General features: G+C 44.3%; 1 protein-coding gene and 1 long non-coding RNA gene across 3 annotated transcripts; both read right to left on the bottom strand.

Moving 5' to 3' along the window:
- Window positions 1-445: 445 nt before the first annotated feature.
- On the bottom strand, window positions 446-70,143 carry Ldsdh1 (Lipid droplet subset dehydrogenase 1). Its single transcript, XM_084583159.1, has 6 exons — window positions 69,462-70,143; window positions 15,199-15,441; window positions 13,384-13,490; window positions 9,703-9,843; window positions 7,319-7,444; window positions 446-978 (listed from the first exon to the last, which is right to left on the bottom strand). The coding sequence occupies exons 1-6, from the start codon at window positions 69,684-69,686 to the stop codon at window positions 870-872; spliced, it is 951 nt and encodes a 316-aa protein (XP_084439285.1). The 5' UTR covers window positions 69,687-70,143; the 3' UTR covers window positions 446-869.
- A 40,373-nt stretch (window positions 70,144-110,516) lies between these two features.
- Window positions 110,517-116,598, bottom strand: LOC146174378 (uncharacterized). Of its 2 annotated transcripts, none has more exons than XR_014702109.1 (3): window positions 116,313-116,598; window positions 113,902-113,987; window positions 110,517-110,768 (listed from the first exon to the last, which is right to left on the bottom strand). It is a non-coding gene; the product is annotated as an uncharacterized LOC146174378 (long non-coding RNA). The 2 variants fall into 2 exon arrangements; XR_014702108.1 differs by lacking the exon at window positions 110,517-110,768 and adding an exon at window positions 112,766-112,930.
- Between the last annotated feature and the right edge of the window lie 5,298 nt (window positions 116,599-121,896).

Below are 121,896 nucleotides of genomic sequence, written 5' to 3'. Positions count from 1 at the left end.
GAATTGAGGGAAATATATAAGGAGGCAGTTTGGGCCGACACAGGAGAAAAGATAATTGTACCCTGCAGCCTCTTGCATTTCCTACAAGAAAGTTATGATTCAAGCTTTTGTGCTTCGTATTTTATCTTTTGCTTAAAGATATTCTAATCGTAAAATTTATTTCAATAAAGGACTAATCACTCCTTGACATCGACTCAAGGCTATAAAGAAAAGGCTATAAGAAAGGATTCCCCTATAACATTCGACTACCATTTTAAATAGACGTCGTACAGTTCTAAACGAACTGACTAAAATCGCAGGGTTCTAAAAACCTCCATTGGAACAAACGTATTAGCGAATATTGTTTTTTTTTTTTTTCGTAAGCACTGAGAAAATCGAACGTCCTTTCAGGTTTGTATGTTTTCTGCAAAATGAAAGTATTTTTTCGAAAATCTGTAGTCCTGCTGCTGTAACGCCTTCGTTCTTCAGGGGGTAACTACTGGTTAAAGTTATAAATCCAAGCAAATATTCATGACAAAGGGGTTTTTCACGCTCTCGTGACTTAGTTGTTCCGGGGCTTAATCCTTTCTGGCGGAATAACGTGCCCAAACTAACGAAAGAATAGACACCGACTGCTTGTGACAACATCTTTTATAAAAGACAAATGGCTAGGCAATGTGTCGAGCACATCTGTCTTACACTTGCCAGCAAGCACGACCCGTTTTTAAGCCGCGGTCTGGTGGCGACTCTGTAATGGACGCCAAGTAGACGTCTCTAAGACATTTTTTTCTACCTGGCGTCCACATTTTGCAACAAACAACCAAACAACTAAAAAAATGGCGGAAACAACGAAGTTCGTTCGGTGTTCTTTTTTCTGTCCGATGGCTGCCTCATCCGAAGGCCGACGTTGTAGCGGTCGTCGGAGAGGCGCCTTGGTGAGGCTCCACGGTGCAGCCCATGAACCGCTGCATCAGCTTCGTTGCTTTTGCCGGGAACAAACTGCAGCCACAGAGAACAAGAACATAGTAAAATAAAAAAAAAACCTACTTTTTGACTGCCCTGTTTGAAATGCCTGAAGTGGAAATGTTAGTGCCCCTCCCAATAGTTGCAAGTATTTTAAACCTAAGTCCGTCGAAAGCAATCGCGAGCGGGGAAGATCCCGGAAGACAGGCACCTGCACTAATAACTTACTTGTTATTGTTTGTTTAGAACTGCGATTTGACGTTAGGCAATTGCGTTCCAGTTAATTCCAAGTGATTAACGAAGCAATTCTATTCAACCATGTTTGAGTGACACCAAATCGGTTCCATTTGTTATAGCCTGTATTGATACACAAGTATTTATTTTTTCATTTCTATTTATTTCCTTATTTATTTCACAGCTAGTGCCAGCATTGAAACAGAAGAAGGACCCCATGCAGAGTTTAGAAAAATAAACACAGCAGAAAAATGCGTCACAAGGCGCAAATCAAGCAGGCAGATATAATCCGCCCATATACCTAACAAAGCCTGTATCTGAGCAAGATAGCACATAGCTTCGGAAAGGGGGAGGTTAGCGCTAGTTCTGTGGTTTTGTTCCTTCTGTGCGCGTTTTTCAGCTTGCTTGTTTTTCCTGTTCCAAACACCGCACGCACAGATAGCTTACAGAAATATAATGTGCTGAATGCCCTCTACATGCGCAGCCGTTGCTAGAACGAACGGGACGACCAGGCAGAAAAAGAGCAAGTTACAAGAAAAAAAAAAAAAAGTGGAGAACAGATATACATGAAACGCCCACCCGCTAATCGCTGTGATCAAACAGCAGCATTTCGCGTCAATTGACAGGAGGCCATGCTTACCTTTTGGACAGCGCTGTAAGAACATAGCGCTCATTGGTATTTAGCAATGCTAAAATGAACGTCACTGTAAACGTATTGTGTTAACAAAAGTAGATCTGAGTGTGATTTATTCACGGAGCGTATGCCATGGTTGCTTATGTCTCCCTTTACCTGGAATGCAAGGCTTAAATCGGACTCGGTAGATGACCAAATGGCCTCTGGGATGTATTCAGTTCAGTTCAGTTCAGCCGTGTCCGACTCTTCGTGACTCTTCGTGACCCTATTGACCATATCACGCCACGCCTTCCGGTCTCTCACTATCTTCCTAACATCACATAACTTCATCTGCAGCGCCTCGAGGATGCCATCTAACCATCGCGTTCGCTGCCTACCCCTTCTCCGGTGACCCTCAACCTTTCCCAACATCAAATCTTTCTCCAGCGACTCCTCTCTTCTCATCAGGTGACCAAAGTAGCTGAGCTTTAACTTTAGAATTGGACCCTCCAATGAACAGTCAGGGTTTATGGGTTCACAGTCCAACTCTCGCATCCACACATCACAACTGGAAAGACCATAGCACGAGTTATACGGATCTTGATTGGCAGACTAATGTCTCTGCTCTTTACTAGGCGGTCAAGGCTAGTCATAGCTCTCTTTCCCAGAAACAGGCGTCTCCTAATTTCATGCCTGCAGTCTCCTTCCGGGGTAATCTTGGAGCCCAATAAGAGAAAATCTGTCACAGCCTCCACTTCTCCCTTGATGCTCCAGGACATGATAGGGCAAGACGCCACGATCTTTGTCTTTTTAATGTTCAGTTTAAGCCCTAACTTCTCACTCTCTTCTTGTACGCAATGGAGTAATGCGATGTATTACTCCATTGTCCTTTTGGACTGTTACCCAATCTCCCGTTTCGCCCTCTACCCTCACTCCAACGTTTAATGGGCGCCGATTCGAGTCATCTGAATCGATCTTACTATTAAAGCTAACCTGCCAGCGATAGAATGATGACTTCTTTGTCCCATGCTAATTGAAAAATTCATTTCGTTCATTTATCAAAATATGTAACGTCCGAAATCGACATCGCCTATGATGTACGCCGTAGAGTAGGGCTTCAGTAATATGGACGATCTGGGGTTATTTAACCTGCACTTACAACGTACAATACGCAGTCGCCTTGCATTTTACTTCCATCAGATCTTAGCCGCCGTGCTCAGGATTGAGACTTAATTGAGACTTAATTAAGACTTAATTTAAGTCTTAATTTAAGCTTAATATCTCCATGCAGTGTCGGAAGTGCGAAACATAGTCATATTCACGCTATGGCTTTTTTATGCCAAAGCGACCTAACATTTTCACCTCAAAATAGCACGGAATAGAGCAGGGACACTCCTGACAACTGCTCATTAGGGCGAGGTAGTAAGTAATTGAAGATGATAGGGTACGGAGCACCTGAATCAAAAGATAACAAACAAACCAAGTGAACTTTGGAAATTCATCTCGATGTTTACGAAATGAATACTGCCCAATACAAAAAATATATATAACATGGAATTCCAAGTACCATGGAATTACGATTCGCTTGATCCTTCTTGGTCCTCCCACACTACAGCGATCAGTAACGAAGTTAATCATGTCCTGTCTTACTTGCGACGTAATTTACCATTAGCAATTTTTTTCTTCTGATAAGTATTTTATCCATGTGGAGCTTATGCAGTTGTGCAGTGTATTTTGCATGTGCAGTAACATTTGTCACATTTGTTTCTGTGGACAGCTGCACCGCGCCGTACTGGAAGGGAGGAAGGTTGCAGTGAAAGAGGAAAGAAAGAGAAAGAGGAGCCATAGTGTAGGGGTACGGAGTAATTTCGACCACCTGGGAATATATAACGTGCGCTGACATCGCACTGCACACGGATGCCTCTCCGTTTCGTCTCCATCGAATAGTAGCCATCGGCGTTCGGGATAGAACCCGGGTACTCCAGCACAGTAGTGGGACGTCTTACCACTGCACCACCACGGCGGGGCGCGCGAATCAACGGAGAATCAGCGGTATATGGAAATGAATTATGGTGCCCGTACTTACTTTCGGAAATGCGGCTGTGTGCCTAAAATCATATTTACAGTCGACATTAGAAATAAATTAGAGAGCCTTCGAACGATTAGCACTAGGTGCCCACGGCAAAACCACAAATCAGGTGGTACAGGGAGATATGGGCTGGACATCTTTCGAAGTACGGGAAGCTCAGAGTAAAATATTAAATGAGCAACGCCTGAGGAAATTGGGCAGTAACAGATGGGCAGCTAAAGTATTTAAATACCTATACCTTAAAAGCGTTGACTCACAATGGAGGAAACGAACTAGGAAACTAACCAGTAAGTATGCTAGTCACAAGGACGGAGAAATAAAGAGCGTTAAGCAACAGGTGAAAAGCACAGAAGGTAAAAATTGGATAAATTCAATGGAAAAGAAACAGAGTATGGAATTATACCGGAAGTGGAAAAGGCAGATCAGGAAGGAAGCTTTCTTTGATAACTCAAGAGGCAGTGAGTGCCCTACTTTTTGAATCTAGATCAGGGTGCCTTAGAACACGCATCAACAAAAAGAAATTTAACAATGAAGTTGGCGCATGTGCTGTATGTGGTAACTCCAGTGAAACAATTGACCATATTTTACTCGAATGTAATAGTATCCATCCGGAAGTCGATGCAGGCGCCGTCACTATTCCTGAAGCTCAAGGGTTTAGAGACACTAGTGGCCGGGTGAAGAAACCGGAGGTAGAAGCTAGCAAAAAACGACTGGAAGATTGGTGGCTTAAAAGCAGAGAAGTGACATAATGGTAGTAATGTAGAAACAAGAATTTAATAAATAGAATGATGGTATAGTTAACCAATCTAAAATAATAATTAAGATAGAGGGAGAAAAATGAGCATGATAGCTATTGCTACCACCTGTTTCAAAGGGGACGCTCCTATATTCTATCCATCCATCCATCCATCCATCCATCCATCCAATCCAAATTCGGGCACTCGACGCTAGCGTCTCCTGCTGGTGGTAAGCCAAAGCACACTGTGAATGCTAGTTTTGCCCGCCACCAGATGACAGAAGCATGTTTTGGCGCCATATTCAACAGGTTCCGATTTCATCCTAGAGTGGGTCGAAGAGTACTGGCATGTAGCAGACTGGACTGGGCACGTATTGCAAGAAACTTCGAATATTAGGCCTTTCAGATTTAACCAACCGAAAAAAATGATTCCTCTAAGTGTCATGCGAAAATCTGTGCGTTGTCTTTATTCGCATAACACAGCGAACAGTTCCCCAACCTCAGTTATTTAATATCTTTCTATTGGCTTGAATATGTTCATAGCATTTTTGGCTTTAAAACTATAGAACCTGGATAGCCCGGATTCTTCATTTTGTCTACTATCATGGCCTCTATTGACTATTACTATGCCATATATTACCATTCACAGCAGGCACCAAAACAATAACGATTCTGTGTTGGCATGACCTGCATATATACTGCCTGCTAATTTGCAATTCACAAGAGCAATTAGTTTTGTGCGAAGCACCGTCTTCTCACTAAGCAAAAGTAACAGATTTAGAATATATATTTTTTGAATAAAATCCCTGTATTAGTGGAACAATCGTTGTAATAACGTGGGATGCATTGCATATGTGCCGTATAAAAGCAAATATAGTCCTGCTAAAAAGGACATATGATGTCACGCAAAAAGGAATTCAGGTAATTCGTAATAGTGAGAATTATGGATTCGTAATAAGAACACGTTTATGTGGGTGTGTACTATATAGGAATAAACGTGCAACCAGATCATTATTTTGAAACTCTTACCATATTTTGCTTATGCTCCGTGTATGAAAATATATGATCATCTAGACTTTAAATCTAATATATATAATAATTGTAATTTATTTGTTTTGTTCAAAACAAAATTCAAACACATTTTTAGTAGTAAGTCTAGTGACTCTTGCAGAACAAAGCATTACAATAAACATTACGAACTGTCGAAGTTGCGGTGCGTTACACGAAAACACGACGTCACCATTTGGAATGCGATGTTATTCCTTCTTGTGTGTCTGTGGCATGAATATACTTCTCCCGAAAGATCGCCTAATGTTGACACTAAGCACAGTAGAAGAGCTGCGGTGACAGCAATTTGAAAGGATGTCGGCAAAGTCCGACGCAACCAAATTCAAATCGTTCTGTGCAGAGATTATTCTACTGTTACTACATAATCTCCGTTCGTAAGTAACGGGAGTAAGTAAAGGTGCTGGGATCGTTCCTGCGTCGTCGATTCCATTTATAACGCCCTGATAATACTAGAGTAATAGAAGAATAGTTTATAGTTTGATTATTAGTCGTGGTCCATTGCAAACAACAATTTTTACAGAAGGGTGATTTTGCTACCTGCATAAAGATCATTTATTCGGTGTTCTGAAAAAAAAAATATGTGGTCTCGTCCCGCAGGGTTCTCAATAACTCGCTTGAAATTTCATGTGTGTTCTTTTATTTTTATCGATGGGAAGCAGTGGAAGCTGTAAAATTGTTGCGTTAAACAATATTTACATTGTGGTAGAAACATAAGTATGCAACAGTCAATAAGCTGCATCATCTTTTACTGAACCAATGAAGTCACCTTATTATAGGCTTTACTAATTACGGGTAGATCTGACTAGTTCTTCATGAGCACAGCTAAACCAACCCCAGTACCGAAACCAAACTTTGTCTTTCGGTTCAGCACCTTGGCTCATAGAAGTTTCCAGCGATTCAAGGACAAACTTTCAGAGGCTACGGAGAATTACCTTCACGTACAGTGCGTTCGGTAGCTAATGGTACTAGTTTCTTTACACATCACAGAACAGAGCCAGACATCACTGAAATAAAATTCTCAAAATTTTAACTCGACTGCTATTTTATAAAGTCGTTTAAGTATTATTTTGAAAAATCCTAAGCATGGTACCATTAAAGCAGCAGAGCTTTGAGAGTTTTATGAACTCTGAGTTTTAAAACTGGCGAGCAAAACCTCTCATTGCGGTTGCATGCAGACATTTTTTCATGTAAAAAATACACAAGTTAACCAAGGCCCAGACGAAGACAAGTCAACTTGCCGAAACGTTGGCTCGACCTGCGAACTGAGGTGTGCCTATTTACCCTTGTTCAGTGCTCCTTCATACCGTGTAAACTATCTTCTTCCTTTCGTTGTACAAGTTAACTACTGCATATATGTGACCCATATCGTCTGCACAAGCACGCATACCCGGTCTTTGCAAAAGTGTATAGCCCCAGGAGTCTGCTTCTAAACGACTTTATGCGGCTTGTAATGCGTTTGCAGTGCTCCGAATCTTTTGATGGTAAGATTTTTGCCCTACTCTCTACGATGGGAAGGGCCTTCACTAATGTCAAATACCCGCCACTACACGGCTTAAAAGCAGGCCCCCTGAGCTCTATACTTATCACAAAAGCTGTACGTTGTGCTCAGAGTGGGGCGTAGGTTGTCTGTACTCACAACATAAGCCTGTGCATAACGAGGATCCTGTGTGGAATGACCACTTCGGTTTCTTCTCTTAGGATGGCGTCCATGGTCCGGTCAGCAACAGCTTTTGTTTCAAGGATGGGTGCTAACCACGGGAACCTGAAACAGAGAAGCAAAAATGATATGAGCATTGAATGTGAGTGTTCATCAACCGGAAGGGTACGACACATAGAGCTCAAAAACTTTGCCTCATACGATTCTCGCGAGTAAGAAGTGTTTTCGAGTTCACACTCTTCGTCAGGTAAAAGTGTCAGAAGAAGGCAGTTACCAACTGCTTGCTGCTGGGAGTACACGTAATCCTGCGGTTTCTCCTTCGAAACACAGCGTACTTAAAATCAAACAACTAATTATTGATTTCCAAAAGGAATGAGCGCAAAACCCTGCTTTGTACTTTATTTTTTTAGTCGTTGCGAGTTTGGTGACACTTTAGGCGCTTCTGCCATAATTCGAAATTGATATTGTTTATCATGACAGAATAATGTGTCCAGTGTCCGTAATCGGTGACTGCACTATTTCGGCACGACTTACCAGTGTTTGTTATGTGCAACCAAGAGCTCATATCTATTTCGTTTTGTTGCTTAATATAACGGAATATATCATGTTTGTTTATGAGCTTTCATTTTTTTGCTCAACGCAGGAAGATAATCAATTTTTATATGACAGCCAGGAGACCTAAAACGAAATTTTCAAGAAAGATCACTACTCCACTCGGGATGAGAAGCAATAGTGCCGATATATGACAAAGGGTTCTTGTTCGCACAAGGAGAGGTGGCCGAGTAGGCCGCGTGGACTTTTACACGTTTTCCCTCAAAAATAGCGCGAAACAATTAGTGAGCTCTAACCCTTTCGCGCCTTCTGGTGTACTCAGCGTCGTGGCCCTCAAGATATTCCTAAATACAGAGTCGAAAGCACGATAAGACGCGTCTTAAAATAGTGAAAAAAATGCGCCGTTTCCCGGCATCTAACTGAGAGTAGAATATATGGTTAAAAAGGAAGAAATGATTTCTACACTTTTCGGAACATTTTGAATTGCTTCAGTAAAGGCATAAGCAACTCTTGGGTGAAATGCAGCCACCAGTATCTCGCTAAACCAAAATTAACACTTAAAATCAAAACTAACATTCATAAAATTTTTGCAAACACTGCCATAGACAGAGAAACAAATATGCTATGCGGAATTGAACGCCTCAAGATAGGCGTACCAAAATAATGATAGCAGCACAATTCCAGAGGTGAAAGAAATGGCAAATGCTTTCTTTAACAAACATTTTTATGACCTTTAGCCTATTGTAAATAAATCGTGGATGCACTTCGTAGTAGCAAAAGCGCAGTAAGATTAATAAATTATTTTCTTTTCATCTGAAGTATTTTACCCCCCCCCCCCCCCCCCCTTACCATTTCTTATTTCTTTCAGTTCGAATTCGCGTCGTGTCCAAATTAGACGCACAAGGAATGTGGTGTTTATATATTTTTTTTGCGCTACAAGAATATTTTAAGCCTATGCGTTAGAAAGTATTTACTGAATTGCCGCTACGAATTAATGTGAAACTACTGCACATAATTTTATACAGCCCTCTTCTCACGGCCACATCTCCAGGACATCAGACAAAAATCATTCCCTTTCGATCGCCGACGTGGAAGTCGCGCAAATTAATGGCGATAATTCAACTTCCCAATTTGAGAAAGCTGAAGGCTCCACAAATATTGCTGAGGAACCATGATCATTACAATAGTGGTATCTGACCTATAAATTCCTATCTGCGCTGATACAATTTCCAATATTGCAATTGAAAATTAATATAATGCAATAATGTTTCATTATATTACGGATATTGTGAATATGCAAATATGCACTTGGTTGAATAGTAAACACGTAGCGTCCGTTCAGGGGATCTGTACTCATGATCCACAATAAAATAGTGCGCTCCAAATCATCATTTATACCCCTTGGTATATTTTTATTCGAGCAAGCTGAACAGGGGGGGGGGGGGGGGGGGGGGGCTCTGAGGCATGCCGCTCCCGGTTATTATTTACAAGTCTATTCTCAGAGATTGTCTTTGCGTAAATGGAGTTTACAGCATTCTTTCTGGGCGATGCGCGAGCTAATGCAGCGGGGAAGATGCTTACTTGCTTCGATAAAACTGCTTTCGTGCCGCAAAGCAGTAAAAGGACAGGAATCGCAAACTCCATGCTTCACATTTTCCGCTGGTACCATCACAAAAGGAAAGTAGCATTGAAAAAGAGAACACTTGTACTCAATTCTTCCCCTTGTTAAAGAAAAGAGACCGACTCAGTTGTCGAAAACAGCGTAGCTAACACAGCGTAAGAAGCGTCGAGTGCTTTGGCAGAGAGCGCACCTAGACTTGGGCTCCTTGAACATGCCAGTGTCTATGGCCATGGGACAGATAGTGGTAAGCTTGATCTTGTCCAACAGACCCAGCTGGTATAGTTCTTCTTCCAGCGCGCACATGAGGCCCCGGACAGCGAACTTTGAAGCGCTGCGAAAAAGTTTTAATGAGTGAGAAAGCGTTACACAAGAACATCTTAGGCTTAACACTTGCTTTCTACACATCGCGTTAAGAGGGAAATAAGCTCTTCTTATTTTTTTATTACTACTTCATGGTTGGCCGTTCACCAAACACAGACTCCTGCCGCAAAATTTCAGTTCGGTAATAATTTTCAACGATGTTATGCATTTCCAAGAATTTGGCTCCTTGTGATCTCCTATTTCTGAAAGTCATTAGCAGGTAAATAATGGCCCTCTCTCTGCGGTGCTGAACACATCTAGTTTACGTGGCATTTTACGCCCCTTCTTACAGAAGAATAAAAATGATCATTGAGACAAAGTGTGAACTCAGCGAAGTCACTCGGCACCGGTCAGCCCGATATGAACGGATGTTAGCAAACCATTTTGTGGTCTTCTTACAGATGCTGATCGAAAGTGCCTTCAACCGGATTAGATCAGCGTCGCTGGAAATGGGCACAACTTCACCTTATCGCTCATTGTGAGGCGTCAACTACCCATAGCTATAACATGGCGACCTAGAGAATTTGCAGCCTCTTTACAGTAGGCGTTTCAATAACCCTACAACTCCTTTCAAGAGCTCATAGATGGAGTGCAAACGGCAGTGCAATGTTGACCACTGAGGCTAGCGAGGATACATAATTATGTTTCTGCACGGCTAAGCAGACAGAAGTGACCATTCTCTTTTCATCTTAAAGGCACCCTACAGCAAGCGCGGAGACATATGTAATATGGTCAACACGTTACAATTACGAGGACTGTTGAAAAGCATGCGTTGCTAAGAGGCTGTTGCCGTGGCATCGCTCACGTGAGACCCGACTAAGATTAACGCAGAGGGGGTTGCATTAGAACACCATGTTCTGGTTTGTATTATCCGTAAAAAAAAAAAAAAAAAACTTTCCTTAAATATAGTTTTCTTGACTGTACCTAGACATCACATTAGCAGAACAATAAAAAAAATTAAAGCATTCATGGTTACGAGAAAAGAGAATTTCAGTTTTTTTTTCATGCCATATATCTTTTTTTTTTTTTCCGGCAGCTCTTGGAATTCTTAGTGTGGTGGTTCAGTAGCTTTCAACAGTTGTTATGAATTTCGATTTAGTTTTCAGAGCGCAGTCCTCAGGCACCTACAGCAGCGCGAAGGACCACCCACATGGTTAGCCCGCAGTTATGAAAAAAGATGAAAGAGAAGAGATTAAGAGAAAGAAAGCACGATTTGCATCACTGTGTTCCTACGTGCCTATCGCTGACGACGGCATAGAAGATTACGAGCACAGCCATTGAGTGCGCACCGCCCTCATTGGCCCAGATCGCTTTTAGCTTTCGTAGTGCTGCAAACAGCTTGTGAAACGGAGTATAGAAGAACAACAGAGGAGGGAGCGACAGTGCAAGCAGGCAGTGACGTAAACAGAAGTACGATCGAAGCCAAAGCCGAAGAGTGCGATTACTGTCCATTCCAAAGATTATGCCGACAAGCGCAAGAATGCATCCCTGCAGCGGGGTAAGTACAAAAAGCAGAATGAGGGGATGTCAAGGGAGAGCAAGGAGGGCATCGGCGCAGACGGAAACATGGAAGTGAAGGGTGGAAACTCGAAGAGGAAGATATGGTCGTTCTGGTGGGCGTTGTGAGCGAAAAATCACCAGCATGACTAGGACATCTAACAGTTGGCAGGTCACATAGAACACAGGCATACAGGTGGTATAGCTCGCATTGAGGTAGTATATCGTGGTCTAGTAGCCTCGACCAACATTCTTAGATAAGAGACAGTTTGAAAAGTGCGCTGGGGCGCCGAGCTACCAATTGGGCCCAAACAATTGCCGGTCTGGCGCCCTCGAATTCCAAAACGACCGCAGCGCCCCTCCGCTGCGGTGGATCGGTAATTAAGGCAGAAATTTTAAGTGCTACTAATCCGGTTCTTTCAGCAGTGCAACGGAAAATAAAACTGTGTTTGCGTTTTCTAAACACACTTTTGTACGCATTTGAAAGCCACCGCGTGTACTGACGAGTCTCAAGGAAGGAATTTGCAGACTCGACTCGAACATGTCGCCTACGCGAGATACGTCTGCAAACGCGGTTGCTTTTCATGCGTAGAAATGTGTATATAAGAAAAAAAACGCATAAGAGGTTGTAATTTCTGTTGCAATACTGACAGAAGAGGGTTAGTAGCACTTAAAATTTCTGATTCATTGATTGATTTATAGGAAGGGAAAGGCGCAGTAACTGTCTCTCTTGTTTTCTGTGGACGCCTCAACCGCGCCGTAAGAGAAGGAAGGAAGGTGGGAGTGAAAGTGGAAAGAGAGAAAGAGGAGCCGTAGTGGAGGGCTACGGAGTAATTTCGACCACCTGGGGATCTTTTAACGTGCGCCGACAACGCACAGCACACGGACGCCACTTCGTTTCGCCTCCATCGAAACGCAGCCGCCGAGGTCGGGTTCGAACCCGGGTGCTCCGGCACAGTAGTCGGGCGTCTTACCTCTGCACCATCCCGATGGGGTTAAAATTTCTGTCTTGCCTATTCACCGATGTGAACGAAGGTGGGCAGGGGGAGGAAGTAGGCGGAGGGAGGTTGCTGTCGTTTTGGGACTTGTGGGTGCGAGAGCAGCTATTTTTTAAGCTCGCTCCTTAACTCCCAATTTTCCAACTCTCTTATAAAAAAAAAAAAAAATGGTTTTGGCATCCATTATCGCGGCTCGAGTTAGTCGATTCGGAACATACCGCTGGGCACCCAGCGTTACAAGTGAGATTGTATAAGCATGCTCCGGCTCACGGAAGCAGCTCCGCCAGCTCGCGGAGAAAGAAAGGGAGCGAGAGAGCAAGCATCTAACCACCACCAACACCGCTACTAGGTCCTTTCGAATAACCCTCAGAGGGCAAACGTGGTTCGTTTCGGTGTTGGCCCGGTGATGACCAGCCTGCGATCTGCAGCCGGCGTTGAAGACGCGGTCCAGTGGCTTTAGGAATGCATATATACATATCTGTGGAAGCCCGCGGAATTCGATCTTACGAGCTTCAGAATAGAAAGTCAAATTTGAAGGTGGCATGAGTATCGAACCCGTGACCCTTGTATGTCTTATAAACCATGGCACCCCTAGGCCATGCAGGGCTTGGTATTTACACCGGGATACCTTTCACAAAATCTGGCAGTTGTGGGCCACGCACCTCTAAGGTAATTTTTGAAAGGGATATATGTGAAACTATACATCAAAATTAAGGGAGTTTTATTTATGCAATTTGCGAAGCGCATGAACGCGGATTGAAATCTGAAAGGGTGGCAAGAGCGAGGTGCCGGCAGCTATTTGTTATTAAAATTATAGCAGCCTGTGCAAAGCTCCAATTCATACCAGCCTATTAGCAGACTGTTGAAAATTCTTCCCACTAATATCAGAGCTAATGCGCCAACAAGTACGGTGCGTCGAATCAAGCCCTCTGCCGTTATACACTTCTTTACAGTCTCCACGGCGTGCATTACGCACAACTTAATGAGGCGAAATAGAAACATTAACCTCTTCTTACCAGTAATCAGTCAGATACCCTGTTCCGACGTAGCCGGCTATGGAAGAAATTGCGACAATATGACCTTCCTTCTGGACGAGCATTCCTGGCAGGAATTCTTGAATCATCTGCAAAAATTATTACATAAATATAAATGTAGAAAACTTTGCTATGCAGGTAATAAAGGATTACGTAAGCAACGTGATGTATTTCGACGTCCTTGGCTATTTAGTGTAATGCAAGTTGTACCCCTCATCGTTTTATATGTAGTGGCAACGCTTTAAAAATGCCAACAATTATCTTCCTTACATTTTAAGATTTATTTGAACCCTAAATTAGCTGTGATTACTCTTTTTTTTTTCACAGCATGATAATGAGTGACTCATATAAACGTAAGCTACAAAAGGGACATCTTAGCCCTAGCATAACAACTAAACGTTTAATGCAAAACAAACGAACGTCCATAATACGAACGAAACAGGTATTCTCTGGCACTTTCACCATACCATACATTCACCAGAAACTGCAAACCTTTGACAATGTTAGACATCTGCAATTGTCAATTAGGCAATAAACGCTTCTGCATTCTAAAGAATCTTTTTCTCTCTGTTTATATTTTATGTATAACACGAAGTACTAGCACGCAGTTTCCGATACCGTTCGGTTATTGGTAAAGAGAATGATTTGTCGTTTGGAACCAAAGGGTATCCGCTTAGGTCGTCAAGCATAAGAAACTTCTAGCATCCACCCTAACGCTCCTCCGCTAATTGTTTAAACAACTAATAACTGCTTAATCAATGCGTGTAATTATGCACTGCGGCGAAATGGAAACGAGCAGCAGCTAGACAAATATTCGGCCCCGACAGCATTTCCTTGGATCCCTTTACCTATCAATGATCACTTTTTTTTCCTTTATCCTAGGAGCACGCCCACTGAGAAAACCGCCTGGCTTTAATTTATAGCCCACAACATGCCTAAAAATAGGATTTTAAAATAGCATTATTCGCCTTCAGGCATTTTACCGCCTGCGCAAGAACAAGAAAGGTCATTTCTCGCCTGCCTCTCCACCACTCTGATCCAGCGGACCTTACCCTACCGAGATGAGATATCGCAGAGTGCTAACCAGAGTGTTTAGCAAGTTTTCATGTGCAGAGTTCTGGCTACACATTTTTGCTGTAGCTTGCAGAAAATATTCGCTTATGTAGCAGAAATTGTGGGTAGACCGTTGGCATGAGTGTTTTCTACACGTTTATTTGAGATGGAAAAGTTCAGTCCATCAGCGCTGGGGCATATCAAAATTGCGAATTAGGACCTTTGCGGAGAGCATCCAACTCATTGTCACTTTGGCAACTGTATATGAAAGGTGTGAAAAAACTGCATAATGTTTCCAGCGTTAATTACATTTTGCGAAAACGCTCCGCTGTCACTTTTTTTTTTTTCAAGCAATCAGGAGGCTGACAAGACTGGTCTTTTATTCTTGAGTTGATCATAAGTTGAATTGAATATCTCATGGATGTCAAGAACACGAATTCACGGGACAAAAATTATTCAGATTGAGAACGTTCACCCAACATTTGGGAGGTGCTGGTTTCTATCCCGAGATCTGTTGGATAGCCACCTACTTTCTAAAGGGGCAATGTATCTCCGACATGATGCTAAGCTCTTCTCGGGCGCAATGTCTAGAAAAATGGTCTTGGAGAAATTATTTCAAAAGGGGTGGACAGTTTTAGTTCCAAAGTGTCATCGTGAAGATACACAATTAATAGCTAAACAAAAGAAAGAATAATAAAAATGTGCCAACTCTCCTTTAAGGGGACCATAGCGACAGCAACGCACCCAGAAGTGGGACAGCACGTTCACGTCCAGGGTGCGACGTATCTGGTCCGGCTTGAGTGTGAGTAGCGGCTGGCACTGGGTGACGGCGGCGTTGTTCACCAGGACGTCAACGGGGCCCACTTCCTCCGCGACTCGCCGCGACAGTTCGCGCACTTTGGTCTCGTCGGACACGTCGCACTGGTAGGCGTGCGCTGAGACGCCCGTCTCCAGCTTGATCTCGTCAGCCACCGACTGGTTGTTCTCCTGCGAACAAGTGCCACGTGTATACGTCAACGCTTGTACAATTGCGAACGATGGATTCAGTTTATGGTTTATATGGTCAGCCTCCAAAGCGGCTCAAACTAGTTTTTGAGGGATGGCGTAGGAGAACGGTCCAGGAAACGCGGCCAGATGGGATTTTTGCAACGTGCATTGCTGTCTCACAGTGCACGAACGGCATGCTCTTCAGTTCCATCAAAAATATCTGGCATGGACGGGATCGAACCCGTATTCTTGGGAAAAGCAGTCGTGTAACCCATCCCTCTCCCCTTCTTTATGAGCCATCGCGGCGGGTGAAAAACAATATGTCGACAAGATTGACGCCCAGATTGGAGCAAAGAAGAGAAAATACCGTTGCTTCGCAAGTGTAAGCAGACCTTGGAATCAAAATCATTTTATGGAATTGTATGTCTACCTCAGAGTGGCTGGTATTTTGAATAGCTTTTTAATTTTAAAACAATAGAGACAAGAAATGTGCAGAGTGAAAAACGGAAGGGGAGGGGGGTGGGGTGATCGAATTGTATTATAAGCCTCAGTGTGGCTACCAACCGCTAGGTATTTGCTACTTTTTGCGCTTTTCTGGTGGCAAGATTCTCATAGAGGATAATAGTTGGTCTAGTTTTTATTTAGACGACATAGAAAAATTATTACAGCCAGCCATGCTTTTTATTCATTCGATGCGTCAGTACAGATAACAAACAAACATAAATGATAGGAAACACTAGCGAGGCAAAAGGCAGGAAGAATGCCATCAAACCATATCAGCAAGCCCCGCCGGGGTGATGCAGTGGTAATACGCCCGACTACTGTGCCGGAGTTCCCGGGTTCGAATCCGGCCTTGGCGGCTGCGTTTCGATGGAGGTGAAACGAAGAGGCGTCCGTGTGCTGTGTGATGTCAGCGCAGGTTAAAGATCCCCAGGTGGTCGAAATTACTCAGTAGCCCTCCACTAAAGCTCCTCTTTCTCTATTTCCACTTTCACTCCCACCTTCCTTCCTTCCCTTACGGCGCGGTCAGGTGTTCACAGAAAAGAAGACAAACAATTATCGCGCCTTTCCTTTCCTATAAATCAATCAGTCAGTCCACAGAGCAAGTGTGACAGATACTGCGCCTTTCCCTTCCTGTGAATCAGTTAGTATTATTATTATTATTATTATTATTATTATATCAGCAACGCGTGATCCCATTTGGGTCATTCGATGCTCTTCTTAACAATTAAAAAAAAAAAACAGGCAAGGCTAAATGTGACCATCTTTTACAAATGAATATAGCCAGCGTTTGCGGGCTGAGGTGCGGACTAAAATTAAAAAACAGTCTCTGCGGAGGTAATTCGCTAATGCGCTGTACACCCATATTTCCATTTCATTGCTTGGCCGTTCTTCAAATTCTTTCTCTACATGTCACCGTATCTACTGTCATCACTTACAAGCGTTCTCAACACGAAAACAGATAAAATTCGGTGGCTGGCTAGCCCCCGCCGCAAGCGGCGTTCACCTACCGTCCCAGCCCCGTAGGGCCAGGAACTGCCACTGTTCACCACCTCCACCTTCGCGATGTCGGTGCACGTTAAAGGTCTCCAGGTGGTCGACTCCGTAGCCCCCTACTACGGCGCCCCTTTCTCTCTTTCCGCTTTCACTCCCACCTTCTTTCCTTCCCATATGGCGCGGTTAGGTGTCCACAGAAACAAATGCGACTGATACTGCACCTTTCCGTCCTGCGAACCAATTATTATTATTAACATATATTTTAAATATATTATTATTATTATTATTATTATTATTATTATTATTATTATTATTATTATTAATATTATTATTATTATTATTATTATTATTATTATTATTATTATTATTATTATTATTATTATTATTATTATTATTATTATTATTATTATTATTATTATTATTATTATTATTATTATTATTATTATTATTATTATTATGCAATGAAAGGTGGTTTTAATAGCGCTCTCGCGCCTACTTTTGCATCGAAATTCACCCAGTCTACTAATTTCCTTCGATCAAAGACAACACATTCAAAACGCTCCCGCAAGCGCAATTCCATGATTACATTCAGTGAAAAGTAAAAAAAACTCAAGCTTCCTGAAAATTGTTGAACGCTATGCAGCTTCTTGGAAAGGGCGAAATGAATTTCAACAGTGGTTATTAAGAAATAAAATTTTGTTTTACCGTAATAAAAATGAAATCGCTAGCTGAATAGCGATGTCGTGCATGCTTCCAACATTGTTGGCGGCGACAGAAGTGCCACGACTTCTTAGTGTGAGAAAACGAAATTTGTCGAGAGCGCTCAAGTCTGCTGTTTTAGCTGCAGTGACACTCATTCGATTTCAATAGATACTAAGGATCTACCAACGCCACCAAAATAAAATAGGACATATACGTCCGTCTGAAGGCGGTAATCCTGGACACTCAGGCACCTTGCTGTCTACACGGGTAATTTCCCTTTTTTTTTTTTTTTTTCAAAAACGGATTGACAACTTTGAATACGCGGTGAAAAGAAAAACAAAACTACGGATAAAATTGTCTTGAGATCTCGGTTAGTGACTTCACTGCGTTGGTAACTTTTGTTTCTCTCAGGAAACATTGTTTCCACCTTACCCCGCTCTAAATGCTAAATGCTTCGACGCATGCTCTATCGCTGTCGAGTGCGGCTACGTATATGGACAGGCTTTGTTGCTTTTCCGTAACCTGCAAATAAAGTGATTTCAAGAAAGCGCCTGCGTACATGGGCGCACTCAGAGAAAACCAGTTTTGTGGGGAAAAGCGTCCTCAGTTTCTGCCGCGTCTTTGCAAAGCGTCGTGGAGCTGTCCGATGATGTGCAGCTTTTGCCCCAGATCGTATGTTAGGTATATTTAGATTAGGCACAAGCGCGCTGCTCTTCTCTGCTACTCATTAGCAACTCGCATTTGCAATGATGACCGAAAATGTTCGGCCAGCGCGCAGTTCGGATGTATTTTCTTTGTTACTAGTATTGGCGTCGTTTGTAATAGGAAAACCTTAAAATCCTACCGAACATTTGAAGCGTACAGACAGGCGGTAAGCATAAATGGAGTTATTTTGGATCGCAATAAATATCCGGCATGGTTTTTTTTTTTTAATTTCTGGTTTTCAATATACCTGTCCCAAAAGCCACTCTCAGGCTCTACGAAACGTGGCCAGTTGAGAGCTACTCATGCTGCGATGCTTGGATGGGGGATTCTCCTATCACGTAGATATATTTTTAGTTTGTATTATTTATATTACTTTCGACCGTACAGGTACAAGATGGTTCTGCTAGACGTAATCTCCCAACCAACAGTTAGAGGATTCGAGTGAGCGGGGAGAAATATTTCTGCCTAAACGCGAAATTCAATTAGCTGAAACATGTCGTTTGAAAGTTGAACAAACATCGATCAGTTTCGACGCACAACAATTCGTCGACGATGAAAGAAACAGGGCAAACTGACCTTACACAATACCTGACCCACTGCACTACGAAACCCGTACCCGAATGCTTCGCCCACCATGCCAAACACCGCCCATGACACCTGCACCCAATACGCCATCTGCGGAGTAGATTGAGAGATGTATATCGTTGCTGTTGTTAATTTGCGCCAGTCTTAAAACCATTCGAAAACATGAGGCCCAAACTGCGCAGCCCGTGTGTTAGAAGCGCGACACAATGTGGCGCAAATGCCACCGACAAAAGCTTGTTGAATTCCAATAGTGAATCTGGATCTTATTTTCCTGCTCCGTTTGGGGCAGTCGTATACCAATGGCAAAATGGGAGCGAGAGTTGTATGTTTCAATGGCAGATTGAGGTCAGGTGTGGATCACGGATTACTCCGTGTAGCAGCGATATTTTTTTTATTTCGCTAACTTGCCATAAGGCATACTAGTGAAAGTCGTGTAACTCGTTTTCTGCCAGAAACTGGAGAAGGCTTTTTCTCTTAGTGTTGTCTGTCTGCCATTATGAGAAATCCTCCTGCCTCATCCATGTCCAGAATCTATGTCCTTGACGTCCTCGCCTCTGCACAAGTCCACAGTAGGTGGCGAATATCCGCCTCTGCAGCCGGCGTGGAACACTTCGGGCAGGTGGTCGGTCCGATGTCTCGATAGTCCCATCGGCACGTGACCGAAGCGGTAAGGGTCACACTAGCCCTTATCCTTCTAAGGGATACCTCCTCCAGCCTAGTTAAGTTATAAGGGAGGGGGTGAGTGCACGGCGGGATGAGCGCACGCGTATAAATTCGCAGGGGATGCTATAAAATGAGGACAATGCGGCAGGCATCAAAAGGTAGCCACATTTGGTCAGCTGAAATCGGGGATTTGGCCGGAAACCCGTATGCCGCTTCTCTTGTTTCTGCTTCTGCTGCTTGCCAACAGCGGCGCATCCTTACTTTTTTGTTGCTACACTGTGGTCCGAGGATGACATGAAAGGTGCGCCTTTTTGCCGACCTCCAAGGAGCGAACTTTTACGGTGAAACCCTCGCAGTGAAAAATCTCACGCGGCGGGATGCCTCGAAATTGAACAGGCCAGAAAAGAGCGGGCGCCGCCGGTAGGTACCGGCATCGGGCTAGTCGCAGTGGGCAACCGTCACAGCACCGCTGTTTAAACGGGCAATGGGTGCCGGTCGTAAAAGCAGCTGCTGCAGCTGAGACGGAATAACTTATCGGTCCTAAGCTTTTCTTTCGTGCTAACCTTACAACGCACGTCACGTGAACTGTATGCATCATTCTCAACGTTGTTCCTGCACACTTCGGCGACAGCAAGAAGACGAAACCTCGGAGACAGCCATGACAACGTAGACTGTAGAAGAACGGCTGATTGGGCGAGTTGGTGAATCATGATGGACAGTAATATACGTGCGCAAAAAGACGAGACAAAAAGAGGAGAAGTGGACAACGTAGACATTGGAAGAATATTGTTTTCGCATTCGGATCTCGAAAGCGTTCCGCATCCCAACTGGCATCAGAACAGTGTTTCTAAGCACTCTTTACGTTATTGCCATTATAACGAGCAAGTTCCTGGATTTCGCAATAAGGAAAAGCATGCATTCAATTAGCTTGAGATGCCGTAGCGCTACAAGCTCCGCGTCGGCAGCTTCTTCAGACGGCACCTCTGCCGCTTCAAGGACATATGTTAGCTTCGATCCAAGGTTCAATTAAGCGGTAACTGCATGAGGCGACAAACCTTCGAGGTGCGTCGCGCGGAGACGACGCACCTCGTCTTTCGTTGCCGCTGGTGTACACGGCACGAAGCGACGGGACTCGGCAGCAGAGCGGCGCGTTTTCTGCGTTGATCTGTTACCGCCGCTTCATCGCTCGGGCAAGGAGAACATAGCTACGCTAGAATCCTGTTTTTGACACTACACCGCATGAAGTATTATAAAAGCAGTGAAACATTCTTTTAACAGATCGCGTTTCTGGGAGGCACTGCGGAGTAGTGCGCCAAGTTACACTGCGATGCAGACTTGCAAGAAGCGAGTTTCTCCCGCTATTTTCGAAAATTAACAATATCTAGCCACAGTAGTACTTTTGTTTTGGTTTATTACCCTACCAAACTTTTACTGAACTGCCTCGATGCACTCATATGTGCACGGATCAGACGAAGTCAACGTTTGCAGGTTTTTCGCTAAAACCGGAGTAGGAAAATAAACTTCACTCGCAAAAGAAGCTGGAACAGAAGTGGACTATCCCATGCTTTACTTCTACGATTGGCTGGCTCGCGAGTACCTGCCGGGCGGCACGCGAAATTTTCTAAAAACCCAGAAACTGAGCCACAGCCACGAGCGGCAATGCTTTGGCGGCCCTCAGCCCACCGCGGGATGCTGTTGAGCGGTGTGTCGCCGCGGATTGTCGCCTCATGCAGTTATCGCTTTATGAATAATCAGAAACGCAAAATGTGCTCGCATCAGAGCAAAGGTGACCGTAGGCGGTGGCTACCAATGAAGGGGGTGCAGCGCGGAGCCACGAGAACCCGTTCTGCGCGCTGGTTGGCTCACGTTCACACGAGCGCATGCTCCCGCGAAAGTGAACACACTCCTATTGCAAATATACCGTAAGGGATCTGCGCCGGAGCGATGCGCTCCGAGTGAGATCCGACCAAGCGCTCGCGATCTGCCATTGGAATTCGACGTTTATAAAACTTGCTACATTCTAGCTCACCATAGAGGCAAAGAAGTGATCGCGACAGTTGTAGGGCATATCATACCTTTTTTTTTTTCCAATCCTGTAACCATTTCCAGATACCCTTAGATGTCTAGCAACTACTGATAACGTTGCACAACACAGTTTGAACTTTTTCTGGCTAAGATGTGGAGGCGAAACAAATAGGTTAAGTTTAAATTTAGGCCAAGGCCGCAACCTAAGGGGAAAAAAATGCCCGATGCACGTTTAAAGGTAGGAAGAGACTGAAGTCACGTAATTGGCGTGGGTTATTGACAGTCTTATCAAAATGAAATCAAGAATAAATGAGCATGACCAGGGTATGTAATGCGAAGGCATGAGAACCGAGACCACTATAAATAATAGCGCACTGGATTGCAAGAGAAAGCTAGCGTAGAAAGGGGCGGCAGAAAGTCACGTCGGCAGATGTGATCGCAAAGCTTGGAGGCATAAAGCGACTGCGGCTGGTATAGGACCAGGTTGGTTGCAGAGATATGGGAGAGACCTTTGTACTGCAGTGGGCTTAGCTGATGCTGCTGCTGGTGGTGATGACGCCAGAGACGGCTCACCAGGAACTGCGGAGAAAGTGTCTCATACAGTCCTGGATACGAAACCGCTCCAAAGTTAGCGTGCGTTCTATTCACGACAGAAAAGAGGCCGCCTAAACGCTATCAGATGGGGCAGGAGGAACGCGGTAGTGCTTGAGGGCTACAAAGGAATGGCCGTGAAAAAGCGGGCAAAGGCCTTCAGGAGGAAAGAGGAAGCACTCTCACTGAAGGCGTTACGTCCTGGTCGGAGCGCGGCCTACTTCGATCGGCGCAGTCGGACGGGCTCGGCTGAAGAAGCCCCGCAGCGCGCCTACGCGCTCACGTCTGCAAGGTTCGGCTTCCGAACTCGTCGGCAGCCTTCAAAATGCAGCACCCGGTCTGAGTCTACGTACCAAAAATAGCGAACGCTACGCACGCAGCCACGTATAGAACTCACTCGGCAAGACTGAAAGGGCCTACATTTTAACACTGGAAGTGTGGTCCTACACTAGCTGTCTCTCCCTTTTTCATGATTTGTACACTCTACGCATCCTCAGAGAGCTAGAACAGAGCTTGCTCAACGCAAAAGGGTCATAGCATTATTTCTCTCTGTTCACCCTAGTCTGACATTTCAAGAGCACTTCGATAAATAATCTTCCTGCTGAAACCCCCAGCGTGCAATCTCAGGCTGGACCAAGTTACGGCGTGAGGCGGTCATCTCCCTATAGAGCAATTTTTTACGAGGCGTAAATGTTAAAACAGTTTTTCCGTCCGGTATACATCTACTTGAAGCAGCACGGAAATTATTCATAAGAACAGCCGCGGTATAGCCACGAAGGGAACGGGGTGGGCACAAATGCCTGCTTGCTCTTTTTCTTTTAATGTGTGCGAGATACATTGTGCTCATAATTTGCCCCAAGGCCGTTTCAGAAAAATTTCTCACTGTGCTACTGAAGCCTTACAATTTTGCACCATAGTAACTAGCATAGTACTAACATCGCCTGCTACCCATCAGTAGTAAACTTCAAGGACTCGACCAATGGGGGTTTTATAAACTTGTAATTCACAAATTACAACGTTCCGAGCCAATCTCCAAAAATTGTATGTATCACGACCAAGTGTTCTTCAGCATAGTAACATGTGGCCAGTAAAATTATTTTTATGAATACCATATACCGACCTCGGAACCTATTTGGTATACATTACACAAATTAACACTCGCGCTGATTTCCCAAGGTCCAGCGCGGTGCATGATGGCAGAAGTGCAAACAAAAACCTTTGTTTGGATAGTTCGCACAAGCACCGAATCGTTTTTAGACGGCAAGGTACCTACATTTTACACACATAATAAATTTTTATATATAGTTTTAACTCTTTCTCATTAAAAGATATTCAACTCTTCTCAGAGTACACACCCCTCCAAACGAGTTGTGTTGAAAACAAAATACCATCTTAATACCTTAAAAATTCTGTCATTCGATGTTACTGCTTATTTATTACATTCGATACTCATGGGTTATTTTAGAAGGGAGCGGAATACACGAACAAAAATTATTTGTATAACGTACAGGAATGCGCAGTACAAGGAACAGACAAAGCTACAATAGTAAGACGGCAAAGCACATATTACTGGAAATAAATATTTCCTTCAAAGGCAGATTCGAACAAAACCATTTTGGTGATTGTTGATACTGACGGGGGTTGGCAGTTACATTCACTGCCTGTGTTGGACATAAATGACAAAAAATTATTCATTACATAGAAAAAGAAAGTGGGAAAGTTCAAAATATGTTTCATTTCCGACACACTAGAAAAACGCCAATAGTTACGAAGCGCGAATCTTGCGCTGCGATTTTGAACGGACTTAGAAGTTTGAATGATGATTCCACACCTAGCATGCATGTTCCATATTCTAGCGCACAAGTAATGTGCAAAGTAACAGTTCTAAGGAAAGTGAAGTCATAAATATATTACGCTTTAGATAATCATAGCAGCTGCCGGCATGCTGAAAATGAAACTAGTATGTGTGCGCCTCGACATATTATACCTACGTTCTACTAATCAAAACGTTACTCGACACAGGAGGTTTGCTCCGAGAAGTTCGAAATTCTTTGCATTTATAATTTAAGGCGCATGTTCCAGGCGTTACATAGCTCGGATATTTTGTTAATGCCAGACTGAAGTTAACCGGAGTTCAATTAAGTTTTCCGTAAATTACGCACTCGTCGCAGAAAACCTAATAAAAACGAGGTCAGTCAGGACAGCAATGCCAATAGTGAAAATTAATAGTCTCAGCACAGAATATGAGTTCACGGGAGTAAAATAAACAAAGAAAAGAATAAGAGTTCACAGCATGTACAGTGCTAAATGTGTTCTGCTCTTTATACGTGTGCCCAAAGTTATTCCGAACATCGCCACTGAATTTTCAAACGACACAGCTGAGATAGCTTCCATACATTTATATTTTCAAATGGGAAGAGTTTCTTTATCCGATCTTTTTACCGTTTTACTAGTAAAACGCTAAAGCCCCTTGAATCTCTTGATCTAATCAATGGAGACCATATTTTTTTGCGAAGAGACATTACATATTGACTATGTGGTTCATGAATCCGTAAATACTATTGGTGGTGTAACGCACTCCAATTTCCTTCCTATAATGCATCAATGCTATTTCCCTCAGTAGGAGCTCGAAGCGGCAAGAAATAACAGCAGAAGCCACGTACACGATTTGCTACAGTGTATACTATGCCTGACTTTGAATCGAATGCCCCTGTACGCAGGACCTTAGCGACCACAATAAAGATATAGAAAAAATTTATTGCGGCTTACCTCTTGTTAACCATATTCAATTGCGATAGCAACAGCGGAAGATTATTTTGCCTGCTACATTATTCCCCTATCACGCCCTATCAGTGTAAGGTGTTACATTATTGGGGACCCTTAAGATGCATCCTTTAAGAGTATGACGCGAGAGCGTGAGCTAGCGCCCACATATAAATGAGAAGGGTTCAATGCTGCTGAACCGAATGTGGAGCGAAAGCATTAGCTACCGGTGATGGAGAGTTCTTTTTCATCTTCTTCAAGCGTGACCTCCTCCTGGACTACGCAACGACTCGAAACCTTGCGCAGTAATGCTATCGCAATAAAAGTCTAAATGAATATGTTATGTTTCAATAAATCCTAAAAGAAATATGTATACTTACAATCGAGCCAATTATAGTGCGATGAATTCAACCGTTTATTCACATTTCCTGACTTTCGACACCCTGGCTGAAGAATCATATTGTGAGCAGTTATGAGACATACTTTAAAAGGTTTTTGTCTTCGATGCTCACTAAGAGAGGGCAGATGAACAAACTAAGTTCCCGAAAAAGGCATTACTCTAGCGAGAAGGTGATATTTTTCTTTTAGGAAGAATTTGATCTTAAATTATACTACCTAAAGTGGTACCATAGACTGTTAAACATCATTTTGCACGTGCTGAAAAGAGAAAAGGAAACGACTGCAGCGCAGGTAAATTGCTGTTCATCACAGTACTAATTTTGTGTTTCCAGGATGATACAGTCAAATTAAAAGAGGTGTAGACAACTGACGAGTGGAAAAAGATGATCATGTAGGACGAATTGGTTTTCGGCACGTGAAAATTATAGGATTCGTGGTATGCATATCTCCAAACAAACATTTTACCAAACCTCGTTGTTAAACCAGAGAGAAGGAAATAATGACGAGTATGGATGACTTTCTTCTTATGGTTTGGGTCTCCTTCGCAGAAGTTAGGGTGAAGTTACCTAGGAGGCTTACTAAAGTCGTGGTGAAAAAGTTACGCTTTATCAGGAAGATATTGTCACGTACAAGGTGATTGAGGATATAAAGAATAGCAAAGGGGTTAGCTCCGATACAACAGCGGTGAGCAGCACAGACGCAAAACCCGCAAGCGACACTTCGTCGTTCTTCACTCAGTCATGCGCCACCTGGCAACGCTAGGTGGCATTATCAATCAGCCCTTTGTTTCGGACCCTGTTGCTACCTGAATCCCTCTTCTACGCCTCTGAGAAAATAGTAGAAAAGGAAGCTTGACATTACGAAGTACAACAAAGAACATTTGTGCTTCTCTTGCTTTTGTAGCTTTATTGTACGTTTTATGACACTTCTATAATATTGTTACGACGGGGGTAAGACGTCGGAGCGCTGAACAACAAGACGATAGGGCAGGGAGCTCAGCTGGTCAACGGCAGCGCGTTCGGCACGAGAGTCTTTTTTCCAACGTCTTTCTCCCTCACTTGTGCTGTAAGCTTCATCTTCTTCAGGACTGTTATATTTTCCTTTAGGTAGACGAAGACCCCGGGCGAGGTAGTTATTCATTTCCACGAGAGTGACACGGCTTCATCCGGGCGACATGGGCAACTTCGGTTCTGACTAAACGACGACCACTTGCTGTCATCCGTGCTATTTGGTAGTTCACTTCACTGACGCGTTCAAGCACAACATAAGGGCCAGCATAATGCGCCATTTTCTGGGCTAAACCACGCTTTCGGATAGGCCGCCAAAGCCACAATAAATCTCAAGGAGCGTAAGACACATGGTTATGCCGGCTGTCGTACCGAGCTTTTGAACGCTCTTGCGAAGCGAGAATTCGCAGACGGGCGAGACGGCGGACAAACGGGATACTACATTCAAATTTCCCCACCGGGGTGGCGCAGTGGTTACGGCGTTTGACTACTGTTCCCAAGGACGCGGGATCGAATCCCGGCCTCGGCGAACGCTTTTCCACGGAGACGAAAAGCAAGGCGCCCGTGTGCTGTACGATTCCAGCGCACGTTAAGAACTCCAGGTGGTCGAAATTTCCGGAGTCCTCCACTACGGCGTCTCTCATAGCCTGAGTCGTTTTGGGACGTGAAACCCCACAAACCAAACCAAAACAAACATTCAAATTAATTTATACGCTCTGGAACGTTACTAGCGCGCTTTCTGTTGATAGTAAAGATCTACCTATTGTAGCATTGCTGGGTTCACCACGCTTGCTATGGTATTAAACGACCGCCTTCGAAGATGTTAATACCAGCAGGTACAAAAAGCTCATCTAGCCACACTTGCAACCAATTTAAAACGGTTGCTTTTAGGCTACTCCTGGCAAGTTTTCAATTTTTTTGCATGTTTGTGTCTCGTAAAGATTTGATGCCGCCTGCACTAAAAAAATATTCTAATATATGTTTTAGGCGTGAGCATAAAATCAGAGTCTGATGCTCAGGACAAATCATCAATTTGATGCACGACCACAGCAGCCAATCGCCAAGGGTGATATGCGTCGGGAACGTTTCTTCCATTCAGTGACCAGTGCATTTTCTCTCACCCGAGGTCAATAAGGCCGTGTAAAACCCCCCATTTCCCATGTTAGCGCCACCCAGATGTATCTATTTGGTGCATAATTTGCTCTAATCCACATGCCATACAATATATAAAGTTCATTCTTCTGTGTATGGCCTGGGCGCGCGGCAATGCGGTCGGCTAGAAATTGCTGTTGGGAACCTGGCCCTATTTCTCTTTTTCTCGCCACGCTTTTGCCCTTACTTACTCGCAGTAGACGCTGCCGGCATCGTTATCTCCCGTGCCTTCGCTTTCACCGGCAGCCTTTAAGGAAAATGCGTGCGAAATGAAATCCGGTACCATTTCGTGGTCGCCACGGCGTACAAGAAACGGCCTGTTCGTGTGGAAGCGATGGGTTTGTGCTTCGTTGCACTTGCGCCTTACTTGCTGCTTTTCGCAAAAGTAGAGAAGCAGCGCCGATAACCGTCGATAAACACTTAGTGATAAGCTCAAAGAATGGTATCTCTCTGAAATGGCACGACACAAACCAACAAAAGGAACAACCGGCTAAATAAAATTTTCGAAGACAATGAATCACATCACGACACCAAATTATTTGTTTTCTAGTCTTAATTAGCGAGTGTAACAAAAAAATACTGAATCACGTTTTGCGCTTGGCAAGACCCAGGAAACAAATTACGAATATTCCTCAGAGATATTTTTGACTTTTTTTTTTTTTTTTTTCAAATCAACTTCTTACATTCAAGGTTTCTCCCACCGTCTGAAGAAGGTTGCAGGGAAGTGCGGCGTCCCTGTCGTCTTCTCTGCTCCTGAAAAGTTGTCGCGGCTTTGCCCTAAAGTGAATGGGCAAAACAGTGGCATTGATGCATGCACGAAGAAGCATGACACCTGCTTCGTCCCCTGTAGAACGGGGGTAGTCTACAAGATTCCTCTGTCATGTGGAAAAACCTACGTCGGACAGACGGGCAGGTGCATAAACGACAGATTGCGAGAGCACCGAAGAGCAGTAGGATCCCTTGAAAAGAGCAGTCATTTAGCCTTGCACTGCAGCCGTTGCCCTAGCCCTACCAGTCCATCATGCACCCCTGCGTTGAGCGACACACGGGTGCTGCGCAGCTTCAAGCAGCAGTTGAGCAGGGAGATATTTGAGGCCCTTGAGATTCACAATCAAGGTGATAATTGTGTTAGCAGTAGCTCGGTTGTGTTATCACCCAAAGAGCTGGAATTTTTAAAGTGGAGAATGACACGTGGCCATAGGTGATGAGGCTCTAATCTGTTCGATAATGCAGAGGCGAAGGTTTGGGAGCATGCGCTCAAGTGATGGCGTTGAAAATTTTTTGTATATATTGATTTTACGTCCATTAAACTTTCAGTTGAAGTTCAGCGTTTGTCCCTTGTCTTTCTCCTTTAGTCCTGTCTTTAATTTTACGCTGCCAAAATATGCATTCTACTTATCAAGACCAACTAGCCCGTCTTTCTACGTTAACTACAAACAATGTTTCACGAAAACAGAGAAGGAAATGTTGTATATTTAGGCAGCTCATCACCCGGGAATTTATTGAGAAATAGTGTTAATCAAACGGCAGAACACACATGAGGACACTATACAGTGGCAACTCCGACTACTTCATTCGAAAAATTTTTTGTTTAGAGCTCGGACTGAGATCAATATGGTGAATACGATGTCTGTGGACTTTGTTCGAGATGCTTATCTGAAAATGCCGGCAACATCAGCGTAATGTAGTGAAAGTAGTTTCATAGATTGAAAAAGGATATTTATCCGCTAATTTTCTTTTTCAATGCGTACTCTCCAATGCTAGAGCAAGGGCGTGTACTAGAGTAGCGAAAAGACAGCATAGTAACAAATCAGTCTTCCATTCGAAACCTGGAACACTAAAGCAGAATTGTATTGAACGAATATGAACCAGATCGTCCTTTTCATGCCATGCTGTTCTTTGTGCACATTGTCTGTCCTCTTTCCAAGAGTATCGAGATATTTCCCGGAAATCTAACTGTTTGTCAGTGCTCCAAAGATATTAGGACCCCGCCAGAGGTGGCGCAGTGGTTACGGCGCTCGACTACTGTGCCCAAGGACGCGGGATCGCATCCCGGCCTCGGCGGCCGCTTTTAGATGGAGGCGAAAAGCAAGGTGCCCGTGTGCTGTGCGATGTCAGTGCACGTTAAAGGACCCCAGGTGGTCGAAACTTTCGGAGTCCTCACTACGGCGTCTCTCATAGCCTGAGTCGCTTTGGGACGTTAAACCCTACAAACTAAACCAACCAAAAAGATTAGGTGCCCGAGAACATAAAACAAAAGTGGCATGACAGCTCGCAATGATTGGCGGCGGTATTTCTTTGTCTGACACATGATTCCCTAATGAAACTGGCTCGCCATCCTGGGAAAAAGAGAGCTAAGCGACCGCGCGCTTTACTTCGTAGAATAATGACCGCATCCCATAAACTCAGAAACAATACTACTCATTTGTGAAGTATCGAGGCCCTATTTTTACTGCAATGTACACACCAAAAAGGCGGTTTAAAAACGCGGCAGTGGAAGCAAAAATATTCTAACAGCGGCCTGTAATATTTGAGCCGACGGTTTGGATCAGAGTATCACGTTCCCAGCGCGTATGCACTTGTCATGTGTTTTTTTACCCTTCGTCGTCGTTCTGAGCTATGGTATTTCTTTGTCAAATGTATCACCAACTATCCCACCGAGCTATCGATTTGTATTCACGTTTATGCCATGGAACTAATCGAACTCATAGAGACGCGAGACACAAGCCTTCAGCAACAGACGGTTTACAGCGAGCAATGGTATACAACGACGGAGCATGGAAGATGCTTTCTTTAGATATATGTACAGTTGGCGTTATTAATGTTCCTTAATTTAGATATATGTCAAATTGATAGCCTTAATTAATTTAAGCACAAATGCGAGCGAAAGCACAATTTCCCGCGATTTGCACTTTTTTCCTGGGTGGTTTAGCATTGAGGAAACTGCACAGATTTTCATAATATGTGCTGTCCACGAATTGAAAGCTGTTTGGTTATGAGAAAAAAAAAGTGTAATGTCTGTCTCACTTGGACACCTCTTTTACAAATCATGCGTTAGAGCTGCAGGTATAAATGCTGTTTGAACCCTTCTCGCAAACTAGCATCCAACTTAACTACCAAATGGATGCTAAACCGGAATAGAAATGGTGTGACTCAATCCTGAACGCGGAAAAAAAAAACAATTGTTTTATATTTGTAATAAGAAATTAACCGGTATATATGTGTTGACACTTACTGAGGGCGCAGTGTGCGGATGTTGCTTATCAGCCACATAAGGATTTGGCCTAAAAATATGCCTCTAGAATTTTTCCTGAGCTTAGAAATTGCTTTATATTGTGATAAAAGGAACAAAGTGACTTGGCTTGAAATTTAAAATTTTCGCGATAGAAGAACTGACCTTCCGCATGTATACGAATTTATCTACTGCTGCTCTCTTAAGAGCAGTAACAACCATGCCTCAATCAAAACTATGCAATTGAGGAAACGTTTTGTTGTAAACAGTTTATTTATGGGCAGCAATTCCTTGTTGTTGGTTTCGTACCAACACAAAACTTCTAGATATAATCTTATTCTAGAGATGAAATCCTATTTCCCAATTAAAAAGCGACTAGGAAGCACAAGATAACATAAAATGAATCACTGCTAACCCAACAGCAGGTTATGCTACCAAGAAATAGACACCCAACTAAGGGTGCTAAATTCTGCGCCCTTAGTGAACTCTTTTATTTACAGTGAACATTTCTTTCAACAAATGTTGCAAATAATATTTTCAAGATTGGAATAGCGTCAAGACGACGGGGGTGACCATTGCATGCTGCCAAGGTGCTATGGTCACTTATCTGTACCCTTTCGTACGCAAGAGTTGAATTGTCGACTTTACCAAGAAACATTTGCCGGCATCTCTCCCTCAAGCTTGCACAGGTACTGGAATGCACAAACTTTCTGTAACGATGGAAACTAGCGAACTGCGAGATCACCCGTGACAGGAAAAAAGAAGATACTTTCACTGTCATACTTTCCGTTCGGTCAGTTAGCTACTTAGTCGCTTCCTTCATTATTATGCAACAGCCTTCCTGATTCTTCAGTCTTGCTCCGCACTTTGTGTAGCTTCATGCTGGAGTTATTGCATTGATGTTGCTCTTTTGGTTAGTCTCGACACCAGGTTGGGTATTCAACCTTGCAGCTTCATCAAACCTAAAATCTACCTGGCACCCTCTCATTACGTAAAGTGCAAGGGTATTGGTTTTATATAAATGCATATTGAATTAGGTTCAGTCCTCATATTAGTGACTTTTGAAAACGTCTATGAAGTAAAAATATTCGCAAGATCATCAAGCTAGGATGTCGAATGAATTTAAGGTAAACCCTCGAGCTAAACCCGGCGCTCTGTCTTCAGCAGTTTTCATGACAGTAATAGTTTTGTTCAGCTGCGTTCTACAGACTACAAAAAGACAAACGAAATAGTGAAAAGAAAGGAGGTATAAAATTGTGGACTTGCCTCTTCGATGTATACACATTTAAAATTTACTAAACACCGACGTGATAGCCTCAAGTTAAAATGAGGCCAACCTCCCCCCCCCCCCCTTCCCCCTTCTGCCGCCCACCAAGAAAATAATAATAGTAATCACACTCTATCTTACACCCTCTTCTCAAACCCCACTGACCCTGCTGAACACTAAGTGCCGCCATATTATTCCTAGGAATTGAAAGATCGCTGGTGAAGACTGGGATTGTTGTGGCCTATGCTTAGCAGGGGCGTAGCCAGGTGGAGGGCTTATGGGGCTTCAGCCCCCCCACGAAATTTTTTTGTACTGTCATACACCGCAGACCAAAACAACCACCAGAGCCGGAAATCAATCTGGAATTGGTCTCCAGTATGTCTTTTTCACGCTCAAAAAGAGATTTCGGCGGGAATAAAATAATAGAAAGGTGCATTTAGTTTTCTGAAACCGTTCATTGGACCATACAAAGGAGACAAGTCATACTATCAGAGAAGCTGACAAAGCACGCAGAGATGGAATGCGTGAAGAAAAAAATAAAATTCAGGAGGGAGCGTGACGCCACATGAGAAGCCTCCGCAGGCCAAACTCGATCTTCTGACACCACACTGTGTTGCCCCTCCCGGACCTTTTGTTCGCACTCAATCTCGGTGTTTTTAACCGCTATGTATGCTCCGGTAGAAGGTCTCTAAGAAGTGGTCTGCTCGGAGTCCTCGTCTGTTCGTAACACTTCATGCAGTTTGTTAGAGTGCAGATGCTGCATTACAATCAAAGTTATAAGCACACTGGAGAGACTGCAGACATCTGTGGGTCCGTCAGGAAGACTACGTATTCGAACTAGTGTTATTTGTATGGTTGGAAAACTGGCTGTGATGAATTTTCAGTTCTGCATGTTAAATTTATTGATTTTCGTCTGACACAATACATGCGCAGGATACTCGATGGAACGAAAGCCCCGGACGGTAGTGCAATCTTTGCATCCCGGCATGCAGAATTTATGGCGCAGTTGAGAGGTGACAGGTTGGTGACAGGTATCTCGATACGGAGGGGGCTGAGCAGCAACGTCAGCCCCCCTCGAAAAAAATTTCTGGATACGCCACTGATGCTTAGATACGATCGCCACTTGGCTCAACAGAGTTCCTTGAGCAGAGGTCAATTTTGTGGACTCACCAAAAGCGACTGTATGTAATACTGAAACAGCGCTACTCCTGAAAAACAATTGTGCCGCCCTAAGACGGCGCGTGACCTGTGTTCTAACACCCTCTGTGCAATATACATATGTGCATACACATATATATATATATATATATATATATATATATATATATATATATATATATATATATATATATATATATATATATATATGTATATTGCACAGAGGATGTTAGAGCACAGGTCAGGCGCCGTCTTTGTGCGGCACATATATACATATATATATATATATATATATATATATATATATATATATATATATATATATATATATGTGTGTGTGTGTGTGTGTGTGTGTGTGTGTGTGTGTGCGTGCGTGCGTGCGTGCGTGCGTGCGTGTGTGTGTGTGTGTGTGTGTGCGTGTGTGTGTGTGTGTGTGTGTGTGTGTGTGTGTGTGTGTGTGTGTGTGTGTGTGTGTGTGTGTGTGTGTGTGTGTGTGTGTGTGTGTGTGTGTGTGTGTGTGTGTGTGTGTGTGTGTGTGTGTGTGTGTGTGTGTGTGTGTGTGTGTGTGTGTGTGTGTGTGTGTGTGTGTGTGTGTGTGTGTGTGTGTGTGTGTGTGTGTGTGTGTGTGTGTGTGTGTGTGTGTGTGTGTGTGTGTGTGTGTGTGTGTGTGTGTGTGTGTGTGTGTGTGAATATATATATATATATATATATATATATATATATATATATCATATATGTGTATTCCTTCTGTCATTCTTCTAATTTACACAGTTTTTCTTCCGATGCTTATTATAGATCTCTAGAGAAACCACAGTGGGTCCCTTTTATTGCTCACAGTTAAAGTCTGCAACAATCAAACGTTACAGCTACAGACCAAGATAAGTTACTTTTGTACTGCTTCCGGTGCTGCACCTAAGTTACATATCTTTGGCCGATGGAGACTACCGTTCAGTGAAACCTTTGTTTCTGCTATGCCGTCTTTGCTGATATTTTAATGGTAGGGTGTGACTGCAATCATCTGAAGATCTTAAAGCATGGCATGGACTGAATCAAAGCGGTTTGACATATCTTAGTTTACAACGGCATACCAACTTTTATCAAGGGCATTGTTATGTTTATAAAACTGCTGTGAAGCCGCTGGTGCTGCAAAAAAAAAATGAAAGCTACCATGGGGAGGCTGAAAAAAAGAAATTAAAACGCAAAAAAGCAGAGACGCCGTGTGCGTCACTCGACGAGGTTGCAGTGATTTCGGAATGCGATGCGAAATGTAGAGTTCCGAGAGCTCTGGTCTATGGAATATAAGGGAACGACTCCGCGACAATGTGTCCTCTCTCCTATTCTACTGCTGTGATGGCGGAGCCTAATACCTACTTTCCATGGAAGAGAGGTACCCTTCCCTTAATCCGGATTCTGACAATTATAACGCGTAAACGCCGAACCTTGAGGCGAACCCAAAATAACGGCGCCCATATAAAGAAGAACCAAGGAAGGGATGGAGACGCTGCATAAGCGTAGAAACGGAAGGGGGCCTACGGTGTTCCATGTTGATGAATAGTTCCTCCCCTATGTGGAAAATTTCTGTGACGAATTGGACCCTTCTGCCGAGGTGACGGACAAAAGAGCGGTGTGGTTCGAGATATTTTCACAATATGCTTCTAAGCTTCCAATTCCCCCTGGATGAACACCTGCAACTGCTACTGCTAGGTGTCAGTGCCATCTAACGGTTCTGCTGCCGGCACAGAAAGATGTTTTCAGTTGCGCCGATTTGTTCCTTTACAGGTGATTGAGCGCTGCGCTGCAGTGCGCCTTCATGCGCTCTGTCTCGTGACCCTTGTGTATGGGGTTGGGGAGGTTGTTGCCTGCGACTGACAAGAGCTACCGCTTTGTATCCCCCCACATGCAGAGTTTGCAGTTCACGCCTCACTGGTTTTGGCAAAAGGGGTACTGTTATCTCGGAGAATGGCCTCCCTTCCTGGAGGCAGATGCTGCATGCCGCTGGCATCGATAACCAAAGCTGGCGAAAACACATCATTCATATTTGTCCCGCTGCTTTAGACACTTGGTGCCGCAGACGAAAAATGTTAAGGTGCTGCAAGTAGAAATGAATTTCCTTCGTGAGGGGAAGGAGTAAACGAATCTCAATGCCTACTATTCTTGTCATTGACATAACAATTACTGATGAGTGTAACATAATGACCCGAAACCAGGCGAACTGCGGTCAGGGCAAGGTACAGATTTATGGTCAGTTACAAGATAACAGGAGCTTGCTCAATAAAGCCGAATGCTGCCGCATATTGTTCTTTTCTTGCGCTGCCTTTGTCACTGACATAAAGGCAGGGTAGTACTGTTAAACTTATTTATAGTGAACATATTTCACAAGTCTATCTCTATGCACCAGATTGTACCTGTAACACGTGCCGCTAATTTTATCTTCCACTTTTTTTTTTCTATTCCCTTGTTCCCTTCCATGTCGAAGCTCTCTGGGATTCGCGCATGCTTTCTTCCTTGGTCTGCGCATTAAGCTGCCATTTCTCAAACCATTCACACTGTGGTGCAAGAAAAAGCGAAATCAAAAGTACATTGACCACTTCAGAAGCACGCCCTTCTCTTGACTACGTTCAAAGGTTTAGCCATGAAAGGCTAAAGTGTAACACATTTTCTCTTCTGCTTTTCTTCATCAAGTAGTCCGGTTTTTTTTTTCTTTTCTTTTCGCCAAATAAAACGCACTGCCACCTATACTTGGGTACCTGTCAAGTTCACTTTACTTTATTCCCCTGAGCAGGTTTACGTGCGTGTACGGCAAACGCGGTCGGTTGTCTAACCTTGTTGCACTGGCAGTTTAGCTGCCGTACAGTTGAATGAAAGTTCCGCTTCTCAAGCTGGCGATGAACTCATCGGGGCTGCTTTGCACGCAGCTTATCGCGAAGCTCAGTTGAGTCACTGAATCACGTAATATCGCCACGCGCGATCAATTTATGGCTGAATTTAGTGCCTGTTTTCATTATTTCAACATTGAAACAAATATTCATGTATTACGTTACTTAATTTTTAGCCGCCTTTCCTGCTTCGAGTACGCCACAACTGAATGCGGCACAGAACCAAAACAGTCCATTTCAGGCGCATTTGGCATCACCGTTTGGGTGTCGTCTTTTGGGTGCCGCTTCGTGTGCTTGAGCGTTAGTACTCATATGAATAGTTAAAGTTCCGGTCTGGGACTTATGCTGGCTAGGAAAGCCACCTTCCGTGTGATTTTAAAACACGTAACAATTGGAAGTGCCACTGATTCGGCTGTTGCAGCGCGCCCCCATTCATCCTGTCAACTGACCGGTTGAACTGCGACCGCTGACCTATTATCTCAACCGCAATTGGAGCTGCCGAGTAACATCGCTAACTGCTATTCAGTTCAACAGATCGCCAGCTGAACTGCCTTTGAAAACACCCGTGTAAGAAGAGAATTATATCGTTCTGAACGGGCCTTTACAAATACTTAACCCCATACCATTAACGAGAACCCTGGTTGGGTGCAAGCGTAGGCTGCAGAGGCCATTCACAGCAAAGGTTATCCCAAAGACACATCATAATGTAAGCTCTACAAAACGTCAAAGATTATGGCATTGAAGGTTAAATCATAGTTGAGTTCATGAATTCTGAGCTTAACACTTTCGGCAGACATTATTAAGCCTGCTGCCATGCAACTTTTCTTGCATTCGGGTCTCCACCTATGGACATATAATGCACTAGATAACTTCATCCCTATCTTGATGTGATTACAGCTGAGCGTAAAGCTAACTTGTCCAAAATAATAAAATGCACGAGACACGACGATCACGAGGCGTTTTCCTTTTCTGTCCCTGCCAGTGCTCACACAAAAAAAGCAGCCACAGAATAAAAAGGTAATTTTCTGAGCTGAAAGCTGACGTATCGCCGCGACTGGCAAGACGTCACGTTTTCTTGCAGGAATCGTGACGCAAGCTGCTTTTGTCAAATTGCGCTTTAGCGATGGCTGCACGCGAAAAGTATTCGCACATGCGCCCGCGTTGTTCCTGTCATATAGGCTTGAAACGCCGTCACTAAAAAGAGACAACGCGGCGCCGAGACCGAAAACGATGGGACCGCCCACAACGAACAGCACGCAAGCCCCCTGTCCACATCGGCTGAAATAACAATGCTGAACTCGAAAGCCCGCAGAGCTCCTCGTATATCGTGGCCTTCTCAGAGGCAACGCGAAAGTTTCCTCGGCCTCGACGACACTCTGCAGCTGTGAACGCGTCACGAAGACTGCTGCGCCGGGTGTCACTGTCGACTGATAACCTCCTAGCCCTCAACTTCAACAGCAACAAAGCACGCTCCCCACCTACGCCCCCCCCCCCCCCCCCCCCCCCACGCCGGTCAACGAACTCTCCCCCGCAGCGATCATCGTGAGAGTGAAAGTGCGCGGCGTAGTAGGTTCACAAGCGGGCAAAACGCGACCTCCTGGCACCGTTTCTCAGAAGTCACGGCCACGCTCCCATCGCCGCCGCTCTCACAGTTTGTTATCTTTTATACCATCCGAAGCCCCGCATGAAATACCACTGTTTCGTCTGGGTGCGCAACGCTCCCCATAGTCGGGTATTGCTGTTCCTTCCTGGATCCCTGTATACGGCGTCTGGTAGTCTGGACAGCTCAGCAGGCTGGGTGGGCGCCCACCGCTTGCCGAACTTGCGGAGGCAGCGGTCGTAGAGAAAACTATTTGCGGAACACGTCCCTAGAGATAAGGCAAACGTGAGCGCTGTCTATGAATCCAGCGCAGTACTTGACGTGAGCAAAGAGAAACTGAAGGTGGGCTTCGATTTGGGAGACAAAGCAAGAGGTAGGTCAATTGTATACGCTAGACCTATAGGTTGGGTAGAGATGGAGGTAGATTAGAGTACGGTACTTGTAGTTTGAGCTGTGTATGCGTCGTACCTTCTTTCTCGGTTCCTTTAATTTCTTCACTACTGTCACGATGTTGCACATCACGAAGCCCACGTTCATATATCACTGTAACAAATGTCATTTCTACGCTCTAAGTCTAGATATGATTGGACGCTATTTAGCACCAAAATTTTCACCGTTGTGCGCATGACAGAGTGGAGCTCTACATTTTAATGCTCACCACTTGGAGTCATAAATAATGGCGTAGCTGTAAATATTTTTCTGGGGCTGTTATACGCAACCGGTTGAAAAAGAAGTGGGGAAATAAAGGTGGATAGGAGGCGGGGAGGGGAGATCAATCGCTCAGAAATTTTCGGGAGGCGCTCTGACACAGAACCCTTCCCCCTTCACGGCTGCGCCCACGGTTAAAACATCAGGAATATTGCACCATTTAAAGAAAAAGAAATATCCCACACTTATTTCTACATGATAGAATTTATAATATACATTAAAAACAGCAAGGTGAAAGAGGGGCGGTACTAGGCCTGTGCATTTAATTTGGTTTGGTCTGCTTTTCCGGTTCAATGCTCCAAAGTAACTCAGGATGTGGGAGACGCCGTAATGGAAGAATGCTGAAATTGCGACCACCTGGGGTTCTTTAACGTGCCCTGGCATCGCACAACACACTGGCGCCTTGCTTTTCGCCTCCATCGAAAGGCGGCCGTCGCTGCCGGGATTCGATCCAATGAGTAGACGAGCGCCCTAATCACTGCGCTACCCCGGCTTTTTTTTTTCTTTTTTCTTTATTGCCTGACTTCGGCACAATACACAAAACCACTTACAGGGCACAATGAGCATTCATTAATACAACAATCATCCAGGTGGGTTGTGGCGTCGTCATGCTAAAATTCTCTTAGGGTCACTAATGGCTCCAATCTTCCGAGCCACTCGGGAGCTTCAGGAGCAAGTTTCTGAATTTCTAAATATCTATTCATGCCTTCCCGAAAATAGCTCCGTGCTGGCCGTGCGTCAGGATCGCAATGATATCCTGCCATTCTCGAGCGCCAAATACAGTGGAGGGCCATTAGCATAATAAGGTCAAATGGCGCCCCATCCTCATTCTCTACTGTCGAGTACCTAATACCATGCAAGTCTAATGGAAATTCCTTTTTTAAAGTCCTTTGTAAAATATTCAAAAGTATACCCCTTCCCAACAACGTAGGTAAACGTGGTCGGGGTACATTTTAAGCCGAAAGCCGTTAATGGCTCATACTGTAGTCGACAAAAGCTTCATGCGCGAGCGGCGCACCTGTTGGTCCGCAGAGAAATGACGTCACAAGCCGCCAAATTCGAACCGGCCAACCAGAAGTCTAATCTTGTCTGGCGTTGCTGCCATCTGCAATGCCACACTTGAACGCGCGCCAAGGAACGCCACGCGACAGGCGCGATGGTGCACCGTCCAAACGCACATTTGTAGGAGAAATTGTGACAGATACTGCGCCTTTCCATTACTGTAAACCAATTATAATTATATGTAGCACTTCAACGAACCCCGATAAAAGGCAAACAATGACAGTGAAATAATAGGAGAGGAAGGGTAGGCTTTCTTCTTTCTGCTCTTAAGAACATCGAAGAGACCCCCTAATTTTTAATAACAGACATACAGTGCCGTCGAATACTCGCAAACGTCCATTTTTCGTTCGGACACAAATCGCTCTCGAAGGCGCAGGAGGTCACCTGGCGAAAATTACAGGCACATTCCTTCCCAATTCCTGTCACCTACGCCCATGCATAACCTGCATTATACACCCCATATTGTAAATTATGCCAACAGAGGGCCAACCTAGACCACATACTGTGGGCCACGAGATAGCCCTCCGCGGAATCTGCAGCTCTCCACATGCGAGCAGTGGGAGGCCGCTATGCTCAGCTCTGACCCGCAAATCCAACTCCGGGCCATCGAGCGTGCAACCCAGGTCGCCAGAGCCCAAGGACTCCTGGCCACTTGGAGCGGTAGCCCCTGCTGCCTGACTATTCTTCCTCGTCAAATAAATGTTTATCCTCCTCCTCGTGAGGGATTGCAATAGATGGTTGCTTTCAACGCAGTTTCCTGCTGCAAGTCGATGCGTAGTTTAGTATGTGTAGAATTCTGCCGACTTTATTTCCTCCCACAACCATCTTTAATCTGAGACGCTAAATAGGCAGGCTTTACTGATAACGAAGTGCGACCTTTAGGCAAAATGTACGACAATTCATATAGTTTCCACTTCAAATGGTCGTGATATAAATTTTGAAGACAGTAATTGAATGTTGAAAAAGAAAAAAACCTATCAGAGGGGATAGGCCCCCAAAATTAGTCTTCCGAAGTCACAGGCATACTAAATTCCGGCACACCTCAACACCGCTGGAAATATTTCACAAAACGCGGTTCGCGTTGCCCCGCCGGGGTGGTGCAGTGGTAAGACGCCCGACTACTGCCCGGAGTTCCCGGGTTCGAACCCGACCACGGCGGCTGCGTTTCGATAGAGGCGAAACGAAGTGGCGTCCGTGTGCTGTGCGATGTCAGCGCACGTTAAAGATCCCCAGGTGGTCGAAATTACTCCGTAGCCCTCCACTACGGCTCTTCCTTCTCTCTATCCACTTTCACTCCCACCTTCATCCCTTCCCTTACGGCGCGGTTCAGGTGTCCACATAGCAAGTGTTCCTGTGAACCAATTATTATTAACGCGGTTCGCACCCATCACGCATGTAAAAAGCGTTGTCCTTAAATCTTTCATCCATTTCAAGCCCCAGGTAGAATGTGGCAAAGGGTACGTCTTGTGCGTGCGTTTGTGCGTATATGTGGTATTTTTCTCATGGTTTATTATATATTCATTGCGCTCTAAATACTCCCCTATAAGAGTAACTTAAACAATGTGCACTATATAGCAAGGTACTTGAGCTCATATTCCGCGGTAATTTTACAACTTAATCAGCAGTATTAAAACTAATTGCAAATATATAAGTGCAAGAAATCCAATAGGTACCACGATATTGACAAAAAAAAATGATTTAAGCATTTCGTGGCCTTGTACCTGGTAAAATGAGTCATTCGTGCTCCTTACATACAGTGCAAGAAAAAAAAACGTAAATACAATTATGACCGATTCATCAGAGGTGTTTCTGTCTAGAACGGACCAAGGTCGTCTTGAAGTGGAGTTTGATAAGAAATTCAATCTACAATTTATCCATGACGATTGCACTTCAAATCACAACTGTGCTAATTAGAATAGCGCAATAATAATGATGATCTTTCTCACGATTCTATTCAGATCGACAAAATAAAACAAGTTCTCCCTTTTTTATACTGAAAGAAATAAAACAGACATTTTTTAATTCTCTAATATGGTTTTGTTGGCTTTGGTTAACGGGGTGTAAAATACCGAAACGACTAACGCTGTAGTAGTGGAAGGCTTCGAAAATTTAGAAAGCTTGAGATTCTTTAACGTGCACTGACGTTGCACAACACTACGGAACCTATGCTATTTGCCTCCGATGGAAGGTGGCCACGGTGGCCGTGGTTTGATCCCGCACCCTTCGTGGTAGACCAGTCGAGCGCCCCAAACACTGCGCCACCGCGGCGGGGCTCGCTATGATAGCGGGACACTGAAAGTTAACTATAAAGTTGGAAGTATTGGTATCAAGTTAATGTACGAACATGCCGAGATGCATATACCCGTAAGGAATAATAATACGGCTGATTGCTTTGAGGATTGTGAAATATACAAACACCATCAATAGAGTGCAGAATAATTGAATTACTATGGCAAAGCAAAAGTAAAAATTTATGCAAGAATACAAACACATCGTTGCACACAACTCTCAGAGCGAGAAGAAAAAAAAACAACCGCCGTACAATCGGCCCCGTGCTGAGATTGTGGAACTTCAGCGATAAAATATTTGGACCCTAGGGCACATGTACATAATTTAAATATTTATTGGGGGAAGAGTGAAAGCACAATTCTGGGTAACGACACGTACCATCTCTGCACACCGCAGAAAAAACACCAGGTTCCAAGAATGCTTTTTCTTTTTTTTTCTTTTTTTTTTTTTTGCAATACAAGCCGTTCTAATAGCCAGCTCATTAATGCACTCTTCGCTAGATACACTGTAAAAAGTACCTGTGTCTTAACGTTCAGCGTACGCGAACCGCTAGATTGCAAAGACAGTTTTTCTACCGAACCTTGAGAACCGGAATCAAAAGAAGAGAAAAACATTCCGCGCTCATATGCTGACCCGTGTAGTATTAAGAAAGTTGGGCGAGTTGAATCTTGTTCATTTTGATGGTTGCGCAAAAAAGGAGGACCGAGGATTATAACACAACACGAGCGCCTTTTCGCGACTAGACATTTTATTGAAAAACATGGAATAAATACCCATCTCAAGAAACTGAAACAGAAGAAAGCAAACGTGATAGCATCAAAAGAAGGAAACGTTTAGGGCACGATACGGCTGGTGGGGGTGCTTATTCGCTAAGATATGGTGCAAAAGCAAAAAAGCGCCTCATAGTCACGAAAGCAAACAAGTTACCAAAAAAGGTGAATGAAGCGACGGGAGAGATTAGTTCCATGTGTGGTCTAAATATGCCAGTTCTTTTTGTGTTAGAGCAATCTCTCCTGTCACTTCCTTCACCTTTTTTGGTAACTCTTGTTTGCTTTCGTGACTATGAGGCTCTTTGCTTTAGCACCTAATCTTAGTTAATAAGCATCCCCACAAGCTGTATCGTGCCCTACACTTTTTCCTTTACTAGATGCTATCCCGTTTGTTTGTTTTTTTCTGTTTTAGTTTCGTGAGATGGGTATTTATTCCGCGTTTTCCAATATTTTCTAGTACCTTCTTTGCAAGCAACCAGCTGGGTCTTCGTCACGGCTGAAGCACTTAGCTGTGTGGTACGGAGCCCGTTTGTTACGCGCGTCTTTGACAGTTTTATAGACCTGCTCACGCTTACCTGCGGAACGTCATCGATCAGGCGTAACAATGCTTGAATGAACGAATTTTTCCTCTAACCCATAAAAGAACTATGATAGCCATTGATAGCCTCCGAAACGGGAGGTGGGAGGTGGTTAGTTCGAAACCCACCGCCGGACACCCACCGGTAAAAATGGGTATACAAGCGTCCCCGGCCTGGCGCTCGGCTTTTCTAGGGGTGTGCGTTTGGGAGAAGCTCCGTAAACCCCGCTGCGCGCCCCTCCTCCGCAGTGGGCCCAAACCCAGTTTCGAACATTGCAGCCTGCAAAGGTGGTTCAGTTTGTCTTGCAAAGGTACTTCCTTTGAGCGTCACCTGAAGTGCTCCCTTTGAGCCTCAGCTGCAGCAGTCATCAAGGCCAAGGCCATCAAATACATTTTGCCCTGGCGCATTTCGCAATCATTAGAATGTGCAAAAGGGCACATGCGAATCAAAGAAAGGGTTAGCACCAAGGTTTCTTTGTTTTTTTTTTTTTTTTTTCATGTTGCGCTCACCCTTGCTTGGTGCCACTTTAAAAATAAACTTGCACTATATTGTTGTTTAAACAGCGTTATTACTATATAAGGATGGTGGCGATGTAGTTTCTTGTGGTTCACTGATTCGGCGACGCGTTGCAAGAAACGAACTGTATATGTTATTGGGACAGTAGGGACACTTTATTACACGTGTCAAATAGATCGGGTACACTACGAAATAGTATTACTTGCACCACTCGTCTCTCACATCGGTATGGCGTCGTTCAACACTTCGCCTCAGCGAACTCTCTCGGGAGCTGAGTCCACCCTTCGGGTGCTCTCTCGAAGAGCTGCGGCTAGGTATCTTAGCTCTCCTATTATAAAAAAAATAAGTTCCAATTTTTTCATCTTAACTCTGCAATTATTATAAAAGTACTGCAATTTTTGAACAAGAAGTGTACGCGGCATGCTGAGTAATTAACCACTTGATTGTCACCCGGGAATCTGAAGTCACTCTTTCATATCACGAAACAGTAAGCCATATTTTTTAATTAATCTGTGTATCCTTATGTAGCCATTTTTTTATATAACATACACAGTATACATTCATCAAACGCCGGATTACATCCACAGCAGAGCGAAGATCTCACCCATACTCCTCCAATTTACCCGTTCCTGTGCTAGCTGCATCCACTTGACCGCCCACCTGACTTTCTGTCTCCCTTGCCCTCTCTTCGCACTACATGCCTTGCTCATGCCGATTTCTTCCTAATGCTTTTCACTACAATGCCATTAACTCGAGTTATTCTCTAACCCACTCTGTGCGCTTCCTATCTCTTACCAACCGGCCGAGGTGGCCGCCGACGAACAAGACCAGTATCCGAGACAGAGCTTCACTCTAAACACCACTCATACATAGCCGAGGGGTGGAGAAGCTGGGCTCAATTTTTGTTAGAAATACAAGTTTATTCTTTATCCTCCTCCTATCTCCTAACTTTACACCTACCGTTTTCCGTTCCAAAACTCTCAGGGTTGTCATGAAATTAAGGAAAGCCCTTTTCTTTAGCCTCCACAATTCAGCCTCATTGCAAAAAGAATAAAACAAATATTGACGTGAGTTTTTTTTTTTTTTATTTCGCTACTAACCCATGAGAGTTGAAGGACTGGTTTAGTCCAGCGTCGTCGTTGTTCCTTCCTTCCTTGTTAACGCGTCCCGTTTTCGCTGGTTTTCACCTTCAACTATGCTCCAACTGGCCCAACAGGATACGCTTCTTGAATCTTACCCATAATAATACTAAGCGAGACATGCAACATAAGCGCACTTTGAACGTTTCAGTAAACGAAATGGTAATTAATATTTTGTTTGGTTGCAGAATGTAAATGCGGGTGTTTTGAATCGTCAGTGTTGAGTTCAAGTGGCGATAGTTCTCCGGCTCTGAAAAGTTTCTCTCAAGCCTTTTAAGACATTTAGGTATTGTCTAGGTAATACAGTATCATACAAACGGAAAAAAAAGCATTTAGATCAGATCTACATGTTTAATTAAACGGTTAAAATTTGGATATTATCTCAGACAATCCATTGTAAGCGCATATAAAAGTCATATTTTTTAAACGGTAAAATTTTGAGTATGTGACAGACATTATCGCACTCTTAAAAAAAATGTTTTATTTATTCATTTATAGGAAGGGAAAGGCGCAGTAACTGTCTCACTTGTTTTCTGTGGACACCTGAACCGCGCCGTAAGGGAAGGAAGGAAGGTGGGAGTGAAAGTGGAAAGAGAGAAAGCGGAGCCGTAGTGGAGGGCTACGGAGTAATTTCGACCACCTGGGGATCTTTAACTTGCGCTGACATCGCATAGCACACGGACGTCCCTTCGTTTTGCCTTCATCGAAACGCAGCCGCCGAGTTCGGGTTCGAACTCGGCGCACGACGTCGCAGCCGCCATGCGCTCACCGCTGTTTCTTGCTCAGGTGTTGTCCTGCGTCCTCTTCTCTATGGCAAATGTCTTTGAACATTTCAAGATGTGTATAAGACCTCGTTTTTTCCACTGACGATCAATGAGTGGAACCGACTGCCAGCTGCCATCACTGAGTGCACTGAAAATTTATTTCGGGCTTTTTTATCGGATGTGTGACGTGGCGCCCAGCTCTCTTGCGTGTGTTTCCTTCATTACTTTGTTTTTGAGTGTTTTCATCACTTTGTACGTCGCGCAGTTGCCCCCTTGAGATGCATGTTTCTCTTTCTGCATTATCACTTGTGTCGTGTTATTTTCCTCATTTTTATGTATTTTATTGTACCACTGGCGTTCCCAGCAAGATTATTTGTCATCTCCCCCCCCCCCCCCTGCAATAATGCCTGCGGGCGCTGCAGGAGCCTGTAATAAATAAATAAATTAATTAATTAAAAAAATAAATAAATACTCCGGCACAGTGGTCGGGCGTCTTACCACTGCACCCCCCCCCGGAGGGGCTATCGCACTCTTTGCCTTGATTGATTCCTTTGTAGGAAGGGAAAGGCGCGGTAACTGTCTAACTTGTTTTCTGTGGACACCTCAACCGCGCCGAAAGGGAAGGGAGGAAGGTGGGAATGAAAGTGGAAAGAGAGAAAGAGTCTCCGTAGTAAAGGGCTACGGAGGAATTTCGGCCGCCTGGGGATCTTTAACATTCGCTGACATCGCACAGCACACGACGCCTCTTCGTTTCGCCTCCATCGAAACGCAACCGCCGAGGTCGGGTTCGAACCAGGGTATCCGGCACAGTAGTCGGGCGTCTTACCACTGCAGCACCCCGGCGGGGCAATCGCCCTCTTTAAAACTCTTTGTACAAGATGAAAGAGAGATGGGGAAAAAGGGGAGGAGGGAAGGCAGAGACGTAAGAAGGAAGCATTACGCATGGCGAAATATTGCGCAACAACAAAAAATTAGAGGGTCTCTTACATGTTTCTCTTAAGAGGAGAACGACGGAAGCCTACCCTTCCTTTCCTATTATTTCCCTTTCATCGTTTGTCTCTTATCGGCTTTCGTCGCACTGCTACACATAAATACTATTCGTTTACAGGAAGAAAAAAAGGCGCAGTATCTCACACTTTCTCCGAAAAGTTTGGTTTGGTTTGTGGGGTTTAATGTCCCAAGCGACTCAGGCTATGAGAGACGCCGTAGTGGAGGACGTCAGAAATTTCGACCACCGGAATCCTCCACTACGGCGTCTCTCATAGCCTGAATTGCTTTGGGACGTTAAACCCCACAAACCAAACCAAATCAAACTTGGTATGGACTGTACACCATCGCTCCTATCGCGTGCCGTTCTTTGGCGCGCGCTCAAGCGTGCGATTGCAGATGGAAGGAACGCTATAGACAAGGAGAACATCATCTCGCGGAACCTCGCGCTCATACCCAACGATTCCTAATAGGATGTGTTGACAGATCTAGCGCACAGAAACCACCCACAACTCTCGCGCATGAGCCTAAAGGATTTCGCCCTAACATATCAAATAACATTTATGACCGTAACTCTGTCTTTATATTACTGTTCTTTGCCATAAAATACAAAACGTGTATCAACATTATAAGATACGAGGTTTAAGAAGTGGCTATGCTCTTAATATATATATATAAATATATATATATATATATATATATATATATATATATATATATATATATATATATATATATATATATATATATATATATATATATATATATATATATATATATATAAGAAGGAAAGAAGCCAACAGTCGGCGAGGCCAAGGAAAGCGTTGGGGCGTTGGGGATGGTCCTCTTACGTCTTTTTTTTTTTTTTTAATGTTTGCTTAGATAATCGGTTCCCACCATCGGCACGTTGTTTTTTCTTCTACTTTGCGTTTAATTATCTTTCCCCTAAACAGATTACATTACTAATTTCTGTGATTATCTAAGCAAACATTAAAAAAAAAAAAAAAGACGTAAGAGGACCATCCCCAACGCTTTCCTTGGCCTCGCCGACTGTTGGCTTCTTTCCTCCATGTATTATAACGAGCACCCTCATTTCCCCTTAACCGATCTATATATATATATATATATATATATATATATATATATATATATATATATATATATATATATATATATATATATATATATATATATATACCTCTTCACTGAATGCTATTCTAAAAGGCCTTCTGCAAGCCAAAATCGCAAAACGGCAAAACAGGATCACGAAGCCGTTCGGTTTATGAGCCCCATTTACGAGAAATATCATTTCCTTTATCGAATACAAATTTTGATTTGATTTCGTTTCTTTAGATGATTGTGACCGCGTCTTTCTAAAAATAGAGTCTGGCAGTATAGTGTACTGACAGCTATGAGGCGCTGCTCTATGCGTAGCGCATGTAAGGAATTGCGAGTGAGTGCTGTTAAAAGCGATACAAGCCTAAATGGAAACTAGCTCTAAGCACGATAATACATGACTTCGAAAGCAGCTTGCCAGGGTACCTATTACGCGTTTACTTGATGATTTATTCGTTTTTTTTTTTCTCCTTCTCCCCCGAATACTGATATATGCTAATGTCTGTGGAGTTAATGATCCCCGCTACACAACCTAGCGAATTTCTTTCTTCCATCACTATCCTTTGTGCCGGGAAGGCAGCGTCACCAATAATTTTTTTTCATTCGCTTGCGAGAATTCCTACCGGGTAGAAAAACGTGCATATTGAAAACCAGGACGTGTTTAGGGTAAAAAAAGAAGAAAAAAAAAACATTTCTCCACGTATGCTCGAGGAATCATTCTTTCTTTCTCTCTCTTTACTCTATCACTGCCAGTATCGTTTATGTAAATGATCCTCGCTACACGTCCTAGGGATTTTCTTTCTTCCAGTACTTTCCATGGTCAGCGACACCTGACTTCATTTTTTTTTTTTAACTCGCAAGTGGGAACTATAATCAGTTAGGAAAGCGTGCATAGTGAATAACAACTTAAATGGAATAACAACATTTCTTCACGTGCACAGTACAGAAGTGGCTCTAATGACTTTCTGGAGTATTCAGTTAAATAGTAAGATTCCGGAACAACCACATGCACAACGCAGTTTCATTTATAGACTTCGAAATAGAATAAAAATATACGATTGTTTCATCCCGCAAGATGCGGTTACGTGGCTGAGTTCATGGCAAGATTTGTGGAGCGAGCTGATCGCAAAAAGCGTCAAAGTAGGAAGCATATCTGTACAAACAGTTATGGAATCAAGCTTTCGGTAAATGAGTTCAGTGCCTTTAAATGCCGCATTAAGGCGAGGCTTTACGTCAGTAATGGTGGCTCTAATGTTGCACCGAGGTACTGTATATACGAAGGTTAGAAATTAATATAGGCTGGCTAGTATAGCTCTAGAAGTAGAGCTCCACTTTACCATTCGGGATTCTTTGTTCTGCTCACTACTGAGGGTTGCCAGGATGCCACTTCTCGTATACAAGTCTACTCTCTATCCCGTTATTTTTTTCCTTTTGGCACCTTTAACAGGTACTAGAAAGGAAACCTTATTTGAAGACTGATTTAATGTCTAGAAATTAATGCGAATTCCTATAGATTTCAATAGGTTTCACTTATGAGATCCAAGACAAATGCAGCTAGGCGATATCTGCAAACAGGACTCAGTACCTTAAGGAAATCTCCGTAAGGAAGAAGACTTGCTCGGGCATAAACGTCCTCGCTCCGACGCCTAATGAATCTAGCGACCAACAAATGCCATGATACATCTGGCACTCAGAGTATCCAGAAACGCGCTACTGACTACCACTTCGTGAATTTATTCGGCTACCCTCAGGTAGGCGCTCATATATACTTTCAGCTAGAGAACGCCGAAAAATACCCTATAGAACCATCGGTACCCTGAAATTATTCTCTTGCGCACAGCGCATGGATAACACCCTGAATTTGAATCGAAAAAAAAAAGCGAAATGTATTACAAGCAAGCGCTTAAAATTATACTCCTAAATGTCACAGCTTTAATTCACCCTGTTTGGTAAGATCTTCGTTTACTTTTTTTTTTTCATCGCGGTTACTCTTGCAGCTATAACAAAGAAACAATTCTTATTGTTTAGTTTTAACCGTGGTACGTTCAAGTACAATGTACTGCTTATCTATTACACTGATGCTTAAGCATATGTCTTTTCATATTTGCAATATTTGAGATTTAACGGACACAAAAATACAATAACTCAAATTCTCTAGCATCCTGCACTTCAACAGAAGGCAATAACTTGACAACCAGAGTCTGAGAAAATACAGCCTTCCCCCCCCCCCCAGCACAAACACGAGGGAGAAAATGACAATAGGACACAAGTGTTTCTGCTGGTGTGCTGCCTTTTCCAATAATGTCATTCCATATAATGTCATCGGTCCGCGCTATTGACGAGTGCACTTTTTTCTTCTCTCTAGGAGCCGGTTACTAAATACGCTCCCACCATTCACCCAGAATGAAGCCGCCTGTATGAAACAGCTCGGAAAATCCCTCTCTCCTCATCCCGCCCACTGACGCACGAGCATCAGCTGACCGAATAATAGCTGGACTGCCTTATTGCTTCTTCTTAGTTCTTAGCAACCTTCAATCCCAACGATCCTCGAGACATCGATGCTCAAGCCAAGTCAAGACGTGCGCCAAGAAATCCTAGTTTTCTATGCGTTCCAGCTTCCTTCTACAGGATGCCAGATAGGCAAAGGTAATCTGGTGCTGCAGACGCTCACAAATAAGCCGCTAAAATGCACTTCAGCTCATATGGTATAGGTGTTTCTTACAGAGTGACTTAAAATAATATTACTTTATCTCACATCCCCCGCACGCTACTCTATGCCCCATTCTTCGATAAATCGCAGCTTCCAGTTTTCACTGGCATAAGACAGTCGTTGGAAAGATGAAAGGGTTTACACATCCATTAAGAAACAGCGAATAATATAATACTGTGATGATTTATCGCTTTCTTCAATAACTTAGCGACTGCTAATATGCAAAGTGATTTCGGTTCCTTTGTTTTTCACTGCGAAATGTCGTCACGAGGAGTGTTTGAAAATTGTACCTTAATGAGGCTTTAGAAGAGAAAGGGCAGTCATAGCCCAATCGCATCTTTTGCCCGACAAAGGTCACTGTGGCGCTTTTCTGAATGGCGTCGCTAAAAAAGGCATACGTTACAAGGCCTTTTTGCACTGGCTCACGCGCATTTTATTGAGACTGACTCATTCGTGAGAGTAGCACTTATTCCTGTTCTGAAGGAAGGTAATTTTATTCAATTTATAACAACCTAAAATGCTCAGCAGTACAGACAGATGCATATGGCTTGAAAACAGAGAACGCTGAATATCAGGATTTATTGGCAAGCGGTAATTAGGTAAAGTCGCGGAAAAAAAAAGTCAACGGTTGAGTAATAAACAACCAAATAAGGCATAAATCGGAAGGAATGAATCAATTATACACATTACATCAAATTAATACGTTTTCAAATGTTCACTGTCAGTGATGCATGCAACACAGTATGTGAGATGGTCTCGCTGATCGCAAGATTTTATGTAGAAATGAATTCCAATTAAAAACTATCATACCGAAGTGTACGTCAACATTATGAGCCTGTTCTCTGGCAGGTGTATTGTTTATTGGCGTCAAGTTAGAAATCGTTTAACATTTACGACATATCCCAGCTACAGAGAAAAAAAAAAGAGAACAATTCGTTCACAATTGTGGAAGTCCGCTGTAGAGCGTTTCTTGCTAAATGCAGCTCGCCTCTCATTGAAGAACGAGTCAACATTGCGTCATTGACTCATTACAACGCCGCTTCTCCGACCTTCACCGTTGACCAAATTCTCTCTACGTGTATTCTTTCCGCAAGCATGCGTCAAGGTCGTTCCGTTGGGGCAGTTTTTTCACGGCATCCGGGCCCTTTGGATGCCTGCTTTCTCGCCTCTCCTTTTCCTCGATGCAAGAATCGCAGCCAGCAAAACCGCCTCTTCGTGCATTTTGTGCATGAGAAGCCAGCTAGGGGAACGCGAACCCCATTTTCAACAACAGTCGACACGGTACGGACGAGTGATCTGTTGGAAGAACACCTTTTAACTACAAAACCATTGTCTGCAGCTGAAACCAGCTGTAACACATATCCAATTTCTCATTATCACTTAAAACAGCAATGCATTCTAGAAAATGGCCGCTGGCGGAATTCAGCGTTTGCGTTTCTTCTTTCTTTCTTCCTTTTTTTTCTTTTTTTGAGGTGGACGAGAGGACTTTTGCTCTCTGCGCATTTGCGCTATACCGCAGTCACCCGTACGCCATTCACCTGTTCTCCCACACATCTGCCACAAGTTTAGCCACGAAATATTCCATTGGAGCTACACGCTTTTCTGACAGCTGTCAGTATGTCGCGGCTTATCCTGCCGTCTGTTCCGTGCTAAGTTCCATCGTCGTCGTCGTCATCATCATCATCAGCCTGACTATACCCACTGCAGGGCGAAGGCCTCTCCCATATTTCTCCAATTAACCCGGTTCTGTGCTAGCTGCATCCACTTGACCCCTGCGAACTTCTTAACCTCATCCGCCTACCTAACTTTTTGCCGCCCCCTGCTACGCTTTCCTTCCCTAGGAATCCAGTTCCGTATGGCGGCCCAAATACCCGAGGACGCTACTACGATTGTATTCAAAAGGAAAGTTCGACGCCTGCAGATGCCGTGTCTTTCTGTCGGGAAGCATTCACACCGCCATTGTCATATGCACAAAAGACCACCACAAAATATTCCGTCACTCTTAAGTCGAAATTTGCATTTCAGTCGTCTTGTTATTTTTTTTTTTTCCGCTGCGATGATTTCTTATGTTCTGTTGTCGCGTACAGGCCCCGCTTTCATAACTGGGCCGGAGGAAGAAGCTTCGCCAGCGTGATATCAGAGTTTTTAAAAGGCAGTATTGAATAAATAAATAAATGAATTACTACAAAATTACAGGTCTGAGAGCACCGAGCACTTAATTAAAATACATCTACCGTGATGTTTTTTTCCGCTTTTTAACGGAAGCCCGTGAAAAATTATAAAAAAGAAAGTTGACGTGACAGGTGGTTTGAGCACTGCTAATTGGCTGCTCTCAAATGTCCAACGGATGAACCAGATCAGCTGCAGACAGTTGCACAGTGACAGGCCATGGGGAAGTAACAGGCTTCAGCTTCATCTAGCGTGGCGGCGTAAATGGTGTTGCTGGCCAAGCGTCGAGGGTTGTTTGGGCTTGTCCATACCATGTGGTGTTTCGGGAACGAGGCCGAAAGATAGCAGCGGCATCCGCATGGAGTCGCAGACAATAGAGACCCCACCCGCACTTTCCGGTCCCTTATCTCTCAATAATGTTTTTCAGTCGGCCAAACATCCTGCTAGCAATAAAGCATTCAAAACTGGGGAAAAAAAAAGAAATCAAAAGACAGCTTTTTTTTACTTGCTCCAAAGAAGGAACGCCAGGCGAACAGCACTCATTCGCGCCGCCATGAGAAGCGAGCCAGAGAGTACCACACTTACTACCGAAGCGAAACACTCACTTTTCCGTGGCCGCACTCGCATCACAGCGCGTATTGTTCACTTTTTTTTTTCATATTTTTCGGCCTTTCTTTGGAACATGCAAAAAACAAAAAAGGAGCACGTTGGATATATTTCATAGAAAAGCATTCAGCCCCTCCGGGGCGGCGAAGTGGTTAGGGCGCTCGACTACTGTGCTTAAGGATGCGGGATCGAATTTTGGCCTCGGCGGCCGCTTTTCCTTGCCAGCGAGAAGCAAGGCGCCCGTATACTGTGCGATGTCAGGGCACGTTAAAGAACCCCAGGTGGTCGAAATTTTCTGAGTAATCCACTACAGCGTCTCTCATAGCCTGAGTCGCTTTGGAACGATAAAACCCAAAACCAAACCAAAATCCTTCAGACGTTTATGAAAGTACTTCAGAAACTTGCCCACCAGTATCTCGTGGGGTCTCGAGCCAATGCTTAAAAAGGTGTGCTTTTGAACAGAAATAATCGTTTGAGTGGAGAATAAAATTACCCTCAGTAACTCCCTGCTAGGGACAAGTCCATTACATTCGGTTCCATTTACACCCCAACTCACCTTCATTTTTAAAACTTCGGCTCAAGTTATGTAGGACGACCTGCATATCACACACAAGAAACACGTTTCCCTACCTTGTTGCCGGCACCAATCCTGCTATCAAAAGATCTTGTGCGGTGATTTAAATAAGCATAACTTATCACAGTCTCTCTATGAAATATTAAAATATCGTAAGGAAGAATACTGTATTGATTTAAGGCGTATATTATACTGGTATAAGCCTTTAAAATTTGCCTAAAAATCTGGTGTTGCCCTTCTAGCTCAAAAAGTAATTTTCATTTTCGTACTCAAGTCATATCTGCGCACCTGCTTGCGAACGTCGTTTGAAAATCAGGACAGTTAAGAATGAACCCCCCCCCCCTCCTCCCCCACAGAGCTCTTTTTCGTGCAACCGCTTCAGTGGCTTGGCAGACAAGGCGTTCAGCTACCAAAGCCCAGGCTGCAGTTCCAAACCCTGGCCATACATTTCATTTATACTGAGTCAAAATGACGAAAGCATTCAGGACGAGCTTGCGTTGTGCCGCAAGGTCAACAGCTCCATGCCGGAAATTGACAAGGTAGGGCATATCCTCAAGGGTATCGCGGATGATGCGCTCCACATCCTGTTCTGCATGGACTGCTCCACTGTCGACACGGTGCTTCAAGTCTGCAAAAAAATCGAGCAGGCAAAATAAAGACGTCTCGTGCATTGCTCTGAGCGTCTTGCAAACACGCCGGCTACTTCATCCTGCGATGACCTGGCCCCTTTGCACCAGCCCTCCCATCCCACGACCGTCACTCGGATCGTCCGGAGGGAACTCGAGACCCTAACGCCTGCACCACTCCCGTCTCCACTGCCCGACACCGTGGCCATGATACAAGCCGTTGTCCGTCAGGAACTTGCAAACGCCAGCCTCTCCTCCAGCCCCGCGCCGCCCCCGCCACCACCGTCGTCCTCTTCCGTGGCATATACGTAACAATATTCACAGGCATTCGAACAGAAAACACAACGCATGAAATCAGATATGCATGTGAGATCTACGCACTGCTCATGTGATGGCCTGAGAAGGGATGGCTATTAGTGATACTGCTTAGAAGACCTATGAAAACATCAATTAGCGCACGAAAACAAATTCCATTTATATTTAATTCGTTTATTTGGAAGTGTAGCATAGGTGCGTCTAATAAAAAATATTCACTACACAGCAAGACAGCTTTTCGTCCATACGTAGGCATAATCTTTTCGGTGTGGGCTTATAAATTGTTCCCTTTCCGATTGCCGCCACCTTATATGCAATCTAAAAGCAAAATACTTATTTTCATCCCACAGAAGCGATAACATATTTCCTCAGCAAACATCTGAAGCACTAAGTGGCTGAAGCGTCTAATTAAATTATATTTAAAAATTTTTAGGCAAGATTTTGCGCTTTATTTTAAAAATGGTTGAATGAATTCTACTTTGCGACTTCTTTAACGAAGGAAAGATTGACATCAAATTCGTGAAGTCTATGTCATCTTTCTTGTTGTACGCGCATTTCATATCAACACCTTTAATATGATCTGATAACTACATGCTGCGTAGTCGAACCTCCCACGTACAGAGCAGGCGAGAAATTTTAAACGAAACAAACCTATTTCATCCCCTGATGTGGCGGTGAGGTACGCCTCAAGCAGAACCGTACCATCAGGCAGAATTAACGAGGAAGAACAAATCACTTTCAAGGGTAATTCACGCGATAATTAAAACCTAAAGGTAGTTACTATTTTATGCTTGACGCGGTTCAAGAGCTTTTTCGCCAAGAACGCTGCTAGCGTCTTAGTTTGGGAGAAGGGGAAGAGGGGGGCGGGGACGTCACAGACTGCCACTCAACCAGAGCTTCTCTTTCGCGCAGCCTTGCAGTATGGACTGACTGGTTCCGGTGTTAGGCGCAATGATGGTGGATCTGGAACCGTCAGCTTAGCCAGAGCTTAGTCATATTTACTGCTCCGTTTGTTGACGTAAAAAATCCGCTTTCACGCTAGAATCGCTTTTAGAATTTGGCCGGGGATCTGAGAGCGCGTGAAGCCGCCTTCCCCGAGAGGCGACAAATCCCGTACCAAGCATGAGGAGAGTTTTTTTTTTTATGCTTAAATTCGCACACGCGACCTTTATGTTTGTGCTTCCAAATGCAGAAAACGGATGAGCGTGGCACACGTTCAAGTGAAAACAGATCACTTTCACGCGGATGGCAACCAGACAGAACCCAAACAAGGTGCCAGTGAAGGTCACCTCGCCGGGGAATAGGGGGACGGTGGCTGCCATATATGATAATGATATCTCTGGCAGACTGCCGACCCATTGCGTAGCATCAGTCGACAAAACAAGAAGTGTATAATGTGACCTTCATTATCAGCGGCGCAAATAGACTACGCAGATTGAGAGCTTTATTCTCTATCGTCGGTGTTTTCGTAGCGCTAAACGTCGGAGAAAGGAGTTCTTGATTGTAAACATCATTTTATATGTTGGCCTTGAAGGAGGTACGTATTGGTTATCAGATAATATGTATAGATACTTCCACTGCTTTTCAGAGTCCTTGAGTCAATAGCGTGTAACTAACAAACCCCGGTAGGCGCTTTACCACATATGTGTATAGCTGATGTCTTAATGCAGGGGTTGTGGTTCCTGCGGAGTGATTTTCAGCGCTGACTTCTCCTTTGTCTTACTATTGCTGCTACTGCCTAAAGCTTCGGACCATATAAAAACTTCATGCACCCAATCACTGTTAAGGACGTCTATACTGTTGCAGGTGCTCTCCATATATAAGCCGAGACGCTACCAAATGCCAATCGCACGAAATCTACAATGGTACAATGGGCAACAAGGAGTACTTGCTTCCCGTGTTTTCTGGAGACCTTCTCATCAGCTTCTTTTCTAATCCAGGATTGCACATTACTCTAGACGATCCCCTACTCCAACTTCCCACGTCAAATGACGCTAAATAAAAGAACATATCAGTTCCGTATCAAGCTTAGGACGCAAAAGTGGACTTGATCATCTTTTTATACATGTGCTCCTTAGCATGGAGTCGAATGACAACACTTGAATGAACACATGACAAGCATATCAATCCTACCTCGTTTGCAAGACGTGCAACTAACTAGCGAGGCTGGCTCAACCATGTGTAATAAATATCACGTGAGAAGAAAAGTGTCCAGCGTCACAGAGTTGTAGCCTGTTTTGTTCTCAAATCAAAGGTGGTTGGTTCGAATACCCGTAAAAACCAAAATTTCGGGACTTCTTTCACTAGAGCTATATAGATTTTTGCAGATAAAATCGAATCTGGGTAACTACTTTAATGGGGCTTTTTCTTGCAGGGTCTAACGACGTCTAACACCGACGATGCCGAATTTCCCGTGACATCAGCTCTACATACACTTCTGCTGCAGAATCGAATCAGGAAAGTTACTTCGGTGAAGCTTTTTCTTGCATCATTGCAAACTTGCGCTCTTGTTTATATCGATAAGTAGGCCGACATACGCCCAATAAAATCTCTTACGTAAACTTTTCACTGGTTATGTGTTGAAATTCTCACATTTTCGTTTCATGCACTACATAAAAATTTGTGCTATAATGTGCTTATCTTGCATATAAGTTTAAACCCGTCACGTGTACTCTTCGCTATGCTGCTCAATTTCAACCAGGGCTGGTAATTTTTGGATCGCTTAAATGTTAGGCCCCTTTTCAGGCTCACCACGTGCGACTGCACACCAATGCTTACTAATAAACGATTAAATGCTGACGTCTGTACTTTCATACATGTTATACCGCTTTGTTCTTAGTAGTACTCAATCAACAAGATGATAACGTAGTTCTTGGGTATTCTAACGAACATTGATTTATTGATCACTTCCGCTGATAGCATAATCAAGTTAGAAAAGCAACGGGACTACACAGATATGCAATCAGAGGCTGCGGTTCGCTGCGCTCGAAAGATTAACATCTGTCCAAAACGGAAAATGCAAACAAGCTTCGACGCATTATGTGTATTTCGTTTTTTTTTTTTTTTTTTTTTTTTTTTTTTTTTTTTTTTTTTACGCTTATCCGTTCACACGATCAGCGGTTGTAAGAATAACGCTAGAGGCAAAGGGAAACGCTTTTTGGTGTAAGCCTTTATCAGCTTTCCTAGTTCCGCTATATTTAAAATGCACGCCGATTAACCAGTTTCACGTAAGATTTTCAATTTGGAAACTGGTCGAAACGTTCAAAACACAAGCAGCGAAAACCAACACATGCACCGCTACTGCATTCCTAAGTTTATTCTACTTACTACGCTTCCCATTACAAAAAAGAATGACAACTATCGAACGTCACTTTTAGCTATAATACACGTAACCAGTGCTTTCACAAGCGACTAACGCACACCACTGCATTGGGTTAGGTAACGCAGCATTCTCCCTCTGTTCGGTAACAAAGCAATTGCCACGGCTAGCGGCTATGCGTAGATGGAGGGCAGGCACAAATAATATTTCGCGGAAATTAAACTGCTCGACCGAAACGTGCGCGTTGGATTCATTATGTGCACACGTGACACCGGCGTCTCCTTATGTAGCATTCCGAACAGCGCGGTCACCGCACAGGCTCGGTCGCTAAGGCCTCTTTCCGCTGAGCAGGTGGACAGTTGTCCGAAACTTGGGTGCGCTGGTTTGACATGGACAGAAGAAATATCCAATAGCGAAACTGACGTAATTTTGCAGTCCTCCTTAAGGACATGATATAAAGCAAACAGCTGGATTTCAACCGTCCTGGGAAGTATACATTGTAGCTTCAGAATATAGATGTAAAAAAAGAAAATCCTCTTTCATTGGGCAGTCAGCTCCAAGAGGTAGGTCGCCCCACCAGGAAATATTTCCAACTATGAAAACCTGCTCGCGGGCGGCTAGACCATACAATGCTTTCTCTGATGGGCCCCTTCAAAGTGAACAAAGGAGGTGACAGGATTTAAACGACAAAGGAATACAACGCCCCCCCCCCCCCCTTCCCCCTCCCGTCTGGCCCCTCCTCCCTCACACTCCCTCAGGTATTGTACTCCGCCCTTCCCTCTAAGCCTATAATTGGTGTTTCTTGTTATCTCTCCCACAGTGGTGAAGGTTCGGTGCATCGCCAGCGTTTGGTGCTGCCTTCAGGTGCAGCTACTTTCACGCTATGCAGGGTAGACCAGTGCAGAGCACAGTGAGAACCAAGCAATGGTAAAAAGTAAGAAACAAAAAAGACCGAAGCTAAGGGGCTCTTTCCTTGGAAGGGACGAATATAAGACTTCGGCTGGTCTTTCGAAACCTGTATCAGATATTGCTTCCCGATTGCTTGGGGACAGATCTGGATTGTACAAGTGAAGGGTGTATCCTTCGTATATTCTGGCCACACCGAAATTTAAGCGCAATCTCTTCCCGACACTGAGAATAATATATAAGCGGAAACACTACCGTGCCATCTTGGACAGCTGCTCGATAGTATCAATAGTGAGGTGTTATGTATGACTCGCCTCCAAGAAAAAACGATCCCACCTGCTGACTTGAGTGGACACACGTTACTTTAGCGCCGCTAATCACCGCTGTTTGCGCTACCATGGTGGATATTCTATACTGAGTCATGCTTGCCTTGATATAATTTTGACTTGGACATGCCCAAACGCTTTCTGTATACACGTGTTGTAAGGTACATTCTCGTACTTGAAGAAACACGCTTACGACACATACCTATGACTGGACAACCAATTTCGGCATTCGTATTTCGCAGGATTCTGTTTTATTCGGAGAAATGGTCACATTTGGATTACTGTGTCGACGTTGACAGTAACAATATAGGACACGAAAAAACCTACAGAACATTTTTTTCTTTTTTCGCATGAGCTTGTTTCTCAAATCTCCGAAACTACGCTGCACAGAACTAGCTGCCACAGCCATTCCGAGCACGCTTTCCAGGAGTCTAGTAGACGGTTCTGCTTTGAACCGTCGCCTCTCACCGCCTTATGCCACAATTTCTTCGGTAGTGTTCTCCATCCCCTATTCCCAGTGCCCTGTTCTTGCGATGCATTTTCTACCTCAATGCCAACAGGAAAAGCTCTTCACTGCCAGAAACATTGCCCTTTGTGCGTCTCCTAGGAGAGAATAAACACGATTTAAGCGATATCCGATTCCGCTATTCCCTCTGCCTACAGCTTCTTTGGCGTCCATTGGTCTCTAACTGCTTCCGTTCAGGAAATTTTCTGCACCCGCCGAAGAGCGGCCCCTACTTTACCCGCTCCCGCAGCTTCAGGTGAAAGTGCGTGCGCCTCGAGTGACCCCTCGTTCTGAGCGCGATGACCCCTGCGACCTTTCAAACGAGTTCTTCTCCCCAGCAAGCCTGGAATGGCAAGTTTGTATGGGTTTGCAAACACCAGTGTTTCATTTGTGCGTATTTGTTTCGTTGGTGTTTCGATGGGGCGGTGTGGCAGAAGCGGGTGTTTTTTGTCGGGCAATTTATATATTCTTTTTTTGCGTTGCTATTGTTGGCGTCAGAGAAATTATGCGGGGCGAAAAGTGATTGTTGAAACGGGCCACATAGGCGTCTAAGAGACAAGCGGAAGCGCAACAATATGCACCTGCTGAAATCCCTGAGAATAATGGCTTCTGAGCCCGGACAACTCGCCGCATGGTGAGTTTTTCCGCTATATTTACTTCAAATTATAGCGCGTGCATTATCCGACAGGTTAAAAGCTACAAATTTATATCCGAAATGTTAGAATCCCTTAAAAAAATTAATTTTTAGCCTTTTCAAAGGAATGCGGCGAGCTTTTTTTTCTTTTTTTTTAACCACTGACAGTATAGCTTTCTTTACAAACAAAGACTGCTCGCTTTTCATCGTTTCTCAATGTTTACTGCTTTTACTACGTAAGTCTACACCAACATTTGATAAGGTATCGCGTATTCGGCATCCTCAATACTGTCGGTTCATCCGTCCTTTCACCACATATTCATGCAGGTTCATTCAAACGTTAATAATGTTTTTTATTAAACTGTAGAAAAATACATTTGAGAAGAAGGGAACAAATGACAAACAATCACAAGCACTCTTTTGGGAGAAAACGAAGGCATCCTGAAACATAATCTCGTCATGAGCGCGAAATGTAACAGAAGCGTATTAGTACACATTTTTCAACTTGACAAACCTGTATGTAAGTTATTATAGAAGATTCAATACAATGCACATATGACAAGAGTTACTACCTACACTGCCATGGCATCGCAATAAAGAGAAATTAGAAGCCAGCATTGTCACCATCCAAGTAAGCCATCATCATCATCAGCCCTTCATATAATTGCGCCTACCATCGGTACTAGCCCCGAAAACCCGCGGCGTACCACTTGGCTACTGCATTCGTGAATTGAAAATGATAACTAGGTGAAGAAAATCACTTGGCCAGAAAACTCCCTCGAAACGGCTTCTTGGCACGCCAAGTAGCGTGGACTAGTTAACGAGATCTTGATGAACGTAGAGAAGCTTCGTTGCTTTGAGAGTCCTTGCGGGCCGACTAGCAAGTCATAACAATCTAGCAAGTCAGAGATTTTGGAACCGCTTGGTTGATTCACATGCGCTATGTGAGTGACCTTCATGTATTTCTGCCGTGAACTCTGAATGAAATCAATTTTATCCACCAAAAGCAACAAAACCAGCTCAAAAAAAAAAATTCATGGTCCTATTAGGCAGCATATTTATGAATGTAACTATAAAAGTTGCACCGTTGTGGACGTCTAGGTGCTGTATTGCACTGAATCATTTATGTATATCTATTACTTTTAATAAATATCAATACATCGGGTGTAGCCGCAACTACTGTTCTATAATGTTCTATAATGTCATCGCTGTGCTATATTGTAAACATTTCTTCTAATTTTAACAACTCCCTTGTGCAATGTCAAGGCACTCTACTTAATAAGCAACTACTTGGCTGTCACATTTAGAGCAAACGCCTCAGAATCGCTTTATCAAAGGCCACAACATCGTTCAGCGCGCCCGCTCCGTTTCACCAATCTGATAAGTCGCACAGAGTACTCTTAAACGAACAGTATGTGTCCTATCACGGTCCCTACGTAACTTGCTCTCCTCTTCATGAACGTTATGACTAGAGCACGTATTCGGCGTATCTATAGATGTGTATATTATGCATAGATGCCATGGAAAAATATCAGCAACTGCGTAACGCGGGATCTGATGAACGGTGTGTTTGGTGGTGAACTTGACATGTTTACTCCAATGACCGTGTTGTCTTGAACGTTAGAGCTAGGCTGGCTTCTGTACATTGCAACAATTGGCGCAAAAATTTAGAGACTATCCCGCGAGGGAGCCTTTGAATGTAGTGTTGCAATTGTGTGTGATGTCATTGAATGTTGACCAATCGTCATGCTACAGTGTCAAGCCAACTCCCCAGAATCGGGGGAAGTGCTATTAACAACTGCGCCTATGAAACAAGTGTCACGCTCAGTGATAGTTCTCCCTGCTACTGTGAGCGGATAACCAAGCATTGCTTTCTTTGAAGCGCTCGGTGTTTTCAGCGTATTCGCATTTGTCAGGACGAGAAGGCGAAGCTACGATCTAAAGCTTTTGTACATCGAAAGACAATACTCAAAACAAGCCACAAATTCATCCTGGTCGATTGCTTGCGGAGTGTTAAATCGGCACCAGCGAAGTCGCCTATAGCTTGGACAGCCGCGCTATCTGGTTATTTGTATAGTTCAAGAGTCCGAGGCATATCTTGCGGCCTGTAGCATAACATCTTATCAGTGTAGTGTGCACTCCACACAAGACAGTATCAAGGTACTGCGTAATTCTGCTCTGATAATGGGAGATGAGTAGTATCGGGTCCTTGTGCCGTCAAGTATACTTTTGCACGTGTGTTGATTTCCGCACTAATAGTGCTGAGCCGCGTATTTGAGCAAGCAGAGAGATTTGAATTTCTACGTAAGGCGATAAGTGTTTAAGGCGAATAAGAGTGAGGGCAAATCACGAAGTCTTGCGTAGCAAATGTGCACAATTTAAACCATTTAAACAGCAAGCACAATTCGCTAAGATAAACAGCTTTGAATACTCGGTATTTTTACTTACTGTAATCTGCACTAAAACAGTACATGATGATGCTGGCATAGCTCATGTGAACTTTACAAGCGCAGAAACTAACGGCAGTGTGTAAAGTAGAGGCAGCAGTTATGATCAGTGTTGATAACTAGATAAAGCGTACGTACTTTCATTTCATGTAGTTCATGAGTAGCGGTGGATGGCCTTCCGGAACCTTCATTATACACCCCCATCGAACCTCTTGACTACACTACAATTGTTCCCTACTATCGTCGTTACCATGCCAGGTACCCGCCACCACATCGCGCGCTTTCTCACATCTACAGCACGTACTGGCAGCAACTCCAGACACATTTGTTCCCATCTCCTGAATTTGCCCACATCTTTCACCCCGCGTACTTCCCACCATACTGAAACACATGCAACGCCACACCACCCACCTTCTACCATTACTTAAGGGAATGCCCACATCCCATTCGCGTTCAGCTTCCGTCAAACACCCCAGTCCCCTCCTCCTGTGAGGCTGCCCTTCTAGCCACGCAACCTGCAGATCAGTTGCAGCTGGTCGAGCGGGCTAAGCTAGAAGGAACAGCCAGAGGGCTCTTAGATTAGGAGGTCCTCCAGGGAGTGTTTACATTTTTTAATTTAAATAAAGATTTTTTCCTCCTCCTCATCGCGTAGTTTTCGGGGCACCAGAAAATTCATTCTATACTTCCATGAATAGCTTGACAGAATTCAGGGTCGCAGAAGTTCTGCGAGTCCGTACTCGCGCGCAGAGCGGCATTGTCATCGGCTTGGACGTATTCATCAAAGGCTGGATCAATGTGATTGATGCAACTGCTTTGTGAAATGGCAATGGTGAGTACACACTAGCGCTGCATGAAGCAAAGCGTAATGATAGGTGCACTGCGCAAAAAAAAAAAAGAATGTCATTTTGGCCACCAGGAATAACTTCTCCGTTATTCAGCACTGAAGCTTAAAATGTCCCATGTCCAATCAGTCAAATCGTTCAGAGGAAAGCTGCATAAGGAGGAAACATGTGCGCATGAATGCGGCATTTCAAAAGGGGTCATTCTTTGACTAGTAGTTACCAGTAAGAAGTCATGTTTCCGATATCCGTGCCACGATACAGAAGCGCTTCAACCCCTGAGCGGCTGCTATTTATGTAGACTGCATATGGATAAACAGTCGAACAACTGGCAGGCTTAACAAAGCAGCACTAGAGGTTTTAAAAAGCTCTATGATAGAAATTATACCGAGTCCCTTTTTCATCGCACTCAGTCAAGCTCCGCTTTTTGAAAGTCAGCCTCAGAGCAAACAGTTAAAAAAAATTGCCTCAAAATAACTAGCTGAAAACCAAGAGAAAATAAATAAAACTGCAGCCCATTAACTTCTTAAGAAACAAGGAAAAAATTGAGACGCAGACAGGGAGGGAAGAGCGGAAGTTCGTCTAGCGGGGAATAAAGCAAAGCAGCCGGGAGAGGTTAAGTGACAGATGATTCCTATTTATTGCTGAACCAATGGAAAAAGTAAAAAAAGCAGTAAGAAGCGAGCTCTCAACAGACTCGTCTACTGAGATGGATTTATATGCTTATGATGCTGTTTTCACTTTAGAGGCATAAAGAAACAATGTTCTCTGAAAAAAAAAAAAAAAACATCCAAATTATCAGCAGGGCTCGTCTAATGTAAAGGAATACTAAACATTTTCTCCTCTGCTGCTGTGGTTGACTGCGATGTCAGATTTCGACTTTTCAACATCCCCTCCGCTATATCTGCCAAAATGTTCACAGGGTATACTGCAGTAACGAGCTTCTCGACCTGACAATAAAAGCTATTGACAGCGTATAACCATGTGCAACCATGCCCCTTTTTACAAGCTTTGAATGAGCAACGGGAAGTAACCGCTTTTTAATGCGAAAGCATTACTACGACAGCCAAAGCGAGACCTCGGGTGGCCGCATCTACACAGTAAAGAGGCGTAGATACAGTCTCCTAATAAAAAAAGCAATTAGCCTGACACGACATTTGAATTCACGTTACCTCTATGCCACGGGCAGAAGCCGCCAAATCGGGTCGCTCTTTCATATGGGAGGGTGATGTCAGAATCAGCCTCCCAGAACCGTTTGCCTTCTCGTTACCCCTACGACACGCAGGCATGTCCATACAGCTTGGTTGAAGCGTGACTTTATATGTGGACTGGTAGCTTACGCTCTCGCGTCATACTCTTAAAGGATGAGCTTAAGTGTCCCCAATAATGTAGCACCTTACACTGATAGGGCATAATAGCGGAATAATGCAGCAGACAAAAAAAAAATTGCAGTTACTTTCGCAATTAAACTAGGGTTAACCAGAGCTAAACGACAGGTAATTTTTTCTCATCAATTCAAAGGACCAGCCCATAAGATCAACAGTGACGTACAAGGTCAAGTCAAGAAATTGAGGCGAAGACCTTTACTGGCTCATACTCCGGGCGTCCGGTCACACTACAACTGTCAATCAAATGACTCATCAAATATCTATATATATATATATATATAAATCTACACTGTCTCCACCAGAAAACGAGCCACCATCCCCCTCGAGAGGATGGTAATAGCAGCAACAATGAAGCCACAGTTAGTAATAAATGATGACAGTAGCAATGATAATGACTTGATTAGTTGATAATTATAATGAGAACTAACGTGATGCATCCTGTGCCGCAGCAGCGCTCAGGCTTTCGCATTTCTGCAGTGTAGATCCAACGGTGATCTCGAAATTTTTTTTTACGCTGTCATCAACAAGCATTCCAAGTGACACTTCAAGAGGCGCAAGAACTTCGGAAAAAACAGAACAGATAGCAATAACTTCTCCGTATAAATTCACCTAAACAGATTTATTTAAAACAAGATAGTGATCTCCAAAAGGGAAAACGCTTGCATCATTTGAGCCTTGGAGGCGATCTTCAAGTGTCCCGCAAAGCATAGCTAAATAAAAATCGTCGATCAATTGAGCAGTGTATGCTCCTATAGGCAAGAATTAAATTTTATTTCTTGAAGGCTCCTTATAAATTGTTGTGAGTGATGTGTGGTATTTTTTGGTTTGTTTCTAACTGAAGTTGTGACTGTCTTCGTCTCATTGCTTGGATGCTGTGAGTGGTTGTCTCGGACTTGTGCTCGTGGGTTGGACGCTACTTTGGATTTTAGGATTGTTAATTTTTTAATTGTTTTTTAATTTTGAGAAGGAAATATTTGTTGTTGTCGGCCAGACGTATCTGCAAGGGAAAGAAGGAGAGGGCGAGATTGATGGTGCTTGGTTATAGAGGAGAAAGTCGTGCTTGTGTGTGAAAGAGGAGTTTTGGGTTCCTTTAATTGTGTTAGAGTTGGTAGTGTGGGCCTGTGTTCTGTTTTTTTTTTCTCTTCGGGTGGTCCTCTTTGCACCGCTGTTCCGGATAACGTGCACCAACTAGCCCCAAAAGCTGTTATTCAGCATATTGATTTTTCTGCCCCTTTGCAGGCAGCTTTATAATGCCCTTTTCACATACGCCATCAAGGGAATTCCCTTGTGTTACCCTCACGTTGTTCGCCAGGGCGTTGTGAAAGCCCCCTGAATGCAAACTTAGACACTTTTCCTTTCCAGGTGCCATCTAACTGTATATTGGTTTAATTGGTGTAATTTGCGCCTGTGGCCTCCACCCCAGCGCACATCAAACTACTGTCAAAGGCTCCAGCGATGCCAGGTGCAGACCGTAAAGCAGGCGCGACGTTACGTGCACTGCAGTTGGAGTAGTGCGATAGCAGCAGGTGTTTCCACTTCAGGTGCACATTTTTAGCGCTAACTATTTATTCCGCGCTACTCGAGGAGGGGGCTGCGCAATCGTGGCTGGAAACAAGCCAGGGATACATGGTCAACAACGTGCACTACGTGTTGAGAATGATAAGGCCTATGTCACCGGCAGTCTGAGGTCGCTAATAGAGGAGAGGTGTGGTTTGTTTCAGAATAAATGCATGAAGAACACGAACACCACACGAACAGAGTGGTGTTGACCTACGTGATAAAGATATCCACAGAGCGGAAGGTGCTTTGAATATTATTGGAACGCTCGTGTTTACTGTGTACTGCTAAATGTATTTTAGTCACCATTGGACGTGAAGCGAAACCTTAGAAAGGTGCCTCTTTTTGTAGAGCCAATATAAACATGCAGTTAATCTGGCTGCCCAAAGAAAACAAAATTTTCTCTGCTGTAGCAATTAATATGTTGTCGTTGAAGCTGCAAATGAACAGTAGACGAATTAATCGACTAACACTACTCAGGTTTTTTTTTATTTTTTTTTTTTGTTTCGCATGCTATCAAATGAGAACGTTGCAGGGAAACTTTCCGGGGCAGGCTTGCCCCAAAGTGATAAAGTTCGTATTTATTCTGATTTAAATGTATTACGTAGTTTACCCTGAATGGCGTGACAGAGCTCGTCTTGTTTAATGTCTTGGTGATTCGGGTTGAAATTGTTTACGAACTAGATACCAAGGCTCGGTTAGATTGTTTTCCAGAGATACAGATGTGACTAGTTGGTTCATATTTGATTAGAGCAGCGTTAAGAATGGGGGCGGAGTAAGAAGAGGAGACACAGAGAGCGCTGACATTTAATTGAAGAATTTGATGAAAGAAACATGTTCATTATGAATCATGGCCCGATGCGTGACAGCTGAAAGAAGCAAATGCAATCCGCAGTTCAGGAACTTCATCATCATCATCAGCCTGACTATACCCACTGCAGGGCGAAAGCCTCTCCCATATTTCTCCAGTTAACGCGGTTCTGTGCTAGCTGCATCCACTTGACCCCTGCGAACTTCTTAACCTCATCCGCCCATATAACCTTCTGCCGCCCCCTGATAGGCTTTCCTTCCCTTGGAATCCAGTTTGTTACCCTAAGCGACCATCGGTTATCCTCTCTTCGCACTACATGTCCTGCTCATGCCCATTTCTTCTTCTTCATTTCCACTAGAATGTCAGTAACTTGAGTTATTTCTCTGACCCAATCTGCCCGCTTCCTATCTCTTGATGTTACCCCTATCATTTTTCGTTCCATAGCCCTTTGCGTAGTCCTCAACTTAAGTAGAACCCTCTCTGTTAGCCTCCACGTTTCAGCCACATAGGTGACTACAGGTAAGATGCAACTGTCGTATACTTTCCTATTGAGCGATACCGGTAAGCTGCTATAGTCATAATCTGCGAGTTCTTGCCAAATGCGTCCCATCACAACCATATTCTTCTTGTTATTTCCTTCTCATGGTCCGGATCTGCGGTTACAACCTGTCCTAAGTAGACATATTCGCCTACTACTTCCAGAGAACTTCAGAAACTTATGATAAGACGTTCAGAAACTTAAGATAATGGCATTATCCATGCAGGTCTTGCTAAGTACCGCAGCGCCTTGTCCGAAAGCACCATTGAAGTGGTGGTCACGCAACAGGCTCCCAGGTGAATGGTTACTTGGGGTCAATCCTTTCGTGATACAGTACTTGCTTTTGTCTCAGGGCTGCATGCCCTCATCAAGCACACTTTTCCGCTTCTACAGCATAATATGAACTAAGATTAGGAGGTCGAAATCTTCAGACTGCATACCATTCGATAAGTAATGGATGTTTGATGTATATGGGAGTTATATTTCCCTTCCCTCGCACATAAAGGCAGCAAACATTTCTACTTGTGTTACGCAAAGCGGCAGAAGAACTCGAGCGCGTAAGCGTGGTCCTATTACTCGGTCTGCCACAGTAGTTGTACATTTCTGCAAATACATAAGTTTAAGTTAGAGTTAGGAAGGTGCTTGTTTATTATTCTCATATTTGACTCGAAAAGTCATGAAATGGGCTGACTCTATCAAAAACTACTTGCTAAGCATAACGTGAAGACATCATGGGTTGAAAAATTGCATTCAGTAGGCTGTCGAGTCGTACACCGCTATCTACTATTGTTGAGACCATTTGGTAAAAAATCTGCACTTAATGTAGTCCCCGATGGTATGTCGCACAGTGAACCCTACAAAATCGAGCGCACAACAACCGTCTTACCAAGAAATAAAACAAAAATATTTAGGAGCGCTTGAAGCCCAGGAATATTGGCCTACTAATGCATCCAGAAATAAGGCAGCATGAACGAATAAAGGTTTCTATCAGTTCTAGTGCCATAATCATGTTTCCTCAAGTGTGCATGCTGGACGTTAAGAAGGATCTATTCTCGAGGATTCAGGTAACTTGAGATGCGACCTAGAACGTTGCCGCGGAAAGCTGCCGATCTGTCACATGAGGGTTACAAGCCTGACAGCTGGAATGCCTATGCCAGTAGTCTGTCAAGAAACCTGTCTGCGTTAGTGTAGCGTCCGATTGACAAACCGAGCGTATCTGATCAATAATGTGCGGACACGAAAGAATTAGGCTGTGTAATGCTATGCTTTTATAGCATCCAAACTTTCCAGGAATCGTAAACTTAGCGATCTGGTTTTCTCACGCATAAAGACGAAATACTGACACGCCTGCGGAGATCCGCTGAATGAGCTCACCACCGCACCGCTAGCATGAAGTAGTAGAAGCGTAATAGGCGCATCTCACAGACACGCGTCGGCCGCGAACCGAAACAAGCCCATCACTGACGCGAGACGCTCACGCATGCGTCCCTCCACCACTACGCAAGGGAGATTTTTTTTTCTTTTGCACGAACGTGTGTGTGCTCCTTTTCTCGCTGAGTGAAGAACCGGGTCCCGTTCGGTCGTGCGAATCTTTCTCACCTTGTGAATGTCGACCAGGACAAGCCGCGCGCCGAGACGGCCGAAACGCAGTGCCAGTTCCCGGCCGACGCCATGGCCGGAGCCGGTGATCAGAACGACCTTGCCGGCCACCGATTTGGCCGGAGGAGCTGGCCAATGAACCGACTCGCGCAACGCGATCCACAGACACTGCAAGTTGAGCAGCACAAACTCCACGAGTACCAGCAGGAACTCAGAAAGCGTCATTGTACGCCGCTTGTTGTTTGCTTGAGCAGATCCTCCGGTAACCCAGCGATCAAACACTGCACGATTGACGCTAGCACAATGTGATTCGGAGGCTGCAGCAGACGCTCGCTATCGCCTTGGTAAGTCGTCTGCTCCGATGAGAGTCACCCCGTCCGCTCCTGTTGATGCCTGACTGCCTTGTCGTACTCGTCGGCTGATAACAGACAATAGTTCGGATCGTGGGGCGTCCTCTGCGTCCACAGCAGACGTTGTCGTCTGCTCACCGTGGTGCAGGCGGCGGCGACGGAGGTTGCGAGCGAAGCGGCGCAGCGCGCATCTCAAACCGGGAAGCCATGCCGAACGCGCGCTCCTTCTTCAGCGAGGCCCGCTGACCTCCTCGCAGCGTTGTCCCCGAGGAGGAGGGGGAAGCCCGCTGATCAAGAGAATCGAGGTCATGACGTCACGTTACGAGCGAACAGCGGGCGCGGTGCTCGGAAGTGACGTCCTGGAGAGGGCTCTCCCGCTCGTGCACGCTCTCGCCAGATCTTGTCTACAGTTTCGGTCCTGTTCGACTTCGCAAACTGCGCTACACCAGCCACTTCTTTTTTTCCTCGGTGCACTGAAACAATCGTTTCGAAGAGTGAGCGTTTGTGCCACCTGTAGCAGAAAAAAATAAAAAGTTTTATCTTTTTAAAAGCAAACGTTTTGCAAAGGTAGTTTTCCGGTAATCCAATAGATGGCGCGATGATCTCTAAGTGGTCAAAATACGACCACTGGGCGTCTTCATGCACGGAACAAAATAGAGGCTCTGCACGCTCAGGAATACGCTTCGCTTGCGACGTTCTCCGCAGGGGTGCTTGAACGGGAAGCGAAAGTAACACGTGAGCCGTATTTTGGGGGCGATAAATGTTGGGCTACAGCGTTTGTTCTGCGCGCCCGGTCGACGGTCGCCGTGGAGAGCGTTTAAGTTTAGAAATGAGGAAACAGCCGCCGCGGTCACGCTGTAGCCAAGCTCCGCTGCTGATAAATGCCATCGCTGACCTTGTCGCACTGAATCGTGAGCAGAGTCGGGGATGCCCAAAGACGCTCCGAGGCCTCGCTACAGTGACAGCGGCCTAGCCTCATTACTCTCACCAGTGCCGTTGTCGTCCATCATCTGAGCAACGGCCGTATGTCCACAGCTGCCACTCATTTTACGCCTGAAGGAAGTCTTCAAAACACGACGCGTTCGCTTGCTTCGCGCGCATAAATGAATAGGAAAGGGTAAACGTGCGAAGGAATTCTCCTGTTCAAATAAAACTGCAAGGTTAAGCTGACATTCGTCAATGTTTTGTATTAATACGAGGCAAGTTGTATTCGCTATATATAAAAAGATTATAATTAGTGCTCCTCAAATAATGTGCCTGTGCAATATATAAGATGTATTCGCGTTTTTGTAAAATGGATAGATTTAACAACGATTGTAGCATTCAACTGTAGAATCAATGTACTGGATTAAGTCAATTTAACGAAAAAAAAGTAGCTCATGCACAGCGCATTTCATTGTAATATATGACTCAAGTTTAGAAACAGCATCCCGTAAAAAAAATGGGCTTGGAGACATATTTAATGACGACATCATCCTTCTTAATCATTCTATATTGATAAAAATGCTCAAATGAGTTAATTGTGCAACAGGAGCAATTAGCAAGAATAATTTCTTATAGCGAGATAGGTGGGAGTGGCAGAGGCGCATTTTGTGCGGTAAGAACCCTGCTAAAGTTATACACAGTCGCAGGCAGTCTGCGCTCCACCAGCAAGTCTCGTGGTTGTAGAAGAACGGCTGATTGGGCGAGTTGGTGAATCATGATGGGCAGTAATATAAGTGCGCAAGAAACACGAGAGAAAGAGGAGAAGTGGACAACGTTGTTGTCCACTTCTCTTTGTTTTGTCTTTGTTGCGCACTTATATTAATGCCCATCTCGTGGTTGCCCTGGCACTAAATAATAGTTTATAAGGAATGGAGGTACACAACAGAAAGGATGTCTACGAAAGCTCACACTCAATATAAAAAGGGTGCTCTCTCACGAGATGCGTCGTTGCAGTGTCAATCAGTCCAAATATATAGTCTTTAAAATACTGAACTCTTTGCTTTAGGATTTTGTTGATGTATGCATGTCACGATAACTGTCCTAGCGCTTACATTCGTACCGATGCGTTTTAATATAAACTTTAATGTGCAGTGAACATCATTGTTGGTTTTGGAGTAATATCCCACGCAAATGCTTTCAGAGATATTTCCGATTTTGAAACTGCGGCGAAATTTTTAAACAAAGTAAACTTGCCAAAAGCATGTCGAATTAACTCGTCTGCAGGGAGCGTTTGCCCGCTAGACCATGTCGTTATACTGCATCAACGCGTTGACTATCTGAAAGTGAAAACATGAATAGAAGCCAGCTCTACTGCCCGAACCGTCGATTTTATCACCAACCTATATATGGCACTGGTTTTGTGTCAAAGCGCACAAATGGTCTTGTGTAAAGTAAATAAAACTAAATTTTATAACACTTACTGGGTAAGCAAAAAAGAGCACATCAAGCAAACAACAGACACTGCGTACAACAAACAACACTCATGTGCAGGTGGTTGCCATACTTCTGATCGTGCCCTCCATCTACTTCTACCCAAATTTTTCTGCTGCGTCTCCCTGCTGGCCGCATTTTGCTGCAACGGATTTCGTTCCTGATAATATCAGCTTCTTATCCGGAAAGGCCGGAAATCGCTTTCCTTATTTCCTTACTAAAATCGGATCAAACGTCCCAGCTCAGAGTTGGAGGAGTCAACCAACGTGCAGAGTGACGTTCAGACAATCGCATAGCTGTTTGCCTTTCTGCCTTAGGCGGAATAATAAGCGGAATGATTTTGTGAATACAGCCATATTGCTCCGGGCTTATTGTTTTAGTTATATGTCCTGAGAACCAGAACTGTATAGCTGTATCACATAAATATAATTTTCGCCATTTCCGGACGGATTAATAAACATTACTCTGGACATATTTGTGGACTATATATAATTTCTTCAGCCACCGCGGAGTTATGAGGTTGAGTCTCACGAAAGCAAAAGCCACACATGTGCGTTTTATTGCCGTTGACTTCATTTATGAGCTGACAGCTAAAATTAATTAGTCAAAGATACAAACCACATACAATAAAATTGAAAACTTAATTTTCAGATCGCTTTTTGTTCACCTTTAATAACTATTCGGTCGGACGGTATCGGCTACTAACCTGGCTTCACTCTTCGGAAAATCTTATGCGTATATAGGTAGAGGCATAGAAGTTCCATTACGAAATCACATCTGAATCAAAGGTGAAAAATGCAAACCTCCGCCAAACGATATCCTTAATCATTATTTCCAACGGAGCAAGTTGGCTGGAAATGAGCCTAGGCTGCAGTGCAATTAGCTGGTAATTGTTTTAACTTATTGATCGCATACAAATTGGCGTGAAAGGAGCAGGTCTGCAGCATTAAGACACCGAACAACATAGACAAATAATGCATCGTAAAATAAACCTGTCTTTTTAAAAGAAGCACCCACAACCACACAAATTTGCGCCGCAGTTTCTGTACTTTTTTGTTCTATAGAAGGCGACCTCTTCCCCATCTAATACCCTCTTTACACGGGCAGAGTTAACCATGGTTAGCGTAACTGTGGTTACGCGAAACCGTGGTTAGACCGTTTACACGGCAGATCAAACCATGGTTACACCCCTAAGCGCGGTTATCGCAAACCGAGTTTGGCGACCTCGGTTTGCGTTGTTAACCGAGGTTACGGTGGCGTCTGTTGTCGGAGGCTGCTCGTCGGCAGCCGACTGCGTGAAGAGTACGAGCGTGCCTGCTTCAACAGAGTGTACTCCTTTGCCTGTATTGAATAGGCGGTGTCTACTGTGCCACCCGGTGTCCGGTTACGGCCTGCATGAGGCCCCGTCATGTGTCTGCAGTATCGTTTGCGCGGCTTGGTGCTGAGCGCGGAACGTAAAAAAATGCGTGGTTTTAGCTTTATCATAAAAGTGCACAATTTCGCAACGCTTGCACCGCGGGATGCTGCGAGAAGGCGGAGGTGCGTTACACTTACCGCGGCGGTGAAGCGTGCGAGCACGGCGAACGACGGCGGGGTGTGTAACCCCCTAGTCGTCGATAGGCCTAAGTTATTCTCTTCGAAGCCGCGGCGGTCGGCACTTTGGAACTGATCAATGCTGTCGAAATGGTGTACCCATGAAACTTCTTTATTGTAAATCCTATTCTGCTCCTTAAAATAACGATATGATTAACTTTGTCGACGCATTAATCGCAAAGCTAGTATAAACTGAGCGGTGAGCCGCAATACACCGCCGGCAGCTGGCTTGAGCAGAAACTTGATAGTGTCGCGGTTTTCGGTCTTGCCAGCAATTTGCCGCTGCTCAGTGATCCTCATGAGTGATTAAATTCTGATATTCAGTTCAGTATTCCAGATGCCAATAAATTTTGCACGCTTTATATCTGACGTCGGCGCTAGCGAGCCGCCGTGTCGTTCGCGTACGGTCTGCGGGAGGAGGGGCCAACGCGGCTGTGTTTACGGTGGTCGATGAGGTGCTGCCATCGTGCGGGGCTTGACCGCGCTGTTAACGCTTTGTCGGACGGCACTCCGGAAATTACGTTATAAATAAGATATTTGTAGATGCTGCATCGTTCCGCGGCGCTTCGGTTGTACTTTATGGGCAATGGCGGCCGTAACCGAGAACGGCGACGAGCTGTGTAAGCACAGCTAACCGCGATTGGCGGTTAACCGTGGTTAAGTTCGGTATCGTCGGTTAAGCGTAACCGTGGTTAAGCCGGCCGTGTAAAGAGGGTATAAGCGTGTCCTTCACAAACTCAGTAAATATCTTCTCTTTGCATTAAACAGATCTTCAATGTCCTATACACGTGAACGCCAGCTAACTTTCGCTGCATGCAAATATTCGTTTTAATATCGCAGCTACAGCTTCTAAGAAGTCATTATGTACAGCTGGCTGTTACTGTATCTTCTCCTTGAGCATTCACAAGTGATTGCCTCCGTTACCCTAGCCTCAATTTTCAAGCAGGGCTACGCAAGTTACCGCTACCTAAACTGATGCAACCTAATTCGTAACGGCTGCGCAAGCTCTACCTGGTGCCTTACGCAGGACGAGCCACAACCCCACAGAGAAAAGTAAAGGCGCGAAGCAAACCTCTCTACCCAATAAATGCTGATAGGCCCAGGCTGCAGAAGCGACTTGGATGCACCGGGCGTGCCAAACGTAAGCAGAGTTTGTTGTCTTCGCGACCTTTCTTTTGTTGCTAGAAAAAAGATAAAAATATTTGTCCATTTAGCGCAAGTGGACAGATACACCTATGTGAACCTCTTTCATGCCACTCGCAAATTTCCTATCTACAGCAAAGTATTAAAAGAACATCCAAAGCCATGGTTATACCATATTCTAGTTAGTTAAGTGCAGCGAAAAAGAGCGCTCTTGTTGCCGCTGGTTTCATGACCCTTATTCCAAAGAGTTAAAATTATTTCGATAGCGTTAGAGTCTCCGTTCTTTAGAAAATTTTGCGTCAGCGTTGTCGACACCATCGTTGTCGTTGTGAGCGGTATACTATGGGCATGGCTCTGGAAAGCGACAGCTGACATATTGCATGGCCGTGCACTGCCGGTGGTCTAGTTGCGTGCACCGTGGTCGCGAGGTTTCATGAGACCACATGACATGTCCGAGCCGCAGGCGCTACCAACTAGTCATTCGCAATTAGGATGAGAGACGGCGTGATAAGAATCCTGTCTTTAGGCCAAGCGTGCACGTTGGGCTAGCGTATAGCGGTCCTTTAGTCAATGCTGGCTGATCGTTCATATAATGTGCTGTCTTACGGTATCATCATCATCATCATCATCATCAGCCTGACTATACCCACTGAAGGGCGAAGGCCTCTCCCATATTTCTGCACTTAACCCGGTTCTGTGCTAGCTGCATCCACTTGACCCCTGCGAACTTCTTAACCTTATCCGCCCACCTAACTTCTGCTACGCTTTCCTTCCCTTGGAATCCAGTTTGTTACCCTAAGCGACCATCGGATATCCTCTCTCTGCACTACATGTCCTGCCCATGCCCATTTCTTCTTCTTAAATTTCACTAGAATGTCGGTAACTTGAGTCATTTCCCTTACCCATTCTGCACGCTTCCTATCTCTTCATGTTGCCCCTACCATTTTTCGTTCCATAGCCTTCTGGGTTGTCCTCAACTTGAGTAGAACTCTCTTGGTCAGCCTCCACGTTTTAGCCCCACAGGTGAGTACAGATAAGATGCAACTGTTGTATACTTTCCTCTTAAGCGATACCGGTAAGCTGCTAGTTATAATCTGCGAGTGCTTCCCAAATGCGCACCATCCCAATCTTATTCTTCTTGTTATTTCCTTTTATGGTCCGGATCTGAGGTTACTACCTGTCCTAAGTAGACATATTCGCCTACTACTTCCAGTATTTCGCTACCTAATGTAAACTGCTGTTCCTTCCCGAGGCTGTTGAACCTTACCTTAGTCTTCTGCATATTGATTTTCAAGCCTACCTTTCTACTTTTCCTGTCTAGGTCATCAATCATTATTTGAAGTTCATCCCCCGAGTTGCTTAGCAAGGCAATGTCATCGGCAAATCGCAGATTACTGAGGTATTCTCCCTCTACCCTTATCCCTAACTGCTCCCATTCCAAGTCTCTGAATACTTCCTCTAAACAAACTGTGAATAGTACTGGGGAGATTGTGCCTCCTTGCCAAACACCTTTATTTATGGGAATTTTGTTACTTTCTTTATGCAGCACTATGGTTGCTGTGCAGCCACTATATATATCATCCAGCACTTTCACATATGGCTCGTCTACCCCCTGATTTCACAACGCCTGCATCACCGCCGAAGTTTCAACTGAGTCAAATGCTTTTTCGTAATCAATGAATGCTATATATAAGGGGTGGTTATATTCCGAGCATTTTTCTATCACCTGATTGATGGTATGGATATAATCAATAGTAGAGTACCGTTTCCGAAAACCTGCTTGATCATTTGCTTGATTGCAGTCTAAGGTTGTCCTGATTCTATCAGCGTTTACCTTAAGAAGTACCTTATTCGTAACAGACAGAAGCTGATTGGTCTGTAATTTTAAGGTCCTTAGAGTCCCCATTCTTCTGAATGAGGATCGTTCCGGTACCGTCATGGTTCCGGTACCGTCAATGATACCAGGTTCCGGTATACAGGTGGGCCAGTTTTTCTAGCACGATATTCTCCCCGCCTTTAAGCAAATCTGTCGTTATCTGATCCTCTCTAGCGGATTTCCCCCTTTTTATAGTTTCTAATGTTTTCTTGATCTCGTCCTTCATCACTGGTGGAACGTCTGCTGTCTTACGAATGAATGCTAATATTTATGTGTGGTGTAATAGGGGCACAAATTAAGATGACTGAATAAGACGGTAGCAAAGTGCATGCATAGACACGAGGATCGCCAAGAGGAGAGGCGGACAGGAATAATTGATGCTATCGTGTTCGTCAATGCGAATGCGATGTGTACAGCCAATTAGTTTTTTCAGTGAGGGCACTTTGTTTAACTCTATATTACTGCATATTTGCAAACCTGCCGAAATGACTGTTAAGCAGTAAATGCCTTGTCTCATTTGGAACGGGTGCCACTATACAGGTACTGGTTAATTTTAGTGTGAGGATATAAATTTAAATTTATCATAAAATATCTGCAAAGCGGGTACAAGGAGCACATGTCCTCCGCTCCTTTGTGGGAATGTATGAAGCGGGCACTGAACGCGAAGTAAAGCTGACCTGGGTACTTGAAGTTCCATGTTTTAAAGAGCGGGTTGTAGAAAGCTAGGTTTCGCATGCACCCCGTACTGAAAATATTGTGCGAGGCTCTGCGTGGCTATCGACCCGCACAGCGCGAGGATGTGCGATGCAAGGATGTGCGATGCAAGGATGTGCGACGCGAGGATGTGCAATGCAAGGGTGTGCGATGCAAGGGTGTGCTATGCGAGGACGCGTGATGTGTGCACGGTGGGAGAACGTGCGACGTGCTCACGACGCGAAGGCGTGCACACTGTGAGGACTTTTGTACCCGTGTGTGTGCGGCAAAATTTGTGCATAGCTATCAACATTCAGAGTGCATGGATGTGGGCACTCACTTAGTGCAAGGAATGAGTGCACTTTGAAGGTGCAAGACATTAGTCTGATTTCAGACGATGAGACATTCGGCATGGGAATGCTACCATGCTATGGTGATACTCTGCATGGTTGCAAGGCTCCTACATCACACCTCATGTTTGTGTTGCGCATAATACTAATATGCCAGCTTTAAGCCTTGTGCAAGGCGTCAATCAATATCTGCTACAGTTATGACAAAAAATGTTTTGCAGAAATGATGCTCTCCATGAGATGAGTCTCAAGTGCAAAGAATGCAAGCTCCCAAAAGATACATGTGGTCACCTGAATTGGCTTTATTGGCTGATACACCGTGGTCACTAAATATCTGCTTTCGGTCCACCAGGTTCGAGCATGGATACAGGTTTTTCTTCAGCTGCTCTTGGCCTGTTGGATTCTAGCTTGGATACAGGTTTTCACTGTGCGATGTCTGAAAATGCAAAAAAAAAGGAGGACTATATTCCAAAATCCGAAAATTCCGCTCATGTATTTACAAAACATTCTGAGAAAGCGGTAAATAGGTGCTCTAATTGATAACAATTCAAAAAGTTTCGATTCTGAACTACAGAAATCTGAGGAACTGACACAAGAATACAGGCTGTTCAGCATCAGTCCATCACAAAATCTAATACCTTAGTCGTACAGATATTTCAAAGGTATTTGAACCATATCCTATCAATCTAAGACATTTGAGCACTGCTTCATGGAAAGCTACAATAACTAGAGTGAACAGAGCAGTGCAAACCTTGAGATTTAATTGGCCTTTGAGAAATAGAAGTGTGCTTTCTAGGATATGGCTTAGCACACTGGGCTAAGGAATAAAACCAAGCCTGAAATGAAAGATTATGCAATCCCACATATATGATCATAAAAGGAAAACAAAATTGCACACAGAACAGTGCGGAAAGTATATCATCATTGCAACTTGTACAAAAACAGTTGATAACACATCTCCAAAAGTGCACGAGTATTGCTTGAGCCCAGCAGCCAATTATCGATGGCAATAGCGTGGTACAAGAGATTACAATGAGATGATGGAATCTTTCAATAGTGATCGAGAATGCCATCTAGAAGTGGCACAACTGCCCCCAAGTTTACTAAAAGCTTGGTTAGGGTTCATGACGGCCCCTCAGCCTTCCTTCCAATAAGGTCTTGAGAAATACCCTAACCACCCGAGGCAGTGGAAACAGTGCATAGGGATCAGGTTAACTGATATTCACAGACATGCCTTGACTAACACCTTTACTCCAAGCGGTCCTCGAGGCCCCTTTTTTTAAATGAAGCTCCCCTTGAATTGCTCCTCGAGTGCATGAGAAAACAGAGCATCTATAAGTGGCAATGACACTACTACGGGGACACCTAGACTTCCACTTGCAAACATGGGGCATCGCAGCTTTCACACACTGTGCAGACTTCGTTCTACTGCATACCAAGCCTTTCATGAAAGTGGATACAATAAAGATTCACAGACTCACTCTCTGAAGCATTGGCTCCGAGAACCTCAATCTGACTCGAAAATACTGAAACATCGTTTCAAGCACCACCAAAAAAATCCTCCTAAGTTTCTGCGGCTGACGTTGAGCATGGATAACTATCGTCAGTTGCAGATTTCAATGCTGTAGTTGATCATCGCATTACTCTACTGTGGTGTAGGCACATTTCAAGTCATCACCAGATACCTTAGCAACATTTCAGAGTACGCCGAGTGCCAAGTTGCGGAAAGCATTTGATGGCTAACAGCAAATGAAGCATGTGCAGTGGTTTCTGTGAACCACTGTGGACAGTGGTGTAATCGTGGAGAATGTCATATTGTAAATAGGAAGACAGCGAGGTACCGGAGGTGCAGTTGTGTCATGGAACACCTGTGCTGCACACATCAATGACTTTCTGATTGCCTCAAATATACCTGTATGTCTAGATGCAGTGCTGAAGGGAGGGGGGTTCAATTCTGTCTTTTTAGCTGTGGAGAGATATTTGCAGTTGGTGGAAGGCATGGCTTTTCAAGTGCGCTTAAAATTATAGCTCCTAACTTTCTTGGAAACAGAAGCGGCATTTGCTTCTGGAAAGACAAATTTGTTGGCTTGGGTGCATGCGCTAAAACATGCTTCTTTGCACCTCACATGTGCTCAACGCTCGCCGCTGAGCACTCAGAGGGCAAATATGCAACTAGGTCACTAGAGTTCACAGCAGTTCGAGCAGTTCTAAATGCCTAAATCCGGTTCTACATGAGCCATATGTCACTGGCAGTGAATGTTAGTAGATGTGAATTGTTTTCAGCCATTTTTCACAGTTGCCTTGTTCATGCAGTCTGCAAAACATATTTTACTAGGCTGCGACTTTTTTTTTAACGTCCAAAAGCGACTCAGGCTATGAGAAAGGCTGTAGTGGAGGACTTCAGAAATTTTAACCACCTGGAGTTCTTTAACGTGCACTGATGTCGCACCGCACATTGGCGCCTTGCTTTTAGTCTCCGTCGAAAAGCGGCCGCCACGACCAACTAGCCTGTGAATCGAGGCAGCTTGTTGATGCTGTTCACGAGGATTTGGCATTAGAAAATGAGCATGTTACACGTAGTGGCATGCACTTTCCGGGCCAAATTTTGACCTTATGGCCCATTCGGTTGGTGGGACGAGAGCAGAGGCGCCAAGCAGTACAGAAAAGTGCAGGAGCACGCCGAGCGATGGTGTAATTGTCCTCCCACGGGAACGCTCTCTGCGTGTCGAGAGCAGCGCGCCACGACAATTTTGACTGCACTTCGCACCCCAGCATTCTCCGCCTGCCCGCGGTAGCAGCAGTTGCAACCCGAGGAGAAGCAAACACTTCGTGTAGAACTGCTTGCTTTGCATGCCTTTGTTCTCACAGCGCGACGATCTGCCTCATTTGGCCTTTTCGATGCCAGCAGTGACTCTCAAACCTGAGAAATGCTTTGCAGCCGCCATTTAGAGCGTCATCGACTCGAGAAAAGACAAAAATGACGCGGATACAACGCTTTATGTCATGTGACTTCCTCTAAACTCGCTTTAGATGAGGGAGCAGCCGGGAGTGCATTCAAGTGCTCTCGGCGAAGGAAAAGACCTTCTCCTCTGCCATTCGAAGCCAGTGATTGTACTCCTGCTCTACCACTGGAGGGCACCCGCTTGTGTGAGAGAACTTTTGAAGTGCTCTCGAGGGCGCCTCCTCTCTCACTCGAATTCGCCATTAGTCTTGTCCCCGTATGTCACTTGTGCTGTCTGGAGTGGAGAAATATTTCTGAAGGGTAAGTCGGTGGAAATTCTGAAAAGCATTCAAGAATCTGAACTGAACCTTAAGTAGAGAAAAGACTGTTTTCTTCACTTTATGCAGCTGATGTAGCATCGATGGAGACATGTTTTTGAATTCGGCCACAAGGGTAAAATTTGAATTAACTATTCCACTCGCAAAACACTCATGTCCTAATGTCAAGTCCTCTTAACATTCAGAAGCAAACTCGATATTCACAGGCTAACAGAACATGTTTCCCAGGCTGCATGAAAAGGCAGCTGTGAAAAACAGCTGAAAACGCTTAATGTTAGGCAAAATGTCGCTGCCGCTGTGATATTGTTCATGTAGAACATGACATATGCATTGAGAAATGGTGTGAAATTTAGTGACCAAATTTGTTTATTAAAATTTTGTTTGAAGTTGCTGCTACACTTGATCTTTGAGCTTGCAGGGCTCAGGGGGGAGGGAAGAAAATATGCGTGCTTCTTCGCTAGATATACACCCAAACCAACAAATTCAACTCGCTGATTTCAGTTACCAAACAAAGCTGGGAGCCACAATGGTCACTGCACTTGAAAAGCCATGCCTTCTGCCTGCCGTGAATATCTCTCCACAGAACAAGTGAACCAACCGCTTTGACAGCACCGTGTGTCCGAAGACGTACATAGTACCCTGATGTGACAAGCAAGCCATTGAAGCCTGCAGCATAGATGTTGACATTGCTCACAAGGCTCAATCGCAATACTAGTGGCCCCAGCTTCCTTTATACGTACTTGCTAAGACCAAACATGGGAATACTGCAAAAGGGGGGGGGGCAGCTTTTGTGTACAAAAGGGGGAGGTGGCTGCTACTTTCAGGCAATGTCTGATGCGTCCTAATCTAAACATCCTAAGCATAAATACATGCAGCAGCAAGCATGCAATGCATGTCTAAAGGTGTGCGTCCGCCGAGATATCTGCAGACCGCCACTTCGCGTTTTCACTACGTCTCTGTAGCCAACGCAAGACTGATCTGCATGCCCACCACCAGTTTTCTCTCAGCACCATCGGAGCGCTGTTTAAGTTTTTTAATGCAAAACCATAACTAGCCCTCTTACACGTAATTTCGTCCGTGAGCGTTGTTGGCTGCGTTGGTTACGAAAGAAGAGCAATCACGCCATTGTTGAGCATAGAGCAGCTTGGTAACACAAGGCATGCGGCTGAGCTCAATAAGAAGGATCAGCTAACATGACATTTGGGCAAAGCCTTTAACCTCAAGTACACCGAGTGGCTGCCCTTAGCTGAGATCGAAAGCGAAGCCAGCAGAGCATCTATATCTACTGTGGCTGCATTAGCTGTGCATAGCTGCCTACAAAAGAAACGCAGTACACCACCTGTTTTCGCAGCCAGCGACACCTGCTCTTGCTCGGCTAAAATCTGCTTTGATTGGTTTCCTGCTTAGCCAATGATGCCGATGGTGCTAGTGGGGCCTCTGATGGAGATGCTCGAAATTGTAATGCGGCTGCTGATTCCTCCGTGCCGGTTCCGCAAAAGCCATTCTTTGCAGGCAGAAGCCCCTTATCGGACGATTTAGGGCAGTTATCGTGCAATCAGAAAGTTTGGTCAAAAATCTGAAGTCTTCTACAAAATCAGAAGGGTTGGCTGCAGGTATGTACGCAACATGCCTTCCCCACAAGTGTGCCCTTGTCTGTGGAAGCCACCAAGCAGAGAAAACTTGCTATTAGTCCTCAAATTTGTACCGTAGCTCAGCACTAAGTAGTTTCTGAAACACTGCTGATATACATCGACAACTTAAAATGTGCAGCACCACAGGAGTATGTGATGATCAATTACAGCATTAGAGTTAGGGATAGACCATGATTATGCATACTTGGTGTCAGAAGCTGGGGTGTCAGGAGGGATGCCAAAGCCATACCCACAAAAAATAATGTGCCAGAAGTTCTAAGTTAACCAGGGTTGACCTGGGCTGCCACTCAGACAATGTTTCAGATAACAGATCTGTGCATACTCACTGTATCCACTTTAGTAAAAAGCTTGTAAACCCGCAGAACAGAGTCCACAGAGAGAGCAAATGATAAGATGTCAAGTGTTTACAAGTTGAGTGCCAGTCTATGAGCCCTCAAGGTCACATAACTGCCAATAAATGATAAGCAGGCATTGAGGGCTGCGTGGAATTGAAGTGAATGTATTCTTATGAAGTGAAGATTTCCTGTCACTATACTCAATCTCACAAGCTGTCTGCTGCACATGGCCCATTCGAGATCATATAAATTATAGTAGGTAATTGTGCTCTTAAGTGCCTCTCACCCCTTGAATTGGCCAGGGTGAAAGTAGGAGCACAATGACCTGCTCGGACCCTTTGCAAAACTCAATGTGTCACGTATCTTATATAGCAAAATCCTTGTGGGAAAATATTTTTGCACCTCCTGGGTGCACAGTCAGGGGAAAAATGGGTGATGTAGTCTATATGTCACATACACATATCTCCTAGATTTTTTTTTACAGAGGCATGCTGCTCAGTCAAAAGACGCGATGCGCGGGAGTGTAGTGCGCACCGATTCTGTGCATTTGCAATTTCTTGTTTTCGGTCTGTTTCTTCCGATAGTTTGGGGGGGTGGCTGGTATCCAATGTGATGCGGGGATTCTGGAGTCGTGAGTCTGCTTTTCGCAGCATGCCGCCGGGATGGTGCGTTTGCTTTTTGCAGTCTAAAAAAATGTGCAAGATTACTTGCCGTGTGCGGGGCTGCATATATATTGAGTACCAGAGTACGAGTTATTTGCACACACGCACGCCCATACGTGCCCATACACATGCAGTTTTGTAGTGGCGCAAAAAAGTAATTCTATCAAGACAGAGCATCTTCTAAAGGGCACGTAAACTTTGACGTTCGGATTAAGCAATGGAATTATACAAGATGTTTCACATAAGGTTTGCTTTATGGGGCTTAACGCCCCAAAGGTTTTCAGGGTTGTAGCACATGAGGGGCTTAACTGAAGGTACAAAACCGGCCCATGTGCGGACAAGGAAGCACCTTCGGTGCTACAAAAAAAAGCAAGCGTGCATATTGCTCTGTGCTTTGCCGATGAAGCTCCAAGCCATCACTCACTTGAAACCGTGCTGCCTGCTTTGGCCAGCCTGCCCCTCCCCCCCCCCCCCGATTCATTCATTTTTTGAGCAAGCATGCACACTGGTCTGTGCTTTTCCGAGGCAGCTCCAAGCCATCACTCCCTTGAAACCGTGCTGCCTGCGTTGACCAGCCTGCACCCCTCCCCCCCCCCCCCCCCCCGATTCATTCATTTTTTAAGCAAGCATGCACACTGCTCTGTGCTTTGCCGAGGTAGCTCCAAGCCATCACTCACTTGAAACCGTGCCGCATGCGTTGGCCAGCCTGCCCCTCCCCCCCTTCGATTCTTTCATCCTTTCCGCACTGCTAAATAAAAAAAAAGAAAGCATGCATACTGCTGTGTGCTTAGCTCGCAGGAGAGCTAGACTCCCCTCCCATTACCTCCACTCCCCCTTCCCACCCGCCACTCGTTTTAAAGGACGGCCAGCATCCCAGCACCCTTGCGTCCTTCCCGCGCAGACCAGGCAACCCTTTTCTCACTCCCTCCCAGTACAATGAAAAACAAAAACCATGCAGGACATGCAGCAGTGACATAGTCCCGTCACTTTTGTTTTAACAAGGTTTGGGTTGCTTTGGCCTGAGCAGCAGTATTTGGAGCGCTCAAGATTTGATTGCTTCTGTGCGCAGCGCGTTAGAGCACAAGGCTCGATCGGCCACCTTTGTACCTTAAGTTAAACCCGTTGTGTGAAACGATAGTGCCGGAAAATTGTTGGTTCATAAGCTAAGCCACATGTTTTATGAATTTACAGCCTAATTGCAAACACCAACGTTTATGTGCCCTTAGAAGATGCTCTCAGTCTTGACAGTTTTCTTTTCTGCCACTGCAAAACAGCATATGTGTGGCGTGCGTGTGTGCAAGTAACTCATGCACTAGCTTTGCATGTTTTCATTACAATGAGGAAAACAAATGCATTATCCCTGCAGCGCACTGTGAAGAAGCAGACTATTGATTCCGTGTCCTTGCATTGCTCGAATATCAGCACACCCGCTAAACCACTGGAAGAAAAAGAATGAAAGCTAAGCAAAAGATTGGAAACGCACAGAATCGGCGCTCACTCTAAATTCTCTTGCATCATGCCTTTTGACTGAGCAGCGCTTCTCGCTCAAGGAAAAAAAGAATACAAATTCCACAAGATATTTGTACGTAACATATAGGCTATGTCACTGATGTATCACGTGATTGTGCACTGAAGACATGCAAAAATATCCTCTTAATTCCCTTTGGGGCAGAAGTTGGGTGCAATGCTGAATATTTCTGTATCAAACCTCATGTTATGCACGAATCTGACGAAGAGCATGCCTTCAATATTGAAAACCAGAAGGGCGGAAGTGGGGGGGGGATTATGAATTTTGTTACTGAGTGGAGCAGGTAATGGATGTGGTCAATGTCACAAGAAATGACTCCTCGCAGCCGCCTATTTCTGCCCCCAAAACAGGTTTGGCCGCCACAGTAAAGGGGTTTGCGCTGAGCAGAGAAACATTGCAGAAATACTCTGCCAGAAAAACCCCATACTTCATTTATGGTAAATGATTACATATGGCATAGTATTATCAATAACACTCCCCTCTTTTCTCTTTTCACTTTACATACAAATGATATTCGCACTCTGTTTAGCTACCAAAAAAGTGCAGGGAGGCCTTTTAGAGAGGAATTTCGTCGCAGCTGATTTATAAGAAAGCAGCCATCAACAGGTATAGTTGAAGACAGGAAGACCAGAAAAATGACCTTCCTGGAAAGGTCTCCAAGGAGTTACAATTTGAGAAAAATTTATTCACAGCAGTTTAGCATAAATGTTGTGTGAAATTTAGGAAATGACAGACATGCTGAAGAAAAGAAAAATTAAATAGGGACAAGAGAGGTGGCAACTGCGAAAAAGAGAGCCGCCTGTAACCATGGTCTGGACACATGCCAGGCAGTCAGTTTGGGTTTATAATATATAGGCTCATGCTCTCTTCAATTGTTCCCTCTGAAGGGCACTTTTAGTTCTCATGTGGGCTCGCTTTTAGAGAAAAACCATGCAACTTTTTTGAGAATTTTAAGTAGCAAATAATTTCAAGAATTCCAAAGCTCCTTGAAATAGTTCCTGAAAACCAAGAGTACTCAGTGATATTAAAGGCCTGTGTAAACCACACTCCATGATCATCATATTGAAGGGAACGGCTTACCAGCCCAGCCTCTGGGGCCTGTGCCCAATAAAGTATAGATGAATCATGTAGAACTTATGCAATCAGCTGGTACTGACATCTGTTTCAAATCTTCTGGCTTTTCCTATCTTTACGTAAGCTCGCATTTTCAGTAAGTAGTACTTTAGTGGATAGAATGCAGTAACTTATAATAAAAGACAGCTTCAGCTTGTCCTCAATGTCCTTTTATTACCCTACAGCTGAACATGAACTGTGAGGGACATCGTGAAGGAGGGCTCTGGGTTAATTTCCAGAGCCCTCTTCCACAAAAGTTGTTCAAGCTATGCAGTGGCATCAAATGTGGGCAAATTTGCATTTTGCCTCTATGAACAGGCCACAGGCCCCATTCCACTCCGCATTATCAAACTCAACAGCCAAATGTCATAGCCAGTAAGCAACGGCCGCAAGCAAACACTCAAGAAACCTATATGTCAAAATAAACATGAAGGGTCACAAATGCAGTAGTTGGTTAGGCAATAAAAAACTACACATGCTGAAAGATGTCTTCAGTACTTACATCAGTGTCCTGCTTCTTGCCCACCACAGCACAGCACAATTCCGGCAAAGGGTATAGAGCTTGAAGGAGCCATTACTTACGCAGCCACATGGAACTTGCTGCAAGGTAAAAAGTACCATGACCCAACAAATTAGTGAAAACGTAATATAGTGCAACACGTACATGCAGAGGCTTTGTGAGCAAGAAATAAAGGCACAGAGTAGGCACACCCCAATACTGTTTTTTTTTTCTTGAAATGATGCACGGCATGCTGGTGCAAGTCCCTGCATGAAATTTGCCTCTGGCTGCTAAACAATTCTAAATTATTATTTTTTAATTCGAAATTTCACTTTGGGATTCAATTAGTTGAAGGGCGATTGCCTGCAATGCCAGAGAAGAAACAATGTTGACATCACCCGAGACATACCAACAGTGAAATAAAATAACTCCTTTCACTCCATCTCGTCGCCAGCCTGGCAAAAAAGCAAGGCATCCCGATGCCCCTAGTTACAAATAAAAAAGCATTTACTTGACTTTAACTGCAAGTGCATTTTAACAGCCTACCCATAATCCACCAGTTCCCACTAGGTTCGAGATCAGACAAGCCCTCCCTTTCTTTATGCTTTACATCGAGCGAGCACCTTAATTCGTACTGCAGGGCCTAATACATGCCAGCTTCTACAATACTACTTTTCTAAGAGATGTGGAACTTCATTAAAATTCATTTTATGACCGAAATAGCAAAGATGGTATTTTATCTTGAAAGAAGCAGCAAGAAAAAACAAGGGTATGAAAGGAGACAATACGGGCACTAACTTACAACTAATGTTTATTGAAGCACACATGAAATATATAAAGAAATCGAGCAACAACGCAAACCACTCAATCACTGATAAGCAAAAAGCAAGACATGAATCACACTGAAATTTAAGAACAGTTCCCAATCTAGATAACCCAACTCACTGCATGGGAACATGATGGATGGCACACAAACATATTAATTACCTACTTGTAAAATTTGTCTAGCCTTAATGATTTCCCAGCTGATTTGCAATGGATGACAGCCAGAATGTGAGCAGCAGAAAGAAACTGAAAGCAACCAGTGCATTCTTTACAATGCACAGCCAAGTTGACCTCTACCTATATCTACTCAAATGGAACCGTTCGGAAGTTTTAGTGATTCATGTTTTACTGTCTGCTTATTGGCGATTGAGCGCTTTGCGGTGTTGCTTGGCATTATATATTTTTTATTTGCATCAATAAACTGTAGTTGCGAGTTCGTCCTTGTTTTTTTTCGCGCTGCTACTTTCAAGATGACACCTTACCAACTCACCCAAATTGCCATCCTTATGATTGTATTTTAGTCAGTGAAATTTTACTTCACGTGACACTAATCAACACACATGACCACGTTTCATGGAACTTAATGCCAATCAATGAGAGCCTCATCATAATGCATGAAAGTTGGCTCAGATATACAGCTCTCCATGCCAACACAGCTTGCACAGACAATTTTCTGTGGTAAACAAAACACTGGGCTGCTGCAAGTGTGGTACAGAGCAAGCAGAGGATGCTCTGACACTGAGAAGAAATGTAGCATTGAATCTTGCTGTACATGGGGACAATGTTTCGGGTGTATGCAGCTGAGTCTAGGTACGAAAGAAAAGGAGAAAAGTTTCTGTCCGCTTGCCATGAAGAGTGGTTTGCTCACTATTTGGGCTAGGAGTGTACTGGGTTGAAGTGAAGGGAGGAAGTTGGAGAGGTAATGCAAGGTCACATTGGGGTAAAGTAACCCACACTACATGGCAAGGGGAAAGAGGTATGTTGCCTCCTTTTTCCTGCCTAACTTCAGCTGCATAGCCACAGTTAACCCCGAGTATAGTGATGTGCTACCGTGATCAAGGCTTGTAGAACTGAAAACTGAAAGCACCACAGTGGTATGGCATGATTAAAATATCTATAGTGTCCAGGTGAATAGCACGCCGCACTCCAGGGTTGCTGACGGCGTATTTACTTATTTTATAATAAAAAAAAGAGTAATTAGTGAACCATAAATATAATACTTCTGCTATTGTGAGGATTCCACAGCTATGTAAACTGCATGAAGAAAGTGAAACTATCAATAGCTTGCACTTACAACTCACCAGGCACCCACTCGTGAAATAAAAGTGGAGCAATATGTCATCTGCATTCACCTCATTCATCATGAAGGTATTGCAGACACTAATCATAGTTCACCATCATAGCACTTCTGATATCATATCCAAGCCATCTATAAAGCTACCTAGCTTGTCACATGAACATTTCAGCAGATGACCTTTCAATGGTCATATGACTGACCAAATTCTCATGAAAAAGAACGTCTATGACCAAATAAGCACTTTTCTCAGGGTTTACTGCATGGGAGTGAGTTCGTCAACTGCTAATATTTCAAAAAAAGGGTCATCAAACTGTTAGTAACCTGAGTTGAGTTGCAAAGAACTAAATTTTGGAGAGTGGTGAGGGGCAGACTTTGTGGCATTACGAAGGTCATCTACTAACGCAAACAGTAGGCAGCCTTGATTTGATGATAGGGTTCAACATGCCAAAGAAACTTGGACAATGAGGGTCAGCAATAGTAGGTAGCTCTGGATAATTATGACTATGTACACTTCTTCAATGTGCACTGACCCTGTACAGCACATGGGGACTTAGCGTTTTGCTACTACCGAAATGTAACCACCCCGGCTCGGACCGAGCCCGCGTCACCCAGCTCACTAGTCAAATGTCCTAAACACTGAAGCCACCACAGTATGTTGTAGGCAGCCTTGAAGAGGGTTACATTTGCAGGCATGTTTTGTACAAGCCAAGCTTATATAAGCTGGGTATGGCCAAACTGCGGCTAATGAGAAGTACGAGGCTCCTTGCAAAGTGCAGATCACGACAGCTTAACACCTGTCCACCACCCACCATTTGCAGTATTTCTGCCTCTACAGCCAGCTTCTCTGTTATTTCTCCTTTAAGGTCCAAACCACCTATTGTTTAGAATTCTTTTGAATAATGAAACAATGTGCCACACTTATGGACACACATCTAACAGAGCTGCTCACGACTGTAACCATGCTCATTCGAGAATTTCAATATGCTTGCTTTAAAAATAGGGCAGTAGAGCCATATTAACAGTCGTGGCATGAGTTCTTCACTGTGACCACCAGCTTTGTTAAATGAAAAAAAAAAGTCATTCTTATAATTTACTTTGCTCTTTGTAAAATGTTGCCTTTTTAGTGAAGAGTTCTCATTAAAGGCATGGCAGCAGTTGCTGTAGGCCCATAGCTAAAGAGCTGTCTGATATATGCCCGCATTGTACTAGCTTGCTCGTACATGGAACTGAGCCTTAGCAACCTTCGCGGTGATGCAAAGAGATGTTTGCCCACGTTAACATCTCGGCATTTCAATAATGGTGCAGATCAGTGTATTCACTCCTACTTGTGCTATGAGCATTGCTGTCACTATCACATATTGAAAGTAAAAGGGATGACAGTAGGCAATGCGACATATGACAGCAGAGACACGTTCACCTGCTTTTCCTCTGCACATACAGTGAATTACAATCCCAGAAGTGAAGTGGTTTGCCTGCTCCGCAAAAGAGCACCTGCATCCAGTACAGATTGCGTCCCGACTGCGTTTGGAACTCATGCCAGCGCAAGTAGGTGGTGCCCATGAACTGACAGAATTGCCTGTTATTCTGTGTGCTAGCCCGTGCTTCGTCTACACGTGCCAGCTGTTTTTAAACCTGTAATAGATCTGCATTTCTGCCGCTGCTTTTTGGGATGGTATTGACATCAACAGTATATGCCATTCTTTCGTATAGCCGAGTGCGGGTAAGCAGGGTAAAATTTCTTCGGCACTATTCTCAAATAAAAGGAAGTCGCAGTTCACCATTTTCACTGTTTCAGAATTCAGTAATGGCTTTAGGTTCATTAATAGCACATAAAAATGGTTTCCGCGCAAAGTCTTCTAGTCACACTCCGAGCTGAGGTCTTTAAAAAAGATTATTGCATAATACTGCTGCTCTTAGACTTGCTGTCCTCAAGAGTAAGCACTAGTTCATGACAGAAATTTGCATTCATAGCAGCGGCAAGTAATGATAATCTATTATGGAGCACAGAGGACACAGTCAGCACAGCAGAGCATGCTACTGGAAATGGAAGGTGCCGCTGAACAAATACTCAAGCAAACTTCTAGCCGGTTCTGTTGATTTCGGCTGAGAAATCCTATGCTCCAGGGACCGATCTTGGCTCAGCAATCGCTCCCCATCTGCACTGGGAAGATGGGACCTGTGTTCCGAATCTGCATTTAGAATTCAGTTACTCCAAAAAGAGCAGAAAACAATGTTCTGTAAGTCGCCAAACCCTGTGATTGGAATTGACCATTAGTAAAGTCTTGTCATCTATCACCTCGATCTGCTCATAATTTAAGTAGCATTATAAAAGTCTGCGATTCTGCAGGAGCCTCTGATCTCACACCAAGAATTCAGTGCCCATAGCAGGCACAACGTGCATCTAGACATGCCAGGTGATGTAACTCGTAAGAAATGTTATGCTAACTCTTCTTTATCTACTAAGAGAGCAAACCGTATTTCTGTCATCGAACCTTCTTTTAAACACTATTTCACGGCAATGGCAAAAGGCATTTCGAGTCAACTGGAGGTCTAACCTAATACAGTGGCGATGAACGAGCACCTGAGCCTGCCATGTGCCAAGGCGTAAATGCGCTTCACTGCAATGTACGAGTAAACAAGCGGAAGAGTGGAAGCTTGAACAATCTGTTTCCAGTAAACAGCGACGTTTGGGCGGTTAGGTTGGAATACCAAGCAAGCACTCTGCCCATAGCTTCAGCTACTAGATTTCCTCTCAAAGGTATAACCAGCAAACAATGTCTGCAACTTAAGCCAGGAGTACAATCACAGCATGTTCTGAATGTTCTGAAGACTTCGATCATCACATTGACTTTTTATCCATGCCAGTCACCTCAACATCAAATCAAAGTAATATATGTGGCAGCTTACGGAACCCTCGCACATACAAAACACACCGAGAAATGCAAGCCAGTTAGTCTAAAGGCAGCCTATCATCAGCATATTGTTCATAGTCTTCACAGTGCCACCAAGTTTGCTCCCTCACCACCCTATGAACATGCAGTGTTTGCACCCCAAACTCGGGTTACACAAAATGTGGCGGCTCTTTAAACGGAATAGGAGCAGTGCACCAAGGAAGGCAAAAGTTCGTCCCTAGCTCCCATTATGTCAACTGAAGAATGCGCACAATCGGACCAGAAATATGGATTTCTGAAAATATGTATACTGTATAGAAATATGAATGATATCTAGGAATCTAGGAAGATAGTGGTACCAGTGCAGTAAGCAGTCTGCCCCTTGTGCATCATGAAGGGCCAATGCTCTCGAACTTCCAAACCTTTTATTATGCCAAAACATGCTCACCCAATCAATTATGAATTGTGAAAGGCTACGCACTCTAAAGTGGAAACACTTTCACGCAAAAATGTAAAAAAGAAGCCAGATGCAGAATGTGATGTGACTGTTCAAACAATGTCTGGAAGTGCATGTGGCAACCAAGCAATTCATAAATGTGGTAGCCATTCATAATCTAGATCCAGACACAAAACTAATTCCATGTCAACATCTACCGTTGCTTCTACAAAACATGCATAAATATAAACAAAAACACTACAACTGAATGATACTTTAAGAAGCAAAGGCTTGTTTTGTTTGGAATTCTGCATGCACTCTTCATTTTGAAACCTGCATGAATTTCATATTCCCACATCTGTGATGAATCAGTGGTATACTGAGTACGGGAAAACTGCACACATTTTGATTCACATTTCATATCAGGGAAGATGCCAATGGGGCATCTCAGCCCTAAGTCAGATTTTTTTTCGCTTCATTTGTAAATAATTAAACAAGAAAATCAATACTATTGGTACTGTTGAATCCATATTTACCTTTACACCTTACTGACATTTCCGGACTGAAGGTCTGAGTTTGGTGTCAGTCATTTATATGCGCTTAGTAGTTTATGGGGATTACTTCAGTCACGACTCAAATTATGAAGAAGAAAATGTCAAGCCCAATACAGGTGAAAAAATTCAAAATAGCTCAAAACTTTTTTTTTTCCCTTCGACTACCCAAGGCTCGACAAGGGAGTTTAAGTACGGTTACTGCTGAATCATACTGCCGCCGCATGTTCGCCGGCTCCATATCTTATATACCGCAATATTTATGGAACACAAGAATAATGATCTAGCCCTGTTGTAACGCAGGTAGGTTTTACCGCTTATTCAATCCGTGTAGTTACAACTGCACATGCGCCGGATCTTCAACTGCAGCGCAACATAAGGCCCGGGTCGAGGCACGTAGAACTGGCCCATTCTAAATTCTTGCCGAAGGCTGAATTCCAGTAGGCGCCCGCATCGTGCACCCCGCAATGGTCTTACGAGTGATGATTTGTACGGCATATTCTACTCTGAGCGTGCAGCCCCTGGCACTGTCTCTTTTCCAAGACACAGCAAACGCATTCACCCTTCCCTCGTCCAAAGCAAACAACCGTATGTTATATAGACATGCGCGTCTTGATGTTTACGAACTAGCGCTGTGTTGGCATGCATCATCAGTTCTGCGTAAAGTTTTTAGGAGAATGTACAGGGAAGATGGAAATTAACTTACCTCCAAGATATCAAATGTATGCCGGGTGGTGGCCGCCCTCCAATAGTCCCGCCGTCAGCGTAGTGTTTGCGGTGAGAGCGCACAAAGGAAACGCATTACCTGTCGGGCACGCGAGCTCACTTTTTGCACAGGTATTTTCAGAAAATAGCAAGGAGAGATAAGAATGCCTTCCTGAACATACAGTGTCAAGCAGTTGAGGACAACAGCCAATTAAGGAACACAAGAGCTCTGTATAAGACAATCAAAGATATCAAAGGAAGCTTCTGTGCTAAGCTGGGCGTGATAAAGGACAAACGAGGCAAGGACCTCACTGAAGCCTCAGAGATAAAGAAGAGGTGGCAGGAATACACAGAAGAACTGTACAAGAAGGACCCGGATGTGCAAACCCAACATAGGACGGTTGTGATTACTGATCTCGAGCCGGGCATCCTGAAGAGTGAAGTTGAATGGGCCTTAGCCAGCCTTGCTAAGAACAAAGCTAGCGGAATTGATGGTATTCCGGCTTAGTTGCTTCAAAACCTCAACCACGACGCTGTTAACACACTGCATACATTATGTCAAAAGATTTGGACAACCCTGCAGTGGCCACAGGATTGGAGGAGGTCAGTTTACATCCCCATTCCAAAGAAAGGCAGTGCCAAAGATTGTTCCAACTACCGCACGATCGCGCTTATTTCGCATGCTAGCAAGGTGATGTTAAAAATCCTGCAAGGTAGGCTGCAGCAGTATGTGGATCGGGAGCTTCCGGACGTGCAAGCTGGGTTTCGCAAGGGCAGAGGAACTAGAGACCAAATAGCCAACCTTCGCTGGATCATGGAAAAAGCAAGAGAGTTCCAGAAACCCATTTACTTCTGCTTTATTGATTATGTGAAAGCGTTTGACTGCGTAGATCACAGCAGATTGTGGCAAGCTCTCCAAGAGATGGGAGTTCCAATTCACCTCATCTGTCTCCTCAGGAACCTTTATGAAGGGCAAGAGGCCATTGTCAGAACTGGGCATGGTCTTACTGATTGGTTTCCGATTGAGAAAGGGGTGAGACAAGGCTGCATACTGTCGCCCTGCCTATTTAACCTATATGCAGAGTGCATCATGAGGAAGGCCGGTCTGGACGAGTCTTCAGCTGGAGTGAAGATTGCTGGAAAACGTATCAACAGTCGTAGATATGCGGATGATACCACTTTAATGGCAGAAAGTGAAGTGGAACTCAAGAGACTTCTGATGCGCGTACAAGAAGAGAGTGAGAAGTTTGGGCTTAAACTGAACAATAAAAAGACGAAGATCATGGCGTGTTGCCCTATCAAGTCCTGGAGCATGAATGGACAAGAAGTGGAAGCTGTGACAGATTTTCTGTTCTTGGGCGCCAAGATTACCTCGGAAGGAGACTGCAGCCATGAAATTAGGAGACGCCTGCTTCTGGGAAAGAGAGCAATGGTTAGCCTTGACCGCCTAGTAAAGAGCAGAGACATTAGTCTGCCAACCAAGATCCGTATAACCCGTGCTATGGTTTTTCCAGTTGTGATGTATGGATGCGAGAGTTGGACTGTGAAAAAGGCTGACCGCCGAAGAATTGACGCGTTTGAATTGTGGTGCTGGCGAAGACTCTTAAGAGTTCCTTGGACTGCCAGAAGATCAAATCAGTCGATATTGTCGACCATAAACCCTGACTGCTCATTGGAGGGTCAAATTCTAAAGTTAAAGCTCAGCTACTTTGGTCATCTGATGAGAAGAGAGGAGTCGCTGGAGAAAGATTTGATGTTGGGAAAGGTTGAAGGTCGCCGGAGAAGGGGTAGGCAGCGAACGCGATGGTTAGATGGCATTCTCGAGGCATTGCAGATGAAGCTATGTGATGTTAAGAAGATAGTGAGAGACCGGAAAGCGTGGCGTGACATGGTCCATAGGGTCACGAAGAGTCGGACACGACTGAACGCCTGAACTGAACTGAACTGATGCACATAACCTGATCACGCTTCTGCACATCGCGCTAGCTATTTTGTTGCGCTCTGTGCCTCGTATATCTCGAAAGAATGAAGCCGCCAGCAGCAAGGCCCCCAGCAGCACACAAGAAAAAAAGGCGCGACGCGACCAACTCATAATGGCTACGGCTAGCACTTCGATCCATAGAGTTCCTTACACTAACTAGGGGGAAAGCTGAGGGCGCTGCACTTCAGCCACCATGGGCGCGCTAAGAATCATGGGCCGGTGTGCTACTTGTTGCGGGACAGTCGGTTTTTCTCGAGTACGTGGAGTGGCGTTACTGCAATGTTTTTTTTCGTTATCATCATCATCTGAAGGTGCGTACATAGACCGCGAAAGCCATAGTAGCGAAGGCGCAAAAGCAGACGTCGCCAATAAATGGTTTCTGTTTCCCAAAATGCCACTAAAATCTTCATTAAGTGATGGCACAACGATAAATATATTTATAACATCTTTTTATTTCAAAGTTTGCCTATTAAGTGCAAAATATTGGTATTTGTGCTGCTCAAAACTAAGCCAATAGGAGAAAGGGCCATCGCTTATATTGGATAAATCTCACACTGGCATTCTGTTTCTCTCTCTTTTTGCAATTTATAGTCACAATATTCGATCTTAGGACATTATTTACGGTAGAACAACGTTTATCTTTGCATTAGTTTTGGCCAAAAGTTGTAGTTCTGTACTCGGTAGCTCACCGGCCCATCATGCTTTGAGCGCCCATGGTGGCTGAACTGGCCGTCTGGAAACTCCATGTAAACTCCCATAGATGGCAGCACAGCTTTCCCTCTAGGTAAGAGTAAGAAACTCTATGCTTCGATCCGCTTCGGCTGCCTCGTCTGGTTTCGACTTGTTTCTGTGTCGGAAGTCACTGACTTGACTTTGCTGCTCATCGAACAAGTGACAAGCACGATGTCGGGCGTCTACGCGCTAACGCTGCATGTTTGTCGTGTATGCGCGCCTGTAGTTTGCACATTCAGAAATGTAGCAGTGCTAGCGAAGGACCACCGTGAGTTTCGCTTCTTTTCTCGCGATGCTAGGCAAACTAACTGCGTGCTTGTCATAGACGCCAGGTTGACCGTGGTCTGTGGTTCGGCGAATCGGAGCTTCGGCTCAAATTTATTGCCAAGTTCCTTGTGAAAACTCCTGTTCATAAACAGTTACAGTAGCAATTGTTTGTTTGTTAATAATGGAAGACTATACGGCGTTTTACAGATAAAGTGATTTGTGTGGAAACAGAAGATGCTGAATTGTGCTCGCCCATAAAGAACAGTGGGCGAGCCCAATTCGCTCGCCCACTCTTCCTTTATGGGCGCAACATCTATGGCTGTCAGCTCAAACTGGTCACCTGAGAGCGATCGTTCCTTGTGCGATATGTGCCTCACTACTTTAGTGTTTAACTCTTGAATGGTAACGGAACTTTTTAATGCCTGTAGCTTATAGCAAAAGCAAGGACAATTGGGTGAAAGCCTGAACATCAGTCAAGAAAGATATGCGATATGAAAAATAGCTTACCGTTCAAGCTTCAAGTGAAGGCAGTGTGGGGTGTTTGCACGCTCTTTACTTCATTAAGAACTGACCATACAAATATTTCAACTTATCTCTGTGGCCTACAGCATACAGTACAGAAGCTAAAGCAACCAAGCTGCTCTTTCCATGCAGCATAATGATTATGCACTGCTGGTGGGAACTGCACAACATATATTCGTGGAGTTGCACGTGCAGATTTCCTCAGTGCATCTCGCGTGACGCAGCCTACAGTGACACTGAAAAATATGCCATCTAAAAGACATTTTCTTGCAATATGATGATTAAGCATATATGTGTATAGTGTGCATAGCTTCAAGATGCAACACATGTGTTGGTACCACCTCTCATATAGTACTATAGGATTTGTGTTTCTCTTCGTTAGTCTAAGATCACCGATTCAATCCTTTCTTTTTTCTTTTTATTTGACAATGACACGGATAACATTTGCAAGTGTCATTACGCAGCAGAAAGCTTCCATTCAGAGTAGTGCAGTTCAGCAAATGTTTTGCTATAGTCTCAGGAAACTTAAAAATGGTGTATATAGATGTAGATGTGCAAGTCAAAACTCAAAAGGCTGTAGGAGCTGTTTTGCTCAGCCTATCCTTGTGCTGAAAAAGAAAGTCAGGCTGGTTGGTTATAATGAGTCGATTGAGTTAACAGTGTTCTGAGATAGTAAGGGAGATAAAGAAGCAGAATTGTTGTCATGTTCTCTCCCATCCCATCAGTTAGTGCTGTTCAGTCGTTTGAGAACTGTCTTTCTGTGGTTTTTACAAGTGAATATGAGCTCGTGAAGTTCAGTACTGGAGTTGGCTTTCCTATTTCTGCTATCACATTTACTTTTCCTTCTACAGCCTGGAACTCCAAGCCAGTTCTTCATACAAACTTGTGATGCCTGATGGCGTTAATAGTGTGCAGTTATAGTGCGTTGCCTCCATTCTTATGCAAAACACAATGTAAGGGGGATTTTGATCGACAGTTTGACCGTCATCTACTTGGCAGGCAACACATCAATGTTGTGCACACAGCCTTTGTCGTGCATCTATGGCTGCGTCCAACTTTCGGAAACGAATGGTTGAAAGAGAAGCAAATGATGCTATTAGATCTAGTTGAAGTATCTCGCTTTTGACATTGTTTTACAGTGAGCTCGATATGCCGAGTAGTTGTTGCTCAGCGTGCATGTTGCCATATAAAGATTTCTGCATAATGAAAAGAAGCAGACACTTTTCTACTAATGTTGAAAATGTGCTGCAAGCCAAGACCAAAATTGTGAAATATGAAAAAGTGTACCTGTCGCAAATAATCATGAAGTAATCATTAGATGAAAGCTCTAACTTTGACCTCTTTCATATTGGAAGGACCTACAAAGTCTCAACGACTAATTTTTAGCATGGAAGCATGTAAATGGCCACGTTGTTTACATACTCTCTTAAAGCATCTGTTCCTGCACTGGCTCCATGTGCTTCTACAAGCTCACACAAATACGTGACCAGCTCATTCTCATTCAATCTGGCACAGTGGCTGTGCGTGCTCCTGTCAGCTCGCTCATGGGCTCATTCAAACTCAAAATAACTTGTACAGTCTCATGCGTTCCTACAAAGTGGCTCTACGTGCTCCCATAAATCCACGCTTAATCCCAAGAACTAACACATTATACATTCTCATTCACTCTCATACTTCCTTGTACAGCTCACGTACAGTTTTTTTTCAGTAGGGCCTGCTTAGAGAAACTAAACTTTACTCACCCAGCTTCTCGGTCATGCATGTCAGAACCTACACGGGATAGCCGCGTGTTTGGAATTCGCTCAAAGCGATGTACGAGACGTCGTTGCTTAGCCTGCTCAAATTTGTAGCACCGAGTCGACGGTAGAGCAGTCGATGCAGAAGAGGATGTTGAACGCGTCATCTGCGATGCCCTTGAGGATTTGCCCCACCTTTTCACTTTCCAGCATGGAGATGTTCGTCTTGCGACATAGTGCGAGCACGTCTTGAATGTAGGCTAGGCAGGACTCCGTGAGGAAATGTATACGAGACGAATGCTCGATTTTGGATGCGAAAGCCCGTCCAATGGGCTTCCCGAATAAGTCCTGAAGTTTTTTCTTGCAAATTTGCCAGGTGACGCTTGTGGTTTTGGAACCACGTGTGAGCGGTTTCCCGCCAAATAGAAAATAAGATTAGCCAGCATGATGGTCGCGTCCCAGTGATTCTTCCTGCTGCAACGCTGCTGCTGCCGTCCCCGCACCTCCAACCAAAATGTTACGTGGTGACAAGCAAAGAAGACAGCCAAACATAGCGACAGGGTGAACAATGATTTAATGTCTGGCCTAGCGCGAGGGCTCCTCTCGCGCCACTGTCGATCTTCTTATTCGCAACACTTCCCGGAGCCACCGAGCGATCTTCCCGATCGTTTCGTTGAAGTCGATGGTGACGTGATGGTGTAGATGTTCAAGCAATGATAGAAGAGAATGATGCCCTTGCCTCCACGATGACAATGAATACGATGATGGTTGGCTGATTCACCTCCCCGGGAGCTGTTCAACCATCCGCCACCAGTCCATGGGACCGATGGCTCGAGGTCGCGACGAGCGTCTGGGCGGGGGTTGTGTGTACATGTCCGGTACCTTTGGGTATTTCGGGTCTTTCGTTTCGGATCTAGTTGGTCTGTCTGTCCTCCTTGTCTTCAGATCCGGGCTGGGGGCTGGGCGGTACTAGTTGGTAGGGTCTGGGCACGAAGGGCCGGGGCGAAGTTGCTCGGCGATGTCCCAGGGCCCTCGGTCGATGGTCCCGGCCTACAGATGGCGTCGATGCTCCAAGGCGAGGATGGGGATGACCCACTCCGAACCTCCACCAAGATGATACGTGGCAATGTTAGTCCCAGAAGTACAGCAGCTGATGACACAACACACAACACACAAAAACACAGCACCGCCAACCTTCTCCTAACACCAACCGTTGCTATCACTTTGTCTTCTGTCTCTGTTGGTGATCTTCCTCTTCTTCCTGCTGCGACGACATATATGCAACAATATGATGCCGCTGATTGTGTTTATTGCTACCAGAAAAAAAAAACTAAAAACTCAGTATGCGAAGCGAAATTTTTCACACGTTTTGCTCGTTTATCGCCGTGTATACGTTTGCGCTTAGTCAGAAAAATGCATTCACTGAAAAGGGCGGGGACAGAAACGCAACTGCCTTCAACAAAACACCTGGCGTCTTGATTTCTTCTTTAAAAAATACAATTTCCATATACGTTCACTATTTGAAATTACTTCAGTGCGACCGACCATAAACAGACCGATTCGCTTAGAGGTTTTGAAATCACTTTATAAATAAAATACTTTTCAAAGATTTACTGCTAATTTTGATTTACATTTCCTTCATAGCTCATGTCAAAATCTGGAGCGTAAGAAAGGAATATACAAATTGATGAACATATTGCTCTCACCGAATTCGTCATTTCAACACATCATTTGTAGAATTGCACGCAGCTCCATAAAGGGGGACAGCACACAATGGATTCTTAGCTGCTGACTTCGTTTTGTAATGCATCGTACAAACACATTGTTTCGTTTAGGATCATACCAGGGAGATACCATCGCATAATTTTTGGTTTTATATGTGCAAACTGTGAATACAGGCTAAAAACTATCATTGAAATAACTTCATATAAACAAACATTCGGAATCCTTAAAGTAGGGAAGGAGACTATTAGAGTTGTTGATGGCCTTAAGTCGGAAGAAGAAAACACTTCTCTTGACAGAATAACTTCAGCACATCAGGACGAGAGAAGGATATCTAGCGAAATTCGAAATTTGTGCAATGAAATTTGCAGGTGCTTTCAACATTTCCTCTCGAGTGGAAGGTATATGAATATACCGCGTTAAACATGGTTCACGCATGAAAATTAAACCTCGGTGCTAAGAGGAACATATGGAGCTTAGCGAGCTAGGAAATAGTATGAGACAGACATGGACAGAGGGAAGGAGACGGGAAGTAGTAGTAGCGCCGACAGACATGGATAGAGGGAGGAAGAAGAACTTAGCGCTCTCCATCTCTCTCTCCCTCCCTCTATCCATGTCTGTCTGCGCTACTACTACATCTCAATGAATCACCAACTACCCAACAAAGGACTATTCTGAGCTAGGGAAAGGACAAAGATAGTTTGCACTTCAGGACCGATCAACACACATTATATGTATTTTTTTAGAAATAAACTCTAAGAGTATTTCTGCTGAAATAAAAAGGAAATAATGTTCACAAAAAGTATTTATGCTACAAAGAAAAGGAAATTTAAGCCCACATTTAAAAACTAAAAGGACGCTTAATGTTCCCCTTAAAGGTAGGCGCTGTTGCCCACTAACACCGGCATTTCGCTGTGCGAATATTTAGCGTTTAGAGGTTATAGCAAAGACATCTGCAAAGTGCTAAATGGCGTTAGTTCATGTTGTCTTTGTGGAGAGCGAAGCGCAGTTGTTGTCTCAACTCTTGGTGGGCACCCAAATTACACTGAAGGGCATACAGCTTGAGGTGAATATGTCGGCTCTTCTATCCCCGGTCGAAAGGTAGCCTCAAGCAATAGTGGCAGACGAATGGTCAGTGCAAAACTAAAAGGTAGGGCACTACCAGCGCTCCGTATGCAGAGTGTTCACTTCAAAATTTTGGCACGAAATCAAGTTTGTAGTTTTTCCGACACGTTTTCATCAATTCTGGGTTACGGTCACGGCAACGCCTTTTCGTCCGAGCCAGGTGTATAAGCTGCCACCTAGTAATAAAACTGGACGTTTGCTGTTAGAAAAACTGCGGGGTGCCGGTAGCCACATATGGCTAAAGACCACACTAATTCGATGCCCAAGAAAGATTTTGTCCGTCAGAGGACATGACAGTTGTAAGAAGAATTGATAGTTATGCAAGTGAGCACTCTGTCAGTTTAAAATTACATTACGGCGTGGATATAACTGTCGCATCATTTCTTTATTATGCACGCAGTCTTTATTGCAGCGGTCTTTATTAATCACAAATACTGCATGAAACTAACATATCTGCATATCTCGTTACCTATTTCAGAAATGAATGACAATATATGAACCTCCACTGTTGAGTTTAGCACAAGAACTGAAGAAATGCTGGAGCACCAGATCCCTCACTTAGGACGGAAGGTGCGGTCGCCAACTCATTACATGCTCAGATTTTGCACTGCTCTCTCGTAATTTTTTCTGTGCTGATTTGCTTGCCCATTGTGAGGAAAACCCGCAAAGTTGACTACGCAGTGGGGCGATAAGAAACCTACAGATGCTCACATAAATAAACGGAGCACGGTTTTTCCTTCTAACTGCAGTCATGCGTTTTGCATCTGAAGTAACAATTTTTTTTGTTCACGTGAAAGCGAGCACTGGCATCTACTACCAGCCTGATGATACTGGAGCTACCAGTTTCAAATAGGCAACACGATAAAAAAATGTTAAAAGGAAATAACGTGTAGGGCCTGTTTACGCCTGTCCGAATTAATACTCTCTTATCAGATAGTGAAAGCACGTAAAAGGAGAGGATTGTGAAAGCTTTTTTTTTATTTGCAGCAACTAGGCCAATATCATTTTCACGTGCCAATATAAGGAGCATAAAAGAGAGGCAAAACACGCGCGTCTCGTCGAAGCGACGACGGTGAACGTCTGATATGAAAACGAATGCCGCTCACGTCTGATCTTTGCATAGATTGCGAGAAGACAGACGGTGCATGAAACGTGTCGTTATACAGCAAAACTTTCATGGCAGAAACGTAAATCTCATGTCTTGCAAACTCAGCTAACTGGCACGGTTAAACTGGCGACTAAAGTGGTTTGATTACCACCAACTGTACAAACCAAGACGACAGAAAATCAAGACCTGTGCAACACAGGTTACGCACAAAGTTAGTTTAAAAGTCATTTTTGCATTCAATTTTCCGGACTACCATAAATACATATTTGTTTATACAATATTTTTTTAAATACGAACGAATAGTAAGAGTGTTTTGATTGCGCACATGTACAAAAATAGCAAATTTGCAAATAGCCCCGCCGCGGTGGTGGAATGGTTAACATGTCCGACTAGAGATGGGCAAGACGGCTCACTTAAGTGAGCGGATCGAAGAGGCTCTACTCACTAAAGTGAGCCGGCTCACCTGAACGGCTCACCGGCTCACATTTGTAGGGACGAGTGGGTCGCTCAGGAGGGGCCGGATCATTTATATATATATATATATATATATATATATATATATATATATATATATATATATATATATATATATATATATATATATATATATTGTTACGGTAGTGTCATGACAAGCGATGGAACAGTGCGACAGAACAAAAACAGAACGACGTGGTGACATGGCGATGAAATATGCTTTAATGGCCAGCGGGCCTGGCACGAGCGCTCCGCCCCGCGCCACTGCCCGCTTCGTCATCTTCGTAGCATTACCCGGGGCCACCGAGCGATCGTCCCGATCGATTGCTAGAAATCCAATGCATGACGTGACAATGAACACAGACACAGGATTGGGGCATGAAACGCTGGACACCACAATGAATGCGAAGATTAGAGGAATGCTTGCACCGGAGCATCAAGTCCATTCTTCACCGTTTGCCGAAGGCCAAGGCTCATGGACACGCAGAACGGCTTGGGCGGGGGTGCTGTCTTCGCTCGAGTGGTCGTGAGGTCGCTTCTTAGCGGGGTCGGTAGGGTCGGCTTTGGGATGTTCCTGGTCGTCGTATGTTGTGGTCAGGACTGGGGAGAGCGGCTGGTCGGGTCTGAGCAAAATGGGCTGCGGCAGAGCTGGGTTGCAATCTCCACGAGCTTTCGGCAGATGGGCCCGGCGTACGGTTGGCTTCGACGCTGCAAGGCGAGGAAGCCAATGAACCACACCTCCAACCAAATGTTACGTGGTGGCATGACAAGCGATGGAACACGGCGACATAACAAAAACAGAACGACGTGATGACGTGACGATGAAATATGCTTTATTCTGCCAACTCAGCATCGTTGCTGCGCCAGAAGTTTGAAGAGCCTCAAGATTCCATAGTAGTGTACGTAGATGGAAGCCTGCAAGGCTGGGAAGCCAAAACGGCAATCTACTGTCCACGGAGACCTAGCCTGAATCAGACAACTACGTTTCAGCTTTCAGAACCACTTACATCTTTCTGCGCTGAGCTCGTGGCAGTTCAGGAGGCACTCTGCTCCGTGGCTTCCATAACCATGCTCCCTACAGCACACGTTATCATCCGCACTGACGCACTTCAAGCAGTACGTCTGCTCCGAAGTGTCAGCCACTGCCCTAAAATTTGCAAAGATATTCACCAGCTTGCGGCGCGCATCCCGCAATCAATACGCATTGAGTGGGTCCAACGGGATATGCTGCCTTCCCAAACTCAAGCTGATTTATGAACCCGCCTCGTGAACCAAGACGCATCAATCCCACGGCTCCTACAAGTGGACGACGCTACCCTCCTTTTGTCAAGAAAGGAGCACCTCCGGCGCCGCACATGTGCACTTATCCATCCGTTTGCGATATCCCTTCCCCGCGGTCTCACCCGTGCAGAGGAAGTTCCGCTTAGGAGGATCCGGGTCGGTGTTGCCCTTACACCAGCTGTCACTAGGACGTGGTCACACTTCCAACACTTATATCCTCGCCCAGGATGCCAGATCTGTAAAAACGAAGATGTCGAGGTCGACACCCACCACTTGCTGTGGGACTGCCCAGCACTCAAACTAACACGGATTCGGCACCTGAGCATAGCTGGACTTTCAGCAACCAATCCTGCCTCATACGTCACTTGGACGCAGGGACCTCATCATCGCCCACTTCTGGACTTCATAAGTCAGCCAACCATTTTCCATTCATTAATTCATTCATTCATCCTTCATCTCATATCCTAATGATGCCCTGAGGAAATAAATATCGACTAAAAAATGCTTTAATGGCCAGCGGGCCTGGCGCGAGCGCTCCGCCCCGCGCCACTGGACGCTTCGTCATTTTCGTAGCAATATATATATATATATATATATATATATATATATATATATATATATATATATATATATATATATCTAGGGCTTAGGAACGAAAAATGGTAGGGGTAACATCAAGAGGTAGGAAGCGTGCAGTGTGGGTGAGAGTAAGTATTAACTCGGGTCACCGACATTCTAGTGGAAATTAAGAAGAAGAAATCGGCATGGGCAGGACATGTAGTGCGAGGAGCGGATAACCGATGGTCGCTTAGGGTAACAAACTGGATTCCAAGGGAAGGAAAGCCTAGCAGGGGGCGGCAGAAAGTTTGGTGGGCGGGTGAGGTTATGAAGTTCGCAGGGGTCAAGCGGATGCAGCTAGCACAAAACCGGGTTAAGTGGAGAATTATGGGAAAGTACTTCGCCCTGCAGTGGGTATAGTCAGGCTGATGATGATGATGATATATATATATATATAGGGAGGGGGTTGAAGCTCGAATGGTTATGGTAGGGCATAAACTTAAAGTAGGTGACACACGGTGGAAAAAACAACACTTTAATCCGACGTTTCGGCTAAACATCAAAATATCAAGAACAAGATTTCACACGCGTGATGTAATGGCGGTGCAAGGTATAGAGACAGAATCACACGTGTTACGCTTAGGTCATGCATCTCAATGTGTTGTACAAAGAAAGGAAGGTATATCACCTAAAAGATTGTTGTCACTATCAGCGCACAAAACAAAATATCACGAGGTTAGAATGGGTGGAGTACATGTCACACTTAATCCTGCAATATTCAGGGGGAGGAGGGGCGGATTAATCTACTGAAATATCATTCTCATTGGGAGGCGACAGTAGCAGATAACACGTCAGTAGAGTTTAACAGTGAAATATAACTGTGATTTAGCGCGGTACACACACACACAAAAAAAATGTAAACAGTCACTCAAATCGCGGCAGGGTGACAAAACTTGACTTTGTGCTCAATGCTATGGGGACAAAGAGAAGCAGTTACAGAAGTTAATTGTTCGTAACAGTGTTGGTTACACAACGAATCGTGTGCAAAGTTATTGGATAAGTTGTAATGATCAGTGCATGTTACGGCGGGAGGCAATATGATCGTGAGAAACTGGCAAACATGAAAACGATGAGTGCAAGTAAAGCATGACATCCTGTGAGGGGCTTTAGGCTTTGACCGTAACAGCGCAAGCGAACAGGCAAACAGTGCAAAATGGAGCCAATGTCGATTAAACATAATATCTTTTAAGAAGCTGCCAAAAGTGCTACCATTTAGTTAAAATGCTACGACGAGAGACAAGTTAGCTTGCCAATGTTTTCATTCAGACCATAAGAAACCGTGTTAAACTTGAGTATAAAAAATGGTTCGCGAACTTCGCGTTCATGGTGGGTTCCAAAACCTGATTCCAGTAAAGTTACTTGCATTTTTTCAAAAGGGTGCTTGGGAATGTTTACATGCTTAATGATAGGAAGGTAAGGCAGTGTATTATTATGAGCTTTATGATTACTAAATCGGAATCTGAAGGGTGTTTCGGTTTGGCCAATGTACTGAATTTTGCAGATAGAACGTTCAAGCATATAAATCACGTTGTCCGTATCGCATGAGAAGTTGCCCCTAATATTTACATTGAAGTTCGATGGAGTGCTGGAAGCTTTCACTGATGTAGTCATTTGTTCACAAACTTTGCACCGTGACTTGTTGCATGGATGGCAGCCGATTGGTGCAGTGGGGCTAGTTTTTGACGAAGTTAAAATATCACTGAGGTTCCTGTTACGGCGATAGACAACACGGGGGGCTTGCTGATAAATTTTTTTTTGGACGATCACTTTGCATGAGAATACTATGATGTTTCTTTAATATGCCTGCAACGTTGGGGACCGAACCTGAATGCGTTAGCACAAGATTGATTTTTGATTGGCCGGATGGTTCGTTTTCCGCTTTGAGGAGAGCTTTGCGATCAAGAAGGCTTGCTCGTTCCACTGCATCGTTTATTAGGCGCTCTGGATATTTGCGTTCCATAAGGGTGTTACGAAGATTGGCACAGTGAAATTCCAAGTCGCGATCGTCTGAACATATCCGTTTAAGCGGACGGCTTGTCCATATGGGATGCTAGGCTTCCAGTATTTAAGATGGCTGCTGCGAAGTGCAGGTACTGAGGTCTGTCACTGGGTTTCCGGTATAGATCAGTGATTAGTTTGCCATTCTTTATTGACACTGTCACGTCTAGAAAAGCAATAGTTGTTCGAGAATAAGAATGAGAAAAGTTTATGGCCTCACGCACATTATTAAAGCTAGAGATGAATGAAAGAGGTTCTGCCTCACCATGTTGCCAAATAAAAAAAATCTCGTCTATGAATCTCTTGTAGTAAAAAGGTTTTAGCGGGTAGTCTTTGAGAAATTGGTCTTCTAATAAGCCCATCAATATGTTGGCGTAGTTGGGACCAATACGTGTACGTATAGATGTTCCGTTAATCTGGACATAATGTCTGCCATCAAATTCGAAGTTGTTAAGTTCAAGTAATAATTTAAGAAGGATAGCCAAAATAGAACCGTCAATGTTACTGCATAAGTTTCGATCTTCAAAAGCCTTTACAACTGACCGGATACCATCAGAGTGGGGAATACTGGTATAAAGTGACGCAACATCCAGTTACGAGCAAGACGCCTTGAGGGATAGTGATATCAGCTATATCAGCTAGGAAATCAGTTGTATCTTTTATGTAGGACTGGAATGTGGCTGGAATCTTATTGATTAGAGTGTCAACATATCGTGACAGGTTTTCAGTTACGGTTCCTATACCGGAAATGATGGGTCGTCCAGGGTTGTTAGGTTTATGAATTTTGGGCAATAAATAAAATCGGCCTGGTACAGGGCTGAGGGGAATTATTGATTGCAGGGCTTTTTTCAATTTTTTGACTTAAGCTAAGACTGGATAAGGCTTCTTCCAAAACAGTTTTAAACTCCGCAGTCGGATCGCTTTCTAGCAGGCGGTAAAAGGAACCATCTGCCAGTTGCCTTTCGGCTTCCGCGATGTAATCACTTCTGTTCCCTTCTGTTCATGACTACGATGGCAGCACCGTTGTCAGCGGGCTTTATGACAATATCAGTTTGTGACACGAGTGGTTTTATTGATGCGGTTTCTTTTCCAGAAAGATTCCGACCAAATTTCTTTTGGGTATTGTAAGCTTTCAGCAAATCACTTTGGACTGCCTTAATATAAATCTCGAGGTAGTTTTCTCTTTGAGTCGGGGGAGTCGAGTGATTTTGAGAGGGCAATTTACCATCTTGTACGCGATCTTGTGGCCGTCCATGGAAGTACTCCTTAAAGGGGCCCAAAACAGCCTTAGCGATACAGTTTCCCTATGCCTAGTATGTGAAAGAATGTCGATGTAAGATAACCTTCCCGCAAAAATTTTTTAAATGCGGCATTTGGAAGCAGAGTTATTTGCAATCAAATTTTGAATATCTGCGCCTTCGCGGCTTTCCTCCTCTTTTCAACTTTTTAGCGCGCGCAAAGGCTGGCCCTCCTCCAAGGCCTCGCCCACTGACACGTCACAACTGACGCATCTGCGCTTTTGCTTTTTTTTGCTTAGCGCCGCACGCCGCAACTTCCGTTTTGTCGCGCTTGCTTGCCGACGCGCCGCCGGGGTCCTCTTGTCGTCTGCTTCATCGTCATCGCCCTTCGGCACGAACTAGCAAGTTTTGTTGCCACGCTATACATCCCTGGCGTTGACCTCACCTTCGATTTTGTGTTACGTCGTGTGCGCGACGGGTGCAGAACAGTTCTGGGCTAGACTGGTCACTCTCTTGAGTTCGCGAAGGCAGTTATCGAAGCGCTGAATTGTTGTTGTTGACGGGACATGAGCGGGAGGTTGTTACAGTGTGCAGTCCCTGGCTGCGAAGGTATTGCTAGTGACGGCACGAAAAACATTCTGCATCAAGTGCTTCAAAACGCCAACCTCCGGAAACAGTTGCCACAGATCATCGGATAGCCAGCATCGGTGAAGACAGCGTTTATCTACGTTTGCTTTACCCGGATATGTGGTTCGCGATTTGGGGATCCCAACAAGACAGTCTGCGTGAAGGAGCGGTACCAACGCTGTTTCTTCCAAACCTGCCGGTAAGTGTAAAATGAAAAGATTGTGATAATATTAGCTTTAGACGCGTTATCACAGTACAGAGTGGATTGGTTTTTTTAACTCAGGCGATCTTGCTCGGCGTTGTGGCATGCATATAGCAAGATTTGTCATGATCACTGTGAACTACACTGCTCAAAATAAACCAGTGGCGAGCTTACGATGGGATTTTATTATTTTTTAATGTTATGCTAGTCGACCCCACGCACCAATGCACCCATATAAGCCGTATACTATCATCGTCGGGGTTCAGCAGCGGATTCTTCAACGGCGTGTACTTGTGGGGGTCGAGTCCCATCTCGGTACTCATTCGCCGAAGTCGCTTTTCAAGCTCAGGGTCCATAATATCCGTACCGCAGCAAGGGCATGAGATGTTAGCGAAAGACTAGAAATTCAGAATCGAGATCGCAGAGAGCGGTCTTCCGGGCGTTGCGGAGGGAAACTCTCTCGTGCACCTTGCCCGAACCTTGAAACCTCCGTGTTTAGGTTCCTCTTGCTTTTGACTATATGATGCCCCTTTGTGAAAGATAACGATCGATTGTGAAGGAAAAAAAAAAAAAAGGAAGGGGATGAGGAGAAGGGGACTGCGTAGTTGTGCGCTGTGGTGTAGCTTGTCAGCCGCGGTTCGGCGTCAGCTGACTGCAATGACGAACACGCGCGCCGACAGGAAGTAAACAAACTCTGTTCGGTGCCCGATTATTATCGCAGCATGACTCCCGCCCTGTAGCTTTCTTCTCTCTTTTTTTTTTTTTACGCCGTGTGGTGTTTGTACAGAGCGCACCCTGAAATGTCGCGCGGATGGAGCCGCGTCCAAGTTTACCAACCGAGGCGGCCAGGAATTAGAAACACGTGAAAACCGAGATGGGCGTTGATAAGAAGAAAGAGAAGAAAGTCAGGAATGAAGAGATGGAAACAGAAAAAAATGTGCCAAGAGGCTTTACCCTTCAGCAGGAGGGGGGGGGGGGTCGCGAATGAAACGTTATCACTCGCGTGAACTGGCTTAGTCGCTCAAAGTTGTGCCTCTTTATCCCTAAGCGATCAGCTGCCGATCGGAAGTGTAAGAGTTGGTTTTGACAGGAGTTATACACAACTAGATTTTTCCTGCGGAAAGGGGGGGGGGGATTAACCGCAACAAGGGAAGAGGACTTCTCCAAATGGCTCACCGACCGACAGCAATAAGAGCAAGAGCCTTCTCCGGTTCCTAACGGAAACTATTTTGCACGGGTTCTTATAATATGCCTTATGGCAAGCTTGCGTAATAAAAAAAGAAAAAACAGCGCGCGCATGCAGTAGTGCAACGATCAAGTGACACAGTTCGGCACAATGTTACAAGTGGCTCACAAATGCACATTTATTTTTGTCCCAGCTTTTCCAGGAACAGCGGGTGCAGATCATCAGCCAGCTGGATGGAATGGAAGTGGACCTCGCAGGAGATGAGCGTTGCGACTCCCCGGGCTACAGCGCCAAGTACTGCACGTACAACGTTGTTATCATTCAGACTGACCATATCCTACAATGCAAACAGGTAAGAATAGGAGAGGTAAGGCAATGCTGCGATATGAAAATTGGCAAGCTGCAATTCATACTAACTGTGTGAAGTCAGCTGCAGTGCCCAATAGTGCGAGCATGGGGCCTGGCCTCAACTTAACGAGTCTCAGTGCAGTCTTTAACAAAAGGCGACAATTTCTGCATATTATTAGGAGAAATTATTTTCAGCCTGGCAAGTGCTGCTTGCATGTCTATACATAAAAAGAATCAAATTAATCATTATATAATACAAACAATTGAATTACAAAATGTTTTATCGTTGCAAACCATTGGTGAAGAGGTACATTTGCTGACATATATTATTATGTAATGAGTTTTTAATTTCATCTATCTACAGACCATCACCCAGCTATCTGGACATATTGCAAGAGCAGCAAATCGCCCATACAGCACTACTTTGATGCTTGGTGCATTACTAAAGATGCATGCAGTTGCTTGCTTTAATAATTAGGGCGAATACATGGTAATAACAATATTCTATACTCCATTTAAGAAGTTGGAAGCTGTGAGCAGGTCAAAGGGCTGTGAAGCAATAGAACCATGGATCCAGACAATCACAAGTCTATGTTGCTGCCCTGAGCCAGGGTAATGGTGACCTGATCATCAGCATGTAGCAGCCTGTTGAACCACATATGCAATAAGCGTGATGGCCATGCTAGACCATACATCAAATGCCTGCATTAGCTCCTTGCAAACAGGCAATGGATGAGCAGAGGTAATCTGTTCTCTACAGTTTTTTTTTTGTAAAGTTTTCACTTTGATGGAAAAAGTGCACGGTGCTTGGAAGGTGCACGGCTCACACTTGTGGCATTTGTCAACCAATGATAAATTTAAGAGATAGGTAATGCAAATAGAACTTCACAGAAAAAACTTTGTATACATTCGCACATAACAGGAAGTTCACATATGACATAGCTGAGAAAGAAACCCCTAATGAAGTGAAGAAACAAAATAATGTAAATGTGAGTGCTGAGACTGCAAGATATTTTAATACTGAGGCAGCTTGGTTATACATGCTAGTATGAAACACAAATACAATGGGATTTTCCATACTGTCCTATACTGACAATTTTAAAGAAGACAAAGTGTAGCATGTTTGCTCGACAACATCTCTTAGATTTCTTTTCACCGTTATATAGTAGTACAAGACCTGGGGTGTTTTTAAGAGTATGATGCTAAAACTGTTTTCAGCTGCAATGCAGGAGCTGTAAGCAGGTTCAGCATCTACGATTGACTAGAACACACATCAACACTGCAACTCATCAGCCAAATATTTATATATATTTTTTATGTATATATTTTTAACAGATTCATGTGCTTTCAAGAAGCTGAACTCCATTCAGAAGAACTCCCAGTTTTTTATTGACACTCGACAACTGTCTCCCAAAGCCCAAACCTTGAATCTTTTCACAACTTTGTCATTAAGTTTGCTCCCAAATCAATTGCATACTCGGATGGTGGGATGCAAGTAAGGTTTGTTGAATGAAAGAGAAGACTAAGACATTATTTTTCCCTCCAGTGTGAATATGTAGTCCAACTTTTCTGCATGGCATGTGCAAACAATAAGTCCTTGCATGAAGCTTTTAATGTATGTACATAATATTGTCATTATAAAAGGAACAGAGACCATAGGAAATAGAACACAGTGCGAAAAAGAAAACCAGAAGTTCATATCATTTGCTCCATTTCCTTCTGCTCCTTTTGATTCTTCAACTTGATAAGCAGCCCATTGGAACTTGCAACTAAGCAGATTGCTTTTAGTTCATGCTATGGAATAGCCCTGGAGGGCTGAAAAATTGCTTTGTGACCAATTTCAAGCACCTCAAAACAGTCATTCTCATGGTCAAGTGCTGAGGTTTAGAGAAAAAAAGTTCGAAGGTTTTTTTTTTTGTTTTTGTTTTTTTTTTTTAAATGTGAGGAGGGGGAAGCTGCTGTGTTACTGGACGCATTTGGCGCCTTCTTTTTATGGAAGTTGGGCTTGACTTCAGTCTCCTTAGTGCAGTGCTTGATCTGGAGCTCTCATGTTATCAGGCCAGGTAAAATGAGACCCTACAATTGCGATTCACAGGAGTCGACCCTGACATCTGCCAAAAAAAGTGCCCTCCACGTAACTCAATCCCAACTTCTGCATAAAGTAGGCACTCAATGCACCTTATGAGCCAGCTGCCACAATCCTTCCATCCTGATAGTAAATACACTGCTGTAAAATTAGCTGAACTTATCTTGTGTCTTTCTTTTCAAAACTTGGAAAACTTCCATGTCAAAGGTAGTTATCATACATTTGGAGGAGACTGCAGTGCACACTTCTGACATTCAAGGATGCTTCATATAACATGGTAAAAACATATTTGGTAGAATGGTAGCACTAGCCATTCTGTAATCCCCTTCCGTGGAAAAAGTGAGACAGGAGGCTGACGTACTGCACAGGCCACCAAGGGTCCTCATTGAAAGTCATTGCTGTTATATTAGAATAGGCAGATGGGATGAGATAAAGAACAGTGCACCAGGAATACATACAGACAGAAATGACATGAGCTGAGACACTGCAATGACACAAAGTTGAGGGCGAGCATGGAGGGCTGGCTGGAAAAACACCTTGTCTCTCTTTTTTGCTCATCTTAGTGCAGTCCCAAGATAAAGGTAGTTTTTAAAGAACTCGAAGTTATCAGCGCAAGTTTCCGACCCCTCTAGAACCATCTCGAATGTCCCGAAGCTAATGTGTTGATATTGAAAGAGTGCTCAAGGTTCACTTGATCACTTGGACTAATGATGATCGCTAGAATACCACAGCAGGGAGAACATGGGTGATCCACGATATGAAGTTGTATAGCCCATGTCATACATTCATTTTGCTGCTTGAAGATCATTGCATCACATTTTTAATTTGATATAAAGGCGCTGGATATCGAAGCTAAAACAGAAGCAATCTCTGCTGCAGTGATGTGAATATAATTCATAATGGTTTCTTATAGTAGCCTCTACTTGGTATAATTTTGCTAGTAGGCAACAAGAAACACATTTTTTTCCGAAGTATGAGAAATTCATTCATATTTACCTTCTTTTTAGGTCACATCTGGCTGTTATTCACTTCAATGAAAATTCTTCTAAGCTCCAGGCACAGAAAAAGAAAGGAGAGGACGGCTGGAAAGTGAAAATGGCAAAATCAAGAAAGGGACATTTCAGTGCCGCTTCAGTGAAAATGGAGCATACTTTTTGTAAGTTAAAACTTCGTTTTACTTATATTATTACACAAAAAACTAAGTGAACTGTTGTAATCACGATGGCTATTTCGCGCAGCGTACGTCCAGAGGCTCCTCCAGGATGCGGAGAAATGGTCTCAGGGCTCTTCACACAGAGACACAGCTGCAAGCATAGCTTCAGAGCGCCACGTTATGACTGATGCCTATGAAAGACCGTCAAAAGAAGTAATTGCTGCACACAAGCACAGGCTTCATCATGACTATTCAATTGCACAGCACAACTGTCAGTATACTTAACCCAAATGCTCAACAGACTGGCATCAGCGAGGCACAGCATTGGCCGCTGGAGCCAAAACAATTGTTTCAATATGTTTGCTACGACTAACTATAACTGGAGCGCAGTTTCATATGACTTTTTTTGTCGTAGTGAGTGCAGTCTTGTACCCATGTCTCTGTGTTTCGCTTCTGGCTGCGGCCAAGCAAACGTGCACACAAAGCATGTTGCTGTTTGCTTATCGCGGCAACTCCACATAGTGTGCGACCGCTCGCAGGCCCTTCAAGTATTGCATCAAAGCTGCCACTTGAAACAAAAAGTAGGAAAGACAGAGCAATTGTGGGTTCAGGGTGTGTGTAAAGCTAGATAGCGAATAATTATGTCGATCAGAGGTGTTCAGCTTCTTGAGGTCAAGCTGGAAGTAAATGGAAGTAATCAAAGTGAGCCGACTTCACAAGTGACCATGTCACATCTCTCTTTCCACAGGCCCGCTGTTCCGCATCCGTTAAGGTACACAGTTTACAAGACAACAGTGTAATTGCGCTTATTATTATTATGTGGGCGATATAATACTGTGTTCTTAGCGATAATTTATACTGCTGAGCGACTAAGAAAGCACAACGCTTCGCTGCGGAGAGAATTTTTTATTTTTTTAATAACGTCAATTGTTTACCCTCAGGACATAACGGAATATGCTCTAGGACTTATCTAGAGAAATTCTGTAGGCCTTCTCTCGAAATAAAGTTGTTTTCTTTGTTTCTTCGGTGCCTCCTCATCACTGCACGTCATGTGAAACCTTGCAAGGGGCAGATACAGCATGCGAATGCTAATACGTGTTTACCGCGGCGTCTTGTATCTCACCGGCCTAACCGCTCAGTAGTTTGTGGTGAAACTGCACACGGAGCTTTGATATTGCGGTAACTTCTATTTGCTCGCAGTAAGTTAGGTAAGGGTGCTTAATTCGCTGCTGCTGCGTACAATGCTAACCCGCAATCTGCACCAGTATCGGGGGCCGAAAGCTGCCAACGCCGGCACATGATACCACGGGTTCGCGCATCGCGCACGGCCAAGCCAGGTAGGTACAGTTGTCTTAGCTAATTTACTATAAGGCAAAGGTTTATAACCTACAAACTTACTACGAGACAAAATGCAACCTCCGTGAGTAGTTTCACGCAATCAAGTCAACGGTTAAGACGGTAGGATTTTAATAGCCGCCACAGCTAATGATGCATCACAACAATGACTAACACCCCTGTTACACGGGCGTTTTCAACGGCAGTTCAGTTGGCGGTCAGTTTAACTGAACGGCAGTTAGCGATGTTACACGGCAGCGCCAACTGCAGTTGAAATCTCAACTGCGGTTCAGTTCAACTGAGGTCGGCGGTCCCAGTTGAACCAGTCAACTGACAAGGTGGCTGTCAGCGGACGCACCGCATCGACCGAGTCGGCGGCATTTCCAACCGCTGTGCGTTCTAAAATCACATGAAAGGTTGCTGCCTTAGCTAACGCAAGTCCCAGCCTGCAACTTTAAATACTCAAACGAGTGTCAAAACACAAGCGCGCGAAGCGGCAGCAAAAAACGACGATTAAGCAGCGAAGCCAGACGCACCTCAAATGGATTGACTTGGCTTTGTGTCGAGTTCATTTGTTCCATACTCGAAAAAGAAAACTCGTGCAAAATGTGCAATTTAATAATATAAAGTGTGCAAATGTTGTACAAAGTAATCTATATATGAAAAATAAAGCACTTTTTTTAGTAAGAATTGCTTGCATGTGGAGGATCACGTGATTCTGGGGGTCAACTGAGGTTCGCGATATGTTCCGTGTAACTACAGTCGACTGCCGTTCAGTTCAACGTCAGTTGGAACGCTGAACTGTGATTTAACTGAACGGCAGTTGAAATTGTCCGTGTAACACGGGTATAACTCATTGCACCTGTGAAACCGTCGCTTATCTGTGCGCTATGTTCAAGCTAGTAAACACATTACTTACCAGCGTATGTTGTCGCCTTGACTTGATCCGAGGTGCGTATTTTGGTTTGGTGGACACAGGAACGGAGCAGCGGTTGCCTCCGAAATTTTGCTGCACTACGTAAGGCGCAGTCGATTGAGGCCCGACATTTAAAGCACCGACTTAATGTTGTAAACCTGTAAGCCGACTTCGAAGTTCATTTCGCATGGGCGACACAAGAAACGAGAACATTCACAGGCGGAAAGTGCCCCGCAAGTACACTGCAAGGAACTGAAACGAGATCGCCGCTCGCGACCGCGCCGCGATTGCCGTGGTGCCTGCGCCGCGCGAAGGGCAAAGATGTGCGCGTGCGCGCGCGAGACCGGAAGTGCAGGAAAAAAAAGCTTTGAAAAAATGTTTCTGTCTACAAAACACCTTAATTTTCTTTCCTGATAATTAAAAGTTAAGCGTATTTCGATTTTTCTGGCATAAGCGATAGTTTAATGGCTGTGGACGTCGCAAAGAAGCAGACCAATAGTCATTCGAAAACGCATGCACGTAGCAGCGTTGCACAGAGGAGGAGGAGGACTGGCAAAAGTCGAAGGAAAGAACGCGCCAACTTTCGAATGGGATTGTGGGACCTGCACTGCGCGTAGACGTGTATTATTGCGTTCAAATGTGTATCGCAGCATAATCTAGCGACTGAGATAGTTTGTGAGGAGTGCTCGGGAGGTGTTTGTGGGCCCCTTTAAGTCTCATATTGCGGGCAAAATTTTCCGAGTCTTTCAACAATTGAAACTCATTGAACCCACCTGATGCAGGGAAAAAATTTAGGCCATGTGCCAGGGCCCTCTCGTCGTCATTAGTCAGGCTGAAGTTTGAAAGATTTACAATTGAGATTTGAACCTGAGATGGCAATGGTAACGGAGGCTGGGATTGCGTGGGCCGGGAGATTTTATCGCGCAAAAGTTTTTTGGATTTCTTGGCGTTAATCTCTTCCCATTTTTTTTCTTTTTGTACGCGTCAAGAGTAGCTAGGTCTTCGCAAGAGAGGTTAAGATGATTAAGCAATTGTTTTTCTGTATTAGCTAATGACTTTAGGGCAGATTGGGGGTGATCCGAAATAATGAGCGTAAATTCCAGAGCAGCCGTTGCCGATATGCTGTACCATTTTGCACTGTTGCTCTTAGACAGTTTTGACGTTGCTTGTCTTACAATAACATGGAGACCACGCGGGGCAGTGGAGCATGCTAGATAAGCCTTTAATATCATAACATGCTGTTCTCAACGAATGCGCTTTTCTGCTACTTTTCTAACGCGTAGAAATTCGTTGAAGTATTTGAGGCTGGACGTTTTCTTAGGAACCGAGTTTTTAAGTCATACGGGTTCTCGTACAGTGTTCGGGAGTTTATTTCGAAGGTTGTACTGGCGCTCCTAGGTCGAGGCATGGTGTAGCTGAAGACAGTGTAGACGTAGCATGGGCTTTGCAAAAGTTCGACTTAGAAGTGGAAGTTCCGGAGCCTCGAGCCCTATAAACACGAGTGTTTAAAAACTGAGTATTACACTCCTGAGGGCAAAGATCTCGAGAGTCGGAAACAGCGGGGCAATGAAGGTTGGAGCTCTAGGCGTTGGAAGCCGAAGGGTCGGCATCATGAGGACCTCTAGGTGATACGCTGGGAGCGGGAAGGGATCATTCAGAATGAGCATCAGAATCAGCAGCATCGAAACCAGGCGAGACTGGAGCAGATTTGGTGTGAGTGAAAATGTCGGTAGCGTAAGAGCCAAGGGTCGGACCGTCGGGAACAGCGTTAGCGGGAGCCACAGCGACAAAAGTGCCGGAAGCAGAAGCGTCAGGAGCAGGTGCGTTGACGGGGGCAGCCTCGTCGGGGACAGGTGCGTCAGGAACAGCAGTGTCAGCAGTATTTGCAGCAAGGACACCATCAGGACAGACGCCGGTGGTAATAACGTTGGCGGCACTAGGCCTTGAAGTAATGGCACCATGCGATTCCACTACATTTGCGCGATAAACTCTCCCGGCCCGCGCAGTCGTAGCCTCCGTTGCCACTGCCATCTCAGGTTCAAACCTCAATTGTAAATCTTTCAAACTTCACCCTGACTAATGACGACGACAGTGCCCTGGCACACGGCCTAAATTTTTGCCCTGCATCAGGTGGGTTCAATGGGTTTCAGTTGTTGAAAGACAGAAAATTTTGCCCGCAATATGAGACTTAAGGAGTACTTCCAAGGCCGGCCACAAGATCCCGTACAAGATGGTAAATTGCCCTCTCAAATTCACTGGACGCCCCGACTCAAAGAGAAGACTGCCTCGACATTCATATTAAGGCAGTCCAAAATGATGTGCTGAAAGCTTACAAGACCCAAACGAAATTTTGCCGTAACCTTTCTGGAAAAGAAACCGCATCAGGAAACAACTCGCGTCACAAACTTATATTGTCATAAAGCCCGCTGACAAGGGTGGTGCCATCGTAGTCATCGCGGAAGCCGAAAGGCAACTGGTGATGGTTCCTTTTACCACCTGCTAGAAATCGATCCGACTGCGGAGTTTAAAAATGTTTTGGAAGAAACCTTATCCAGTCTTAGCTTAAGTGAAAAAATTGACAAAAGCACTGCAAAGTCAGTAATTCCCCTCAGCCCTGTACCAGGCCGATTTTATTTATTGCCCAAAATTCATAAACCTAACAACCCTGGACTACCCATCATTTCCAGTATAGGAACCGTAACTGAAAACCTGTCACGATATGTTGACACTCTAATAAATAAGATTCGAGCCACATTCCAGTCCTACATAAAGGATACAACTGATTTCCTAGCTGATATAGCTGATATCACCATTCTTCAAGGCGTCTTGCTCGTAACTGAATGTTGCGTCACTTTATACCAATATTCCCCACTCCCATGGTATTCGATCAGTTGTAAAGACTTTTGAAGATCGAAACGTATGCAGTAACATTGACGGTTCTACAATGGCTATCCTTCTTAAATTCTTACTTAAACTTAACAACTTTGGATTTGATGGCAGACATTATGTCCAGATTAACGGAACATCTATAAGTACACGTATTGGTCCCAACTACGCCAACATATTCATGGGCTTATTAGAAGACCAATTTCTCGAAGACTACCCGCTAAAACCTTTTTGCTAAAAGAGATTCATAGACGATATTTTTTTTATTTGGCAACATGGTGAGGCAGAACTTCTTTCATTCATGTCTAGTTTTAATAATGTGCATGAGACCATAAACTTTTCTCATTCTTATTCTCAAACCACTATTGCTTTTCTAGACGTCACAGTGTCAATAAAGAATGGCAAACTAATCACTGATCTATACCGGAAACCCAGTGACAAACCTCAGTACCTGCACTTCAACAGCAGCCATCTTAAATACTGGAAGACTAACATCACATATGGACAAGCCGTCCGCTTTAAACGGATATGTTCAGACGATCGCGACTTTGGATTTCGCTGTGCCAACCTTCGTAACACACTTATGGAACGCATATATCTAGAGCGCCTAATAAACGATGCAGTGGAACGAGCAAGCCTTCTTGATCGCAAAGCTCTCCTCAAAGCGGAAAACGAACCATCCGGCCAATCAAAAATCAATCTCGTGCTAACGCATTTAGCTTCGGTCCCCAACGTTGCAGGCATATTAAAGAAACACCATAGTATTCTCATGCAAAGTGATCGTCTGAAAGAAATTTATCAGCAAGCCCCCCGTGTTGTCTATCGCCGTGACAGGAACCTCAGTGATATTTTAACTTCGTCAAAAACTAGCCCCACTGCACCAATCGGCTGTCATCCTTGCAACAAGTCACGGTGCCAAGTTTGTGCACAAATGACAATATCAGTGAAAGCTTTCAGCACCGCATCGAACGTCGATGTCAAGATTCGGGGCAACTTCTCATGCGATACGGACAACGTCATTTATATGCTTGAATGTTCTATCTGCAAAATTCAGTACATTGGCCAAACCGAAACACCCTTCAGATACCGATTTAATAATCATAAAGCGCATTGTAATACACAGCCTAACCTTCCTATCTCGAAGCACGTAAACATTACCAAGCACCCCTTTGAAGAAATGCCAGTAACTTTACTGGAATCAGGTTTTAGAACTTACCATGAACGCGAAGTTCGCGAATCATTTTTAATACTCAAGTTAAACACGGCTTTTGGGGTCTGAATGAAAACATTGGCAAGCTATTTTGTCTCTCGTAGTAGCAATTCAACTAAAAGATAGCACCTTTCATCATCATCATCAGCCTGACTATACCCACTGCAGGGCGAAGGCCTCTCCCATATTTCTCCACTTAACCCGGGTCTTTGCTAGCTGCATCCACTTGACCCCCGCGAAGTTCTTAACCTCATCCGCCCACCTAACTTTCTGCCGCCCCCTGCTGCGCTTTCCCTTTCTTGGAATCCAGTTTGTTACCCTAAGCGATCATCGGTTATCCTCTCTTCGCACATGTCCCGCCCATGCCCATTTCTTCTTAATTTCCACTAGAATGTCGGTAACTTCAGTTATTTCTCTGACCCACTTTGCACTCTTCCTATCTCTTAATGTTACCCCTACCATTTTGCGTTCCATAGCCTTCTGGGTTGTCCTCAACTTAAGTAGAACTTTCTTGGTTAGCCTCCACGTTTCAGCCGCATAGTAGAGTACATGTAAGATGCAACTGTTGTATACTTTCCTCTTGAGGGATACCGGTAAGCTGCTAGTCATAATCTGTGAGTGCTTCCCAAATGCGCTCCATCCCAATCTTATTCTTCTAGTTATTTCCTTTTCATGGTCCGGATCTGCGGTTACTACCTGTCCTAAGTAGGCATAATCGCCTACTACTTCCAGTACTTCGCTACCTAATGTAAACTGCTGTTTCTTCCCGAGGCTGTTGAACATTGCCTTAGTCTTCTGCATATTGATTTTTAAGCCTACCTTTCTACTTTTCCTGTCTAGGTCATCAACCATTATTTGAATTTCATCCCCCGAATTGCTTAGCAAGGCAATGTAATCAGCAAATCGCAGATTACTGAGGTATTCTCCATCTACCCTTATCCCTAACTGCTCCCATTCAATGTCTCTCAATACTTCATCTGAGCAAGTTGTGAATAGTACTGGGGAGATTGTGTCTCCTTGCCTAACACCTTTCCTTATAGGAATTTTGTTACTTTCTTTATGCAGAACTATGGTTGCTGTGCAGCCACAATATATATATTACAGAACTTTCACATACGGCTCGTCTACCCCCCGATTTGGCAATGTCTGCATCACCGCCGATGTTTCAACTGAGTCAAATGCTTTTTCGTAATCAATGAATGATGTGTATAAGGGCTGGTTATATTCCTAGCATTTTTCAATCACCTGATTGATGGTATGGATATGATCGATAGAAGAGTGCCGTTTCCGAAAACCTGCTTGATCCTTTGCTTGGTGGCAGTCTAAGGTTGTCCTGATTCTATTAGTGATTACCTTAGTAAATACGTTATACGTAACAGACAGTAAGCTGATTGGTCTCTAATTTTTAAGGTCCTTAGAGTCCCCTTTCTTCTGAATGAGGATAATGTTTGCATTCTTTCATGGTTCCGGTACCGTCGATGATACCAGGCA

The sequence above is a fragment of the Amblyomma maculatum genome, chromosome 11 (assembly GCF_055883805.1).
Source record: "Amblyomma maculatum isolate TAMU_Amacu chromosome 11, ASM5588380v1, whole genome shotgun sequence".
NCBI lineage: Eukaryota > Metazoa > Arthropoda > Arachnida > Ixodida > Ixodidae > Amblyomma > Amblyomma maculatum.
This window is presented reverse-complemented; position numbering and strand designations above follow the sequence as displayed.

Excerpts from the sequence above, each read along its gene's own strand:
- Ldsdh1 (XM_084583159.1), bottom strand. The coding sequence starts at position 69,686 with ATGACGCTTTCTGAGTTCCTGCTGGTACTCGTGGAGTTTGTGCTGCTC. Across the intron at positions 9,844-13,383 it reads GGGTATCTGACTGATTACTG|CGCTTCAAAGTTCGCTGTCC; the intron begins GTAAGAAGAGGT and ends ACTTTTTCGCAG. Across the intron at positions 7,445-9,702 it reads TTCAAGGAGCCCAAGTCTAG|GTTCCCGTGGTTAGCACCCA; the intron begins GTGCGCTCTCTG and ends TCTCTGTTTCAG.